The sequence below is a fragment of the Ruditapes philippinarum genome, unplaced genomic scaffold (assembly GCF_026571515.1).
Source record: "Ruditapes philippinarum isolate M1 unplaced genomic scaffold, ASM2657151v2 ctg1554_1_1_1_1, whole genome shotgun sequence".
In the NCBI taxonomy this organism is placed as follows: Eukaryota; Metazoa; Mollusca; class Bivalvia; order Venerida; family Veneridae; genus Ruditapes; species Ruditapes philippinarum.
This window is the reverse complement of record NW_026867169.1, coordinates 1-141,836: the sequence shown is the minus strand read 5'-3', so window position 1 is coordinate 141,836 and position 141,836 is coordinate 1. Positions and strand designations below refer to the sequence as shown.

General features: G+C 32.1%; 3 protein-coding genes and 3 long non-coding RNA genes across 6 annotated transcripts; 1 reads left to right on the top strand and 5 right to left on the bottom strand.

Moving 5' to 3' along the window:
• Positions 1–6,064: 6,064 nt before the first annotated feature.
• LOC132735131 (uncharacterized) lies at positions 6,065–8,526 on the bottom strand. Its single transcript, XR_009626410.1, has 3 exons — positions 8,396–8,526; positions 6,821–6,996; positions 6,065–6,185 (listed from the first exon to the last, which is right to left on the bottom strand). It is a non-coding gene; the product is annotated as an uncharacterized LOC132735131 (long non-coding RNA).
• A 3,913-nt stretch (positions 8,527–12,439) lies between these two features.
• Positions 12,440–17,408, bottom strand: LOC132735132 (uncharacterized). Its single transcript, XR_009626411.1, has 3 exons — positions 17,100–17,408; positions 14,927–15,023; positions 12,440–12,645 (listed from the first exon to the last, which is right to left on the bottom strand). It is a non-coding gene; the product is annotated as an uncharacterized LOC132735132 (long non-coding RNA).
• Positions 17,409–62,674: 45,266 nt separating this feature from the next.
• Positions 62,675–65,275, bottom strand: LOC132735137 (uncharacterized). Its single transcript, XR_009626412.1, has 2 exons — positions 65,008–65,275; positions 62,675–62,831 (listed from the first exon to the last, which is right to left on the bottom strand). It is a non-coding gene; the product is annotated as an uncharacterized LOC132735137 (long non-coding RNA).
• An 11,563-nt stretch (positions 65,276–76,838) lies between these two features.
• Positions 76,839–86,027, bottom strand: LOC132735134 (protein crumbs homolog 1-like). Its single transcript, XM_060722035.1, has 6 exons — positions 85,677–86,027; positions 80,671–81,067; positions 80,169–80,404; positions 77,911–79,894; positions 77,376–77,464; positions 76,839–77,015 (listed from the first exon to the last, which is right to left on the bottom strand). The coding sequence occupies exons 1-4, from the start codon at positions 85,761–85,763 to the stop codon at positions 78,458–78,460; spliced, it is 2,157 nt and encodes a 718-aa protein (XP_060578018.1). The 5' UTR covers positions 85,764–86,027; the 3' UTR covers positions 76,839–77,015; positions 77,376–77,464; positions 77,911–78,457.
• Positions 86,028–93,064: 7,037 nt separating this feature from the next.
• LOC132735133 (signal peptidase complex catalytic subunit SEC11A) lies at positions 93,065–99,389 on the top strand. Its single transcript, XM_060722034.1, has 6 exons — positions 93,065–93,222; positions 94,271–94,380; positions 94,963–95,112; positions 96,297–96,416; positions 98,196–98,253; positions 99,225–99,389. Exons 1-6 carry the CDS (start codon positions 93,166–93,168, stop codon positions 99,273–99,275), a joined length of 546 nt encoding a protein of 181 aa, XP_060578017.1. The 5' UTR covers positions 93,065–93,165; the 3' UTR covers positions 99,276–99,389.
• Positions 99,390–106,896: 7,507 nt separating this feature from the next.
• Positions 106,897–134,730, bottom strand: LOC132735135 (uncharacterized). The gene is made up of 4 exons (XM_060722036.1): positions 134,227–134,730; positions 117,780–117,836; positions 114,430–114,624; positions 106,897–110,391 (listed from the first exon to the last, which is right to left on the bottom strand). The coding sequence occupies exons 1-4, from the start codon at positions 134,470–134,472 to the stop codon at positions 107,419–107,421; spliced, it is 3,471 nt and encodes a 1,156-aa protein (XP_060578019.1). The 5' UTR covers positions 134,473–134,730; the 3' UTR covers positions 106,897–107,418.
• Positions 134,731–141,836: the final 7,106 nt, after the last annotated feature.

Here is a 141,836-nt window from a genome sequence, read left to right as displayed (position 1 = left end):
CATACATATGGGGGCCATAGAGTCATTTTAACGTGAAAATTGTGTTTCAGTTTATAAAATGTTGCGGGCAACTTTTTAATCCGCGAGATTTTGATTTTTCAGGTCATACTTCTGTCATAAGTAGACGAGATTTACGAAGCAGTCCGCGACATGTTCTGTCTAAATAATAAACGAAGCCACGCAAACATATGCCTTCTTTGGGTAGCCGGTTGCAGACATAATAATCCGCCATGTTTTGTTTCATGCATACCTTGTGAGCATGCAGCCTCAACTTTTTGTCCCGGGAAATGCTTCAGTTGCAGCTAAAATGTAGCAGATTTTGTACAAAAAGTCGCTGGTAAAACTTCCGCGACTTTTGGCATCAACTGTTATAGAAAAGTCGTTTTTGAGGAACAAAAAGTTGTGGAATTTCTACAGCACTTGAAAAAAATGTTGCGGGTGTCTTTATTTTCCTTGAGTTTCTCTGACAAACGAGGGATAAAAGGTACCCATGCATCAAACCATGGACACTAAAGTGCCACTGAAATCAAAATGCTCCATACTTTTTTATCAATTGTTATATAATATCGAGTTTTATACATTCCCTGCGACAATGTACGATTCCGGCAGAAAATTTCGCGGATTTGTAAGTTGCCTGCGACATTTTTTTGATTTAGCGATCAAATTTTCCGCGAATTTGAAATGGCCTCTAGAGATGCACATTATTACCTTGTAACAGGAGATGATGTTCTATTTTGTTAAGCTTTCATTGAATATTTTATTGCCAAACAATTTGGTCGTTAATGCTATGATTTGGCACATAATAGATTATTTTCGAGTCAGTTCACTTTTTAATTCAAATTTAGCCTCAGTTCCATCTAAAACCCTGATCAAAATTAAACTCGTATTATAAAATGTAACTAACTCACTTTTACCATCTCTGCTTCAATGTGCGCTACGGTATTACAATAAATATGTCAATGTTGCCGTTAAACTCATACAAGAAAACAAAGAGAAAGTAAAGTTTTCAAAATAAAACTTGTTGTCGCCGATTAGCACGTAAAAGTAAACATATAGTAAAAATACGAACATTATGATGACGACGATGATGATGATACTTATAATTAATTCTTAATGCTTATGAAATGATGACATTAATATGAGGATTGTGTATGTGAAAGATAATGGTGGTAGTAATGATTTCATTCTAGTGTGTTTGACTCTGAAAAAACTCGTTTTTTTTTTGTTCTGTCTAGTCAACTAAGTTGTGTCAGCCAGAATTGTAATGGACGAGAATTTTACGGTTATAAAATCACGTGGTAGCCAATAATCTATTATGACTGACTAACAGCATTAAATGTTACATTAAAAGAATAGGTAATCTTTACAATTTGGGCAAGATCTAAAGTGAAGCAAGTCAGATACTTTTTAAAAAGTATGATAAATCCATTCTTGTAAGTCTAAGCAGACCGATAAAATTATATATAGGATTATTTGATATGCTGCTGTTACAGAACGGCGACAAATCATAAAAGAAATATATTTAGTGATGTCAGAAATAGTATATTATACCTTTTTGACTCTATTTATTTTTAAATTTCAGTATGTTTATTTCAGGTTTTATTGGCGACGCCAGTGAGCGGCGTCGTCTCTTATAAAATGATTTTTATTTTGGCCTATGGAAGGAGCTGTTATTATAAGCAGTTAATGTCATGTTGTGTAAATTAGTTTTATTATGTTGTTATTTTTATTTTAATTACATTTATGTAAAAAGCAAGTGCTTTGTGATATCAATTTTACGAAATTGCAGGCTCAGTTTAACAGCTTGTCTCTTTAGCTTTATTGGCAATACTAAAACCCGGATTTCGAATATCGTTGTGGTCTACATTGATGCTGTATCCTTTTTCACAAGAAGAACGTTCGCCTGCAAATGAGTATTAGGATTGGTAATGGAACTGTTGTAAACGATTATCCTATTGATTTTATCCATATTACGTGTATCTATTGCACAGATTTGATTATTTCATACAAAGTGAACCCGTATCCGGATGTTGAAAGCTATCCGACTCTCTGCAATTACTGCTGTCACATGGCCATCTAACTTTTTATGAATACTTTACCATTACTTTGCATGGCTTAATAAAACTGAGCTTGCAACATTTCATAATTTTGCTGTTTAGGGTGTTCTTTTGGGTTTCAGGTTTTCTCTATTTTAAGGGGAAGTAACTTATGTTTACTTTTTTCTGCCTATCTTAGGTATTACTTACAATTTCTTTTTTATATAAATTTACCTATTGTAAGTCAACTAAAGCATAGATGTCCTGAGGAATGAATATTGATAGATGTTTTTTACTTGCTTTATATACCTTAGACTTGATTTTCTAGTTTGTTCAGTTAGTCCATACCTACGGGTGTTTTTGCTACAAGAATCTTCTAATCACTATGTGAATCTTATTATTAATTTCTATGTGTTTGTATATAAATTGTTAATAAGATAATAAAATGACAGGTAGAAAAAAGTATAGCTAAGCATATACGTGCTCATGTCCATATATTGAAACAGAGAAAGGATAACATCCTGAAGTTATCAATTTTAAACACTTGATATATATGCAGTTAATCATATAGTAAAGTTTAATGGAAGGTTAAATAGGGACAGTATTTGTTACTGCAAGAGATTTGCATTTATTATTTAGACACCCATACAACTCAATCTTTATTATATGATATAGACTTTTTGAGTAGATTATGAATTCCATCCAAGTACTAATGTTAATAGGATGCTATACAGTAAACTCCGCTTATAACGAACTCATTGGGACATTCAATATCTGTTCCTTATATATGGAGTTCCTTGTAAGCATAAAGCGAATTAGTTCCTTATATCAGGAGTTTTTATAGCGAACAGATTTACATAAAACGAACTGTGTATTCCATTTTGAAGAGCATTTGATTAAGAAAAATTAGTCATTTATTCTTTTAATGCACAATACCAGAGAGGGTACTTTTTGGAATTTGAAAATCCTTTGCTTTTTCAGTTTTAGTTTTACTTTCTTTTTCATTTATCATAAAATATCATATTTTGTTTCTCAACTCAGTGCTTTTCGTTATCTTTCCATGATTAAGAATAAACAAGATTTTCCATTTTTCCTTCCTTTTATATTGAATATCTTGGGTGACTTTTACTTATGAAAGATATAGATTTCTTTTTATTTCAATCAAACGTTCTTTGTAGTTTTCAATTGATTAGCAAGCATGCCTGATTATGTTCAAAATCAATTATAAATTATCATAATTATTTTACTCGAGGAAACCTATTAAAGAAAAGAAATAATACAATAAAAGGAATAACCGTTTTATCTTGGTGACAAGAACTCATGCTTAAAATATCCTTAATAGAAAACTGTAACATACTGGCATGCGAGCAGTTCCCGTACAAAAATCATAGTTACTTAAGCATTATTTTTTATTACGATCACTCACCAAAATTTAAATGTTACACATCAATATTCGGCTCGTAACACAAATCATTGAAATTCCATCATGTTCTAAACATAGAATAACCCTTACTTATGAGGCCTCAAATGGGGTACCGAAATTATCCATTATTTTGTATGAAGAGAAGTAGTTCCCGTACATAAAATCTAACCCATTGTAACTATATATTTTTATTATATCGGACCTATTTTTCATTTACAATTGTTGAACAGACCATTATCTAAGAGATAAATAGATGTAATTCAGGAAATAGAGCGTAGACTAAACGCGGGTATCTATTACCCGGTACCGTTACCCCAACGCATTCACATGCAATAGCATGCTTGTATGCATGATATTTTACGCATCAAAGCCATAAAATTATTTTATATAGTAATATTGGTCAAAATTCTGATAATTAAACAAGTTTTCATCACATTGCCTACTTATCTGTAAACAGGTGGTATTAGTGGAAAACCCTTTAATAAGCCTCACGTGTAGGTATTTTTGCGCATGCGCGCAAGGACGGAATCCCCCAGAGAAAACAAGGTCACGTTTTGACGACGCACAGGTGAAAGTGATTTAAAATGAGACTTTTTATACGTACTACCGAACTGACACTTAGATTTTGTCTTGTTTATGTATCTGCTTAATTTGAAATGAATTTTTGAAGAATGCAAGTAAAAATCAAGCGTTTAAATGAAAAATACGGGTACTGCTTCTGTACGGGAACTGCTCGCATGCCAGTACTGCTATACAAATTAATTTTATAGCTGTATTGAAGTACAGACAACAATAAAAGGTACATTCGGGCGAGTTTTAATCCGTGCCTACAAAAAAGAAAGTTGAAAATGCGGGATGAATTTATGGATAGCCGATATTTTGGAGTTCTCTATAAAAGTGTAATTTTCTGTACTTTTAACTGAATTTGGACTAAGAAATGAGTTCCTTATAAGCGATAAGTCCTTATAACCGTGTTCGCTATAACCATATATTTTTATATTAAATAAAGAAGGGCAAAATTCGGGCCAAAATAAATTGTTCCTTATAACCGGAAGTTCGCTATAACCGTGTTCGCTTTAAGTGAAGTTTACTGTATTTATTTTTTAATGGAAACTGGGAATTGTTTATGTAATGTGCATACATGTGTTTCTCAGTATATGGATATGATGAGACTTACGATATTTCTGTTTTTAAAGACTTACAGTTATGACGGATGAGACTATCATTTAAATTTATGAATGATAATACATGTTTTGATAAGTCTACAGGTTTTAGGTGTTTCTACCCAGTGTAAGCTGGCTAATAATGGTATCTTTAATAAAGTTCATACATTATAGTTTTCTTTCTAGTACTAGATTTTGATTTCCATTCATTAGTACCAATTTTAGTGTTAATGTTAGGATTTCATATTTATTTAATAGAAACTTGGAATTATTATTGTCATGTGCATACATTTATATCTTAGTATATGGATATGATGAGAATATTTCTGTATTTACAGAGTTACAGTAATGACATAATAATTAAAGGGATGATACTTTTATTTAAAGTTATATATGATAATACATGTATTGATTGAAAATGTCCTTAAAACTTGGATCAAGCAATACAATTTATATTGTCTCAAAAAATCATATTCAGAACTGTTATTCTATTTTTTTTCTTACATTTGCATAGTTTGATCTCAACCTCTCGAGCTCCAAAGTCAACCGGACAGCAGACTTTTCATAGAGTAGATTGTTACTTGCACTTGAATAAACTTTTGCACTCAGTTTTAAAGTGGGTGATTTGTGTTACATGAAATATGTGAAAACCAACAAAGTACATAAAATTACCGGGCGCCAAATGCAAACATGAAAATACAATATACCACAAAGTGCTTCGGTTGTTGTATTTTCATGTTTTTGCCCGGTGCCCCCCCCCCCCTGATGCAAAATACTAATCAGCCGTCATAAAATTTCTCATCATAGAAAAAAGGTTAGTTTTTTTATCTTTACAAAAAATAGATATTGTACATGTATTTGTACAGTTATGTTCACTTTCAAATTGACCTGCTATAAATAATCGCACAACCATAACTGTCTAAGCCCTTATTTAGTAAAAATAATTATACAATATATAAATTGTTATTTTGATTAAGACTATGAATATGTAAGTTTTTTCCTAATTAATTTTTTAAGAATTAATCTACCTGTTAGTTTAATAATCTAAATGTATCTGTCAGGGTTTAGAACTGTTCACTATTTAGGGGAGAAAGTGTGTAAGCGGCCAGATAGCTCAATCGCTACAGCCACGGTACATTATTATGAGGGTCACAGGTTCGAGTTCGGTCAAGCTGAACGTTTTTCTCATCCTGTTACTGCATATAACCCTGAATGTATTTCACTATGCTCTGTAAACATCAGAAATTCAAGGACACAAATCAATATAGTGGGGAAATATGTTGTGGTTTAGAACAGTTCATTATTAAAGAGAAAATGTGAAGCCTACCGGATAGCTCAATTGGTATTCTGACTGTTCGAGTGTGGGAATGGAAAACAAATATTGTATGGCTGAGCATATTAATCAGATGGGTGTTAAATTAAAACTACAGTATGTCTTTTTTGTTTCAGTAATCTATTTTCATCTATCAACACAATCTACAATCTACAATCTGCAATGTCTTATTCTGTGACGTCGGGCTTGGTTATCTACCAGTGGGTGGCACCCGTCTTCCATTTTTGTACCTATTTAATAGTTTGATGTTTATATGAGTGGAAATATTGTGTAAGTATTTATTGATAATTTGTATTTTGATAATTTTTGTTATGTTTTAAACGTCAATCACGCAATTGTTAATGTTGCTTTGGTTAAATTATATGATTTAAGGTTTTTTTGTTTGTGCTATTAGATTAACTGCACATTTTATTCTTTAAGGCTAGTCATACTCTTGATCAAAATATAACACAAATAACCCATCAGTCCAATATGACCTGCTTAGATCGTGAATGTTGTACCAAGCTTAAAACTCAAAATACAAATATATATATCAATTAATTGCTTCTAACGCGTTGGTCTTACTTTGTTCAGCATTTTCCAATGATACAATTTCATTGCACCCATGAATATTAACATCAATATGTGCTGGTGATTAACACGATTTAAAAATATCTAGGTGTTTCATTAAAATAAGAAATAAAAAAGGATCTCTGATAATGCAGCCAGCATGATATATGTTTGATATGTTGGATAAGAAAGAATCAATATTGTCTAGGAATCAATTATGTTTGTGTAATATTCTTCTCTTAATCAATGTCAAATCATCATTTTTTCCATTTAAATTGTTTTTCTCATAAAAAAAATCATTAAAAAATTCTACTACCTTTTACTTTTTACTATTTCTTGTTCTTGCTCTTGACTAAGCTCAAAATGTCCTCCGGGTTGTTCTGATACAACATTGCACCCTGCATTATCATTACTATTTCCGAGGGCAAATCCAATAAGACAAATCAATAGAACAAATTGCATGTATTTTGTCATTCTTGTTTCTATGTGCACCTGCAAAGGAACGTAAGCAAATTGATACATTTTCAGTAAGTGAGATTAGGTAAGTTGAATATTAGCCAAGGCAACCACCCCTACTTCTGGCACTGGCTAAAACGGATCAATAAACATGATTAAGTCTTTTCAAATCACATTAAAGAGTCCTTTGCCACCAGAAAAGAGGAAAAGACAAAATGTCAACCCTAAAAAGCACTGACTGAATTAGACCATTAAATTATTTAGCTTTATTTTCATTGTAATTTTTAATAAATGTTGTATTTAGTGAGCACAAAGTGATATCAGCAATGAAAATAATCTTTCAAGTATGGTCTCCAAAATTTCATTCATATGGTATAAATTTTACGTGACTGTTTCAAAATAAGTCATCACAATAACATATATTTTTGTTAACCCTGACTAAAAAAATCTGAAACTTGTCTGATATCAGACCTTATGGATCTGAAACAATGGCATCTATGATCAATTTGTTAAGAATGTTGGCATTAAACCATTTTCCTCCATCTTTCTTGGTTCGAATCACGCCAAAGGCATATTGTATATGAGAACGATTTTAAATTTGCATAGAGAACATCAGTGGTTCTAGTTAGGTTCCCGTTCGTGCTGAAATAATGTGCACAAAGGCACCTGTGGTCTTTCCCCAAGAGTTAAGCTAAAAGAATTCGCCATATGATATTAACAGTTTTAGTGCGCCATCGAACCAATTTGAACCTGGTCGGATACGAAACAATGAATGTAACAAAGGCATTATATACCTTGTATTGTGACAGGTACGTATAATATTTTGATCTTCCTTTTAAAAAATATGTGTATTTACAATGTCCAAACATGATTAATATTTTTAAAACAGGTTAGAATAAAGTTATGATTGAAAATTAAGACATTATAGAAATTATAAAACCTTAAATAAGTCGTAAAAGCGATCTTAGGTATATAGAAGACAACGTACATAAATAAAAATGCATTTGCGTCGCTTAAGAATAAATGAAATAAACATAATAAAAGAAAATACTTGTTTAGATATATAGGCCGTAGTGTTTCATTATGATTATTTTCCAGTTATGATTGGTTTGCAAGTTTGAACAAGTGTGTTTTTAAAGATATTTGGAAAGGTCCAAAATCTTAATTTCATTTAGACTTGATGGTAAAGTGTTCAAAAACATTGGAACGAAGTCTACGAACACGTGTCTTAATTAACTTGGAGCAATACTTCTCTTGAGATATATCGCAATATACACATGTATTTATCTATTTATATTTTCAAAAACTATTTTTCTGCAAATTAAATTAAAAATAAAATATCTAGTGTAGCAGAAGAAACGTGTTTTGTAAAACTTGCGACTATTTGAAGATTCAAAATTTGTGTGAAAACTGCTTAACAATATAAAATTCTTACCAAAATAACAAAGAATTTTAGCACACGATGCGTGTTGTAAAGCTCTCTGTTTAGATCTGCGTTGATGTTGAATTGTACACAAAGTATTTATTTATGTAAAGCAGTGGACACCTCTTGTACACCTACACCTACGCTAAGTCATTAAGTGATGCAATACAATAATTTACATAATATTTAAACACACAATAGCCGAGGGTTGTTCTTGAAGTCAGCGGAGTGTGCTAACGCCTTTTTCTTAGTAATATTGTAAGGCGTAAGAGTTTGACAACTTATATTGAAATCACCTTTTATAATTTATTTTAAACGAATTGAACGCTTGATTAATTTTTATTAGCATAGTTACACACTTACTGAAAAATTATACACAATGTTGTCAAAGCCTATACGTTTTACAACATGCTTTTTTAAAAAAAAAGATTGGATTCAGAGATATCGTAAATGTGTTGACATTTGTGGAGATTGTGAACAATTTCATAGGATTATGAGAGGTATTCGTAAAGTTGTTTACGAATGATCGTTTAGTATAACCTTCTTGTTTTTTGATAGCTTACGATCGTCATTTTCTGCACTGTATTTCTATTAAAACTTTTTCAATATTAATTTTCCATGAACAAAATGTAATTACTTTATTTGTTGAAAAAATATTTTTGTTTTGATTTTAACGTCATATCAGCGTTGATTGTGCAGTATGTATGCTGTTAAATGCCGTTGCGTTAATTCAATCATAAACGTGATATTTTCTTTCCTTTTTTGCTAAATACAACTTTATCGTTACATTTATTATACAATCAGTTATTTCATTTTGGACCTTTATATCAAGATCTTTTTTAAGTTTGGTGGTTTAAGTTCCCTTAAATGAATACTGTATAGTCACTCAAAGAATATGTTGCCCTTTGATTTTGTTTCATTTTCTTCTTTGACGGACAATTAAGTATTAAGGATTCATAAAATCTTATCCCTATTTAAATTCCATTTTATTAAATTTCACCCATTTTTCTCTCGGTAAAGGCACATGCATTCTTTTACTTTATTATTATACGTGCCATCATGTAATGCGACGAAAAGGTCACAGGTTCTATCATAAACCGCATGGACAAGTTGACGGCCGATTTTTCTTATTCAATAATTCATTATTCTATGTTTCGTAGAATTTTAATGTTGAATTCAGCTGAATTAGGGCTGATGATACGGACGGGGTGGACGGAAACTTGCACTTTACAATATTGTCCATGCACAGGCTTAACCAAACTGACCCTGCAACATTTTCAAAATTTCCCATACAGCTTTTTTTAGAAATCCGTATTTTATTCTCTCATCTTTATCCACAAACTTTGGGATCATCCCTCGTACAGTTTTGAAATGTCAATCAGGTGGCAGTTGAAAGTTGTATAAAAATGTGCTATTTATAACAAAACACTGAACTAACATTAGCTTATCTATTCAATATTCTTTAAACACCTGCTGCAAATGGGTGGAAAAATTCAATTTTCAAATTTAAATAAACATTCAACCAGCACGAACCCATTTACCAAATAAATCATACAGTTTTGTAGGCGGCAAAAGGTTTGGTTTTGATAGCAACAATACTAGTCTCACGATCTATGCACAAAACAATCTTGATGTTTACATCCGCAATAGCAAATGTGTTTAAATGAATGGCTGATAAAATTAATGAGTGTGGTTTGAGCGTAAATGTTGCCATTGTTTTTTCTATTCCTTTATTTTTTTGCAGTACATTTTAATGAAAATGGCCCAGTGCATACCAAAAATATAGTATTTGAAGTAGAAACACAGTTTTGTCTTGCTTTTTGTATTGTACGCTAAAAATAAAATCGGCGATTGTTATGCATCTGGTCATCCTTCCTTCCAACCGTCTGTCCTCCTGTTAGGTTTCGTGTCCGGTCTAAATATTTTGAACCGGAAGAAGGAAATTAAACTGCTTGACGGAAATAATTTTAAAACACCATGAGACGATTAGCAAAGCGCAGCTTTGATCTTCTTCAGGTCAAAGTCATACCTAATCATTTTCCGTTTCAAAATTTCTTGTTCGCTCTGCTTCTTTTAAACCGATAATAATAAATAAAAAGATCAGTTGAATTATTATGTTTAATAAAATGATGTGCAGAACACATATCTAGACTTCCTGACATGAAAATATTTCAGATAAAAACAGGTACAAAAATTAGAATTGTGTACATATTATTATTATTATTATTATTATTATTATCATTTTAATTTTGTATGCTCTTAAAATTTAACATTAAGGACATATCTAACTTGTTCTACTATTTCATCTTGTAACATAAATGTTCATTTAATTATAGAACGATATTTAAGTATGAAATACAGCCATTAACATCCAGCATATAGACGTTTTTTGGATTAATTAAGGAAGATTAATTTATATGTCTTTTGCTTGTCCTCTGAAAATATGAGTATTCTATTGATGAATGTTAATACTGAAGTTATAAAAAAGTAGTTAAAGAAATCACCATTTGTTGGAGATAAAAGCTCATATCTGCCTTCTGGCATTGATTGACACTGGGAACAATACCTTTAAAATCATGTTTCATGTATACAGCGCAATTCGTCTGTATTGTTTCTATACAGCGCAATTCGTCTATATTGTTTCCACATCAACTGATATAAAGATAGATTTTTACAAAATATGACAAATTTATCTCTCAGTTTCTATTATTTATTTCAAAGTAACTATTGTTATTATTGGCAGACTGTTTTAATTTCCTGATTACAACGATTTAAATTTATCAAGTTATCTGGGGATTTAGAGGATGTTGAAATTGATGAGATAATGCTAATCACTGCGAAAATTATACTGATATACGGGAATATACGGTCCCGTATTTTTTACATATACGGGCGTGTACGGGATGTATTCGTCGAATATACGGACCAAGTATACGAGTCCGTATAGGGAACACCGGGTATACGGGAAGTCCGTATATGCATCAGGCATATACGGAATTCCGTATTTGCCCCATATACATGTACGTATTTTTGTTCGTACTTTTGAAGTATACGGGAATAAAATCCCGTATACGGACTATATCAAGGTTGTTATCCCTAGTATACTATAAATATACCAAGGATATACGGGACCGTATTTTCTACATATAAAGAGGATATACGGACTCGTATTTTCTACGTATACAGAGGATATACGGAACCGTATATTCTACATATACAAAGGATATACGGACTCGTAGTTTCCACATATACAGATGATATACGGAATCGTATTTTCTACATATACAGAAGATATACGGAATCGTATTTTCTACATATACAGGGGATATACGGAATCGTATTTTCAATATATACAGGGGATATACGGAATTGCATTTTTAGTTGTCCACAGGGAATACAGAACTGTATTTTCTTGATAAAAGAAGATACATATAATATCAAAAGCATGCATTTACATATAAGTGACACGTATACATGACCGAAATGCAGACTTGTACAATAGAACATGTTTTATTACACATTTTGAATAGGAACTGTAAAATCATATGCTTAAGAACTTTATCTTCACAATTGGAGTATTTCAAATAATAAAGTAAAAACCAAATCGAGTCACTCTTAAATATTTATTATTTCATAAACATATATTCAATATGTATACATATATTAAACAAAGAAAACATGTTTTCGCTACAAAAGTCATATTTTGTTGCAAGCCTTATTCCAGAGGGACAAATTAATGTAGCGTTGCAACGGAACGGCGATATACCGGTATGTTGCGATACAGAGTCATGAAATACGTATCACAGTGGAGAAAATTCGCACTGCGACATTTTCTTTAGAGATCGAATTATACATGTACATTTTTCGATATTTTCAAGTCGTAACCTTTATGAATTGCATGTTGTTTAAATCTAGAACAAAGTATACCAACTTGAAGTTCGATTCTATTTATCTTAACAATGATTTTTATGAGCCACTTGTATTAGACCCATAAAACATTTTAAAGATATTCATATCATTTGTGTTAACATTCACATATTATTTTAGGAGCACAAATTGATTATTACAGAAAGTTTTAATAATAATCATTAAAACTAAAAATCCGTATTCACAGAAATTCGTCATACAAACACAGTTCTTAAAAGCACTTAAATATATCAATCATCTATAGGAATGTTACGTAGACCAGTGTGACGGTGTCTATTTCGTGACGTAGGAAATGTTATCTCCAGATATTACAATCTTCTTCGCCATGTGTGTATCTGAAAAAGAGAGTTTAAAATCCTATTTAAATAGTGTCATGAAATAGTTATCACAACTTTCAAAAAGACTATACACAAGCATTTTATGAGCGTATACATATATACATTTTTTTCTAACGCAAATTTCAAAATTATTTTATATTATTGAGGATAAAGATGTCATTTTAAGCAACCATTTACACAGGATTTAAATGAAATGATTAATCTATGACGGATGATAAGTTATATGTTTTTATTATAAAACCTTTACGAATATATTTATTTCACACCTGTAATATAAATGATAATGGTATCTTACTTCTATGTAAAGAGTGTTTTATTGATTAAAAATATATTAATACAGAATAACATTGTATTGGGAAAAAGTGCTGACATAATCGTTTTGATCGTTTTACGATGTGTATTAGCATCGTTAGTAGGAGTCAATTCGTTTGAAAAAGGGCTTTAAAAGTACAGATATTTGCTACTCAGATGTAGATCCGTGTTTGCACAATGATATCCAGTTAAGTAAAAGGCGGAATACCCAGCTATACTTCTCATTTATATAAAACGTTAAACATAACAAATTTGGATTATTGTTTGTTTCAATTTCAATTGTTTCAAAAACTATCTCAGCAACGAATGAATACCTTCAATATACTATAGTGTAGATTAATATTTTTTTATTGTTAAGACTGTTTAACTAGGTAAGTTGAATATAGAATCTCTTACAGTGTGTCATCTCTAAAAATAAAGTGATTATTCTTACAAAATATAAATCAAAATATCCTCCCTTGCCTATAGCATTAATCTGATAGTATGAAATCAAATTCAGATAATAAAATATACGTATCATATGTGACAATTGCATAAAATAACATAGGAAATATTTTAGTTAATACATGCGAATGCAACTTTACGTGCGCACGTGAAACATTTACGTATCAACGCATAATGTTTCACGTGCGCACAAGTACTGTGCGTTTAGTATGATAATTAAGTGACGAGGTGGTCAAGTCCACTATCCAGGTGTAAAACAGCTATCATATTGTGTTTATTATCTTCAAACAGGCTAGCTATATAAATTAAATTATCAACAAATTAACCAACTCTCAGCGTAATGCAGTAGGTAAGGTTGTGGTAAATATCAATACAAGACAGCTAGGCTCGGATTGCACCTTTTCCCCAAAAATATTGCTTTATAATTATCAATCAGGTAAGAAAGTTTTGTGTCATTTATTGTAAAGATTATAAATGCTGTGATATTTTCTATTTACTTCTCATTTTGTTTTAAATGTAGCTATATTTAGCCCTATTTAGCAAGTTGGTGCAAACTTATACGGAATGCATGGTACTGTACACAGACTGTTTCAACTATAGTTAAGTTTGCACGAAATACTATTGCACTGCAAAAGTACTATGACTACTACATACTACACTATATACAGGATAAAAATCACTATCATCCGTGCATGTATATCTAAATTTTTAAATATCATAACAAAAACTGCCTTTCTATCCCAATTCATTTTTCTAATGTAAAATTAAAAAGACAACTTGTGAGGCTCGAACTTGTGATAAAATTTAATGTGTATGACATTCTAATGACTTTACTAACTTTGCCATCAAGACATTTCAGTCTTACATTATATTCGCTTTGAAAACCCTGTTTTACCTATTGAGACAAATGTTGTTAACTTTAGTGTACATGTACAAAAGAAAATGTAACGTCACTCTCACATTATCAAAGCGGCTTACGCACGTAGTAACTAAAAAATTACTATCATTAACATATATAAAAGTGATTAAACTGTAAAGAAATACATTTGATACAGTAATATGTTTAAGAAAAGAAAACTAATTTAATAAAATAAAGTCGCATGCACAGTGCATCTATATCAAACCATTGTGTGTGTTCGAGTTAATTCTTATATTTTATATATTTGATTTTTGCATATTAAAAGCAAGTATGTGTTAGCATTTTCAAATGCGCGGCAAAATGCTTATATCATATATGCCTTAATTGACATCATTTTATGAAGTGTGACATCATTCCGCCTAAGAATTGATTCTAACAAGATATAAAAGAGAACCAATGTATTTATAACTAACCACATTTATTCATGTCAAAATAAATGCGTGTAATTAAGGAAATTTGACTTTGCCTTGAGAAAGAATAGACACATGACGTCAGTACAGAGTGGAATATATGAGTCTGGGTAACTCTTCTTTACAGACAGTACGTCCGTGTAATTGTCTTATTTTATTCACAAAACACAACAATGTGTATACATGAACTTACATCTATATAACTTGCTACCATACTTTGCTTCATCTATAATTGCTATAAAGAGGGCACAGCTGCATTTCTAGAAGATTTAAACACGCTGTACACTGTCCTGAAAAATCATAATATAACTTCAGCATAAAATGATAAAGAGCACATTGAAAATATTTCATAAGTGATCACATGTGCGAAAGTGTTAATACTGTAGGAACGTGTTCACTTTTATGTGCATGTGTAGTTATGTATTTTTGTGTGATCGTGCGTGCGTGCGTGTGTTACCATAATTTCTTTATGTGAAATATAAGTCAATATATGGAATGTCGAAAAATGTGTGATGTACAAAGACTCAATATAGTTTTTCAAGCGTTTGAATTTATGTATAATGAAATATTAAATAACTGTTACCTCAAACAGGCGCGTGTTTGTGACTGACACATGCGATATCACCTTATGCGTAATGTTTATCTTAAAAACTAAACAAAGAGTTTTAATTATAATAAGAAAAAAATATTTAAATTTTGTTGAAAACTCACTTCATATATATACAATTTAAAATCTGGGTAATTCTGAATAACGTAGATAAATAACCAAAAATATCGAATGAAAACCAAGAGTTGTCTGTCCTGAAATGCGAGTAAACTCGATCTTGCTAATTACTATTAATCGCTATTTAAAACAATACAAACAAAACCGTTTTAAAACTTCTGCATGGTTCGTTGCGATATTTTATATTCACGAGTTTTAAAATTCTTACACCGACAACAGGCTCCTGATCTAAGCTTCGTATCAATGTAGAAATAAACATATGAGCCGCGTCAAGAAAAAACCCAACATAATGGGTTTGCGACCAGCATGGATCCAGACCAGCCTGCACATCCGCGCAGTCTGATCAGATCAGGATCCATGCTGTTCGCTTACAAACTCTAAAACAAGTAGAGAAACCGATAGCGAACAGCATGGATCCTGATCAGACTGCGCGGATGCGCAGGCTGGTCTGGATCCATGCTGGTCGCAAACCCATTATGTTGGTTTTGTCGTGACGCGGCTCAATTATCTTTTGACACCAAGGGTAGTGAATTAACAGTTAACTGTTAAACTTAACACCTGTCGGCCATATTACATGCAATCATACAGATATGTATCTGTCATTCTTTGTATTAATGTAAATAAAAAATTCTGACAATTATTTTCATTTTATTTATTCATCTAAATGTATAATGATTTAAATAAAAAAGAAATATTTGTTTCCTATTTTTGTTTAAGATTTGTATTCATTTAAGAATAGGTTAATATAAATAAGAAATATATAACAACATGTGTACAGAAACTTAAAAAATGTGTATAAAATTGAAAATAGCGGAGTCTTTAAATTGACTTATGTTTGCATCAAATAATGGGGATTTGTATAAAAATAAAAACTGCGAATATAATACAAGTATTCTGCTCGTTAAATTATCAAGACTGAGAAACAATTTTATCTAAAAATTTATAAACCTACTTTTTAGAAATACTAAGCAATTTTCTTTTAAAATATGTTTATCTGTAAATCTGATAATTTTTGTTATTATACTGAATAGATAAAACATAACCTATTTTTCGGCTATCAATTTCATAAATTACTATTAAAATAAATAGAATTTGAGTGTCTCTTTTTGATATGATCTTCCCCTGATGTTAAGTGACAAGATTATAAAGTCCAATCAGTTGACCAATCAAGCATACAGAGGTCGTGTCACACACACTGATTAATCCCTTTGTACTACCATGTCCAGGGGCTGTAATATCTTGACATCTTCGATGTTTAAATGTCGTAATTTTTAACTCGGTGTCTTTTTTACCCTGAAGGGAAGTTATGATTAACGCATTTAACAAATGCCCTTTTCATTTTTTTGTTTTTGCATTTTTCATACAAATTATTAATTAAACAAGACACAGTTTAGAAATCAATATCAAACTCGTAACCTCCCGGTCTAAATTTAGGGATACATCCCTTTTTTTAAGGATACATCCCTGCTTTAATTATCTAATCCGGCGGCCATATTGGATAGCGAAACAGATTAAACAGTACGTGTTAAAGTTTTCTAAAAACAAATCTGTTTAACCATGAAATAAGCTGTTGTCACAAAATGCAACTATTCTATTGATCGCATATTGATATTGCAACGATAAAAAATAACTTTTAACCTACCTTGTTTTGCAATATTCTGAATTTTATTAACTATCCATTTCCAATCCCGTTTTTTTCTTTTTTTATTTCGCCCGCGCTATTTCTGATAGGTTTATAGGATTCACGTGATACAAAACCAACGCTTTAAACTCATTGGCTGTTTTGAAAACGCGCGATATGCCTAGATACCGTTTGTGTAATAAAGCATTTAGCATTAATAATGCCACGGATTTATAATGCGGAAGAAACAAGCATACTAAGACCTTTATTCGATCCAAAATAATGCAATATTAAATTGGAAATATCATAAACGATAACTTTGCATACATGTTTAACATAACCATAGATACATTTTCGTAGGCAAAACTTTGATTCTAATGCTCAATCGGTTATTTATTTATTTTTGATAATAATTATTATAATAATATTAATAATAAATGATAATAATAAAACTGATGATGATGATGATGATGATGATGATGATGATGATGATGATGATGATGATGATGATGATGATGATAATAATAATAATAATAATAATAATAATATTTATAATGATGATGATGATGATGATGATGATGATGATAATAATAATAATAACAATAATAATAAAACATGTAATAATAACAATATTTATGATAATAATGAAAGACGTTTTAGAAGCGCTAGGAAATATGTATAAATAACACAAATTTTTGTTACAACTACAATAAGCGGGTAAAACAAAGCCCCCCATTAAATTAACACATAGGACAAAAGCCAAACCCCATCAAAAATAAAGGTAGGACAAAAGACCACCCCAGTTCATCAAACAAAAGCCCCCCCCCCACCCTAAGGTTCATAGACCAGACTGATTACTATCTTTTTTTACACGTCCAGTGCTCGGGAACTTGGGTTATACTTCAAATAAATCTAAACAAGTATGCGCCTTTCACTTTTATTTCCTTGATAAACTTTGAAAAGCGATTCTCTGAAAATATCATTTACATTTGTACTGCACACTATATAATAAAGTAAACATAAAAACATTCATATCATCAATGAATTATAGGTACGAATTACACAATAAATCAAATTAGAACATTTGTACCTTGAAATTTAAATCTTAATGTAAAATATCTTTTAAAACAATTGCATTTATTTGTTAAAATACATCAAGTTCCAGATTTAAACTGACGAGATTCTCAATTACAATTGTTTGATGGACTTTGGGGGGGGGGGTCTTTCGTCCTTTCGTCCGGGGGGGGGGGGGTCTTTTGTCCGTATCCCCATTAAAATAAATAAATTACTTACTTACTTACTTATACACATAAATGAAGTATAAAGATCCTTTCACATTATCTGCGGATTTCATAATTAAAATAAAACTTTATTAGTATAAGAATATTTCGAGTATCGGTAAAAATTCAAAAGTCCAATTTAAAAAGTGATTTTACTATCAATAAATAATTTAGTATGTTCTTAACTTGAGTTTTTAAATCAAACTACGACAATTTTTATTTTTTAAACAGAAATTTACTTTTACAAATACATAATTTTATTTTAACCAGTTAACAAATGTTAATTTACATAGCACGGTCATGTTCCCCTGTCCTGAACAATTTTCAGGTCACCGAATTATGCAGAAACACGGCTGATAGGAGACGAGGGAACTCGGGAGATGATGATGATATTTTTCAAGAAATGCTATTTCGAATAATTTGACATCATCTATCAACAATTCATGTACATACACCCCAGTGACATCCATCTGATTCTAGCTTGTTAATTTAGATATCGGCAGGGTACTTCAAAGCTTACTTTAAGATAAATCTTAATTGTGTCTTGTTTAAATGACGAATTCCGCCAAATTAAAGGATAACAACAACACGACGCTGCATAAAAATTGGAAAGAATACAGCAGATATGTCTGTTTCATTTTAATATTACTGGTTAGAGTCTTTATAATATCTGGAACAAAATCACACAGAGACTCGGTTATGAGATCACAATTTAATTCCCTTATTTCGTACATGAATTATATTAGAAATTGACAGTAAAAAATACCGTTAAGACATTCAACACCAATTGCGCTAACTTACCTAATCGGAGAAAACCGACACTCGATATACCCTGCTGCGTTTATGATCAATATCCTGATCAATATCCGGCTTAATCAGTATTGTCTTCAATGTTGTGGCAATACAGCACGTGGCTATTACACAATATTATGTCATAAATGAGACCGCGCGAAAAGAATCAAAATTGGGGAATTTGGAACTTCATAAGATTTCTATTCAAAACTTGTGTACAGAAATGCAAATCTTTGTTTCCTGAAATAAATAAATAAATAAGAAATATATGAATAAATGAGTAATGAATGTATGAATAAATGAATGGATGATTGGTTGATTAAATAAATAAATAAATAAAAAATAATAAATAAGAAATATATGAATAAATGAGTAATGAATGAATGAATGAATGATTGGTTGATTGATTGATTGATTGATTGATTCAATGAATGAATGAATGAATGAATGAATGAATGAATGAATGAATGAATGAATGAATGAATAAATGAATGAATGAATGAATGAATGAATGAATGAATGAATGAATGAATGAATGAATGAGATATCATTGTTTTTTTTTTACATATGCAATACATGTATTATATTATGTATAGCCTATTTCTATAGGATATATATCAACGTAAAATTTAAATGCGGTGTGGACAATCCCGATTTCCTCTTCATGATTTCACAATTATTTTAACTTTCACGATTTTAACTTCACAGATTCACGATTTTATTATAATTAATTCATGTTTTGAACATCACAATTTCAACATTATCATTTTCTCATGTTTGACTTATCATTATAAAATATTATAATGATAATGAAATGGAAATTACAAAATAACATGATTCACCATAGATGCAAAATGCAAAACAGTACTATCTAATTGTCAATCGCAATTGTAAAGTATTCGCTATTTATCTGCGGTTGTATGCTAAAAAGCAAACTAAGCGGTATTGAGCTAGAATAGCGCGTCTGCATGTTACAGGTGGATGTCGTACACATTCTGTGCACTGACGATATAATTTGTACGCAATTGACGCGTTAATAACTCCAGGAAATTTTGCATTGTGTTAATTGCCAAATGTCTGACAAATATATGATCAGACTATTTCTTTACTCTTACAAGATAATAGGCTATTTAGAAGTAAACTTTCATTCGCTATTTCTATATACAGAATCCGTATTTGCACGAATACGGAATTTCGTATTTTAGTAATATACGGACTTGTTATAAAAATTCCGTATATTAGTAAAATACGGACTTCGTACATCAAAGTTCCCGTATATTACGAGTGTACGGAGTTTGTATACTAGTCATATACGGACTGATATAATATACGGTCCCGTACATCTCCGTATTTCAAGTTTCCCGTATTCTTACACGTATATCAATGATATACGGAATTCCGTACACTTCCGTATATCCATGTATTTTTCGCAGTGAATGAAAAAAAAGTTGATATGACAAGGAAGATCGTCATGTCTGTAGTACAAACCAAGTGGCGAAAATATATGTTTTAATACCTTGAAAATAAATCTGAAGAAACGATAACTGCAGAACTTCATTTAGATGTGTGAATCATGATGTGAATGTGATTTACGAAAAGTCAGAATGGAAACAGGCTAATCAATGTCCACATGTACTTATAAAACAGGATAAGAATGTTCTCTTCAACTTCTAAGACTTGCCCTCTTCAATGAAAAATGAATAAAATACATATTCGTGATTGTAATGGGAGGATACTACTGGCGTATACATGTGACAGTGGTATACGTGATAATGTTGGTATGAAGCCGGTGGTGAAAGTTACTGTGACATAGATCATGTTTATGTTCTTCCCTAAAACAACCATTCCCGAAATCAGCATCGCTCTTAGATGAAAGGAAGCAATTTGAAATTGCCATCAAATGACAAGAAACTATACAGTGAACAAATTGAAAATTGTTTAAAAATATTACTTCATTTTGTAAAAAATCTATGGGGGGTTTTAGGCGATTTGGGGTCCCTGTTGAGTTTAAAAATCGAAAAGAAAAGATGGAAAATAACCAAGACACGACTTTTCCCCTTAACGAATTAGCATGAAAAAATAAAACCCTTTGGGTGTAGCTAATATCTCCGGGATCTCTATCGTTTACAATACAAGACATATAATCATCTTCAAAGATACCACCGGATAATAACAGACACTAAATAACTATAAAAGGACTAGCTTTATAGGTGCAAACTATGAACACAGCTCTCAATCTGCTCGGGTAATGTATAGAACAGAAAAACAAGCCTCAGGAACAATTGCAACGCTACATGCTTTAATTAAAAAAATGAGGAAGAAACAATGCAGCAAAGTTTAATACTTGCACATTGCTTACAAAGTATACACCTCGTCAGTAGGAGTTTAATGAGGATTTCAAAGTTTAGCTTTTCCTTCTGATGCAGTACACTTTGATAATGAACTATTGGCATGTTTTAACGAATATTCAGTATAACTTACTTGTATAGATATAACTCTGTAAACAATATACATGCTTTAGTTTTTGTTAACAAAGATCACTAATTTGAAAGTTCAGTTTAGTTTAGAAAATATTATATTTTACACAGTTAATAGATCGTCATTTGCATTTATCGATGAATTAGCGGCAGTGATTCAATGTGAAGCATTTCAATGTGAAGATATAGGAACCAATTACTGGCGTAACAAATAATTGTTCCTTTTATTCTAAATTTTTAAAAAAATATAAGGGGGAATAAAGATAGAAAAAAGGTAAAATTTATGTGTGTCCCTATGATTTTGAATAAAAATTTTTTGGGTTTAATTATAAGCTTTTGATAATTAATTTTACACCCACAAAGAAAACAAAAACTTCAAATTAAAAAGTTTTTATGAATAAAGTTTTCCCAATTAAAATCCATTTTTATAAGTTTTTAACTCTTTGTTTATAATGAAATGAAAATAGTTGTTTTACAATGGTTATAAGAAGATACAAGATTCGCTGTACTGTAGATAATCCAGAATCTAAAACGTCAGTTAGTATCTGTCTAAAATAAAAATATTATCATTTTGAATAAAACCACTCTTCATGTGTTAAGTCAAAAGGTCACTTATAATATATTTGCATCACTCTTTGTTTTTCGATTTCGATGCCTTACTGGGCGCTTTTCTTAGCCTTAGTTTTATATCGCACCAACACTGTCAATGATATACGTCAATATTTCAGCTTGTGTTCGATACATTCATTCAGAACCGTTTTTGAAAGGGCTACCATAGCCTATTCTTAAGATATTTACCTTACCTTTAAAGACGATTGGTGCGATTTGTTGCGAGGTAATTTTAAATTGCCGTGGGTAATATAACATAACATAACATAACATAACATAACATAACATATATTTTATTAGTCTTAAGCACATTAACAGCTCATCGACATTTACATACAATATGACACGTATTTGTAGCATGCGTAATAATTATAATCATATTTACAGAAATAGAAAAACACATACATTATACACAAAACACAACGGCTACACACAATAATAAACAGCGAGAATTCATATATTTTTTACGAAAATAGAAAGCTTGGTAAATACGTCATCTATTATGACACTATTATGTTGAAAACTACACATTCACTGTTCGAACACTAATTGGTCTCTCTAAAAAATGATTGTCTGATTCTAAAAAGCCTTAAGAATATATAATGCTAGCTTGATAAGTACATTTTTATTGGTCGAATTTAAAAGTTCAATGAACTTGTAAACACTTGCATGATTACAATAATAGTCACTTATATACTTCTTTCTGATGTCTCTATATAATTTACATGTTAAAAACGAAGTGGAATTCGTCTTCAATGTCATTCATGTCACATAGCATACACTTTCGCTGATCTCTAGGCACTGCATTTTCAAAGTGTCTTGCCTTTTCTATCATTAAATCATGCGATCCCATACGTATCTTTGCAATTGCTCGTCTGTATTTCAAGTTATTCAATATTATGAGATATGGGGGAATTTCAAAAGTTTGTTTGATTTCCTTGTATAAATATAACGAAGGACTAGTGTTAATATCTATATACCATTCTGCTATGTAAAAGTCTCTTAGTCTCTGTTTCAGAACAGGCGTAAATCTTTCTATACAAACAGATGCTGGGAAAACCCATATTTCACCAAAAACCAATTGCTTTTAATAAATCTCTCACTTTTAATAACCAATTGTCAATAGCATTTTCAGTCAAATTTAACAATCTATCAAGCAAAGTATTTAAAATACAATTACTTTTTCTACTGCTCAGTTTTATAAAATATTTAACTGCTTTTACTTTTCGATCGATTATCAAAGGGAAACGGCCAGACTCACCATAAACCCGCACATTACTAGTAGACATTTTTACACCTAGTGTCCATTTAATAAATTTTCTATGCACCCGTTCTATGCACTCCGCACTTGACAGGCCCCATATTTCACCAGAATATGTCAGAATTGAGCTCACAAAAGAGTCAAATAAATTAAACATGATGTTTGTTGGTACTTGCATATTTTTTACCAATGAGAATAACGACCCGACCGCTTTGAGTCCTTTTGCCGCTAGCGTCATTGTTGCTGTTCTAAAGGAACCTCCGGATGTAAACACTAGACCTAAATAGTTGAAACTATTCACTATCTCTATTTCTTCATTGCCGTAATGCCATCTTTCATTTGCAGCTATAATGCCTCCTTTCTAAAGACCATAATTTTAGTTTTTTGGATATTTACAGTTAAGTTCCACTTTTCGCAGTAACTCTGTAAGCTATTTATTGATGATTGTAAACCTTCAATAGTGTCCGATAGAATAACGGCGTCGTCTGCAAATAGGATTAGATATAATGATAATTGATCAAGATTTATTCCCGCATTTAAGTTAGATTGTAGCTCCGTTTCAAGATCATTAATGTACAAGGAAAACAAAAACGGTGAACATATTTCTCCTTGAAATAGACCGATGTCATTCGTGAAAAAGTCTGACAAATCATTAAACTGCCTTACACAACATTTAACATTTGCGTATAGCGAACGTATAATTTGAAACAGTTTCCCGTCTACACCATTTTTAATGAGTTTCAGGTATAGTGATGAACGGTCAATAAAATCGTATTCTTTCTTCAAATCTAGAAACAGGCAATATAGTCTCATTTTGTTCCTTAGGTGATGTTGGATGACTTCATTTAAAACAAATATTTGCGTCTGTGGTACTAAAGTTTGACCTAAAACCGAACTGTGAATCCGAGATTATTTCATTTTCGTCGGACCATAGTTTAAGCCTATTATTTATAATAGACATGAACAATTTTGCGAAACAGCTTACAAGGGTTATCCCTCTATAATTATTCGGATCATTTGTCTGACCTTTCTTAAAAATTGGCACAATAATACCTTTTGCCCATTGTTCAGGAATCGTACCCGTTTGTAATATTTTGTTGAATAATTTTTCCACATGCGGTAATATTATGTCGAGGGTTTCTACAAAATATTCAGACAATAAATTGTCAATCCCGGGCGCTTTATTTCGGTTAACTCGTTTAGCCGAAGCTAGTATTTCTTCTTTAGTTATTGGATAGTCTAACTCTTCAAATGTGACAGTATTTGAACCTAATAACGTGTTTTCGTCAAAACTACTGATAAAATCTTGAGTTTCTGTATTTTCGAATCCATTTGATAATGATAAGGACTTAAAATATTCCTGGAATTGTTCAAGCGGAATTTCGTTGCTTTTTGACTGAACTTTGCTTTTAAATAGTTTCCAGAACTCCTTTGGTTTACTGCTTCGCAGTCTGTTCATTTCAGAACACCTTTTGATGTTAAAAGAATGCTTTGCTTTCCGTAAACAGTACTTATAGTCTTTCTTCCGTTGCAATAAAATCGTTCTATTTTCCGTGGATCTATCACATATAAAATGATGTAATGCATTTTGATACAATGTTTTCTTTTCACGGCATTCATTGTTATACCACAATTTACTCTTATTATGTCCAGTTTCAGTAAATATACAACTCTCGGATATATATACTTTCTTTTGAAAAAACTTTTCGGCTTTCGACAATATAAAGTCACTGAATTGGTCCACCGTGTCATTCACTGAAACATTATTATTCTCCATTTGCAGTATAATATCGTTTAAAATTTCTATATTTTGCGTCATACTATCTCGAAATTCCTGCCGGTATTCATTATTCCATTTCAAGCAGGTAAAAGATCGCACTTTCGGTTCATATTTGTAATTATTTACTTCAATTGAAAACGATACTGTAGCGTGATTGGAAAATTCGTTATATTCGCTCACTTTAAAATGTTTCAGGCATTCAAAGTTTGAGAATCTAGTTAACACAAGGTCAATTTCGCTTTCGCCATTTGCTGTTATACACGTGAATTTCCCTGGGTCATTGTTAATTCTTCCGTTACAAATACACATGTTTACCGTTTTACAAAGATCTAAGAGGTTATCTCCAAAACGATTTGATCGTTGGTCAAAAGATCGGCGTGGAGGCGGAGAGTCATTCAAGTCGTCCGTTAAATCCTGTGTTAGCACGCTTTCAAGCTCAATATAATCCTTCTTTTGTCCCACTCTACTGTTAAGGTCACCAAATAAAATAGTTCGGCCTAATTCTGAGTATTCTAATACTTCGTTCTGTATTTTTTGAAAAACGTCAACATTATATAAATTGTGTATTACAGAAGATTCCGGCGCGATATATGTAAACGCTAGGTACCAATCTTTGTCCGTATTGAAAAAAGTTTTATCGAGCTTAAGCCAGATAATATAATCGACATCATTTTTTATTAGTTTCACTCCTTTTCGGATATTATTTTTAATGTAAATGATAAGCCCGCCACTTGATCGTTTGGCTCTTCTGTTTTGAAATCTACGGTATGAATGAATAGGAGCATTATATCCTTTTAAGTCAATTTTTGAAGTTTTTGTAGTCCAGGTTTCGCTAAGACACACAATGTCATACCCCTCGATAGTGTTTAAAAAATCTTTGTTTTCCTTTTTTAAGTTTGTCAGACCTTCGATGTTCCAACATAAAACATCAATATAATTCTCGCGTTCATTCTATATACTTCCGCCGGCATCCGGCGACGGCCCGTCGGCCCCTTGCGTTTCGGCCGTTATCTCGTGTAGTTTGCCGTCGATATATAATTTGTCCCACGAAATGTACGCTTTCTGGTTTCTTGATTTTGCTGCTTTCATAAGAGGGACAAGCTTGCGTCTTTTTTCCAGAATTTCTTTAGGGTATTGTGGGCTTACCCCGTAATGGGTATCTTTCAAATTGGGCGCTGATTTACGCACCTTTTCTCTGTCATCTTGGGAATCAAATTTAACCAATATTGGTCTTGTTTTACCAAAACCGTATTTTCCAATTCTTAGCGCAGATTCTATTTTGATATTATGCTTCGCTTCGTCTATTTTCATGTTTTCTTGCATGATATTAAAGATTTTATCTTTGCATATGTCTGCAGTCTCGTCTTTTTCTTCGGGCACTTTGTAAAACATAAGATTGTTTTGTAAGTCTTTTGCTTTCATTTGCAGCAGTGTAGCCTGGAATTCATTTTCCTTCTTTTTCTGCATCTCTTGGCTGGCCTCGAGTTTGTTCACTAATTGCTCTATAACTTTTTGTTTTTCTTTTAAGCAGTCGGCGTTATTTGAATCAAAGTCCCTACTCTTCTCAATTTCGGACACTTTCATTTCCATGACCTTTACCCTTTTATCGAGCGTATCCATTTTTACCGTTATTTCGTTCACCGATACCTGTATACTGTCCAGCTGGCCTAATCTTTTATCGATACATTCTAGTTTTTGTTATATCAATGACATTGTCTGATCATTGCTCACTACCTGCTGGTTTTGGTGTAATGGCGTCCCTGGTGACCCTTGAAAATTAGGTTGAGGAAAATGTTGTTGTAAAATGTTTGTCGGGCTCTGGTTGCCAAACTGGTTAGCATTCTGGTTCATAATATATGAAGGGTATACTTGCCCTGTATTCTGCATTGGCACACAGTTCGATGGATTGAAACTCGGAGAATAATTCTGCGCCATAACTGACCTCTTAGCTGGAGTGTCTTTTTCTTGAGGCGAATTTTTATCCTTTTTGCGTTTCTTATTACCCATTTACGTCAAGTGTCATTTCACTTGCATATAAACTCGCTTTCTGATTATAATTTTATATATATCCAACTATATCCAACTATTGTCACACCATATAAATCAAAAATTTAATCCAAATACTTCTCAGATTCGATTTTTGCGTCCATTTTTTTCACGCATGCGCACATAATAGTAATATATAGCGTTATGCAAATATTATATGCATATTAATGGGCACAAAAAGGTGTGCACAACATTTTTCCTTTCATCTTTTAACCACCGAAGTGTCTTTAATTTTCAGTAGATTTATTGTATCACTTTGTTAAATGAAAATTGGCATAATGATTGACAAAATATTGTTCGAAGCAATGTTCAAGAAGACAAATATGTAGTTTTAATTGCCCAGCATGATAAATGCTAATGATATTATCTCTAACGATTCCAACAGTCGTGTCTCTTTGTATTTCCTGAGTGGCAACGATCGATGTCGACCTAGCGTAAATGAATAGTTTTTTGTTACTTTGGCGAGGCCAGTACTCGGTAAGTATAAAAGAAATACGGAACGTTTTACATTGGTTCGATAGATAAATAATTCGACTAAATATTGAATAATTCTTTTTTATTTATGCTGTGTCGTTTAAAAAACTGCGCGGCAAAAAACCTGATTTGGCATAAACAACTTCTTATGGGAGTTGTTTCCCTTGTCTATATATTATTATTCATGGATAGTGTAATTGGGACTTCGAATTCATTTCTGACTAAGGAGAAATGTTTTCTACCATCAAACACATATTTTGTGAACATTCAATGAGCCGTACCCCTTTGTCTCGTTCAACAGTGTTCAAGCTCTGCCATTTTCTCATTAAATATTCATGAAATCAACGTCACGCTTCCGAAATAGACCGAACCAACATCGTAAACGCTCGTATGTTTCCGACTGAACCGCGAGACATTCAAATCGACTATTTTGTGGCCACAAGAAAATGGAATATGACTTGATATATCGAGTTAAATCGTTGTAACCAGACGACATCTATCGTTGAAATGTTTGACATTCCGTTAGAAATTACTATTCGTTGTAATGGTGTTTTCTATTTTAAGAAATAAGAACGTTATTTTAGCGTTAAGGGATCTTTAATTAATGAAAACAAACAAACCGTCTCAACTATTTTCTCTTGGCATAGCTGAGTAGACTTTATCAGCCAATAGGTGTATATATCTTGCAAATAACAATATCATGAGCGTGTAAGTCTATGAAACAACCTTTACATATTTCATGACTGACAGTAATGGCACATTTGATATACTAAGTACTATCTCTGCTATAGTAAACCATGCTTATTCTAATTTTGTTTGTGTAAATTTGTTTTTATCAACCTCTTTTATCAATAATGCATATTGTAAAATATCAGTATAGTCAGTACAAGGTTATTGTACGGGCATATTTCTATTTTCTATTTTTAGATAAATTTTTATCTAAATTGTTAAGTAAAATGCAAGAACGCAGTTTTGATACGTTAGTTTAGTCATATCTAAAGTGTTCTTCAATTAACACTCTCCAAAATTTACAACTAACATCAAACGAAAATTGACAGCATTATAATTCGAAAATTAATCAAAGGACTGCAAGCTCTGTAGTATTTTCTGATCTTTGCAATCTAAATCATATTGACTATATGTATGTATTTTCCTGAATAAGTTTATTTTTATATACTATATTTCATCTTACGCAGCGACTGCGTTTAGATTTTTTTCTATAAAAGTTTGAGATTGATACATATGGAAGTTTGCATGAGTTGCATCAAAAAATCATTTTTCATTTTTTATGACAGCCACACATCGTGGCTACTTCCTTAAAAAAAGATACTTCAAAAAAAAAGTTGCCTCGACTAGGATTTGAACCTTAGGCCCCTCACACCATAAACGAGCGCGCTTCCTCTGCACCACGGTGAAGTAATGCGTATGCAGCTTGAATAAAAACAAATATCCCGGAACAACCAATATTCAATCAGTTAAGTTGTTTTCAGCCAATAATAAATGAAAGGGGGAATTATGCTTTAAATTTATTTTAGATATTAATGCATCTATCAACATTTATTCATTTTAAGGTTGGTTCATTTTCAACATATGTAGAAAAACAATCAAAACGAAATGACCCACTCAGGTCACTCCCAGGAATATTTTAACCTAAATTCAAACAGCAGTGTAATCACCACTAAAGAATTTGTTCAAGATAAATCAGGGCTAATAAAAAATCGTAGAAAATTTAACAACAGTCTATTCAACGATTTTCAACTTTAAAAAACTTACACTAAATGTTATAACATATGTACAGTACCATGCATTGGTATGACTACTGTTAATGTGTATACAAGAAACATGGCAATGCCATGAAACCAGGTTTTCAATTATCACCATTGTAGATAAAAATGTTTGAAATACAAATACAAGCAACAGACAATGTAACTATGTGCAATGTAAAACATGAATAATGTAGGAGGAATTGCCACAGAGGAAGTGTTCACTATTATAATTATATTCTGTGTAAGGAAAAAAAACAAAGGGCCATAATTAAATAAAAAATTATTCAATCACAAAACCCCGACAATATGCGCCAGAGCACTGGATGACAAAGCTACTGTGAAAGTTTGAACAAAATCCGTTGAGAAATGTAGGAGTTCAGCACAGAATTTTTTTTCACTATATATTCTGTATAAGGAAAATAACAAAGGGCCATAATTAGGTCAAATATTATCCAATCACAAAACCCCGATAATGTGCGCCAGGCCGGCACACTTGATGACAAAGCCTCTGTGAAAGTTTGGTCAAAATCTGTTGAGAAATGTAGGAGAAGTTGCGCATGGTAAAAATTGTTTACTATATAATCTGTATAAGGAAAAAAAACAAAGGGCCAAAATTAGGTCAAATATTATACAATCACAAAACCCTGACAATATGCCCTAAGGCACTTGATGACAAAGCCTCTGTGAAAGTTTGGTCAACATCTGTTGAGAAATGTTGGAGGAGTTGCGCACAGAAAATTGTTCACTATATATCCTATATTGGGAAAAAAACAAAGGGCCATAATTAGGTCAAATATTATCAAATCACAAAACCCCGACAATATGCGCCAGGGCACTTGATGACAAAGCCTCTGTGAAAGTTTGGTCAAAATCCATTGAGAAATTTAGGAACAGTTGGGCACAGAAGAAATTATTCACTATATATTCTATATAAGGAAAAAAACAAAGGGCCATAATTAGGTCAAATATTATCCAATCACAAAACCCCGACAATATGCGCCAGGTCACTTGATGACAAAGCTTCTGTGAAAGTTTGGTCAAAATCCGTTGAAAAATGTAGGAGGAGTTGCGCACAGAAGAAATTGTTTACGCCCGCCCGCCGATATACCTCAATCTAATAACCAGTTTTTTCCTTCGGAAAACCTGGTTAATAAAGGGCAGTTAAAGGTATCATTTTTAGTACGCTATTTCGAGTGCAAAATGATAAATGCATTCAATCTTTACAGCCATTTTACGTTCCCCATTTTATAATATTACCAAATATGGAAACTTGTCTAGATCTGCCAGATGGTGTCGCATACAAAAGATTTATTTTACAATCATCACTTAAAGTTAATACGACAAGTGACTTTATGTACTTTAGGTTGTGATTGAAAATTGGTTGTTTCGGGATACATTGTAATTTCCATTTCGTGTTTGTAATCCTTATTAATTTTGAGATATTTTGTTCACGATAACACTGATGAAAATAATTTAGCGAAAATCTTCTCGCCAAAACAGTCCGACATGTATATATTCCACTACTCGACAGTCAGATTTATTTGTGTACTACGCTCTGAAGTATTCGGTAATCGACATAGCTAAAAATAGCATTTCATTGAATCCATAATCCGAAGCTTTACGGAAATAGCCGAACATTTTTCATTGGGTAAAAAAGATATTCATCCGCGAAATTTGTGATTGTAACCTCATATTTCTATTGACTAATCTAAACTTTTAATGCACTGTAATTCGTTAAATGCCTACATTAAAAATCATTCTTTCTTTTAAATTGCTGGTTTTTAAGCAGTTTTGAGTGAGAACTACTTTGCGTTGTTAGATCTGTTAGGAAATTTTGTGTTAGGCCGTGGATGTTAGCTTTGTATTTACTGATCTTGCGATCAGAAAATACAAAAACACTTTGGTGATTAAAAGTTGAAAGGAAAATGTTGTGCAAACCTGTCACAAATATAAAATTACCAAAAGGAACACTCTTTCTCTCTTGTCCTTTTACTGTTTACTTTAATTGTGATATGTTTAAGTAGTTAGTTACTTTTATAAAGTATCTTTCACATATCACAATAAAATCATGTCATGTAATTATAGTCTGCAGTATGAAACTGTAGTAGCTTGTAGTGCTATTCCAATTTTACGGTGATCGTTTCTCTTTGTCTCCTTGAACATTGCTTCCGGCATTATTTTGACAATCTTTAAGCCAATTTTAATTTAACTCTTTGCACCACAAAGTGCTACAAATTTAGCTTTTTTGCGTCGTTTGATACATATATAGATACTAATAATCGCTATATATTTCATTTGGCAATTTATATTTACCTCGCAACAAATCACACCAAACGTGTTCAAAGGTAAATAACTTAAGAATAGGTTATGGGAAGCCTTTACAAATATCCGATTCTGAATGAATGTATGGAACACTAGATGAAACAGTGACATATGACCTTGACAGTGCTGGTGAGATATAATACTCTACCAAACAATGATGATCTAATTAGTAATTTAAACCATTAAATAGCGGCCCTATTACCACCAATTTGTAAAAGACCACCAGAAAAGCGCCCAGTAAGTCATCGAAATCGGAAAACACAGAGTGATGCAAATATATGTATGATAAGTGACTGTTTGACTTAACACTCAACTCTGCGATCCAAGAAGAGCTGTTTTATTCAAAATGATCACAAAAAGTATTTTAGACAGATAATCACTGACGTTTTTAGATTCTAGATTACAGTACCACGAATCTTGCGACCATTGTAAAACTATTATTTTCATTTTATTATAGACGAAGATATAACAACTTATGTAATGGACTTATTTAGAAATATATTCATAGACAATTTTCAATTTGAAAGTCTTTGTTTTTGATTTAGTTTCTACTTAATTATCTAAGGTTTAAATCGAATATTGTATTCTGATCCCATGACAAACATGAATTAACAATTTTCTATCATTAAAACGACACTTACATTTCCATAAATAGAATGAGGAAAGAACATTTATGTGTTCGCCAGTAATTACTGCTTATATCTGCATCGTTGAATATTATTTTCAATTTTCGTTGATTTCTACAGTATTTGTTGTGCTTTATATAACCCGGTTGTAAAATCAAATCCACTATGTATGGCAAATGCTTCACTTGCGCAAGTACATCTTTAAGATGCAAATGACGATCAGTTAACTGTAAAATATGATATTTTCTAAATTAAACTTATTTTTTGTAATCTTTGTTAACAGACATAAGTCATGTATTTTGTTTACAGAGTAAATACATGTATATTTGAGTAAGCTTTACTGAATATTTGTTCAAACATGACAATTGTTCATCATCAAAGTGTACGGCATCGGAAGTAAAAATAAGACTTTGAAATCCTCACCAAACTGCTACTAACGAGATGTATACTTTGCAAGCAATTTGCAAGTATGTATCTTTGCTGCATCTTTTTCCTATGAATTGAAGATGAAGCATTTAGCATTATAATGATTTCCTGTTCCATACATTGTCCGAGCAGATTTAGAGCTGTCACTATGTGACCATAGTTTGCATCTGTAACAATAGTCTTGATGTGGTTACTCCGTGACCGTTGTTGATCCTGGTGTCTTTGAAGATGATTTTACAAATTAAATCTGTTTCCAATCACACTGAATTGTCTCAACAAAAAATATCGTGAAGTATGTTTTCGAAGTTTTTATTCTCAGACGGCAACATATTGTTGTTTATACTAATTTCTAAGCTGATGCAAAGAATACCCGAACAATTTTCTTTGATGCAAATAGAAGTTTCAAAAATATATGCTAATTGATGAACTATATTTAGTTTAACATGCAGTCTTTGGCCTATATCATCAATGTAAAGTCGAAGTAAAAATCTACCATCGTTCTGTATTAAGTCAAATAACTTCATTGAAAGTCACGTTTCTTTTCAATTGTAAATTGTCCAGCCATAAAGTTGTTTTTTTTCTCAAATGATGAAATGCGGATATAATTCATTTCGGACAGAACTATATCATTCTTTAAAGCAGTAAGTTAAACATGTTGATAAGTTGCTCTTTTTCCAGAAGTGATCCTTCATCAGTACTTAGAAATGTAAAATTTTTTCAAAATGATTTTCATAAATTGATAGCACCTCATTGTGTTAAATTTAAATTGAACTGCTTAAGACGTAGATATTCTCCATTCTAGTTTCGGGAAAGTACTTATCATGCTGCAACCACCAACAACACAATACCCGTTGCTAGCAGCATATCTAATCATGTCATTTAATGGCCATCTCATAGATGCCACTCTACTAATAAATGATAAGCTAAGTTCGGCTATGTACAAGGAAGGGCATAAACTTGATCCATGTGTCATAACCCTTATCAGCTTCAGCGTCTGATGGTCCGTGTCGTTCAACATTGTGACGAAAACCACTCATGAATGAATTTCGTAATAGTATCCTCTCGTTACGATAACGAATGTAAACTTCTTTATCTCCGGAAGAGGCACATCACTTCTAAGCAGTTGTAAGAAACAATATCCTGGTGAAACAATCTCCTCCTGTGTCATTACCAAATCTTGCTAATTTTGTTTCCATTTTGTCGATTTTTGTATCACAATCATATCATAATGTATACACAAAATATCAACATCTGAATGAAGTCCAAGGGTTATTGTTCCTTCAGATTAACTTCCAAGATAATAGAAAGTTTAATTTCCACCACGTGATCTATACGTTATTGACATGGTACGCTCTCTTATAATGTTAACTCTTCTTCTTTTCATAACCATTTCTTTATTTATTCCAACATCCTTTAAAACCCCTCTCATATCTTTACTGACACTGCAATGCTGTAGTCGGGAAGATTTAAATATCCTACAAAAATATAACAACTGACATTTGTTAAATTTTATATATAATGTTAGATAATGCGAAAGTGACGTTTCTGTTTATATGTAAACAAAAGTATTCAACCCTTGACTGGAAAGGTTAAACGGCATTACATAATCAAATATAACAGTAAGTTTGAACCTAAATGTTAAATGTCAAAGTTGTTCGAGTTTGACAAATTTACTTTTTTTATATATAATATCTGACGTGTCATCTGTTGTCAAATTATAACAACAATGGATCATGAAGATAAAAAACGAAAGTTAAATTCGTAAATTTTATATACTATACTTAACATAGTGGCAGTTGCTGCTGTAAAACAACAGAGAAAATGCGCGTATACATTTAACATTAACTCATTTGTGACTTTTTCCAAAGGTAAAATAAAATGGCTTTCTAATGGTATGGTACCTAATGTTATCAGATGCCTAATTGACAAGCCATTAAGGCTTATATTTACAACAAACGTGTTTGTATTTTAAAACTTTTTTAATTTGTACACTTCTCAAAATTTTGCTAAGGATCACCTTTTTGACATTGCATATTTCAGTCCTGTCATCATCATATTGAAATCATATTTTCGCTAACGATACACCTGTTCGGGAACCTCATAATCGTGTACTTAAGTTATCGATTTGTCGTGTACACCTTGCACGATAAGCACGTGAAAAGCATACCCAAGGAAATTTTGTGGTTTATGGCCATGTGCTTTCAAACTAAACCGTGAACAAGCAGCAAGACTTTTCTTGTTTTATTATAAAACTGTGTTCGAAATTTACAAACTATGGCAAGTCTAAGGTGAGATGTCGCCAGGTTTTGTGTTGACCTCAGTGAAAGGCGGGCTGGGGTTTGGAGAAGTTAAAATGGTCTAACAAGCTTTGCAGAACACCACCGTTTTGGCAGGGGTTCAGTCATGGTGTGGGCGGGCAAAAAGCTCTCAAGGGAAAACGGACCTACACATCATTGAAAACGGAACACTGACGGCAGTAAGGTATGTAAATGAAAACCTAGACGTCAATTTATGCACGAACGCTGGTGCAGTCGGTCCTGATTTCATTCTTATACATGACAACGCTTGTGCACACAGAGCCCACATCACAAACCGATATCTTGATGAGGCAACTATAGTCCGCATGGATTGGCCAGCGATGTCCCCGGATTTAAATCCAATTGAGCATGCTTGGGATATGCTGCAGAAAGTCATCTCTTTACGTCACGTCCAACCAACAACAGTTCCGGAGCTAAGACATGCAAACATAGAGGAATGGGCTCAGATTCCTTATCACAAGGCCCGCAGGGTCATCCGCAGTACACGTCAAGGAACACTTCCATTGTCATTATTTTCATAAAACCAATTTCTAACTAATTATATTTAATTCCTTTTAATCAAAATTCATACTTATTACAAATACACAGGCGTATTGCACTGTAGAAAACGTCATCCTTGGCAAATTCTGAGTAGTATTTTTTCAGTATTAATGTTCATTAATCAGAATGAATTTATTTAGAGCTATATATATATATATTACCTAAAGCAATCTTTCTAAATGTAAGTATATTAAATTGTCATGGCTGTATTTTATATTAGATATCTTTCTATATTTAAATGTACATAAGTGTTATAATAATTGCGTATTCGGTCTGATAACAGTGGCCCAATTCATAAAAGTTAATTAGAATATCTGTTACGAATACATCTAAACTTAAAGGGAATAATGACATTATAAACCTCACTTTATATATATATATCAATAAATATTAATATATTTAGAAAGAAAACAACCATATATAATATACACTGACTTTGTTTGAAATGTATTGAAATCTGCTTTTAGGAACAGTAATATATCATCATTATCACTGTTAGAATTAAGCAAAAGTTATTTTGGGGTTTCCTCTTTTGTTTTTTCTTTAATTTGATTACATTTCAACAGCTTGGTAATTATAAATGTATTTTATCTGTCAAATATCGCACTCTTTGGTTTCTTAATACTTATTTCAATTTCACGGTCAGATATGTTTGCATCAAAACAAGTTTTTGAAAAATAAAAATTCGCTTTTACCATTATGTACTTCTTCTTTCGGTTTTACAAGGACACATAATAAGGGTAGTTTACACTAGTTTGATAAAAATAATAAAACAAAAACATTGAAGAATCTTTGAAAGATTATGTCCCTCTTCATAGTTTGTGTTTTACATAAAATGAACAGGTCAAAAGATATCTATTCTATTCTTTGATCTTTCAGATTTTAATTATATTTAGATATGCGTGTGCTCTTTTATCAGCAAAGATAAAGTTGAGGATTATTTCAAGAATGCAACTGCTTAAAAATGTTTAACAAATAAAAAGACTGAAGCAAACGATTTACTTTTCCAATTTAAGCACTGAAAATTTTACCTTACCTTTTTATTCATGCTAGATCAATTGCTCACAAACAGTGTTGCTTACAAAACTATGTGTTCTTTTGTGAAAACCAAGTCAGCCAATAGCCATGTTTTACCCCAGTGAGGCAATTGAACAGACAGTCAACCAATTTGCATAAATTTGCAAAAACTGGAAAAGTCTATTCTCAAATGTTGCGCCTGTTACCAGTAAGAAAATAGTCCGTAAAATGATCCATGTACTATGTGCTATTGTGCTCACTGTATCACTTATTCTAGTTATTAAAGATTGTCTAATCATATATTATGTGTAAAGTAGTATCTACGTACCAATTTAAATTAAGTTAGTGTAAATAAAGTAATGTTGTCATTTACAACACGCCTACAAAAAACTGTATGGTTTATGATACGTGTCTTTGCTCCAGGTTGATAGATGTGATGTTTATTTTGATTTGAAAATTGAATTTCGCCACCGATTTGCATGATAAAAATAATGAATAGATAAGTTAATGTTAGTGAAGTGTTTTCGTTTTTGTAAACGTTCACTGTGAACTTTTCATGTACCACCTGCTTGATATTTCAAAATTTGTTATGTAGCAGACTGTATAAAAGTTTGTAGTTTTAGCTATAAGAGAGGAGCAAAAACGGGATTCATAAAGAAAGCACATAATCACATTAATATAGATAATGCAGATTCGGTTTGGTTTGGCTATTTTATGGACTAGTATTTAAAATTGTTAATAACCAGTGCCCTTCATACATGTTTTGAAACTTTGTACCTGTTAAAGACATAGATTCCTGTTCATATTTTGCGAATCAGCACAATAAAAGAGTTCCAAAATATTATGGAAAATATAATATAAACTTCTTTTATAGTTATAGTGCAATTAGTGACTGAAATTCCTTGCATAGACATTAAAAATAACAAAAGTTGGACCTTTCCATAGCTCTGTGAATTTTTTTTTTATTAAACTTTAATTGTTCAAATATAAAATGACATTCAGTATATATTTTAAAAAAAGCAATTTACGAAGAATGAAAAATTGAAATGAAACGAAATTATTGAATAAAAAATAATTTGTCCTATTTGTATCTTGAGTTATATTTGGCTTTGGACCCAAAACAATCACACAATTAATGTTGTGTTATAAACCAACCAATTTTCGGTCTATCTCTAGCTATTACAAGTGTTTTTGTTTGTGAAACAAAGGGCGGTTAACAAAGTTTTTAAGGTGTTTTATATTTTTTCTTTTTCAAGAAAGGCTGACTGCATTTATTTAAAGATCAAACGTTTACATGTAAATGTAGTTTGTTGATTTTATATCATCCATTATCCTATTATTTGTATATGTGATTCTCATAATAATACAATCAATATTGTATATAATTACCAAATTTATAAAGTCAAACATTAATACAAGTAATAGGGACACCCTTTTCAATTAATCAATTTAATGTTTCGCAAAGTTAAAAAGTTAATTTTAAAGGTTGAGCAAATTTAAAAGCCCTTAAACTCACTTTATCAGTTATTAGATAGTTTTGAAAAAATATTTTCTGTTCTATTTGAAACTCATTAGCAAACTTTTTAACAATTTTTACAATTTTGTATACATCTACATTCTACCGTTGCTATTAATTCAGGCATGTATTACCTTAGTTATCAACTGTGTTGGCTTTGACTCTATTTTAAACTAAATGTTCCGAAACTGCATTGTGCATTTGAAATTCACGGGGAACCAAAGCCCAATTACTTGAATATCAACTATTTTAAAACAAGAAAATAAAAAATGATTGTTATTATCATTTTTCCAGGATTCGAACCAGGGTCTCTACATTTTTGAAGCAAACAATTTACCTCTACGTTATAACGTTTTGAAATGAAGATTTGATAAAAGTATGAAATGGTTAAGATTGTAAAAGATTTAGGTGATAGAATAACATGTTTTTTTTTTTTTAAAATTTAAATCAAGACCTCACTTTGTCAATATTGATGTAAACAGATAATGAAAGGAAAAACGATGTGAAGCTCATTATAATGAATAAACTGAAATTCTGTTTATGATGAAAAATTATCATTTTTTACTTTGAGAGTAATAAATCTTTTATAAAAAACACAATTTTGCTTTGACGTAGAAATATTTATATAATAAAAATACCATTTGTAATATATATCACAAAAAACATACCAATATGACTTGATGATTTAAATTTACAGTACATATTATTAAGCCTTTATCAATGGTGTACAATCTTAAGTGACATGATTTGACGTTAAAAAATTGCAAGGTTTCCACTTAAGGAAATTGGAACTAATAATAGTTTTATACGATGAATGATCTAAATGGAAATGGAAAATCTGAAATGGAAAACACTTTCAGTCTTACAATTTTTACATTTACAAAATTTAAACTTATATTGAACATTGAAGTCATATATAGCATGTAAATATTCATTTTGACAGAATAAATATTAAAGTTTTAAACATAAAAAGCAACAATGTTCGCATTCTATCGGGAAAAAAAAGATTCCCGCGTGATTACTACATGATTAGGTGCACGTAAACAAAATCGAAAGCATCTTTGAAAACAGCTTAAAATAAATTACTTTATTTGAAATTTGTCAGACCTGTTTTCAAACGCTTGAATGAAAGAATTTGTAAATATATATGGTCTCAAACATCTAACGAACAGGATAGCAAAATTTTCATCATAAGGACATTCTTACATAGCAAAAGGTAAATGATTGTTTTACCTGAATTATATAATTTCTTTAAACAATATTCTTAAAATGTTATTTCTAACTTAGTACACAAGGGTATTTATTTTATATTGATATATTAATCTATAAATCTTAATTAACAAGGTAATGAGTACAACAATTGTTGGATAATTTGTGATCTATTTCATTTGAGCCCGTTTCAAAATAAGTTATAAAGGACATTCGTATTGAATAACAACAAAGTAACTAGAGCAAAGTAACAAGACAGCAGTACTAAAATAACAAGAACAAAGATCAACAAGGCATAGGCAACGTTCACAGGACGCCGCACCCAGACACACCAAGCAGGACACCCAGAAGGCACCAAACAAGCACCCTGAGTGGACACAATGGCGAGACATGTAATGTGAAAGAATATAAACAAAAACAGGTCCATAAGGGAATTAAATGGAAAAGGGCTGTACGGGTGAAAAGGTGGGGAGGGGGGTTAAAATGGAAGGGGGGTAAGAGAAAATACCTACCGTCAACGACAATCCAACGAGACAGACATCACAAAACATGTAAACATCCAAAAACAAAGAACATTACAGACAAGAAAAACACGTGAAGGAACACAAAGGGGTACCGCCTTGGAACGGTCAGTGGTAGTTAAACCACTGGGGAGTTTAAACCGTTTTTAGGCGCGCCAAACCTCACTCTTAGCCCCAATCTGTTCCTGAATGACACGAAAATGTATATAAAATTAATCCCCGCCAAGTGAAATTCTAACAATGGTCATGGTTACATTTGACAAAATAAATAAAACACGTACAAAATTATGTAAATATGTAGAAAAAAGTTACTGCCTAATGACCATTACCAAAGTACTCGATGTCTTAAAGGAAGGCAGAACAACAAGAAAATCACCTACAAGGGCCGACGAAGCAAGGCAGAAGACGAACATAAAGACAATTCAGTCCCCAAAGGGCTTTAAGAACTGTCCATCATAGAGTATCCCACTTGGTCCGTCAGATGTAATCAAAAGAGGAAAGCGTAGCGATCAACTGTAATAGGGTTGAACACCAAGCATGCGGTATGCCTTAAAATAATTGGGTCATAACCTCTTTTAATAAACCGTTTGATAATTTTAGTGAAGACGGCAGAAAAATTACTATGACCCATGATCCTACGAAGTTTGTAAACCACATCTCCATAGAAGTTAGGCCTGGTAATACCTTGTCGTAAAAGAGTTTTTAAATTACAATTAAATTTTGAAACCAAGTCTGAATTACGATGGTAAAACTTAGTAAAATATTTACGCAATTTATGATAGCGATAACCTTGTTTAAGAAGGTTGTTAGTAATAAATAAAACCGCGGCAACAATTGAATCCAAATTATTAGTAAACAAATATATAATGTTTCCGTTTTGAATTCCAAAAAAATATCGTTAGTATTAAGTGTAGCAAAACGATTCATGGTTTTATTGTGGATTGTGATATATAACGTTCTTATTATATACTGGTTGTAAACCTGGAGTTTCGATTATATGATTCAATCTTGTACTGCTTTCCTTTTCTATGAACATGTTTTAATTTTAGCGACGAACATATTTTATTGCTTGTCTGCTTTATATGAAATTGGGAGCTATGTTCACTGAAAGACACGTCCAATGTAACATTTTTTTTTCAAATTCGTTTTTCATAGATAATATCCTCAAATTTCACCAGAACTGGTTTGGTTTTCGTCTCTTAATGTCGCGGTCACGCATATAATAAAACGGTTTACATGGGGAATGTGATATGATCCAAAAATATTTTATTTTAATTACTAGATAATGATATATTTTTTAGCAACACTAAACGTTAAAACTTTTTTTAAAAAAGAGGTAACATTATTTGACATGCAATGCCGAGATTGCTCGCGCCATCTTTAAGCAAGGTCATTTAAAAACAGACAAGGAAATTTGTGCTTTGAAATGAGCTGTAAGACATTTTATAACAAGCATATCATTAATTTTGAATGTTACACTAGAACTCATTTTGAATAACAAATGTTAATGGGTGGAAATAAGTGCGCATGGAAAGCAAACATTGCGACAGCGGAGGCTATCGTACAATAATCCGGGCATGGTGAGAATTGTAAAAGATTGGCACGTAACTTTGAGACAGTGTTGTGTGCTATCTTAAATCTCTTCATTCAGGCTCTGATAATGACAAAGAAAAACATCAAAGTGATTTGTATATAACTTATGTGATGTTTTTAATAGAACGGAATGTGATATTATACATGTATATCATTTCATTTAAGAATGTATTCGTTGACATTTTCCTTCAGAAGGTCATCATGTGATGTTATTAATATAGTTTCTCACATATCTGGGATGTCTTTTATTTAACAGTCATGTCAAATTTCATTTCATGTCAACTGACAACTACAATTAAAAAACATGTTATAGTAGTGTATACATTTTCAACTTCATTCCTAACGGCAAAATGACGTTATCCTAAGAACGCAATTCATTTATAAAAATTGCGTGGAAATGACGTTATTTAAAACACGCAAATCGTCTAACATGGGGGTGTAAGACATGTTTTTCTAGCACCGGTGAAAACAGTAGATAATCCTGTCTGATACATAGGAAAACAATGATATAACACTAAGAATTATGTATGATATATTTCAAATACTATATTATATATATCTTTTAACCAGTAATTAAATGACACCTGCTTATAATCATGCTGAAATATGTTTGCTTCTCGTGAACGACTGTTGTGAAGTGTTAAACTTGTATGTGTAATTCTTCAAATATTTTTGTATGTTTATTTGTCTGGTACAGACTTCAACAAAAATGAAGCAACATATCAATTTGTGCTCCTGTTTTGTCTTATTGGATTGTCTTATTGGATTTGTCTTATTGGATTGGTGCTCAGCAAAAGTGGATCTAATGCAGATAACGAGGAATTAACAGAATACATACGACGCATTGAAACACAAACGATACATTGAAACAAGTAAAAAGACAGATGAAAGAACTTGACAAGATGGTATAAATAAAGAAATACAAAACACCTAAAAAGGTTTAAACAATCTTTTTCCTACACTCAAACATAACGACTATAAATGTATATATTCAATGCTCTCTTTGTTATTGTTTGTGTTAATTCTTTTACTGCTCATACTTATGTTTTGCTAATCGTCTCACAGTTACACACGTCATCATGTATCCGTTGTTTAACTATATCATTTTTCTAGAACTCTATTTCCAATGGTACACACAATTAAACTAAAATCCGACAAAACCGCAGTTAAAACTTATTATATTTATCATTTCAAAATTACTATATCTTGTCATTATCTTTATCTTCTGATTAAAAGATATTTATTTTGAGTTGTTACTTTTTCATATCATACCATTATATTATTCTAGATGAATTCATTTCGCACGGGTGCCTTTTTTCTAAAATGCTTTAAGAACTATCGGAGTACTTCAAGCATGAATGGTTTAATGGTATTTTCCTGAGTTTAATAAATTTCAAAACAATCAAATTAAATTTAAACATGAAACGATGAACACTACACTAAAGATATTTCAACAAGTGTCTGAGATAATTCAATGTTGTAAAAACCTAAATAGAAACAAACGAACAAATAAACAAAATGTCCACTATTTTAGGCATCTATCTAGGCATAGCTGAACAGACTATATCAGCCACTAGCTATGCACAGCATTCATGTATCTGTTGCAAATAACAACATCATGAGCATTTAAGTTAATGAATAAAACTTAACATGTTTCATGGCTGACAGTAAGTTTACATAAGATACACAAAGTACTATCTCTGCTATTATAAACCATGCTCATTCCGATTTTGTCTGTGTTAATTTATTTTAATCAACCTCTTTTACCAATAATGCATCAAATATAACATCGTTTGAGTTAGCACAAGGTTATTGTATTGAAATATTTCTTCCTTCAGACTGATTTTCTACCAAAATTACTTAGTAAAATTCAATAAAACAGGTTTGATACATAAGAAAATTCATATCTAAAATATCCTATAGTAAACTCTCTCCAAAATTTACAACCAAAGCATCTACACAATTATAATTTGAAATACATATATTACCACGTTGGTGGTTAACAGTTAAAGGAAAATGTTGTGCACACATTACATAAATATAAAAAGACCAAAAATCCCTTTCTTTTCCATTGTTCTATATTGATGATTAATTGAAATTTGATATCTTTAAGTACTTAGTATTTTATAAAGTACCTTTCACATAGCAAAATAAAATCATATCATATCAAATAAAGTGTGCAGAATGACCTTGTAGTAGCTGGTAGTGCTATTTCCATTTTACGTAGATCGTTTCTCTTTATCGTCTTGAACATTGCTTCGTCGCTCTTTAGCCCAATTTCCATTTAACTGTATGCATCACAAAATGTATGCATCACAAAATGATGCAATAAATCTACCGAATTTAGCTTTTCTGCGTCCTTTAATATGTAAACCAGGGTTATCGCTATATCATTCCGCTAAGCAATGTAAAACTACAATGCAATAAGTCGGACCAAACGTGTTCAAAGGTAAAGAAAATTGAAGAGTAGCCTATGAATATATTTTTCAAGAATCGTTTTGAATATATGTAATGATTACTATACATTTCATTATTTCATGTGTTCAAGCTGTACAGCTAATTGACGGAACGGCGGTTGTTTTAGACAGGATCCAGTTCGTGCCATAGTAAAAAAACACGAAGAAGCACTTAAGGTTTCATTCTACATGTAAAGCCAGAACATTGACATATGAAACTTCACAGATTGTTTGTCACCATGCCTTGTTGTGCATAATCTTGATATTCTATTTGAATTCCTTACGCACATTTGCATAGTTATAGCCCCTTAATGGTTTATTACCAAGCAGAAAAAGCTTGTTCACGCTACATCTTCAAAACCGCTGGAGAATTTAAGTGAAACTTCACAGAATTGTTTATCACCAAGCCTAGTTGTGCATAGTATCTTGATTTTTGAGTTAATTCACGTTGTCCATCCTTCATATCCAAAACCACTTCCAGTGGACATTTATTAAAAGAATGGCATGGTGTCATGATTTTCCAAGTCTAGTTGTGCTTTGTGACATGATTTTTGCATCATTTTTTGCACAGTTAAGGCCCCTTAATAATTAATTGCCAAGTATAATAAGTTTGTCCAAGCTATATCTCCAAAACCGCTGTAGAATTTTAGTGAAATTTCTAGGGTTTGTTTGTCACCAAGTGTAGTTGTGTATAGAATCTTGATTTTTGAGAAAATTAACTTTGTCCATCCTTCATATCCAAAACAACTTGGGAAAGGTCAGTGAACATTTATAAAATTGCCTATAAAATGGTTTCATGCATCGTGCCATGATATTTTGCATTTTTTAGTTCAATTATGAGTCTTTGATAATGATTTTTAGTGAAAAATGTTAAGACTTTCTCAATTACACTTCTTCTGCAATTTCAATTTAAATATTAGAAATGATATAAATCTAAGGCTGCCTGGCTTATCTGACCAGTATTTTGGCAGATATTGCAGATTTTATGTCAAAATTTTTCTCGGGGTCATATATCAATATTCAGTGACAGCTCTTGTTTAAATCGAATATTGTATTAGAAACACGTAGCAAAGATGAATTAATCATTTGCTATTATACCGACAGTTATAAGAGAGTGCTTCAAAAGAAATTTTACTTATGTCTTTCCATACTTGAATTCGATTATACTATTTAGGTATGAAGTCTTATTTAAAATCTACTCAAACACGAAAACCGCCTGCAAATTGCTTAAAAAATGACAAGGATATCCGCTTGCATAGTTGATTCAGCAATGATTAAGCAAGGTGAATCAGAAATACGCGCCTATATAAAAGGCTATGTTGCTTTATATATTAAAAAATTTATAATGAACAGAATTCTATTTATGGGTCTCTAACGGTATCATATTTGACAGTTTGCATATGGGTTAAACAATTGATGCTGGTATACATGGTATAGCCAGTTTTGAAGATGCAGGTCGAAAGGTCGTCCAAACACATCTGTTACCAGCAAAATGCTCTATATGTTTGAGCCACAGAGAAGGCTAGACAATAGGCAGTAGAGAGGTAAAAATCAGAACCGTCCGGTCATAGAAAAAACGACAGAAAGCGCTAAAAAGTTTTGTATATATTTTTCTTTAATTCTTCTGGTTCAGAGATACAAATACAAATGTACCTTCAAATGTAGGAATATCTATTTCTTAGAAGTTCTAAGTTGAAAAGTTGAACACATTCTATAAACAATAAACTGCCAAGTGTTGGTTTGAAGGACATTTGTCTGCTTCATGATAATGTTCCAGCCCATAAAGTCGGGTGGTTGAGCAAATAAAAAATTAAAGTCTAACCCAATCTCCCTACTCTCTTGATTTGATTACTTGAGGCGTTTTCTTTTCCCACGACTCAAAAATTGTTGGTCTTTCGGGGCGGAGATATAGTAGGATGAGTGCACTTGGAAGCACAGTGAATCAGTGTTTGACACAGATACCAAAGAGCAAACTACTTTGGGGCTTTTAAGGAATAAATTTTGAGACTGCAAAAGTGCATTTCGGGTAAGGGGGTATATTTTGAGGGGTTTAAATTAAAAAAAATTGAGGCACATTTAGCCTTCTTCTTTTTATTTATCAAGTAACATTGCGTTTTACATATTAGTATTTCTCGGTAAACAAACTATTGAAATAAACAGTAATTTAGAGCTACAGAAATTTCCTGAAACAATCTTACTAAACGTAAGTAGGCTGTATTTAATATTTAAATATTCTTCTATATTCAAATGTCATTGTCAATTTGATCTGATGACAGTGTCACAATTTATTAACTGCTAAACTATAGCTGTTTGTATTTATTTAATTTAAAAGATGAAACGTTCAAATAAAGTTGATTTTATACTATCCATTTTCCTTTTATTTCTATATGTGTTTCATTTCATAATACTGTCAATATTGCATATAATTACCATTTTTTTATTTAAAAGACAAACTTCAAAACAAGTAATAGGGAAACCTATTCAATCTAATCAATTTAATGTTTCGCAAATTTCTGAATAATTGGGCAAATTTGAATGTCTTTGAATTCCCATTTACAGTTATAAAATAGTTTTAAAAAATATTTCTTATAACATTTGAAACTCAGAAGTCACTTTTTTAACTTTTTTAACAGTTTAACACGTACATTGTTTCCGTTGCTATTTATTCAGGCATGTAGCATCCTTATTTCAACTGTGTTGGTTTAACTCTGTTTAAAGTGATCCCAAAGTTATTTGTGCATTTGAAATTCACGGGGAACTAAAACCTAGTTCCTTAAATATCATCTATTTTAAAACAAGAAAGTAAAATAAGATTGTTATTATCATCTTCCAGGATTTGAATCAGGGTCTCTACATTTTCGAAGCGAACAATTAACCTCTACGATGTGAAATGAGGAATGGATATAAATATGTAATGGTTCAAGTTGTTTAACATTTAGACGATAAATAGCATGCTTTTATAAAAGTTAAATCAACGCTTCACTACGTCAATATTGATGTAAACAGATAATAAAAGAAAAGCGATGTGAAGCTCATTACTATGAATATAATAAGATAATAAGGTTTTGTATGTTATGAAAAACTTATCAATTTTTACTTTGAGTGTAATAGATCTTTAAAGAAAAGATAACGAAAATCATGTTTTTCTTTTAAGTAGAAATATTTATAAAATAAAAATGTCATTGTTTTATATATATCACAAAAAGCCTACAAATATGGCATGATGATTTAAATTGTCAGAACATATTATTTAGCCTATATCAAAGGTGTTCTATTTCAAAGGTGTACAATCTTAAATGGCGTGGTTTGATGTTCAAAATTCATTACACAGGTTAATAATTAAAACTATAGATGACTACTTAAGTATAACATACATTTCTGACAAGAATATTAGCAAAGTATCTAAAAAGAATAATACCAGAGACAAATTAAAGAAATCAGTTAAAAATGAAAGATGCAGACTTAGTTAAATTGAGACAGTTAATCAGAGATAATGGTTGTTACAACATCTCTCATGTCTCTGAAAACGACTTAAGCAGTATTATATCTTTAACACTAAATATTGAGGACATTGATCACTTAAGACTACACAGCTATTACAATACTGAAGTATTCAGTTATTTTTATAAAGAACATAATATCTCCGACTACAGATAGTCATTCTTATTCGTGCGGTTAAATACTTTGCTGTCCGATTTAGAACATGAAACAGTTGGTATATTTGACTTCACTGTCAGGTACAAATGTATTTAAGGACGTTGGTCCAATGGCAATTATTAACTTCATTATCATACAAGTATATAAATCATTATTGTCCAACTGTACCCTAACATCGTCTGTGTAAGCAAAACATATTAGATCACTAAATACTACTTGATTTGTTTCGCTTCAAGTTTCCCCCCCCCCCGAACAGTAATGGCTGCCTATATTCTTTACACTTACATCGCCTGCTATTAATCAGAGACCTTATTTTCTTTTAATTCCCACCCAAAATAGAAATGTATGACTTAACCGCAAGGTCGGCTTAATGGAAATAATAACAGATTAATCACAGTTCTGCAGGAGGAACACAATTTTCGGAAATGTTTATAACTGCATGCAGTTTTCAAAATACTATACATAGCACGCAGAAGCGAAAAACCTCAAAGATAGCAAGTTACCCAACTTATCGACTATCATAACATGTTCAAATGTTTTATTGCATTTGCATACCATTATCACTACAGTGAATACAGTTTATTGCAAAATAAAAGTTTATTTGTAATAAGAATCTACACTATGAAGTGTTCATAAATGATCAGACCTCAAAAAGAGGATGAGGGAATTTTCTTGAAAGTACTGCATTTAAATGAACAGTTGTTAAATTGTATTATAATAAAAACACAATTGTTATAAACATACGACCGTAGTAACTTTGAAGCTGTTTTCATCTAGACTAATATGCATGAACATTTTGATTTTTTTATTAAGTAAAATATAATGAAGTGTCAAAGACAGTAATTTACACACTGCAAACGACACGTACAATACACGTCCATTTCCAAAACTATGTAAAAATATGTGACATTAGCCCTCACTGGGTTGGTCACATAGTAGAAATATGGTGATAAAACTGCAAAATCAGTAATTCATCTTACATAAAATGTAAAACATTATTTGAATCTTTGAAGTGTTAACTCTTTATGAATAATATAAGTACACGTTCTTAAAATATTTTGGCTCAACTGGAGGCATGCAGCTTTAATATGTTTATAAAACTGAGTCTTTTTTCAAACGACAAGCAAATATCGTTTATAGTTATTCTTGATTTAATGGTTTATTTACACATGTTTTTTTTTTCTTCACAAAATCATATCATACGTTTGAAAATATTAACGTATTTGTAGCCTATAAAGCGTTTGAATTTACTTTTAAAAAAGTATGACATGAAAAGTAATTAATTTCAAATATCGCTGTACACATACTGTTAGTCTATTTATTAATTCAAAACATACGCAAACATTTGTGTATACTAAGTATTTTCACCCATTGCTCTTGGGGTTAACTGAAATAGAAAAAAGAAAACCTAAAGAACAATTAATGTTTTTGAATTCATGGCGTTTTTCAGAAATATATAACAAAAGTGCAAGAAAGATATCTTTGAGACTTTTAAAGCGGTTTTTCTTCCAATGAAAACATGAATTATTTTCTTCTGAGGAACGTCATTGGCCGAGTGTTATATGTCGTTGACTTCAATTTATTTGCCCCTCACCACTCTTGTTCGAATCCCGATAAAGACTTTGGATTCTTATCGAGAAAGAAAGTTATCTAGGTAGCATACGAAACGTCGGTGGTATTACTCAGGTGCCTGTTCATGCTAGAAATAATGTACGTAAGGGAAGCTGAGATCTTCCTCCACAAGTAAAACAGGAAAGTCTCTATATGGCATATACTGTGTTGGTGCGACGTAAAACACTACCAAAAATGTTTTCTTCTGCTAATTTATTCTGGTGCCAAATGTACAATTAAATTAATATAAATACTGTTTATGTCACGTGTCCAAATTTGATGGAATAGCCTTTCCGTTGTTTGATACAATCATGATGAAAAAATCATCTTTTTTATGTTAGACATTCAATTAAATCATGCATATTTCATAAACTATTTGTATATTTATAATATATTGAAGTTTTAAAGATCATTTAAATCGCTCATGGGTGCCCCCTTTATCGGCTTACACATTTTGGGGGCAAAAAAACCATGAAAAAAACCTTTGTGATAGCAAATTTGTTAATTTTCCCTTAAACCTTTTTTTCTTTAAAAAGTTTTCATTTAAACGTGAAATTAAAAAGTGAACGTTTCCCGAAACCCAAAATTGATATCATCTTTCAAAAACAACATAAAATAGATTTGCATTTACTTTATTTGAAAGTTGTCAGACCTGTTTTCAAAGGCTTGAATGATAAAAATTTGTTCATATATATATATTTGGTCTCAAACCCTTTACGAACAGGATAGCAATATTTTCATCATAAGGACATTCTTACATAGCAAAAGGTAAATGACTGTTTTACCTTAATCATATAATTTCTTTAATAAATATACTTAAATTGTTATTTCTAACTTAGTACACAAGGGTATATATTTAATATAGATATATTTTTCAATAAATATTAATTAACAAGGTAATGTGTACAACAATTGTTGGATAATTTGTAATCTATTTCATTTGAGCACGTTACAAGATAAGTAATAAAGAACATCTGAATTGATTAACAACAAAGTAACTAGAACAAAGTAACTAGACAGCAGTACTAAAACCGCGGCAACAATAGAATCAAAATTATTAGTAAACAAATGTTTCCGTTTTGAATTCCTCAAAATATCCTTAGTATTAAGTGTAGCAAAACAATTCATGGTTTCATTGTAGATTGTGGTATATAATGTTCTTATTTATTATACGGGTCCCCTTGAAAACCTTTTTTTTCGGTTAATATAATTACCCTGGTACTCTTTCCCTCCCCTTTTTCTATAAACATGTTTTAAATTTTAGCGACAATCATATTATTGCTTGTTGCTTTATATGATAAATTTGGAGCTATGTGCACTGAAGACAATGGCCCTATGTAATATTTTTGTTAAAATTTGTTTTTCATAGATAATATTCCTTTAATATTAAACCAGAAACTGGTTTTGGTTTTTCGTCTGTTTGGTCAAAGTCACGCAGGCCCCAATATGAAAAAATACTTTTTGCATGGGGAATGTTGATTTGAGCAATTTTTTATTCTAATTTAACTAGATAATGCATAAACATTTTTTTAGCAACTCTAAACCCGTTATAACTTTTTAAAAAATGTAACATTATTTTTGCATGCAATGCCGAGGATTGCGCTCACGACATCTATCAGAAAGGTAAAACGTAAAAAACAACAAAGAAATTCGTGCCTTTGAAATGAGACTGTAAGACATTCTATTACCAGCATATCATTTATTTAGAATGTAACACTAGAACTCATTTTGAATAAAATTTGTTGATGGGTTGAAATAAGTGGGCATGGAAAGCAAACATGCGACAGCGGAGGCTATCGTGAAATAATCCGGGCTTGGTGAGAATTGTAAAAGATTTGTACGAAACTATGAGACAGTGTTGTGTGCTATCTTATATATCTTCATTCAGGCCCTAATAATGACAAGGAAAAACATCAAAGTGATTTGTATATAACTTATGTGATGTTTTTAAGATAACGGAATGTGATATAATAGATGTATATCGTTTCATTTAAGAATCTATTCGTTGACACTATCCCTGAGAAGTTCATCAAGTGATGTTGTTAATATATTTTATTATCATATCTGGGATGTCTTTTATTTAACAGTCAGTCAGTATTTCATGAAAAGGGCCCAAATAAAATTTTAAAAAAATATTTTTGTAAATTTAAACCTTTAAAGGGTTTTTCCCCATACCCTTTTAATATACGGGATTTGTTTAGTATTGGGAAAGAGCCCGTTACCCCCATAAACAGTTCCCTAAATTAGATATTCGGTTTGAAACGACAGCTTGGTTTGATTTTTTTCTTGATATCATATAAATTGGTACATTTCAAAAAGAATTACCGAAAAGTAATATTTATCACAAGGACTTGTTTCTTATAGTAGTGAATGAATATTATAGTGGGGTATAAATTTTCAACTTCATTCCTAACGGCAAAATGACGTCATCCTAAGAACGCAATTCGTTCATAAAAAGTACGTGGAAATGACGTCATTTAACACACGCGACTTGTCTAACATGGGGGTGTAAGACAGGTTTTTCTAGCACCAGTGTGAACAGTAGATAATCCTCTCTGATATGCAAATAATCAATGATATAACACTAAGTGTTATGTATGGGATCTCAACAAATATTATTTTATATATATCTTTTAACCAATATTTAAATAAATCATGCTGAAATGTGTTTAAACTCCTGAACGATTTAAAAACTTGATTTTTAATTTAAAGTTTTTGTTTTTTTTTAAATTCCAATTTTTTTTGCCCCGGTTTTTTAAATTGGTTTTGGTCCCTAAAAAATGCGGGAAAACAATAAAATTAAAAAAAATTACAGAAAATTTTGCACCAAATGCATACGAAGAAAAGGGGAAACCGGGGGGCCCCCAATGGGAAAATTTTTAAAGAACAAAAATTTCTTTTAAAAAAAATAAAAAAATAAAAAAAATCCCGGGAAATAAAAAAGAAAAACAAACCCCAAAAAAGGAAAATTTTTTACACTAAAACAAAATTTTCCTGTAAATTTTTATTTAATGTTTCCTTTGTTATTGTTTTGTTAATTTTTTTCCCTGCCATACTAATTTTTGCTAACTCTCAATTAAAAACACCCCATCATGAAAATTTTTTTAACTTTTTAAAAACTTTTTCCCAAGGACACCCCTTAAAAAAAACCCCGAAAAAAACCGCATTAAAATTTAATTATTATCTTTTCAAAATTTAATTATATTTTGCCCCCCGACAAAGGTTTAAAGATTTATTTACATTTTTTAAATTATTTTCTTGCCACAATACCCGCCCAATAAAAAAATTAATTTTTTTCTTTTTGGTAAATTATTTTAAATTTTTTTTTAGTTTAAAAAATATTTTTTTTTTAAAGGTGTTTTTTTTAATATCTTTACCTTTTAATTTTAAATTCCAAAATAAATTTTATTTTCCCCCACGAGTGTTTTTTTCTAAAATCCTTTAAAAGAACTATCGGGATTAACTTTTAAATTTAAATATAATAAAAAAATTTAAAAAAATAAAATTTAAAATTAAAAATATAATAACCAATATAAAATATTTTTAATTAATTATAAAATTGTCTGAGAAAAATTAAATTTGTTGAAAAAATTTAAAAAAAAGGCAAAACAAATAAACAAAAATTTTCCAAACTATTTCTCTGGAAAAGTGAATAGACTATATCAGCCACTATGTATGCAGCATTCTTGTATCTGATTCATGATTTTCCAAGTTGTGCATTGTGCCATGATATTTTGCATTTTTTAGCTCAGTTATGGGTATTTTATAATGATTTATTAGTGAAACATTTTAAGACTTTTTCAACTACACCTCTTATTGAATTTCAAATTAAATTTTAAAAATGATATTAATTTAAGGCTGCCTGGCTTATCTGACCAGTATTTTGGCAGATATTGCAGATTTTATGTCAAAATTTTTCTCGGGGTCATATATCAATATTCAGTGACAGCTCTTGTTTAAATCGAATATTTATTAGAAACACGTAGCAAAGATGAATTAATCATTTGCTATTATACCGACAGTTATAAGAGGGTGCTTCAAAAGAAATTTTACTTATGTCTTTCCATACTCAATTCCAATTATTCTATTTAGGTATGTAGTCTAATTAAAAATCTACACAAACACGAAAACCGCGTGCAAATTGCTTCAAAAAGGATATCCGCTTGCATATGTGTGTAAGTTATATCCACTTTGCAATTTGTTGACTCAGCAATGATTAAGCAAGGTGAATTAGAAATACGCGCCTATATAAAAGGCTATGTTTTTTTATATACCACCAAAACAAATTTATAATGAACTTTAATTGGGGATTTTTGTGTCTTTCACCGGTAAACATAACCCTGTATTTTGAAAAGTTTTTCAATATGGCCCCTTAAAAATTAATCTGATTTAAACCAGCATTAAAAATCAGGTCAAAAGGGTTTCCCCAAAAAATCTTTTTACCCCGAAGGGAAAGTTCGCTTTTCAGGGAAATTGGTAGAAGAGATGGGCAAAAAGGGGCAGTTGGGAATTTAAAAACCCCGTCAGGCCTAGGGGAATTTAGAAGGGAGCGCTTATACCCAAATTCCACCAAGAAAGGGATGAAAAAGGGGGGTGCGCTTGGGGTTGGGGCCCCTATTTACTGACCTAGGATCAGAAAAAGTGTCGATTGTTAAAGAAAGCTTCTCAAAAAGTCCAAAACCTGTGATTAAAGGGTAATGTCTAATTTCTAATTTACTAACAGGGGTCTATATGTTTGAGCCACAGGGAAGGCCAGACAAAAGGCAGTGGAGAGGTAAAGAACAGAAACGTCCGGTCATAGAAAAAACGACAGAAAACGCTAAGAAAGTTTTGTACACATGTTTCTTTAATTCTTCTGGTTCAGTGATACAAATACCTTCAAATGAACAAATATCTATTACTGGGAGTTCTACAAGAACACTGTGTTGAAACAAATAAACAAATTCTAAAAAAATAAACTTCCAAGTGTTGGTTTGAAGGGCATTTGTCTGCTTCATGACAATATTCCAGCCCATAAAAGAAGGTGGTAGTGGATTTTCTGATTTAATTACATGAGACGTTTTCTTTTCCCACGACTCAAAAATGATTGGTCTTTCGGGGCGGAGATATAATAGCAGGAGTGCACTAGGAAGCGCAGTGAATCAGTGTTTGACACAGATGCCAAAGGGCAGACTACTATGGGGCTTTTAAGGAATGAATTTTGAGATGGCAAAGTGCATTTCGGTTAAAGGGATATATTTTGAGGGGTTGAAATAAATAATTTTGAGGCACATTTAGCCTTCTTCTTTTTATTTATCAAGTAACATTGCATATTACATATTAGTTTTTCTCGGTAAACAAACAATTGAAATAAACAGTAATTTAGAGCTACAACAAATTTCCTAAAACAATCTTACTAAACGTAAATATGCTGTATTTAATATTAAAATATTCTTCTATAATATCTATCCATTTGATCTGATAACAGTGTCACTATTAATTAACTGCTAAACTATAGCTGTTTGTTTTTATTTAAAGATGAAACTTTAAATGCAGTTGATTTTTATACTATCCATTATCCTTTTATTTCTATATGTGTTTCATTTCATGATACTGTCAATATTGCATATAATCACCCATTTTTTTATTTAAAAGACAAACGTAAAACAAGTAATAGGGACACCTATTCACTTTAATAAATTTAATGTTTCGCAAGATTAAAGAATTATGTTAAGAAAAGTTAGGCAAATTTGAATGTCTTTGAATTCCCTTTAAAAGTTATAAAAAAGGTTTTGAAAAACATATTTCTTATACAATTTGAAAATCAGAAGTCACATTTTTGACTTTTTAAAAAAAAAATTCGTATACATGTACATTCTTTCCGTTGCTATTTATTCAGGCATGTAGCATCTTAATTATCAACTGTGTTGGTTTTAACTCTGTTTAAATTGATCCCAAAGTGATTTATGCGGGGAACTAAAACCCAGTTTCTTAAATATCATCTATTTTAAAACATGAATGTAGGGAACTAAAACCCAGTTTCTTAAATATCATCTATTTTAAAACATGAATGTAAAGTAAGATTGTTATCAGCATTTTCAATGATTCGAACCAGGGTCTCTACATTTTCGAACTCTACGTTGTGAAATGGGGAATAAATATAAAAATGCAATGGTTCAGGTTGTTGAAGATTTAAACGATAACATCATGCTTTTATTAAAGTTAAATTAACGCTTTACTACGTCAATATTGATGTAAACAGAAAATGAAAGAAAAAGCGATAGGAAGCTCTTTAATATGAATGAAATGAAATTTTGTATGTTATGGAAAACTTATTAATTTTTACTTTAAGTGACGGTAATAAATCTTTTAAAAAGATAACGAAACCAATTTTTCTTTCATATTAAAGAAGAAATATTAATTTAAAAACAGCCATTTTTAAGATATATCACAAAAAAACTACCAATATGACGTGAGGATTTAAATTTACACTATATAAAATATAGCCTATATCCACGGTGTGCAACCTGAAGTAATATTTTTTGATGTTCAAAATTTATTATAAATGATGACACTTACGCCAGTTATGCTTTAAGGAAATTTGAACTTATTATAGTTTTAAACGATGGATGATCCAAAATTACGAAAGTTTTTGTTGCATGCTCTGTACGTACTATGGAAATGGAAAACGCTTTCAGTCTTACAGTTTAAAGTTTCCAAAATTCAAACTTAAATTGAATACATAGTATGATATTATTGATTTTAACAGCATAAATATCGAAGTCTTGAAAATCAAATAAGCAACAAAGTCGCCATCTAAACCCAGCTTGAATCATGAACAGATATGATACATGTAGTTTGCAATGAACCGGTGAAAAATACAACATAGTCGTATAAAAATGATCTTTTTTTGTCCTCCAAGTACTGGTCTTTAAGTGTTTATCATACCAGTGCATTAGCAAAAGAGAGTTAGTGGCATGTATAACTAAGCATAAACTACGGATTTATTCTTAAGTATTACATAAATGTCTGACACGAATATTAGCAAAATATCTGTAAAAAGAAGATTTCCCAAGACAAAGTAAAGAAATCAGTTTAAAAATGAAAGATGCAGACTTAGTTTGATACATTAACGAAGATTGATGAGATATAATCGTAATTGCCACATCTCTCATATCTTTGAAAACGACTTACGCAGAATTGAATCTTCAACACTAAATATTAGAATATTTCATAACTAAGGACTAAAAAAAGTATAACAACACTGTAGTATTTTGGTTTTTTAAAGAACTTAATATCCCCGACCTCAATCATTCTCATTATGCGGATATATACTTGACTGTCCGATTTGGAACATTAAATATTTGATATATTTGACTACTGTCAGATATTTAAGGTTACTGGTCCAATTGCTATTATAAACTTAATTATCATACATTAAAATTAACCAGATTTGTCCATCTGTACCCTAGCGCGAAGCATAATATATCACTCTATACGCTTGACTTATTAAGCAAAACGGCAATTGCTGACTATATTATTTACACTAACATCGCCTGCTATTAATCAATAGGAATGCATTTGATACCACGTGACTTATTCTTATTACATTTATATCAATACGTATCTAAATCCTTTTCGAAATGCTAATACTAGTTTTCAAAATACTTTTATATAACACCCAGAAGCGAAAAATTTAAAGAATTTTGGTATATCAAAACGGCATGTTACCCAAATTATGGACAATCATATATAACATATTTAAATGTTTAAATGCGATTTTTTCAATTGAAATGCATACCATTACAGGCTACAGTAAATAAACTCCATTGAAAAATATAGTTTTGAAATACACTATTGGGTGTTTGATATGCTGTATAAGACGCCTCAAATAAAAAAGATCGGACAAACGGATATCTCCAAAAATGAACAGTAGCTAACACTTATAACATTTAAAGAATCACGATTTTCTTTAAACATATTACTAGACAGTACTTCATAATAACTTTGAAGCAGTGGAAATTTTGAAAGGTTTTCATTTTATTTTTAGTAAAGTACTGTAAAGTGAACATATGAAGTAATTTACACATTGGTAACGACACATACAATACACGTAAATTTAAAAAAAGGGAAAATATATGCAACATTATCCCTTACTGAGTTAGCCACGTAGTAGAAATATGGTGATAAATACAGCAAAATCAGTCATTAATCTTACATAACATGTAAAACATTATTTGAATCTTTGAACTGTTTACCTTTTAAGAACAATCATAGTGCATATTCTCATTTTTTGGCTCATCTTGAGGCATGCAGCTTTAATATGTTTTTAAAAATGAGTCGTTCTTCAAACGTAAAGCGAATGTCGTTGAAAATTATTCTTGATTTAATGATTCATTTACACATGTTTTGTTTCACATTTCATATCATACGTTTGAAAACACATTAAAAACGTATTCCATGATAAATTATCAATTTCATATATCGCGTAATACATTACGTTACATTGACTACTTGTTATTTCAAAACATACGCAAACATTTGTGAATACTATGTCATTTGACCCATTGCTCTTGGGGTTAACCGAAGTGCTATAAATGTCAAATAAAAAAAATAAAGAACGATTTTTTCCTTTGAGTTGGTTTTTTTTTTAACTTTTTTATAAAGTTGAGTGTTTTATTTCGTTTGTTTTATACCAAATCCTCTCACTACTTTAGGTTCGATATCCGACAGGGCCTTCTTTCATGAGAGGAAGCTATCCAGCTTGCTAAAGATACGTCGGTGGATCTACTCAGGTGCCTGTTCATGCTTGAAATAATGTACGTAAGGGAACATGAGGTCTTCCTCCACCAGTAAAGCTGGAAAGTTGGCATATGACCGATACTGTGTTGGTGCAACGTGAAACCCTACAAAAATGTTTTCTTCTACTAATTAATTCTGGTGCCAAATTTACAAATAAAATAAAATAAATACTGTACAGTAAAAACCCTCAATTATCAACACCTTCGAAACTGGACCAAAGTTGTCTTAATTGCGGGGTGGTCTTAATTGTGAATATTTTTATCATTATTCACTCAATTTATGACCATGGCCTATTATAGTAAGAACAAACAATATGTATCTTAACCTACAAATACAATGTAAAAGCATGTTAAAACATCTGATGGGAAGAAAGAAATTTAATATCAAATTCTATTTGGTCTGATTTCATTATTAATGTTATTATGTACATAATTCATCCATCAAATGAGAGATTAATTCTTCGCATAATCAATGTGTTTAAAGCAACATTCAACCACTCTAATACTTTCTCACCTTATTTTATACAATATCCCAGTGATATAAGGTGTTTATGACATCTTGTGAAATCAAGTGTCATGCTTAAGAACATTCAAACAGATAATAAAAACATAACAACAAATTTAAGATCTAGGTAGGTATTGACTTTAAATCAGTGGACTCAATAGTGGGGTCAAATAAAGAACAAAACAAAGAATTGGGACTAAATCTGGTGGTCTTAAAAGTGAAGTGGTCTTAATTCTGGATTATGTAACCATTGACATAAAGAACAGAAAATTCCGTACTTTCAAAAAATGGTCTTATTAGCGGGGCGGTCTTAATTCCGGGGTGGTCTTAAGTAGGGATTATACTGTATATGTCACGTGTCACAATTTGATGAAATAGCCTTTCCGTTGTTCGTTGGGAGAACGTAAATACAATCATGATGAAAAGGCGACTTTTTGTGTGTTCAACACTAAAAAAAATCATTAATATTTCATAAACTACTTATATATTTACATTTCATTTAAGTTTTAAAAGTTCGCTCTTTGGGAGGCCCATCGGCTTCAACATTTTTGAAAACAACACCATGCAATAATCTCGGTATATCTACATATATTATATAACCTACACCTTTTTGTCGTAAGTAAACGGGGTATTATATTACTTCATATAAAGGCTGCTATTTAGTATGCACCATTCGCAAAATAATAACGTTAACAAAAATGTTTACATTTTTGTGAACTACTTACACTTCAGTAATCTATTTGAAAGTTGTCAAACCTGTTTCCAAACGCTTGAATGACGAGGCTTTTTATATTTGATTGATTGGTAAGAATGTCATGGCAGAGGTATTATGAAAAATAATTTCGAATTTAAAATTTCGAAGCGCGTCTTTCGATCTCAAAACCGATTTTGTCTAGCGATACCCTAGTGAACACTTAAGCAACATTTTTTATTTTTTATTTAGCATCGAACATATTATTTTTGCTTGATCTGCTTTTTATGAATTTGGGGGCTATGTACATTAAAGACACGTCCTATGTAACAATCTCTTTTGAATTCGTTTTTCATAGATAATGGTTTGGTGTCAAAGTCACGCATGTCCAATATAAATAAATAAAACCTTTTGCTTGAGGAAAGAGATATGAACAGAACTTTTTGATTTTAATTAATTGATCTTTTTTCTTTAGCAACACTTAACATAATATCTTTAAAAAGATGTAACATTATTTTATATTGCTTGCGCCATCAACCAGAAAAACCATTTAAAAACAAACAAGTTATCCGTGCAAAATTCGTAAAGCCTTTACTTAGCTTATAATTTATTTAGAATGTTACACTTGAACAAATTTTGAATAAAATATATGGATGAGCTGAAATCAGTGCACATGGAAAGCAAATACTTCAGCAGCAAAGCTATTAGAAAATAATCCGGGCCTGTTAAGAAATGTAAATGATGTCTACGTTACTTGTGGGATATCTTATATCTCTTCATTCAGGCCCTGATAATGACAAGGAACAGCATCAAATTGATTGTATCTTACTATGTGATGTTCTTAAGATAGAGAAGTGTGTCGCTATATATGTATATAACGTTTCATTTAAGAATTTATTCGTTTACATTTACTACGAGAAGCTAATCATGTGATGTTGTTAATTACTTTTTTTTATCATATCTGGGATGTCTTTTATTTAATAGTCATGTTATTTTTAATTTCCAGTCAACTGATTACTATTACTACTACTATTTAAAAAAAAAAGAAAAAAAAAAGAAACTATGAAAATATATGTTGTAATATTGCACCGTAACGCTTCCCCCAGTAACCCGAATATTATGTTCATGCATTCATAGTTATGTTATCAATGATTCATAAAATAAAATATAATTTTAGTTAGCACAAGGTTATTGTATGGGCATATCTATTTTTATCTTGAGACTGACTGTTACCTTAATTAAGTTTAGATACGTTTGTTAAGTCATACCTAAAGTGATCTGCAGTTTACACTCTCAAACATTTACAATTAAAGGAAATTAACAGAATTATAATTCGAAAATTAAAATCAATTTATTGGTTAACAGTAGGAAGAAAAATGTTGTTCACACTTTTCACAAAATATAAAATTACCAAAGAACTTCATTCTCATTTGTCGGTAATAATTACTTTAATTTTGATATGTTTAATATACATCTATAAGTAATTAGTGACTTTTACACAGTACCTTTTACACGGCACTCTGGATTTATATCATATAATTAAAGTCTGCAGAATGAACATATAGCAGATTTTTGTGCGATTCCATTTTACGGTGATGGCTTATCGCTATATATTAATTTAATTGTGCATTTGGCACCAGAATAAATTAGCAGAAGAAAACATTTTTGGTAGTGAGAATACCTGCTTTCCACTTTACAAGTGGAGAGAAACCTTTGGTGCTTTTCCGTGTTTTTTTTACTAAGGCACGAACTGGACCCTGAGTAAAACCACCGACGTTCAGTCCGTTAGTTGTACAGCTTCAACACATGTAATAATGAAAATAATGAAATGTCCCGGGTGGTGTTTGAACCGACAACGCTGACAGGTTTGTGTTCCATACATTCATTTAGAACTTTTCTCGAAAAATATATTCATAGGCTACTCTTCAATTTTTTTCTTTGAACACGTTTGGTCCGATTTAATGCAATGTAGTTTTAAATTGTCTGGCGTAATAATATAGCGATAACCCTGGTATACATATTAAAGGACACAAAAAGCTAAATTTGGTAGATTTATTGCATCATTTCATGATGCATACAGTTAAATGGAAATTGGGTGAAGGAGCGACAAAGTAATGCCCGAAACAATGTTCAAGACGATAAGGAGAAACGATCACCGTAAAATGGGAATAGCACTACCAGATACTTCAAGGTCATTCTGCAGTCACTAAGTACTTAAAGATATCTAATTTAAATTAAACATCAATAAAGGACAATGGAACAAGAAAGTTATTTGGTCATTTTATATTTGTGTAAGGTTTGTACAACATTTTCCTTTCAACTGTTAATCACCAACGTGATAATTTCTAATTATAATTATGTAAATGCTTTGCTTTTAAATTTTTGAGAGAGTCAACTATAGGACCTTTTCTAACGTATCAAAATTGTGTTATTTTATTTTACTAAATAGATTAGGTAAAAATCAGTCTGAAGGAATAAATATTTCAATACAATAACGTTGTGCTAACTCAAATGATATTATATTTGATGCATTATTTGTAAAAGAGGTTGATAAAAATAAATTAACACAAACCAAATAGAAATGAGCATGGTTTATAATAGCAGAGATAGTATCTTATGTACTCTTACTTTCAGCCATTAAATATGTTTTTTCATGAACTTAAATGCTCATGATGTTGTTATTTGCAACAGATACATGAATGCTTTGCATACCTAGTGGCTGATATAGTCTATTTAACTATGCCTAGAGAAAAAAGTGGATATTTTTTTTATTTGTTTGCTTTTTTCTATTTAGGTTTTTACAACATTCAATTATCTCAGACACTTGTTATATAAGTTGAAGTATCTTTAGTATGGTGTTCATCGTATCATGTTTACATTTAATTTGATTGTTTTGTAATTTATTTAACTTGGGATATTAACCTTAAACCATTCTTGCTTGAAGTACTCCGATAGTTCTTAAGGCATTTTAGAAAAAAGGCACTCGTGCGAAATAAATTCATATGGAATAATATAATGGTATGATATTAAAAAGTAACAAATCAAAATAAATATTTTTAATCAGAAGATAAAGATAATGACAAGATATAGTAATTTAGAAATGATAAATATAGTAAGTTTTTAACTGCGGTTTTGTCAGATTTTAGTTCAATTGCTTGAACAGTCTAGAAAAATGATATAGTTAAACGACGGATACATAGTAGTTCGTATTTCTTTATTTATACCATCTTGTCGTGTTTTTTCATCTGCCTATCTCCTTGTTTTAATGCACAGTATGTATTCTGCTAAATCTTTAAAATTCTTCTCACCACAATCGTAGCCGCCCTGTTGTCTACGTATGCGATCGTGTGCAAGACGTTCTGTATCTTTTAATAATTCATTGTTTTCCGCATTAGATACACTTTTGCTGAGCACCAATCCAGTAAGACAAAACAGGAGCACAAATTGCATGAGTTGCTTCATTTTTGTTTAAGTCTGCACCTGAATAAGAAACATTTGAATTTTAGAAATACAAGTTAGTTTAAAAGTCAGTAAGGGAGATAAAAATAACGGACGTTTAGCAAGGGAGAGCAACGTTTATTGAATGCATCTTCTTTAACACCAGAAATACTGCAAAGGCAACCAGTGAGACACCGAGCCGAAAAGCACAAACAAGTGCTTAGACAGGGAAGGCACTAATGTTTGACATTGTGGATAACTTATTTATTTTTATTAATAAAACCGCCTATTATGTAAGATATAGGAACTTTAGATTAGGTCAAGACATGAATGCAGCTTTAAATATCACAAACATCATTAAATGTGACAAAAAATGTTTTACATGCGCTACATTAAACAAGAACTTGACAACGGTAGTTCACAAGTAGTAAACACATCTCAGCAGGATTTTAAGCAGGTATTATTTGAATATAGGTTGAAAGATATATATATAAAATACATATTTGTTCAGATTCCATATATATATTTATATATTTATGTTCAATACACCCTGTTTTTTTTTCGATTATAACGCCTAAAAAACGATCATAATGTAACAGTCCGGTAACGTGCTTGATGTTATGATTGAGTTCCCATACAAAATACTTGTTCTATCATTGTTATCTGTGAACCATTAAAACTGAATGTCACCTTGAATGCATGAACATAATCTTAAAGTATATTCGGGTAACTGAGGGAAGCGTTAAGGTGCAATATTGCAACATATATTTTAATAGTTTCTTTCTTTCATTTTTAGTAGTCAGTTGACGTTACATGAGGTATAAAATGACTGTTAATGAAAAACACATCCCAGATATGATATCAAATATATTCACCACATCACATGATTAGCTTCTCGTAGTAAATTTAAACGAATAAATTCTTAAATGAAACGGTAAATACATATACAACATCACACTTCTCTATCTAAAGAACATCACATAGTAATTAAGATACAAATCACATAGATGTTGTTCCTGGTCATTATCAGTGCCTGAATGAAGAGATATAGGATAACACACAGCACTTTCTTATAGTAACGTAGAAAGGGGGCTCACCAGTTTTATATAAAGTGACGTTTGGAAGTCTTTAAGAAGTCCATAAGGCCTAGATATATAGAAGGTTTATGGAATTTTTAAAAACAATCTTCTTGTCAAAATCTACAATGCCTACAGCTCTGATATTTGGTAATCAACATCATCTAGTGGTCCTCTACAAATTATACCCCTAGGGTCACAAGGGGACCGCCAGGGGCCTCATCGGTTTTATATAAAATTATCTCGGGAAATCTTAAGAAATTTTCTCGTCAAAATCTACAAGGCTTAGAGCCTTGATATGTGGTATGTAGCATCATCTAGTGGTTATTGTTCAAATTCTTCAGATAAAGCTGTCCCTTCTTTACAAATTGTGTTTCTGTGGGGTGAAAAGGGGTTCCACTTTGACCTTTTGACCTATTACTCAGGTGAGCGATCCAGGGCCCTCTTTGCCCTTTTTGTTTAAAGATATTGTGCTTAGTGTAGTTTTATTTATTTTGGACATGCGTGACTTTGACATTAACAGACGAAAAGCAAATCAGTTCTGGTGAAATTTGAGAATATTATCTATGAAAAATGAATTGGAAAAAAAATGTTACGTAGGACGTGTCTTTCAAATGTACATAGATCCCAATTTCATATTAAGCAGACCAAGCATAAAATATGCTACAATTAAAATTTGTTCATAGAAAAAGAAAGCAGTAGAATGTTGAATCATCTAATCGAAACACCAGGTTCAAAACCCCGTTTATAATAAGAACTTTATATATCAAAACCCACAATGAAACCATGCATTGTTTTTAATACAAAGGACATTTTGTGGAATTTAAAACGGACAATTTCTTATTTATGTAACATAATTTTGATTCTTTTATAGCCATATTTAATACTGCTGCAGAGTTACTTTGTTCTAGTTACTTTGTTATTAATCAATTCGGATGTTTTTATTTCTAATCTTGTTACTTTGCTCAAATGAAATGAATCTCAAATTATCTAACATATCTTGCACACATCGCCTAATTATTTTATATTGATTAATGTATCTATAAAAAATATATACTGCTTGTGTACTAAATTAGAAACTGAAATTACATTTTAAGAAAATTAAGTCAAGAAATGATATATTCAAAAAAACAATCATTTACCTTTTGCTATGTAAGAATGTCCTTATGATGAAAATATTGCTATATCGTTCGTTTATGGGTCGCTACACCATATATATGAGCCAACTCTTATCATTCAAGCGTTTGAGAACAGGTCTGGCAACTTTTAAAAAAAGTAATTGCCAACCTATTTAAAGTTGTTTTTCAAAAATGCTATCGATTTTGTTAACGCATCGTGAACTTTTTCATGGTCTTTTAAGTGCAGTACTTTACATTTTTAACTAACGACAAGCAGATGAAGGTTAAACAATATATTTAGTTATCACGAAGTTGTGTAATGGTGTACTTCCAAACAAATTTAAGCCAATGGATCTATCAATGATCGATCAAACGAACTTAAATGTATTATTAATATATAAGTAGTTGATAAAATAAGCATGATTTAATTGAATGTTTAACGCAAAAGACGCTTTTTCATTATGGTTGTATCAAATAGCGGGAAACCTTTTCATCAAATTTGGACACGTGGCATATACAGTATTTATTTTACTTTAATTGAACATTGGGCACCAGAATAAATTAGCAGAAGAAACTATTTTGGTAGTGTTTTACGAGGCACCAACCCAGTATATGACATATAGCGACTTTCCTGCTTTACTTGTGGAGGAAGACCTCAGGTTCCCTTACGTACATTATTTCTAGCATAAACAGGCACCTGAGTAATGGCACCGACGTTTCATATGCTAGCTGGATAGCTTTCTTTCACGAAAAGAATCCAAAGTCCTTGTTGGGATTCGAACCAGAGTGGTAAGGGGCAAATAATTTGAAGTCAACGCAATATAACACTCGGCCAATAACGTTCCTCAGAAGAATGCCTGTTTTCATTGAAATCACCGCTTTAAAAAAAGTTCAAATATATCTTTCTTGCACTTTCGTTATAATTTTCAGAAAAAAAACGCCATAAATTCAAAGGAATTAATCGTTCTTTAGGTTTTGTTTCTATTTGCCACTAATAGTATTTAGGTTAACCTCAAGAGCAATGGGTGAAAATACTTAGTACTCACACATGTTTACATATGTTTTGAATTAATAAATAGTCTTACATTATGTTTACAACGATATTTGAAATTTATTACTGATCATGGAATATGCTTTCAAAGTACATTCAAAAGCTTTTTAGGCTGCAAATACGTTAATTTTTTTAAAAGTATCGAATGATTTTTCGAAAATAAAAACATGTGTAAATAAATCATTAAATCAAGAATAACTATTAACGACACTTGCTTTACGTTTGAAGAGAGACTCATTTTTATAAACATATTAAAGCTGCATGCCTTCAGATGACCTCCTGTTGGAAATGTACGTGTATTGTATGTGTCGTTTGCAATGTGTAAATTACTTTCTCTGTCACTTCATTTTATTTTACTATAAAAATATCAAATTGTTCATGCAAGTTATCATGAGTCTATGTGAAAGCATCTTCAAAGTTACTACGGTCGTATATTTATAACAATCGTGTTTTTATTATGATACAATTCCACAACTGTTCATTGAAATGCAGTACTTAAAAAAAGTTCCATCGTCCAATTTTTGAGGTCTAATAAAGTATAAACACTTCATAGTGTAGGTTCATGTTAAAAAACTGAAAACTTTTATTTTGAAATAAAGTGTACAGTAAACTACGCTTATAGCGTACTCATTCGGACATTCAAAATTTGTTCCTTATATCTGAAGTTCCTTCTAAGCATATAGCGAATTAGTTCCTTGTATAAGGAGTTTTTATAGCGAACAGATTTACATGTAACGAACTGATTGTTTACCATCGTGCCCCTTTGTGAAGAACATTTGATTCACAAAGAAAAGATCATGATCAGGGTCAAGTGAACCTGATTTTATTTTCATTGTTTTACTTTACTAGAATTTATCGTGTTTTGCTAGAATTATATAATGGTAAATATTCAAAATGTAAAAAACTGCTGATTTGCAAAGAAACCAAACTTTTACTTTTACAAATAACAAAACAAATACAAAAATATTCGGATCAAAATAAGGATCAATTTTAGGATCAGGATCAATATTTGGTTCAACTGTAAAATAGCCGTATCATGTAAAAATAACAATAAATTTATTCTAAAATTTCATTAATTTGCTAGTACAAGTCCAGTTTTATCAAATTGATATTAGATATTTAATCTATGAGGATAAAAATGAAGAAAATTAGAGTTTTTAAATTTGATCCTGAACTTGATCCTGATCCTTTAATATTTGTAAACACGGACCCTGGGCTTTTCGTTTTCCTTCCATGATTAAGAATTAAAAAGTTTTTCGACTTTTCATTCCTTTCATATTGAATATCTTCTATTATATTTTAAGGGTGACTTTAACCACGGATTTATGATATAAATCCGTGCTTTAACTGATGAAATATATAGATTTCTTTTCATTTCAACCAAGCATACTTTGTAGTTTTCAATGGATTATGCTTGCAAGCATGCTGATTAGGTTAAAAAACTGATTATAAATTATCATAATTATTCTACTCGAGCAAAACTATTTAAGAAAAAATTAATAAAAGAATTAAAGGAATAACCGTTTTCTCTTGGTGAAAAAAACTCATGCTTAAAATATTCTTAATAGTAAACGTATTACGTACTTCTATACAAATTTATTTAAATAGATGTATTGAAGATCATTCAACAATAAACGGTACATTCGGTCGCCAATGAAAACGAAACATGCGGGTTCTACTTACGGATGGCCGATATTTTGGAGTTCGTTATAAAAGTGTAATTTTCTGTACTTTTAACTAAATTGGGACAAAGAATTGAGTTCCTTATAAGCGATAATTCCTTATAACCGTGTTCACTATAACCGTATATTTTTATATTAAATAAAGAAGGGCAAAATTCGGGCCAAATAAATTGTTCCTTATAACCGGAAGTTCGCTATAACCGTGTTTGCTATAAGTGAAGTTTACTGTATATACTGTAGCATGTAATTGTATGCAATTCAATTGACAAAATGCATCAAAACATTTAAATTTGTTATGATAGTCGATAATTTGGGTTACATGCCTTTTCTTTTTTAAATAAAGTGCATTTACTGTAGCATGTAATGGTGTGCATTTTAATTGATAAACTGCATCAAAACATTTAGATATGTTATGATAGTCGATAATTTGGGTTACATGCCTTTTCTTATACTACAGTGTAACTCTTTTAAGTGTTTCGCTTCTGGGTGCTATATACAGTATTTTGAAAACTGCATGTAGCAATAGCATTTCCGAAAATTATTTAGCGCCGCTTGATATTGATAATATTAGAACACAGATGAAAGTGACGATGATAATGAGAATGGTGGTGACGATTTTGTACAAGTGTGACACCTGCACAACTCTGGTTAATTTGGAATAAGTTCCATGAAGCCGGTCAAGTGGCTTAGCCATGTTATTACTATTTTGGGTGGGATTTAAACAAATAAGGTCATGTGATGTCATGTGATATTAAATGCATTCATATTGATTAATAGCAGGCGATGAAAATGTAAAGTTGTATTTTCGCCAATTCCTAGCAAACTCCGAGCATAAAAACGTTACATGTTGTATTTTTCATCACTTTATGGCAAACCCTTGGTAACATAAACTGTGCATGTTGTATTTTTGACCAAATCATGGGAAACTCCGGGCATCTTAACTGTGTATGTTTTATTTTTTATCAATTCATGGCAAACTCCGAGCATTATAACGGTACATGTTGTATTTTCATCAATTCATGGCAAACGTCCGAGCATCTTAACGGTACAAGTTGTATTTTTCACCAATTCATTGCAAACTCCAGGTAACATAACTGTGCATGTTGTATTTTTAATTAATTCATGGCAAACTTCGCGTATCATAACGGTACATGTTGTATTTTTCACCAATTCATGGCAAACACCGAGCATCATAACTGTGCATGTTGTATTTTTCACTATTTCGGGGCAAATTACGAGTATCATAACGGTACATGTCTATTTCACCAAATCATGACAAACTAAGAGTTTATTAACGGTACAAATTTTAAGCCTTTTTGATGATGATATTGTTGCTAGTTGTTGTACAACACTACGATATCAATTTTGTTATCGAAAACATTTACATGCTATATATAACTTTTCTGTTCAATTAAGGTCATTATAAACGAAACGCTATTTAGCGTATTCCATATTCTTACAATACTTGTAGAAAGCCTCCGTAATTTTCGACCTTACCTCATATATATTTTAATTCGAAGTGTAAACATTTTAATACCATTACATTGCAAATTTCGAGCACCGTAGATTTAGGCTAGTATATTATAATTATTCATGAAGCGTAAATTCAAATCATCATGTATCGGCAGTTTATATATTAATATATATGATACTGATCTTTTTATTACATCAATATTTCTGCTTCAAAGGAAAATTGGTTTCGGTATTCTTATCAAAGGCTTGTCACACATAAAGTAAACTTTTATTAGTTTATTAGACGCCAAAAAAAAGATTAAGTTTTGCCCTACATACCTATCAAAAGATGTGTACTTTATAGCAGTACCATTACATGTGACCTGGAGGCTAGGCCCAGTTTAAGTTATTAAATACAAATATAACAACATATTTGTTTACTTGATTTTTACGAATAAAAAAAAACTAATAAACATAACATGACATTAACTGCTAATAATAACAGCTCCTTCCATAGGCCAAAATATAAAGCATTTCCATAAGAGACGACGCCGCTCACCGGCGTCGCCAATGAATATAAACACACATTTAATTCAATTTTTTATTTTAGTCTTAAGGCCCCTTAACGTATATGTACTTTTTTCTACTTTGAAAGTGTAGTGTCACTTGAAACCAAATTTAAAATGTTTAATTCGTCAAACACCACGTACTCATAAGCAACTTTCATCGTCTATGTCCTTTTGTTCCTCGTATACTTTGATATCGACATTAGCCTGCGACCCTTAACGGATATGACGCTTTGATAGAAATAGAAAAAGTATCATAGTATTTTCCAATAGCTAGTCAAACAGATTCGCTGATTTTACGAGGCTTAGATCATGCTGAATGTCATATTACCATATTTTTAACACCCCACCCCCTCCCCCGCTAATTATCATGTAACGTTTAAGAAGTCGTAACGGGTATTTCCCGATGATTATGATTTATAAGTGTAATAAAAAAAAATTTTCGTTTACGTTTGGCTAACAGTTTTGTATATTAAGTAATTCAATTTCCATACGTGTTGGCTTTAATAATGTGATTGTAGAGCTCTGTAAAAACCTGTTTTCATCAATATTGTCATTCGTCGTCAATCATTTTACTAAAACCTCTCCTCCTTAACCCTAATCGTGATGAAACTATACAGACATGATCCTTGGATCGTCCCATCCAACAAATACTCAAATCTATCCAGTTTGTTTTTAACAAGATGACTGCCAGAGCTAATAATAGAAAGACGACTTCTTTTCTATAACTGTGCAGTAGACTTTGATGAAACAATACAGAAATGATCCTAAGATGGGTCTTTATAAAATTATTTACATGGTTTCGGTCTGTTTCACAAAATGGCCGCCAGTGTTAAAGATAAAAAAACTGTTATTAATTACGAAATTTTGTTCTCAACCGCCCGATAGATATTTATAAACCTTTTAAAGAATGATCACTTACTAAAATTGCTAAAATCATACCGGTATGCTGCCTGAGGTTAAATTTAAAAACAAAATTAAACCACATCTCCTCAATAGTCGGTAAGAATTTGATGAAACTATAATACAGGAATGATCCCTGGACAGTTTTTTATACAAATGTTCAATAGTTTTGGTCTGTTGGACAAAATGGATGCCAGAGCTAAAAAATAAAAAGTCCTTAAAACCACTTCTCCTCCTTAATAATTGGGCAGATTGTGACGAAACTACAAGAAGGATCCTTGGATAGTTTTCGATGCAAATTGCTCAAACGTTTTCGGTCTGCCGATCAGAATTGTCGCCAGGGCTAAAAAAATTAATTGTAGTCAACATATAAAAAAAATTTGTTCAGTGTAAATTCACTGTTCATGAGCTAAAATGCAAAAACAGTGCATTACGTTATAATAATATGAAATGTATCAATTCAACAAATATATTCTTTTAAAACATTAACCCCTGCACACTTGTCAGAATAATCATACAGTTTCACTGTAGATAGTTTTTTTTTACAACGAGTCAGCGATACACTGAAGTGTATCAGATTTCAATGTACAGTTTCATTTATAAATCTGTTGCTGGGAGTATAAAATATATCTACATGTAAAGGTCAGATCGTTTAAGCTAGCAAATATGCGCGTTTTGAGAGAGATTTTACATCAGTTAGGAGAGACACGCTGATAGTGTGTAGCGGTTATTTTTTTATTGAGAAGAGAATTTTGTTGTTTTGAAGGGAGTTTTGTTGGTTTGTTGAAGTGGTTGAATATAATTGTGGTGATCTTAATTGATCAGGGTTTATTGGTTGTAATTAGTTGTTTTGGTTGTTGAGTTATATCTGTTTGTGAAGATATAATTGGTTGATATTGGTTGAATGTTTGGTATTGTCAAGATTATATTAGTTGCTGCTTTGTTTTGAGGATATATGTAAATATTGGGTGCTTTAGTTTAAGTTGTTTTCTGATGCTGATTAGATTGTGTGAAGTTAATATTGTTGGATGAATGTTTGTGGTTTATACTGTATCTTAGAGTTGTAAAAATATTCATTTTTGTGTTCTTCATTTTGTGGTGATTTTATTGTTTTGTTTGATCATAAGTTGTTTAAGCTTGGGCTGGCCAGGTGTCTTGTTTCGTATAAAAGAAGTATACGTGAAAAGATATTTCATATAAGTGGCTGATAAATGATGTGTGTTTTTTTTGGGGTGTAAATAATGATCAAAGTTCTTTGTTTTGGGTGTAAATAATAGTCGGAGTTTGTTGTTTAAATGTATATATTGATTTGAGATAGAAAAAGATAAAAATACCTAAAAATAGTGTTAACTAAACAATTACATGCTAGTTTTCCAACTGAGAATATTTCAATTTTATGTCAGGCGGTGCTGCCCAGCCCCCATATCTTGGAAATTGGTTCTCGTATTTATTACTAAATCTTTCCTTAGATTAAATAACATCAAGGCAGTCATTTCTCCTGACAACACTTAATATTTAAAATTGATGTATCTATCATTGTCTTAAAAATGCAATCTTGTTCATTTGAACTGTCTACTTAGGTGAATGGTTAAGAGCCATCATGGCCCTCTTTTTATGTTCCCTTAAAGTATTCACTTCCAAAAAGATACCAAAATTTCAGTCTCTCAATCCAGTCTTTGGATGCATCTTCATAGTCTGTTTTAGGTATAATCTGAAGACACTGTAATATTGCAGAAATTTTTGACCTGGACGGTAGTTTTTCAGCTTTTTACGAAACAAAAAGAAGGAACAAGGGTCTATGTCAGATGATTACGGAGAATTGGGGAGCGCAGCGACTTTTTTCTGCTTCAGAAAGTCATCTACTATAGACATCTTGTGCGTTGATGCGTAGTCATGCAGCAATCTGACATTGGTCGAACCTGTGACGGGTCTTCGTTTTCAAAAGTGTTTGTTTAGTTTTGGAAGTACCCTTCTCTTGTAAAATCCGGATTAACATAATTGCTCTTAGGAACATGAATGGTGGAAGTTGTGAAGAGAAAATGGCACACGTTACCTTCTTTATACTGATGATCTTTTGTGCAACGCATGGTCTTTTGCCACACCTTGTAGCCAAAATCTTGTTCTGATGTTTTCGTTTTGACTCATTAAAATAAACTCGTTTCGTCACTAATATTTGCAAGAAACGTGCACTGTAATTTGGAAATAGTTTAAACAACAACTTCGTGCATTACACACGAGCCGTTTTCTACTCATCTTTCAGCGAGCCGTTTTCTACTCATCTTTCAGCACATGGCTTATCCATCTAGCACATATCTTTCTCATTTCTCATCATGAGAATGGTATGAGCTGTTCCTTATGAGATGCAAACGATACTAGCTATTGCCAATTGCTTGGTGGTATCTCCTATTTCTTTCACCTTAGCAACCTCATTGACAGACATTGCTGCTTTAGGTCGACTGGCATGAGGTGCATCTTTATTCGTAATTTACCAACATGAATAAACTGAAAAATTAACTGAAAAATTAAAACAAAATAACGAAAATACATAAATACGTTTCTTTTAAAAGAATATGTTATTCATGATATTGTATTAGTTGTCTGCATATTTGTATACCGTTCACGCGTGCAACATTTTATTTAATCACAAAATTATTTAATTAACTAATTTATTATCAACTGTAACTTTAGTCGTGGGCAATTCTCAGTCAAATATTTAAGTGCTGGACAAAACAGTTTCGTTCAAAATTCATCTTAAATAGAACATGCTAGATAAACAAATTGTCATACAGCTGTTCGTTATCGCTTATTTTCCACATTTGTTAAAAATATAAAATTTCAAAAATATATCATTTTTTCTCTTCATAATGACAATTGTTTTTAAAAGTTGGGTGAAATAAATAAGGATCAGGGACTATATGTGAAATGAAACCAGAATACAGATTGGATATCTTATATCGTTTGATAATTTAACATGCTTCTGAAGTGCTCTTTTTTATTATGGATATGTTCAAAGGTCATAAAAAGCAATGCAATGAGTGCATTTACCCAATGATAGTGAAACATGGGTGCTTACAAGTTCAGTATTAAATCAGTATAAATTATTCAAATCGGTAGGAAAAAGGTATATACTCAATTTTCAACCAGGTGCATTAAATATCGTTCAGTAATGATATTGAAAATGTGAAAAACAATTTAAATATTGATAACACTGGATATAAAATCTTTTGTTTATTAAATATAAAACTAGTTTCCGGTATTTCACATATACATTAATGAAAATAGATATGAATTCAGTATTAATTAATTGCCTGTCTATATGAATATTTTAAAATCACTTTCTGATATTGTTCTATTTAAATTAATTCATATAACTTACAATAACATGAGGAAGATGGAAATTATATACATATTTTTTATTGGAATAGGGGCACTGTTGTTAATTATGCTTATTTGTGGCGGCGCTTTGAAAAGAGCTTTGATAGCAAGGACCTTAGAAAGTAAAGGTATGTAAATCGACTGATTGCATGATATATGATTTGATACTTATGAATAAATTTAAAAGCTGATTCAGGAATATGTATTGATGAACATTAAACCAGTTGTATCCATCTTGAATTAAAGTATACTTTTTTCGCTTATATAACCAACAACAACAAAGGTTTTAATACCGACATTGGTGTGCTCTTTAATTATTTCGGCAACAATACATAAAGGTACATTCAGTCTCAGAATTGAATTTTCATTTCTTTCTTATTAATGAATGGGAAATATGGGTTTTACATTGAATAACTGATGGATTATGAGCGTATATTACATGTATTAAAATGCTTATTAGAGTGCAATGTGAAATAATTTATCATAAAAGTAGTAAGATATCAACCAAGTATTAAACCGTTTTCCATATAAAATGCTAAATCACCATAACTTAACAAAATGTCTATAAACGAAAGAAGCAAAAGATGGTTTAGCTTTTGTCAATGATTATGGTTGTGGGAACTTTAACAGAGAACTTCAGAACAAAAGCCTTTGCCAAATAAAAATATAATAGCATTTTGGGGCCCATTGTGACCTTCAGGTCTTTCTATAATTATTGGTTTACAAACTAATTTACTAAACATCGATTTGATTTGTAACGACCGGAAGTTATATATAGATATTGAAATAACATGATGTTTAATATTGATATGATATTTCAGGAGGTTATTCGGATGAAGTAGCAGATGAAAAATGTTGTTATGCTCAAGGTGTATGTTTATATTCGAGAATACACGTGGAGGCTAGATTATAAACAGAACAAATACCAAAACAAAACTCTGAACAATTACCAAAAGAAGAAACAGACAACACGTTTATACAGTATAATATATAAATGTTTATATTCGACAATACATGTAAATAAAATATATAAAATGTATACTTAACAAATATCAAATAATATAGCAGACGGCGTACATTGACATGTTTCATGATGTACATGTATGTTTGAATAGAAAAAAATATTATCAAAACCCGCAGCAATATTTTATTTCAACATGCAAAAAGATGGCGTATTTTTAATTACAAATGCGTATTTGTAATTACAAATGACATATTTTATATAATTAGAAATGAATTTCTCTCAACAACCATGCAAACAAACAAACAGACAAAGTACACTGATATGCTATTCTCGTTACATCTATATTAACATTTTGTTTAGGAAAAGACCTTTATAAGCTCCTTTATAAGATCCTCTTCCAGGCTTAAATTGCGTTACTCCTTGTATGTAAAATAAATCTCGAAAGACAATGCGTTTAAACCAACAGTTTGTTTTGTTGTGTTTTTGTTCTGATTTTTGCCTCCAAAATCATTCGTGCAATCGTTATCAAATCTAATAAACACGTTAATGTGATTCTCTTTGTTCATTCATTTATTTAGAACATATTTAATGATACAAAATAAGAATAGAGATCAACAAGCCAAGGGCAACAGTCACAGGTAGCAGCCCCCGACACAATCCAGCCGCAACAGCAGGGCCATCCAGAAGACACCGAACCAAAAGGGCAGCAAAATAAGGGGAGTGATATGTGAACTATTAATTGCCTTTAATTGAATATATAAGACATTCAGTTGCATGTATTCCAAGTTTTGTTCATTTCACAACTGTTTCAATCTGTTTTCATACAAAAATTCAGTTGTCCTTAACTTATCTATTCCGAGCAGTATCTCTATTAAACAGTATTAAATAACCCCTTTGTATTTGGCGTCCGCGCCGAAGCGCGACGCCTCTTATGGAATGAAATCAGATTTTGTGGTAGGGCAATTGCAACTTCTCGGGCCTTTTCGTTGGTCATAATAGCCGATCATTCCGATTGGTATGAGGGTGTTTGATAATCAAAAATGAAATGTCGCGATATGTACAATGAATAGCGAACTGGAGAATTTCGCAATGCAAACATATTCAAAGTGAAATTATCTTACCCGTCAATTGACATTACGCCAGAGAAGAGATTGCTCCGCCCACTGATTCACGTGACCCGGTCATTCAGAACCTTAGACAAAACACGGTACCGACGTTTACAGTAAACTAGTATGCCACTAAAGTGACTAATGAATTTACCTTATACAAAGTGGTATATATAAAATTGTAATGCTTTTCTTGGGTAGTTCAATATATTATGGTATTTAAAAAAGTAACATATAACTGCATGCATGCTTTAATTATGAATAAAACGTTAGGCAAAGAAGTATGATATATGATTATATGTATATTTCTCGTTGACTTCAAGGAAGATGTTTCTGACAAAATATCATTTTAGTTTACAAATTCAAAGACAATCAACGTGTCACATTGTAGGTTCGATGATAATCGCTATATGATCACATCTGCGGATGTTTCAAAATTCCAAATTTTACCAGTTGAATTCTGCTTTAGCCGGTGATAGGGGGCGTGGACGGTTACGTACACATTCCATTACCGTCCATGAACAGGCTCAATCCAACCGAGCCTGCAACATTTACAATTTTTGTCGTTTTGTACGTTCTTTAGAGATTCTTTATTTCTCTCTATTTTAACTTTCGTCAGAGATGTAGATAACATCTAGATAATATCTATGTCTCTGCTTTTGTACCTGCTATATAACTTATTATCTTCATATATACAAAGTTACTGATATTTTTTTTGTAAAATGAACTAATTTTTTTAATTAAAACTAACATGCATACAGTTATATCTTTTATTTATTCACAACATACATATCATATTTTACAGAATCGTCGTCGGAATCATTTTCAATGTCGTAAGTAGGATTGTGAAAGTCGGGCTGCTCTGAAAAGTGTTCCTTAGAAAAATCCTGAACTTCGGCCGGAGAATGACTGATTGTTCTGGAATCCTTCCTCCTGAAAATGTATTAATATTTAATTATAATACTTCAAGGAAACAGATATCGTGTGTATTAATTTACTTGTATAAGATATAGATCGATGATTGTAAAAGTGTAAACCATTTAAATTTGTAGAATAAATGATACTTTTGACTCATGTACAGACTCAATCAAACCGAGTCTGCAATTTTAATGTTATTTTGATGTTTTAATGCTTCCGAGGGATCACTTTTTTGAGATATTTATTTTCAAATCTGGAAAAGGCAGGGCAGAGCGGGAGGATTGGAATTAAAATAAAAAAGGATAAAATCTATTCCAGGGATTTGCTGTTTTTTTTAAATTGATAACAAATGATATTAAACGATATAAAAAATACCTTTGCCTGACAGATAAGAATACCACAAGAAAAACAATAGCAACAACGAGCAATAAACTCCCAATAACGATCAGTGCTATCCGCCATGCCTGAAAATAACAGAATAAGATTAAGCAATAAGATTCAAATTAGTACAATTTAGAAAATACATCAATGTACAACTGACACAGTGACATTAGTGCATTGGTGCAAATAGGGTACGCTTCAGTTTATACGAATTGATTTTAGTTCGATGTTGTTGGGAGATATGTAAGCTTATTAAAACACTATCGGATCAACCAGTACTAATCAATGAGTGTAATGTTTCTTGCTCAAGGAAACAACGGCTTGCCCATGACGGGGTTTGAACACACGCGGTGCGTTAACCACTCGGCCACGCCTACACATATTATATAAACTTGCACAATGTTCAATTATAAATGTTGTAACTCAAAGTTTGCTAAGCACCAAGTTTACAAACAAATATTCTTGGTGCTCAGCATACTTTGAGTAGTATAGAAAACATCGATCGGTATTGTAAAAACACACATATTACCTTTGATATGCCATTTGAAGACTCCAAATTTCTGTCTGTCACTATTAGAGTTGGTGAAATAGTATCTACAAATGTTGACTGAGTAATGATTTCTCTATTGAATGATGAAGATGATTGGACGGGAGTAGCCGATACTTTTTCTGTAGTTGATTTCACATTGTAATAAGGCATTTGAGTGTTTACATTTGTCTTACTGATTGAACTTTCTATGGAAGAACTATCACCTAGATTGTATTTGTTACTTATACTTCCATTTATAGCATGCGTCATTGTTCTATGGCTGCCTTGTTTTACTGCTTCAGTGGAAGTTTTAGTTGCACTGATAAGGTTTCTATTAGAGTTGGTTTGATTTTCGTTATTGGCGTGTTGCTGGGATATAACTGTGTAGGATGCTTGTATATTGGACGAATCTACAGTTCTAGTTGTTATAGGCATGTCTTTAAATGAACCAACTACTTGGTCTGTAGTATCAAAGTTGGTGTGAGTATTGCTTACTCGAGTATGTGCGATATCTATTAATGTCGCTTGTGAACTTTGTGAAGAAATATCAACTGGTGTAGTCTTTATGTGAGTATTTTGATAAACTTGACATCCTTGGTAAATGTATAGTTTTCTGTGATGTGAGATATGAGGAAAGAGGCTTAATTGTTGATTCCGGTGATGAAATTGCATGTGATGCATTTTGTACGAGGTAGGTCTTTGATTTCGTAATAAAAGAGGAGGGAATAACTGAAGAATGTGAAATAATGTTTGAAGGAACATCAGTTGTTACTATGCTAGTTGATGGTTTAATCGGTGGGGTAGTACTGATCGAATGTTTAAGACTTGTACTAAAAGAATCAAAAACTGAAGAAGGTAAGACCTGCGGAATGTATATTGAGGAAGTGTGAAATTGAGGTAAACGTGAACTTCGGATGGTTTCTTTTTTTGTCAATAACAACGACGTTGAAAATAGATGATTTGCTATGTGATGGTTACCGGCACTAACAGCAGGGTTTGCTGAATGCGAAGATGAAACTAATGAAGCACTTTGTTCAGTTTTAGATGTAAGTGTGCCTAGAGATGATATAAAAGATTTAGAAACTGGGGTCGATGTCGTTGCTTTTATGTTTTCCTTTGACGTTGATGAAATAAGATCAATGTTTTCTGATTGAATATTGTGTGACAACAAAGATGTTACAGGAACCTTAGTGACATGTGCTGGAATTGTTTTACTATATGTATCAGATATAGATAAGCTAGTTTGAAATGGTGTTGACACTGTTACCGAGTGCGCATAAGATTGGGTGACAGAAGTTTGTGAGACAGACGGTGATACACTTAATGCTGTGAGCATTTCTGCATACATATGAGTGCTAACATATTTAAATATTGAATGGCTACTTGTCGACATTATTGCAGTGGGTTTAATGGAATTGTTGATTGACCTAGTTGTACTATGATTTTTTATATAACTTGTTGACATGGTGGTTTTAGAATTTATGACATTACTTGTTGACTTATCTGTTGAATATTGAAAGGAATAACTTGTACTTGGCAGCATAGTGACATTATATATTAAGGCATTACTTGTTGGCATTGTAGTAGTTGGCGATCTTATAATATTTTCACACATTTTTCCAGTGAAATTTGAACGGCAGTGACAAAGAAATCCATTTCCAGCACTTGTGCATGTTGCATTATTTTGACATGGGCTACTTAGACAACCGATAGATTCAATCTGACAGTTTTCACCAGTATAGTTATATTTACAGCAGCATCTGCCGTTAGAGCATTGGCCATCGTTTTTACAGCCATGCAGGGGGCACTCGGGGTCTATTCTCTGTGGTAAACCTCTTGCGTCGCAATTTGGCCCATCCCATCCGCTTGTACATATTTTCTTTCCATCTGCTTTATTACAAACATAGTGCCCAAAGCAGTTGTTTTCAGGAGAACAGAAAGTTTGGCAACCAGTCCCATAGTAATTTTCTGGACACGCGTTTTGCTGAAACATAGTTAAAAGACATTGTCAATACGGTTGGCTATAAATATCATTTTGAAAATATACGTTAGAGATGTTGAACATTTTTAACAGACTCGTTGTATTTTGCTCATAATTTTTCGTATATCGATTATGTTTATGTCGTTTCACTTGAAAGCTTGATTGATCTTAAACTCGAATAATGTCGGATTAGGCCAAACTTACACGACGGATTATGCCAAACTTACACGATCTCAAAGAACGGAAAAATATCTTCAATGTACTTATGTAAGTTTACCTGTACACTGCCAATGTAAGTTTCACAATGATCTCCTGTGAAATAAGTTGAACAAAGGCAGTAAGTGAAATATGTATCTTCTAGACACGTTCCATTATTCAGGCATGATTTAGATTGACATCCAGAATCACGGGATGGGGTCGTCTGCACATGCGCTACACGTATCTCACAGTTTGTACCTTCATATGATGGTTTGCATAAGCACTCGTACTTTCCAATCAAATCTTTACAAATCCCTGAAAGATTTATGAAATATGTATATCAAACTTTTGTCATAGAAATTAAAAAAAAATATCTTAAGTAATTTTAAAACATGACCTCTTTAACATTTGCGTCATTCTTCAATTTATAATATAAACTTTACATGCTTTTAAGACAGTTTGACAATAGTGTTTGAATTTGTTCTGACCATTTTTGAATTATTAGTTTAAGATATCGTATGAGTTTAAACTTATGCTATGCTGCGTAGCTTTTTTTTTAAATAATCTAACTAAAAACAAACCTCCATTTAAGCACGAGTTACTCTTACATTCAATTATCTCTATCTCACACAGTATTCCCATAAATCCATCTCTACAACAACAATAACCGGAAGCGCACGATCCGCCATTGCGACATGTGTTTTCTGGGCACGTGACGTCATAGTAGCTATTTGCCAATTGTGTTGAGATTCTACAGTTTTTGCCTTGGTAACCTGGCAAGCAAACTTTACTTCCTGTGTCTGTATCACATTTATAATGTCCTTCTTCACATGTGTCTTTCGCGATGCAATATGTACAATTATGTCCATATTCATTCGGCAAACAATGGATTTCTTCCTTCAACTGCCTCGTTCTGAGATGAGATTCCGACCCTCCCGGAAGGAGATCTATTTGCCGCTTTGACATCTTATGCGTTTCCTAAATGAAAAGTATTTTTTTCAAGTGAATTAAAGTGTACAATTATGTTAATATAAAATTAGGCAAAGCCTATGAACGGGGAAGTCGTTAAATAATCCTTTCGTTCTTTCCGTTTTAAAGGTGTCATTCGATATTACATACACCGCTTCCGTTTTCACTCGGAACACGCGACGATTATTACTAATCCGAAAAGTTGAGATTTGTTCCGTTATCGGAATACCCCGCCTATTATCATTGACATACATTGTAAATGGCGGCGCCCGACTAGAACTGACACTGAAAATTTCATTGATAGGTATAGAATTCTATATATTTTTTAATTGTTTTTTATTTGATTTTCTTTTAAATATTCACGTGTAGTCTATAGCCGGGCAAGCCAAAGCCCGGACCCGCTTCGCGGGCCCGGTCTTTGACTTCCCCGTATAAGGGTCGATCACTTACATCAGATTATGGTCGAGGACTTCAAATCATTTGCCCCTTACCGCTGTGTTTCAAATCCCAAAAGGGACTTTGAATTTTCTCACCATCTACTCAGAAATTTATAAAATTGTTTGCAGCTGTGGATTTTATTTAGTGAAAATAGTATATGGATAGTTTGGGTAAATTTGTATTGTTTAGCGCGATGTCTAATTTTTTCAACATTGAAAAACATGCTAAAAGGCGTATTGCAAAGTTTCGAGACATAAAGCAATGAATACTGTATATAGGGTCTTATAGATTTTTTAAAAACTTTGTAAGATTTTAGAGAACGATTTCAAGAATATTTCAAGTAAACAGCCGGCTCACTGGGCTCGTTTTCAATTTAAATTAGTTGCTATTTCAAGTCATGATAACTTATATGAAAAGAAATTTCGCATCTATATTTATGACGTATTAAAGGTTTATTTTTCTAAAATATGATATTAAAAAAGATTGATAATTGCTAAAATATAAAATAAACATGGTTTGACATCAAACAAAATAGATATGTTATGTTTAAAATTCCATATACTCACGCCCGGCAAACTGTCGCTCCACTTCAAAATTGTGGTGTACGGTAAAACGAGCGAACGGCATTTCCGAGATAGAGCGGAAGGCCGATTTAAATGCCTAATTGTAAGTATTGTTTATGTTTTTGTCTTGTTATTCATTTAAGTTTTATTTTTTCGAAAAACGGAAAATGTAGTTCCGTGTAGGATTGATTTAGGCTTCCAATGATCTAAGCTGTTACAAAAACAAAATTATATTAAGCCAAGGAGAACTTTTCTCCCTGACGAAGCGAACAATGATTTGTAGAATATTGAACTTCCCAACCATAGAAATGCCATACCCTTCGGATTTCTTAAAAAAAGTTTATTAGTAAATTATCAACCCATAATAAGAACTTGTCCTTCGTGCAAAATAAATTACTCCTGAAGGATTTCCTAGATTTGTAAATCGATATTTTTCGAAAGTAGTGGAGCGAAAGGTCAAGAGATGGAGCAAAAGGTTCGATGTTGAGCGCAAGGCGATATTAATTTGACGTATTAGGAGGAGCGTAGTCTATGATTTTTTACATATAAAAGCTATAGAAGTTAAAATAGACGTGATCAAGTGTTGAGACCGAGATATATATACCTTTTAAAGACAACTAATAAAGTGTGATATCCTTTCAACGACTATATAGCGTAATAAATGTAATGAAGGTGTCACCTATGGCTGCCGTGTAGATTCCATTACATGTTGTATTTATGTTCGAAATTTGGATGAGGCCCGACCATTGAATCATACAAATGTATGCATGGCATAAAACAGGATGCCACTTATTCGAGGTCAATCATGATTTTTCACACGGTTATGTACATTTAAAAACGTGTGTCCGTGCAAATTCGTCAAAATTGAATATTTTCAGTTCTACCGCGAACAAATGTTTCCGAGCTGGTACGTGTAACGCGCTTGTTCAGGCCAAAATGTTATGTTTTTCGAAAAATTAGATATTCAAGGTGCAGAACAGAAGCAAAATTATGCAATGCATGGAACATATAAAATTAAATGGATCACTACTACCGAGTTCAATTAACAATGACTTTCTGTTATTATTCATTAGTATCTCTAACGTACATGTTCAGAGCAAACACAAATAAGCCACGTTTTCATGAATTTGTAAGGTGGGGAATCGCTATGAAAATTGTTGACAAAGTGTCAGTTGCTATAAGGATAAAACACGTGTTTCAGTTATGTTTCAAGATACTTCCTCCCTTATTTAGCATTGTTGTTTAGTTTTTTTTTTATTTTCAACTCAAAGTGTAAATAGAAATTTCTACTATAGCTAGGTCTATTATAATATTGATAATTTTAGTCCGAACACCGACTGAGCTCTGCCTTTTTTATTACGTTCGTTTTGTTCATAGATAAACAAAGAAAATCTTAGATACTTATTTCAACTTAATTTTTTCTTAAACCAGGATTTGTACTGCAGTGTTTGATTATAAAACTAAACATTTCTATTTACATTTTGAGAGGAAAATAAAAAAACTAAACAACAATGCTAAATAAGAGAGGAAGTATCTTGAAACGTATTATATCCTTATAACGACTGACACCTTGTCGACCATTTTCATAGAGATTTCCCACCTTACAAATTCATGAAAACGTGGCTTATTTGTGTTTGCTCTGAACATATACGTTAGAGCTATTAATGGCAGAAAGTCATTGTGAACTGAACTCGGTAGTAGTGATCCATTTAATTTAATGTGTTCCATGCATTGCATAATTTTGCTTCTGTTCTGCACCTTGAATATATAACTTTCGAAAAACATAACATTTTGGCGTGAACAATCGCGTTACACGTACCTGCTCCGAAACATTTGTTCGCAGTAGAACTGAAAATATTCGATTTTGTCGAATTTGCATGGACACACGTTTTTAAATGTACATAACCGTGTGAAAAATCATGATTGACCTCGAATAAGTGGCATCCTGTATTATGCCATGCATACATGTGTATGATTCAATGGTCGGGCCTCATCCAAATACCAAACATTGTTTGTTTGTTTGTTTTTTTGTTTCATTTTACGCCTTTTCCAAAAAGTATTTCAGTCATATAGACGGGTAGTTTCCTAACCATCGTTCCTGGAGAGGTACACCAGTACTAGACTACCTTCCTCCGTGCAAAGCTACCAAAGTATCTCCCGGGGATCGAATCCATTCCAGAGAAGTAACTGGATTAGAAGTCATTGACTCTAACCCCATGACCACGGAGGCGGTCAATTTCGAACATAAATAATGGAATCTACACGGCAGAAATCGGTGACACCTTCGCGATTACATTTATTACGCTATAGTCGCTGAAAGGATATCACACTTTATTAGTTGTCTTTAAAAGGTATATATATATCTCGGTCTTAACACTTGATTATGTCTATTTTAATTTCTATAGCTTTTATATATAACAAATCATATACTACGCTCCTCCTAATACGTCAAATTAATATTGCCTTGCGCTCAACATCGAACCTTTTGCTCCATCTCTTGCCCTTTCGCTCCACTACTTTCGAAAGATATCGATTTACAAATCTAAGAAATCATTCAGGAGTAATTTATTTTGAACGAAGGACAAGTTCTTATTATGGGTTGATAATTTACTAATAAACTTTTTCAAGAAATCCGAAGGGTATGGCATTTCTATGGCTGGGAAGTTCAATATTCTACAAATCATTGTTCGCTTCGTCAGGGAGAAAAGTTCTCCTGGGCTTAATAAAATTTTGTTTTTGTATCAGCTTAGATCATTGGAAGCCTAAATCAATCCTACACGGAACTACATTTTCCGTTTTTCGAAAAAATAAAACTTAAATGAATAACAAGACAAAAACATAAACAATACTTACAATTAGGCGTTTAAATCGGCCTTCCGCTCTATCTCGGAAATGCCGTTCGCTCGTTTTATCGTACACTACAATTTTGAAGTGGAGCGACAGTTTGCCGGGCGTGATACTATAGGTGGTCACAATATGACTATAGGTGGTCGCAATATGAATATATAGTGTCATTAAAAAGATCAGCTTTACTTGTCCTGTCATAGGGAACGCAGCTTTCCACACATAGTTTATTCATTTTTTTATTCAAATTAGGCATATTCAGTAAGAATTTCATAGATTTTTATAAATTTCTGTGGTTAAAATATATTACTCAAGAATGAGAATAGTATGTTTAAAAAAAGTGAAACGCTATAAAACTGCTTTTAGGAAAATATCTGTCTTTTTTCAGTTCAAGATTATATCGGCTGTTTGCTATCATTATATATGAATGAGAACCAACTTAATGCGTTTGCGACCAGCATGGATCCAGAGCAGCTTGCGCATCCGTGCTGTCTGATCAGGAACCATGCCGTTCGCTATCAGTTTCTCTACTTATAGCGAACAGCATAGATCCTGATCAGACTGCGTGGATGCACAGGCTGATCTGGATCAATGCTGGTCGGAAACGCGTTGGTTTAGTCAAGGCGCAGCTCAAATGTATTTATGAGATACATTGTACTTTATTACGTTTTACTATTACTTTACTTATTTATTCATTTTGATAACAAAATAGTTTAAACTTCTCAACTTAAAAAAATAAAGATAATGAAGACTGCTATTTGAAATAGGATTACCTTATGAAAGTTACTAACTCCATATCTAAATTGGATACATGATAGAATTAACAAATAAAAAAGAACAACGTTTAGATTAATATCCATGTCTTGAATGTTTTAAACAGTTTCTGAATCCCAAACTCAGTCCGTTTCACAAAATAATATTTCGAGTTTTGAATGAAACAAAATTTTTGTTTCATTTAAGTGCATTGTTTATGTTTTTATATTTCTTTGGCGGTCTGTACTTAACTTTGTGCGGTAAACAAAATGGGTGGTGACACAAAGAGAGCCAGTATTTCCAAATCTCTTTTGTTACATAGATACCCGGTTATATATCCAAAACAACCCCATCTTGTGAAACATGTGGCATGTTTCAATGTTTAGAGATGCAAGAATTTGTTGATAATTTTGTAGGAAAATTGAGCGAAATTTAATTGTTTAAAAATGTTGCGTGATGAACCTGGGTTTAAAGTTTATCATTTGTGGTTTTTATCTTTGTATACATAACGGTTGCCTCCCTAACCACCATGTGAAAGTATAACAGCGTCAAGGTATGAAGAACTAAAAATAAAATAGGCCGAGCTAACCTGGTAACTTTTCTTTTCTTTCTTTTTTTTTTGTCTTAAACTGAAAATTGATACTGCGTTGACAGCGAGCTTTTGTTTCATAAAAGATGAACAGATACAAATTTTATTTATGTGAGTTTGTAGTCATGTAAAGTCATATTTAAGAATTCCTTGGTAGAATGGCATAAATAACAAGCATTTTGTGAATAAACAAAACTTCCTGCTTTATTTACGGTGATGGATATTCAAAACAAATATTTTGATCAACGTTAAAATGAAGATAGACAATAAATTTCTCTTTTACCTGGGCAATGGGAATTAAGTTCGTGAATGTACCCAATTTCAGAAATGCTGAACATACAATAGGTCTAAAATAACTTTTAAATTTATATGTACAAAAATATACCACGGTTCTTGTAAAGTGAAATTTGTTTTGGCATTTTATGTATAAAATACCAATGTTCTACAACTCACTGCGCAAACATTCATGTACTACAACTCACTGCGCAAACAATCATTAATCTGAAGACACTTTCCTAAATGATAAATGACTTTGATGATTAATATAAATACCAAATTTTCGTCTCTCCTTTCATGTTGTTTTTGTTTTTTATTTATTATTCAGTACTTAACTTTTGTTGGGTGGATGTCAATTGATTATTTCGTTGGGTTTATTTTTTCGTGGCAATGTCATCTACGTGGGTGGGCAGGTGGGTACATAATATCAGTTATATATGTGCTGACAGGATATACGAGAGATTATAATAATGCAAATACATTTTTTTTCGATTTTTATTTATTTATTTATTTAGCTTACGCGCTTTGTATTCAATCCATACATACTATTAGGAATAGCTCTTCCAGTCATATTCATCTCATTCATGCTTTATTATACAATTATTGACTAGTGTGACATTGAATATGATGTGATATTCAACGGCAGATGACATATGCCGAGGTCAATATGACTTCTGCCGGTGAATACCACATCATATTCAATGGCACACTAGTCAATAATTGTTTTATTATATGAATAGGCTTCGTTGAAGCGCGGCAAAAAGACGCACGTGCCAGGCGTGCAACAACTACGCGAATGCTGCACATGCAAAAGTAATTCAAGTTTAAACTCATCATTGCGGTGTAACCTTTAACTATGATAGTAAAATAGTGATATTTTAGTTGAGAAATATGCCATAAAGAACAAACCGCAACAATAGTTTTTAATAAACACGCGTAACTAACAGTCTACGGTATATGGATATATAATATGAGTATCAATCTATTTTCAGACTGGAAAAATTCAATTCAGCCAGTGAATATGATTCTATAATCAAAGCACTGCAAGCACTGACGTATACATTGCTTGACAATCCGGTCTCTATGTGTGTCATCAATACCATGTTGATTTTAATCTACTGCCCTCAAAATCAATAGAGGTCATCTTCTGGCTTCGGCCAATGTCCCTAACAAGTTACACAAACCTAGGCTTATGTTATGCTGTTTTTTTTTTTCATTTGATTCTTTCAAAATACTTTTCGTAAAATTATTATATTTTCTTGTTTATGTTATAAAAAGTTTTTAAAATATTGAAATTCAGAAATATGTAAATTATCAATTAGCCAGACCTCTGACATGTTTATTGCAATTTACGTTTTAAGTTTTCTTATTTGATTATCGGTTTGACTTAAAGAAAGGAATTAACAGGCCGCTGACTTTTGACATCTGGCGTGTTAACCCTTTCCCCCATGAGCATATTGTGAAAAATGGCCATTTCACTGAAAAGCCTCCTCTTACAAGTTCAAACTGCTATGAAACTATGAAAAATGCTTCAATACTAATCAAACTTGGCACAAATGTTGACTGAACCATTGCCTTTGTAACGACATACTCAGTCTTAAATTTCCTGTTACTATGGCAACGAGGGGACATCTCAAAATTGCCAAAAATCACTATTTTGCCTCGATTTTTTCCATCAAAATTTATTTCAAAGTGCTGCAACTTCTCAAGGGATTGAGATAGAGTCAAAGGCTTTTCAGCGTTGGTTACACGTTACCTTATGATCGACCTGGGGTCATTTTAAGCCTCTCACAAGTCCAAAATTTTCTTGGCGATGAGGGGGAATACGCCCCCCTCCAACCCCCCAAACAGAAGGGGGCACATCCCCCTTCTGGCAACCCCCTGATGTATCTTTTGGATGGGGGCGGCGCCGAAAAAGTGCTCACTTTTTTAGCAACATTTCTCAAACGAAAACATGTGTTTGGGGCCCAAATAGGGCATATTTTCACTATTTCAGGCCTAAAAGGGGGGGGGGGGTCGAAAGTGCGTTGTTTCGCGTATATATGAGGTAAAGGGTTAATAAGTCTTAATCGAACCATTTTATTGGCCAAATCTACAATTTCATATTTGATCAAATGTATTTTCATTGGTTAATATTTTCCTGTTTGATGGTCATTTTTTCATTGGTTAATTATTGAAACCTTTGTTACAATTATTTTTGTATTAATAAAAGACACAGAACTTTTTAAAATAGAAGGATTCAGACAGATATACAGTAAACATGTAATGGGTTGGTGCCGCAGTTTTCTGCGGTGCAATTTAATGTACATATATTTGTTATTTTGACCGGTCAGAACTGTTGGTGTAAATATGAAAAAAAAGGAAACTAAATTAAAAACAGAAAAAACGGACTTACTGAGTTGTGTGTTGATGTTGCCAAAAGGATTTTTAAATAAATACCGAATAAAGATGAGTGACTATTTCAATGTAACGGAATATCATTATAAAACAGAGAAAATTACGGCACAGACTTAATTACTTGTTAAAGTATATCATGGACTCGGAAACCTACCCCCTCCAGTACCACCTAAAAAACCAGCACCACACATACTTCTTTTTAAGTTATTAATATGGGACAATGAAGAGGTTTCGTTCCTACAGACATGTGCTGCGTTTTGCCTGGCAAGATGCTAGACTATATTGTTTGCAAAACTGAAGAGCAATACAGAAATCAGTTTGCGAAACACCTGTAAGCAATGTATAAAAAAGTCACGTTGACCAATGAGATTGCAGCTATATTTAGATCATATAATAATCTCCCGTATATCCCGCCACTTACTTATGAGAACCGTAATAATTTAAGTGCGTTTTCATTTAATCAAAATCTCTATCAGAGTCCATTGACCATCTAGTCTTGCTTAAAGTATTCAAATCAGAAGGTAAATACACCTTTATATATATATAAAAAAAAACTATACTCAAATATGTACAGGTTCTGGTTTCTATCAAATAACCATGGCAAAAATTACATCCATATAAACTAACATCTTCCAGACCTCATTTGAAACAAGTATCATCCTAGAGTGTGCATGTGCCCAAAATGTAAACCCAGTAATACTATTATATACCCACCTCCCTTATATGCTCCACGTTAATAGCACACGTTTATAAGTGTCAAATAGTCAAATACAACGTCCTTTTATGTCTAACACAACATCCTCTTCTCATGTAACATGGCCTCAGATTAAAATGTAGTTGTGGGTCTACTTAAGTATTTACATATAGTACGCTTCATCCAGGTAATACATGACAGGTATCCAGCACAAAAAGTTGTCGTTGGAGGTCATATAATTGATCATATGAAAATATAAATATCCACACTGAATATATTGCAGTTTTTTGTTGTTTTTGTTGCTGCTGCTGCTGCTGCTGCTGCTGTTTGTTTGTTTTTGTTGTTGTTTTTGTTGTTGTTGTTGTTGTGTTGTTGTTTTTTTTTGGTTTTAAGAAATAACGTTTCCATACTGAAAGCAAAAATTAAAAAAGAAATGAAAGTTAAAATATATGTACATGATTAAAAGATCTGCGCTATTGTCTAGGAATTAGTGTAAACAAATGTAAGCAATTGATTTCTTACTGGAATTGTAATAGCGAGCTCGACGAGCTGGCCCGAAGGGCCTGCTCGCAAAGCGAGCTTTACAGTAACGCAAGTACCTGCTAAGTGATGGTTTTGAAAACTTTCGTCCAAAGTACCGAATTGGACACATCGCAACCTTTCGAATTTAAAGATAACGATAAAAACTGAGGAATTCTGACTGAAAACGGATGTGTAGACTGGTCACCCGCGCACGTTTATGGGAACCATAATTGGACAGGGAACCAGAATAACGGAAGCTGTGTATAAAAAATGAAAATCGAAGGCGCCATTTTGTTTGAAATCTGATAAATAAAAACAATTTTTTGTCGAATTTTGTTGTGAAAACTATCTAGAATGAAAGAAAATGGTCTAACTAAGAAAATGAATCCGAACACCAATATCTTTTATTCAGTCGTTAACGCTGTACAGACGTTTAAAGTATTGTTTACGTGACGTCACAATGTAGCGCCAAACAGCACGTGCAAAACAAACAAATCAAGTACGCTATTTTAATGTCGCAAACGTTTTAAGTTTTACATTTATTTCACTTTAAATAATCTTTATTTCGCTTGAAAAATTATAGAGTGAAATAAAATAAACAACGTTTTATCAACGTTTTCAAAACTCGTTATTCCTTTCACGACAGGGGCGGAGCCATATTTAACACAGTACGTATGACGTCACACGCACTCGTTACTGCATTTGAAATAAAAATGAGCGATTATTTCATACTATTTCACGTAAAAAGTACATCGAGCTCGCTTTGAGGCTTTGCCTTTTTCATATTAATTAATGCATATACACTTTTTTCATTTAAAAATAATGTTTAGCTGACTAAGAAATGATTGAATGAATGAATGAATGAATGAATGAATGAATGAATGAATGAATGAATGAATGAATTCGGGCTCTGATCGGATTCCATTTTATTTCACTGAATGACGGAAAAGATGAATTATCATACTTTTTAATCAGTATTATTCCTGAAGCACGTTTTTGTGTTTTATATAATTTGATGTGTTTCTAATGAATGTCAGACGTTTCACTCCCAAGACATTTCACTATTGAGACGTTTCACTCCCAAGACGGTTCACACCTAGACGTTTCACTCCCAATTTGTCAATTGTATGGACGTTTCACTCCCATATTTTTAGATATTTTTTAGGAAAGTTAACAAATTTATTTCCATTTTTAATAGCCATATCAGGATTGATTATTTATATTGATGTATGTTTTTCTGTTGTAGATAAGCAATTAAAGTTATGTAATATACATTTTTTTATTTTTGTTGCATTGAAAAATGGTTTAATAGTTGATGTTGGTTACTCAAAATAAAACACACAATAATTTATTGTTAAAAAGGAATTCATACTAAGTAACTAATTTACTTATATAAACTATAATATAAACTCTTGAGAATAATATTGTCATTAGTACTTTAATAAAAAATAAGTCACATGGAAACAATGTCATTAACTTGATATCAATTATTTTTATCAAAAAAATTATTGTTAAAATAATAAAAAATATCAATTATATAGTAATAATATTATAAAATTAAAATATTTGTTATTTCATGTATCTTAAACGATGATATGCAAAAGATTTGTATAAAATTAATTATTCTTTTGAATTTTTCTTTATTAATTTATTAAAAAGTAGCCATTAAACAAACGTAGGTAATTGTGGTGTTAACAATAATCTCATCACCTAATTAGTTGTATAAACACTGTGACCAACAACTAACAGTTTGACATCACTATTAAATCAGTTGTATAAACACTGCACTTTAGCATCAACAGTTTACTAATCAGTTGTTTATTGGACCATAAAAATTGTTTATAGATGACATCCAATTAAAACAAAAGTCTTGGAAACAGAAACTTCTCCATTATAAGTTTTGTTTATATAACAAATTAAAATAATATTTAATCCGATATATACATAAATTATTTTAGAAAATTTGCAGAATGCAAATATATACTTAATGCAAAGAAAATCACCTATGAATTCTTATCATTAACAGCTGTAAAGAACTATAAGATAATACAATTATATCCAGTCTCCAACATATATCCCCCCCCCCCCACAAAAAAAATAATTAAAATAAAAAAAAATAAAGAAGAAGAACATGAACCACAATGTATGTAAATTTTAATATGTTTTCATGCAACTTCTCTGATATTTAATATCATCATTCTTTAATATCATCAGTTTTATTATGATTTAAGATGGCTCATGTTATGAAAGACAATTTTTCTTTTATATTGAATTTTAGTCACAAAATAATGATTTTACATCACAAATATTGAAAAAGTCCCAATGCCTTTATTCTAATTTTATCTAAAGGCATTTCTGATTGCAATGGCCATTAAGTTAAATTACTTATCTATATAGGTACTGCTTGACAAAGTTTTAAACCTTCTACATATACGTACATAATACAGGGTCTAAAATTTCATTATTTTGTCTATAAAATATAATTTACTGTTTAAAAAGTATTTATGATAACAAAATAATGCATTCTTACCTGTTCCACATGTACGATAATAAATATAGAAACAGGGATAACAATTATGATACACAAACTTAAGTACGGAGTAAATAGTCATTAACAAAAAGTGTAATTAATTTTTATTAAATACAAAGTCTATTTATTTTAGTATACATGTATCATCAGTCTTAGAAAAATTTTGGTATAAAAAGGGAATGAAACGTCTTCAAGACGTTTCACTCCCATTTGGGAGTGAAACGTCTTGGTGTGAACCGTCTTGGTGTGAACCGTCTCAATAGTGAAACGTCTGTCTACCGTTTCTAATACGCGCGCAAAAAAACGAGCAAAAAACACAACAACATTAGTTGATAAATCCAGTCATGCTTTGTCGTTCGCTTAAGTTTTTTTTATTCCAATAGGTCAAATCAACGGAAACATATTCTTAAACTTATACAGCGATAAACAAGTGCGCCTATTTAACCGGAAGTTGTCGTCAGTGTAAAATTGAAATCTGAATTTCAGATATTTTATAACAAAATGGGGGCATTTGACTTTGATTTTTTGGATGATGTCAGGCGAATGAATAAAAGACAGGTATTGACCGAATTTAAGTTGGATTTTGTATAGATTTATAGGCACAATCTACCTTTTACTCACCGAAAATTCTACCGCATATGCTAAATCTTTTCCCCACCCACTAGTTTCGCTATGCAAAACCGGCTTTTATTGGAATATCTGTTGTTAGGTAGCGAATCGTGCAGATAATCTGCAATAATTTAATGAAAACTGCATATTACATGATAAGATTTATTGCATGCAGACAATTGTTTTAAAATTTAGAATGTAGTTAAATTATTTTCCTTCTTTGCACCTCAGACTCACCTGTCCTCCTTGACTGCTCCCCAGTCCCCATATTTTGAGAAGCATTGGCTAGCTGTATGGACCCATATTGCTAACCAAAAGTTCTAGTCATACATGAATCACATAGGACTAGTCTATACACACTGTTGAAGTATACGGCATTTTTAAATCAAAAACCCAATTTATGTTTTTATCATGAAAAACTTTATTACAGTAGGTATATTAATTTCTAGCATTTCATGACCGGAAGTTTTTTCTTCTGAAAATCACGGACTTCAAAGTCCATGAGAAAAAACAAGGAGATACATGTAAATTGTAAAATTATGAAATCATTTTTATTGACAATATGTAGATGTAAAACATTTGTAATAAAATTGTCATCCCAAACACTTTTAGCATGCGTTGAAAATTTCAAGCTGGTTGTTTGCTCATTTATATTAATAATTAATAGATACAGCTCACCTGTTTTTCATGATTGCATATTGCAGCATGAGAATGCTATTGTGTCAGTCACGGACTTAAATTGACAATAAAGTCTGTTGGTCAACTTCTAGAGGTAGATAGATTATGAGAAAGTATTTTTAGTAATTATAATTTGTAAATAAAACAGAATTTTCAGCGGCTCAAAGTGTTTGGAGCTCCAAACACATTAACATCCAAATAAATTGTATATTTGTAAATCCCAGCTCATTCAAGTATCAAAACATCAACAAAACCAAATATACATTGTCTTGAGAAAAAAAACTTATTACATCGTCATGTTGTTGTTGTTGTTTTCCAGCTGTATTACCAGGTTCTAAACTTTGGTATGATAGTATCATCAGCACTTATGATATGGAAAGGCTTGATGGTGGTTACAGGAAGTGAAAGTCCAATCGTGGTGGTTCTCAGGTAAAAATATCATCTTTTTTTCTCTCACTGCTGATTCAGAAATCAAATGGGATAGTGGCAGGATGGTGGCGTAGCCAGTGGTTAACGTTCAGGACCAGTAATCTAAGGATTGCTGTGGGTTCAGCCCCCGTCAGGGGCAATTCATTGTTTCCTTGAGCAAGAAACTTTACATTCTTTGCTTAGTACAGGTTGGTTCCAGAAATGGAAGTCTAGTCTGTCTAGGGTGTTTCAATAAACATATAGCTCCCAACACAATCTACCTAAAAATAAATTTGTATAAACTAATTATCTGAGGACATCGAATCAGCTCTTTTGATTTTTTACCTGCACACCTGATAAAATACATACTGTATTTCTAAGCATTTTCATATATGAAGCAATTTTCATTTAATCTTTCTTGATTGGCAGTATGGAGTGAGCATTCCAATGTACAGTTCCATATGTGAAGTAATGTTCATAAAAGAAACACTTCAAAGTGTATTTGGCAGTATGGAGCCAGTTTTCAAATAAACAGTTCAATAATAATGTGAAGCAGTGTTCATAAAAGTAACATATATTAGAGTGGAATGTTTTGTTTTTCAGTGGGAGTATGGAGCCAGCATTCTACAGAGGAGATCTGTTATTCTTGACAAATTATCGTGAGGAGCCAATCAGAGCTGGTGAAATTGTTGTGTTCAAAATTGAGGGAAGAGAAATACCTATTGTCCACAGAGTATTGAAAGTGCATGAAAAGTAAGAATGCTGTAGTCTGTGGATTTTTTCTGCCCTTTGATATGCTTGCAGGTTCAGTTTTAAGGAAATTCTCTCATTTCGCTGATTAAATGGAGAGAATTTTAAAGATATACTGTGCTCATCCTTGAGGTTACAGAAATTTATTGAAATCTATGAAATTCTTACTTAATATGTCTAATTTGAATAAGAGAATGAATAAACTATGTATGGGAAGCTGCGTTCTGTAATCCAGGTCAAGTAAAGTTGGTCTTTTCGTAAAAAAAAAGCTGCCAGTTTTTTAATGACACTATACATTCATATTGTGACCACCTATAGTGTTTAGAGTTTTAAACACATCAAATCTACTTAATGTGTGAGGTCAAAACAAAACATGTTCATTTGATATTTACATTGAGACTGTGTACATAGCAATTATCAATATTTTGTAATATCAAATTTGAACAAAGTATATCTTTTAGAGAGATTTCATAAAAAGTTATACAACTGAACTATCTCAGTTGGTTTAGTTTTTGTTCTAAATCAAAATAAAAGAATTTTGCCAGAATATCAATTTTGAGCTAGACTTTTCAAAGACCAAGGAGAGCCATTGTACTCACTTTGATGTCTGTGTCACTGTCATACTTGCAAGTTGGTATCTCCAAAAACTTCGGAAGAGAATAGGTTGTAACATGGATTTTGATAGAATTTTTGCCCTTTTTTGGACTTTGAAAATTTTCTAGGCCTTTGTCTTACTATAAATCAAGCACTAAGAATAGTTGAGCATGTTGGCCTGCTGACAACTCTTGTTTTTCCGTTGTTAGCTTGACTATTCGCAGAATACTCAAGCTATTGCAGTCACCCATTTGACGGCGTCCCTGTGGTTAAGTTTTTACCTGTAAGCTGGTATCTCCATAACTACTGAATGGAACTTCACACACTTGTTCTCTGTGATTATCTAACATGATTGGCATGCACAAGTCCCATAACTCTGATTTGCTTTTTTGCATATTTATGCCCCTTTTTCGACTTAAAAATTCTTGAATAAGCTTTTGTGTGTAAGCTATTATCTCCATAAACTACTGAAGGGAATGGATTGAAACTTCACATGTGATGATGTGAAGGAGATGATACAAGCATCAATGTTATATTTGGTTTTCTATGAATCGATTATTACTATCATTTTCTCTTTCTAAAAAAATTTTCAGAGAAAATGGTACAGTAAGATTTTTGACAAAGGGAGATAATAACTCAGTAGATGATAGAGGGTTATATGCCCCTGGACAGTTATGGCTAGAAAAGAAGGAGGTAGTTGGGAGAGCTAGAGGGTAAGAACATTACAACATTTAAACATATATGAGCCGTGTTATGACAAAACCAACATAATGCATCCCCGCAGTCTGATCAGGATCCATGCTCTTCGCTAACAGTTTCTCTACTTGTTATAGGGTTTGTAAGCGAACAGCATGGATCCTGATCAGACTGCGTCGATGCGCAGGTTGGTCTGGATCCATGCTGGTCGCAAACCCATTATGTTGGTTTTGTCATGACACGGCTCATACTGTATGTGTATTTAAATTCGCGGAAGTAAATTTTCGCGGAAAGGTCCACTTTGGGTGTATATACAAATATTCGCGCTATTTTGAATTTGCGGAGGTGACTGCCGAAAATCATAAATTCGCGCATACCCATAAGGTTAAAAAAATAAGAGAAATTACTCTTAATAGATTAGGCAATGGTTTTCGCAAGCAGCCTTCTTTAATTTTACATACTTTTTATTACTGTAATCGTTGTGGGACTTCACAGTTATTTTCAACACCTGGCGTCAAACAATACGCTATTGTACAGAACAAAGACATTAAATTTGTCTTGCGGACAGATTATGGCAAACAAAAGAATGTATAAGCACTGAATAAGACCATAATCTTTTCACCGATATTGTTAAAATGTTGACTGAGTAATAGTGTTTTGTTTTCCATGTTTTCATCAGTTAAAATCGTTTATGTTTGTGTTGTTTGTATAGTTTGTTTAGAAAAACAAAATATAATCTGATCAGATGTCAAGACGTTTATAACTCAAACTATGAAATAAATAGCGTGGTGCAATGGTATTGTTCAATCCGATAATCATATCAGTCAAACAATAATACTGTAGCAAACTGTTTTATATACGGAGCTGTGAACACCCTGATATACAATGTTCTATAGATGCGCGAAAATATGACTATTAAGAAATTATTGGTGTAGAAATATTCGCGCTGAACAAGAATTCGCGGGTCAAATGTCACCGCAAAGATTGCGAAAATTTGAAGCCCGGGAATATTTCTACACATACAGTATGTGAGCTTGACTCATTTGACACGTACATATCTTTGAATGTAATGCAAACAAAGATTATTATGGTAAAACTTCACCAATGTTGATAAATTTGTAATATTATACTTGTAGGAGTATTTTGATCTAAAAATCTAGAAGTTGACTTGAGTCAGTTTCATTAGCGCAGTAATAGGGGCATCTGTGTCCAAGTGGTTACGTTTGTTGGAAGTCCTTTAAATGGCTTGCCCCTCACTGATGTGGGCCCTATCAGGGACTTCGAGTTCTTTCATGTGATATTCACCTAGCTTTTGGAACATCAGTGGTTCTATTCAATTGCCCATTGCTGTTAAGTTATGCACAGAGGGGCACCTAGGTCTTCCTCCACCAGTAAAGCTGGAAAGTTGCCATATGACCTCTGCTGTGTTGGTGTGACATAAAATCGGACTAAACAAAAGATTGAAATTAGGTCAGGATCTCACAAGGCACTAAAACACTTGTAATTGAAATAATATGTATTCCACTATAATGTAATTCATTTATGTTTTATCAGCAATATCATCTGACATAAAACTTGCATATAAAATACACATATTCTTACGATTAAGTGTTATTTGTGTAATTGATATTGTAAATATTTAGCAATATACATACGACAAAAAAATATATGTAATTTTACATTACATTGAAAAGAGTGACCTTAAGTTATAACAACTTCGTATTATTACTGTATTAATTGTGATAAACTTGAATTTTATCATGTTTAGTAATGATATGGATATTTTTCTTCTTCAGATTTGTGCCTTATGTAGGAATAGTTACTATATTGATGAACGATTATCCGAAATTTAAGGTAAAGTTTATTTTTTAGTACGAATGCAAATGTACGTTTGAATGTTTGGATAAGATGCCTAACATTGAATGTAAAAATAGGTTAAAATTGCCATCCCTAGTTTTTAGGGAATTTCTTAATTGGCAATTTATATAGCTAGCTATATATCCACCTCTTACCTAAAAGAGAGAGCATCAGATCGGTAATCCAGGGGCAGCTTGTTCAATCCTCAGGCATGGCGTAATTTTTCCGGAACATTGAGTCTAATGGTCATTTTAGACATTGTCTCTCATGTCTCACTGCTGATTCAGAAATCATGTGGGATAAGCGGGTGGTCACTTACAGAATTATCGATAATTACTAGTTTATTATCCATTAAAGCTGGTTAGATGGATCGATGCCCAAGATATGACCAAAAATTTGTTAAAATCAGAAAATTTTGCATGAAGTTTTTGGTGTATATCTAAATCTTCAGCCTCTGTAAATATCACATTTTACATTTCATAGACTTAAATATTCACCTTATCATTATACAATATTGTATATCATAATACTGCATTTTTGTAACGTTGTTTTTCACTGGATAATCACATGGCGCAGGTGATTTATGAATAAATTTTTAATTTTTTTCCTCTAATAAATAAATGTTATAGTATTATAAAATTTTTTATAAAGGTTCTTAACAGGTAATATGTTTATTTATAAACGATTATTTGCAATATCACCCTTGCCTAATGGCCAGGGTTATATATTTATACAAACAACTGTTTATATAGGGCCATATAACCTGTCAAAAATCTTTATAACTAATATTATAACAATCATATAACATCAAACAACATAAATATTATACAAAAATAATTTAACAATTTTAGATAGTTTTCATTTTTTTTTAAAGCTCGTAAAAATATGGGTTGAATTTGCCAAAAACTGGCATTGCAAATAGGAACCCGCAGCTATTTATAATATAGAATATTATTTTTGTATTTCAGTATGCAATCCTTGCGTGTTTGGGACTATTTGTGTTGATACATCGAGAATAATGTAGAGTCATCATCATAGGTTATCATATCTGTTTACATCAACATTTCCTCACCAGACATCAGGTCTACACATCCGGCAAGACGAGAAAGATATTTTTACAAAATACCAGAAAATGGAAAACAAGAGGATTATTTTGAAGTAGGAAAATCATATTGTTTGAGACATTTTTGAGAAAAACATTAATGGCTTGTTAGTTGTACTAACATTTTTTTCGCGATTTTTTCACGATTTTTTTTTCATTGAGGAAAAAAAAATTTTTAATGTAATTTCATTTGTCTTTTAAGGAAAGTATTTGGGATAAAAAAGAAACAGATTTTTGAACTTGTAGTGAAAATTAAATTTAAACCATTACTTTGCCTCATTGATTGTGACAAATTTTGAATGCTTTTTTGAAAATTTTAGTGTTAAATTTAAAAATACATAAGCAAGATGGAAAATTATCAGGCAGTCTAAGTGTAATATTCATTTCAACAAGCTCAGTGCATACCACAATAGGCAAATTGCTATGCTGTTTGTGTACAATCATACCAATTAGCACTTAGACTGTTGCCTGTTTAATATTACTATTATTATTGTTAAATGTAATAGCGGACTGATCCAAATTCAAACCAGGGCAAGTCCATTTATTCACATTTTCTCGTGGTCAAATCTGATTAAAATTTAAAAATCTAGTCACTTATAAGAAAAGAGAGATATATTTAGAGTGTAACCTCTGCATAGCAATACCCTTTTGGAAACAAATAAGTTTGGTTGTTGTAGAGAGGGAGTTTTTCTTGCGAAGTTAAAATCTATTTTTGAAATTTGTATTTTTGAGCAGAATTTGTTACTGTTGTTGAAAAGAGGTTATTGCTTTGCAGAGGTTATTGCTTTGCAGAGTTTGTCTTGTATTAAATAATGAATGGCAGGTGCACTGGAACACTGTCTTGGTTCGCTGAATTTTCTCTTGTTAGTAAAGGACATTAATCTCTTTATTTTGGTATCAGTAAGGGACTATTAAACTTTCTTGCCAAGGTTTTAAAGTCTGAATTGCATTGTTTATTAACATATTTTTTTACTCTTTATTTTTGTTTAAATCTTGGTGTTTAGGTGTTTGTGAGAAATAAAATTGTGGAATCTGGTTTGCATAATTATGTGTATATGTGTCTTCATCCTACATTTTGTTACACTTTTGTAAAAGATATTGAAAATAAATCATGATATTGTTGACTTTTTAATGGTGTAAGTTTTATATATATATGTTAATTGTTTATTTGATTGGTTATGATAAAAGTATTTTGTTTAAGGACTTGTTTTCTGTCAGTATTTTTGTCGGTCGGGATTGCACATTGTGTAGAAATACCGAAAAGTGTGATCTGGCCAAGCATATTGTATAGGGGTCCAATACAAGTTACATTGGACTGATATCAATAGCCCTTTACATAATACATTACTTCTCATATTTTTAACTTTATTTTTCTTTCCATAATATAATTACAGTAATGTCCGAAGAAAGATCACCCGATATTTAAATGCCACTCTTTGGATTTTACGCTTCAATTTTGTGAAAATTGATGCTCAACGAGAGTCAAGTAGATTTGTAATATCTGTTAATGATGTTGAAGGCGAATTTTTGACATGCAGTTTCAATACTGTGTTCTTTTGTCTCCATACATGGTTATGATACATCATCACCTTAGTGCAGTAACGGGTTAAATCCTAATAGATTTAATGGGTTACTGCAATAAGTGATGAGATATATCATTTTACAGCATTTATAAATGTGCAATTCTGAATGTAAGTAAGTGAGAATTACGATGTACATGTAAAAGGTTATGGGTTATTTTGTTACAGTAAATGTTTATGATTTTTATGAACATTGGATAAATGTTGTCTTAATATTTTTTGTGAATGATGTTGTTGTGTGTAAAAAGCTGTGGAGATATAAATGTCATGTGTAAATGTTAGATGTAAATGTCGGATGTAAATGTCACATATTCATATCATGTGTAAATGTCAATATGCATGCCAAGTGAAAATGTAAAGCACACATGCTAAGTGTAAATGTTAGGCACACATGTCATGTGTAAATGTCAGGCATACATGTACATGTCAAGTGTAAATGTCAGGCATACATGTCAAGTGTAAATGTCAGGCATACATGTCAAGTGTAAATGTCAGGCAAATATGTCATGTGTAAATGTCAGACAAAGACATCAGCTCATACATGTTTTATGCTCAGATTAGACATTGATATTATGTGTAAATATCTGACATGCATGTCAGGTTGCAATGTCAGACATACATGTAGTGTGCTAAAGTTCAACATTCATGTCAGGTCTAAATGTCAGACAAACATGTGTAGTATAAATGTCAGGTTTTGGTTATTTAAGTTATATTTAACTGTTTGATAATATCTCCCATTTTTCTTTTCATTTAGAAGATTCATTTCCTCACATCTTTTAATGTTATACACATACCCCCCAAAATGGCTGCCAGATTTGGCAAGGGAGGTAAATTCTTTGAAAATTTTTGTAACTGTAAATTCATTCCTTCAGATATATTGTAAATATGTCAATTATTATAGATACTATATTACGATTTGTAATAGACCAGGAGTGCTTCATTTTCTGACAAAGTCATTGCTTTCATGTGCCATACATTATGTATGGCTATTTTTCTTGTGTTATACTATTTGGCTTAACGTTTTATATTTGTATACATGTACTGGTACTGGACATAAGTTAAACCAAAGTGTAAATCTTGCATTGTATTAATGTTATCTTGAACTCTGCAAAATGTGTGTGTTTTTTTCTTTTCATCTAATCCCAGGGTACACACAAACTTTTACAGCTTTCATGGTGCACTACTGTTCATAACAGAGTGATATACAATGTATCTGGAAAAGTATGTGCATTGGAATTAGATGGAGAAAAATTCGTATTTGCCGAGAGTGTCTCCATTTACTGTAAGATTGAAAAACAATCAAATAAATGAGTTAAAAATAATCAAATATTATAATTTTTGTACTCCAAGTGTTTTTGATTTCTGTTCCGATTGTGTAATATTTGCTTGTATGAAATACAAAAATGTTAACTGTAATTCAGTAATTAATTTTGGAACATAGTTTTTTTTCCACATTTTGAGAAAACTGTCACTTATTGAACTGGTTGAATTGAGAAAAAAAATCAGTTCTTACACAACAGACTTGAAATTTTTGTGGGCATGAACAAGACTGGAAAAAAACACGTACATTCAGAGTACTTTACTATTTCTTTGTATGTCACATAGGTTATCTGTGGAGTTGTTATTATTAACAAGTATTGGTCAGTCAAAGTATAATTCAAATTGTATTGGTCACTTTATGATATTGGTCAGTTTGAAATAATGATCTTTTTCAGATAATGGTCAGTTCATATTGGTCAGTTGGAGACATAAGTTGATTAAGGATATTGGTTAGTTTCAAGATATTTATCAAACTAAGATATTGATTGATTCTATTCTAAGATAATTAATTAGCCTGAGACATGGGTCACCTTAAGATATTTGGTCAGTATGAGGTATTGGTCAATTTCAGATACTCATTTATTAAATTCCAAGATATTTGTTTAAATAAAGTACATTGTATTGGCCAATACTAAAGATATTCAGGTCAGCTCGCATCAAGGTATTGGTCAATTTTAAATCAGTTCAAAGATATTGGGTTAACTCAAGGAAATTAATCATTCAAACCATTATGTTGGTCAATTTCAAAATAATATGCCAAAGATATTAATCATTTCAGAACATTGGCTTTCTTAAGAGATTGGTCATTTCAAGATATTGGCCTACTTGATATATTGGTCATTTCAAGATATTGGCTCACTTAAGATGTTGGTCAATTCAAGACATTTGTAATTTCATGACCTTTTGTATATTCAGGTAAATGAAAGATATTGGATAACTTGTCGCCATTTTTCATTTCATATTTTTTGTGTTCAGGTCATTACAAGATCATGGATGATAAGATAATTCAGTTAATATCTCAGTTCAAGATATAATAGATAGAAAAAGTAGTCAATATGAGTAAATATTTGTCATTTGTACATTGTAATTGTGTGCTATAGGTAACTTTATTTGATAATGAATAAAATTGTAACTAATTTTGTGAAAATTTTGGTTTTTGTTTTCATTGTTTCATGCCAGTTTTCTGTGCTGATGCTCATTTTAGTTATTATATAATTAACTCTATTTCAAAGCAATCCTTAAATTAGTCTGCAAGAAAATAGCAATCATTTAATTAGTCAAGAAATTAGCAGACCTTAAATTAGTCGGCAAGAAAATAGCTGTCCTTAGTCGGCATGAAAATAGCAATCCTTAAATTAGTTGGCAAGAAAATTGTAATCCTTAAATAAGTCGGCAGGAAAATAGCAATTCTTATATAAGTCAGCAAGAAAATAGCCATACATAATTTATTCCGCAAGAAAATTATAATATACGAATGTTATATTTACTTGGTTTTTGCTTCAGCAAAATAAAATAACTTTGGCATCAGTAAGTTACAGGTTGAACAGACTTCTTGTGTTGCCCTAGTAACCGCTGTGGGTTTAAAACCCATCAAGGACTTTGGATTCTTTCATGAGAGGAAGCTATCTATAGAGCTTAGGGAAGGTTGGTGGTTCTACTCATGTGCCCACTTGTGCCTGAAATAATGCAGGAAATGGCACTCTGGGGTCTTCCTCCACCAATATAGCTAGAAAGTCACCATATGACCTTTACAGTGTTGTGTAACCTAAAATCCAGCAAAACAATCACAAGATGTGTTAATATAACATAACATAAGTATCTCTGCTTAAATGATATCTAGAAATATTTGGATCCTTTGGCATGCAGGCTTCTTGTCACATTCTTGTCACATTCTTGAGACAAGCGTCATATGTCATATATCGCCGATAGAAATGCCTACAAAGCTTTTGCATAAACCAATTCACACAAAACTGGACTAATGGATACTTGGTTATGGGCTACAAAAAATTGGGTATTTGTACAAAAATATGAAGAGCTTAAAGAAATTAAGACTGAAGGTCAAGGTCATGCCACAATTTTTCTTCTCTGATGCTCTCCTTTAGACCTTGGATGTATTTTTTAGTGACATGGATTTTTCTAAAACATATTATTTAAGCTCAACGCGAAACAAGTTCTTGCATCCTTGCAACTTAAATAAATCACTTTCATGTCCACTTGCTGGAACCAACCAATACTGATGTCATATGACGAATCATTCATCGTGACCCAAGTAGGGCTTGAACCCATGATCCCTAGGTTGAGAGGCAAACATTTATACCACTGGGATGTAAAAATAGCAGTTATTAACTTTATTCACTATAAAGATATTACTGACATTAGCAAACAATGGATGGCTTACCATCACAAAAGGTCACCTGAATGCATTTTGTGCTCAGGTGAGCTAAAAAAAAGTAGAGCAAAACCCATATATGGGTACAATATTTATTATATTTCATTGTCGGAATTTACATAATATCTTAACAACATTTAGGCCTAACAATCTCTCAGTGCACTTTATATACAAATAACTTGTCGAAATACATATGTACTAACCTTGTCAATATACATAATAATGTTTTAAACTTGTCAATATACATATGTACTAAACTTGACAATATACATATGTACTAAACTTGTCAATATACATATGTACTAAACTTGTCAATATACATATGTACTAAACTTGTCAATATTCATATGTTCTAAACATGTCAATATACGTATGTACTAAACTTGTCAATACACATATGTACTAAACTTGTTAATACACATGTATCAAATATGTCAATACACATATGTACTAAACTTGTCAATACACATGTATCAAATATGTCAATATACATGTAGTAAACTTGTTAATATGCATGTTCTAAACTTGTTTATCAATATACATGATTGTTCTAATGTTGTCAATATACACATACAAAACTTGTCAATAAACGTGTACCAAAAATTAAGAAATAATATATCCAAAACTGTGATTTTATCGCTCAATAAATTCACTGTTTGGAGTTCGGATGCGAGGAATTATATCACGAGGGCGTAGCCCGAGTGATATAATGATGATGATGCGTATCCGAACGACAAACAGTGATTTTATCAAGCGATAAAATCACCGATTTGGATATATTGTTTCGATTCTAACACAATATCAACAAATTAATGCTCCTGTACCTTATTATTAAGCTGAATTGTGCCTGATTTGTTTCCGTACTTATTTTCAGCGCGTCGTTTTTTTAGTGGTTATGTCACATGTATAATGATAACACCACATGTCTAATTATAGAACGCCAACAGTGATTTTGTTGCATAATAACACACTCTTTCGGTCCTTCTATGTTCAATAGGGAAAAATGCGGGTCGTGTTAGAATTGTCAATAAACATATACCAAACTTGTAAATATACATGTACAAAACTTGTCCATGTACATATGCACAACTTTTCAATTTACATTGCTAAACTTGTCAATATACTTTTGCAAATCTTGATAGTCAATATACGAACTTATCAATATAAATGGATCAAATTTTTTTCCATATAAATGTACAAAACTTGTCAATGTACATGTACCAAACTTTGTCAGTACACATGTACCAAACTTGACAATTGACATACATAACATTTGTTCATGTACATGCGCAAAATTTATTTACATACATGTATAAACTTGCTAATGTACATGTACAAAACTTAAATATATATACATGTACAAAATTTGCCAGTGTACATTGTATTAACAAAACATGTCAATGTACATTTTCATGTACACACAAAATATGTAAATATACATGTATATACAAAAACATGAAAATTCATTAATATAAAATAAAATTTGAAAATATAAATCTTACTTTCTTCAACAAAATAAAACTGGCCAGTGTAAAAGGGAACGTACACAGAAATATTTAGGTCTGCACTATATAAAGATATTTGAAAATATATTTAACAGAAATAAATGTAAACAAAATATTACATATCAATTTAACAGTTCTACAAGCACTTAATAACCTTATTCAACGATCAAAACATGTATTTATGGATTTGAATTCAATACGTATGAAATTTAAACAATTCATATATCAGGGGCCCTTGCTTACTTTATTTGATAATGTACATATCCATGTATATATGATAAACTGTTCTCTGTGAAAATATCTTACTTTCAAACTTACTGGCAAGTTTAAATTTCGTTTACTTTCAAAAAGTAAAAAAAAAACAGTATGCTTAGCAAGTAAAAGTAATCTACTGAAACTATTGAATGACTAAATGTTTATTCACATGATTACTATGGCAAGAAAATTAAGATAAAAAATCAAAACTTCTTAACAACAACCAAAATCTTTATATCTCAGGGTGTTGCTTGGCACAGGTTGTTCTATATTAAGTTAATAACCATAAAATTCCTAGTAAACGCGCCCCTGGGAACGTAACATTTTCCAAAAGGGGGGGGGGGGGTATTAAAAATACATTTTCTCCTAAATCGAAAAAAACATTGTAAATATGTTTGGTGTTAAACAAGTTTTCCTAATAATGTTATAAAGTGTTAAACTTTTAAAGTTTTAGAGAAAATTTATTGTTTATTATTATTTATTATTTGTTTTCCCATAGAAGGCCAAAACATTGCATCCTTTGCGTGACTGAGAGTTTCATTGACTCCCATGTGACCTATATGTACAACATTTTTGTGTTAACTATAAAATACAATGGATTCTGTAGGATTTGAATAAAGTTATGGGTTTACTCTAGAATTTAGCACTGGTGAATAGATTTTTCGCTTATCAAAAAATCTGGGGGGTGGGGGCGGAACTTTCTTAGGGGAGGGGCATTTAATAAGAATTTTACGATAATTACTATAATATTTAACAAAATATCAGCACTATGAACTTTTAAAAGCAATAAGCACTCAGTACTTTAACATTTTTCATAAATGTGACATAAAAAAATATATAATTAAGTTATATATTAACACAACCAATGACTTTCAAAAATTGTGAGTATCAATAAAAAAAAATTGAAGAATTAATTAACATTCAGGATCTAAGGTAAATATTTCTTCCCTAGCACATGTATATATCTATCTATAGTCTATACATCTATTGATATAATTATGAAAATCTCGTTTACACGCCTGTTTCTTCATATTCTTCATTTTCTTCACTAGAGGCATGCTCAATCCCATCAGGCAACTGTCTTCCTAAACCCTGATTGGCTATTTCAGTCACATGACCTGAAAACTCCCCCTGATTGGCTGATAATGGAACTATTTGATTTGATGATGTGGAAAAGTCAGGTATTCCTACATTTTTTCCTGGAAGTGACATTTTCATATATCCAGAATCCTCGTTCACAAAGTTAGGTTCTGCTTCATTGGGTCCTTCATTTTCACTAACCACGTCAAAGTCTGAAATTTCTTGGTAATTATCATGATTTTGTGGAGGGTACCCCCTCTTCATATTTTCACTTCCAACTTCAGTAACTTTATTAAAATTCACATCAGATTTTAACCTAGTTTCCAAAACTTTTGCTTCCTCGTTCATAAACACATCGTCTTCCAAGATATCAGCAGGAGCTACATCATAGTCATTTAACTTGATTCTCGGAATTTTTCTCATATTTTCCGCGTGAACATTTTCAACACTATCAGATATCTGTTTATTTGCGTTAATATTATCGCTATCAGCATAATCCATATGCTGCGTATTGACCTGAACACTTGAAATTGGATAATGAGATCTATTCACTTTTTTGGGACTTTTTGATTTGGATTTTGGTGTCAACTGTGCGGCACTAGTCATACCCTGCGTATTAACCGAGTACGACGTATAGCCACCATTGGTTGTGGATTTCTGTACTAACTGTTCCGGAACACTGTCTGGAGTATCGTAAACATCTTCATAGTCGTTATACTGGGCATCGGGAGCGATCTGTCCGTGAAAAGTTGGATTATACGAATACTGAAGACCACTATTAGCATTCCCATATATATTTCCGGAAACGTTTCTCTCAACAGGAACGTTTTGTTCAATTTCACTACCTGAGTTTCCATACACATTTTCGGGAATATTTCTTTGTGCAAGGCTCCTCCTTTCTCTGCTAGATGCTTCGTCACTGACTTGGCTCGTATATTTATTATCGCGACTAACTTTACCAATTTGTGTATAGTAGTCCTCTGGCACTATGCACTGCTTAACTTTACTTTTAGCCGGGCTACTGTATATAATTTCTTGATTTTGACTTCGTACCTGCCGCTGAAAGTTATCACTTAACGTAATTTCAGCATTTTCATAAATTTTAGCACCATATGAAAATTGCTGAGTATTTGCAATGTTTATACTGTCAGTATTGTGCCTTCCAGCAGTTTCATGTTCCGTAAGAACTCTTCTCTTTGGGAGGCTGTAGACATCGTCCGGATTCGATGATAACGATGATGTGACCGATGTACTACACGATGACACATGTTCCTTGTACGACGGTGGACCGGAATATGGCGGAAGATTTTCTACGGGAAAATACTTTTCATGCTTCATCATAAAATTTGTTTTTTCTCGATTCTGATTCAACTGTGGCTGAACCATTTTTCCGGAATTATTTTCTTCGTTCATAGATTCTTTTAATATGAATGTTTTTGCATTTAAACTAAAATTTTCTCTTATGGCAATGTCAGCACAGTCTTTTCTTGTTTTACGTTTTGGCGTGGTATCAATTTTTTCCGAAATTCTATCATTTGATATCGAAGGGCTCCTTGATTTGCTATTCCTATCAACAATGTGAAATGCAGAGGTTCCTCTTTGAACAGGTTGTGGAGGTAACTGCTGTTCCGCGATTTTCTTGCGGGAAACTGGTTGCGGAGGAAGTTGATTGTGCGTTCCACGTCTCAAAGGTTGCGGGGGGAGAAAATGCGTCTGCACAGATGCGCGAGTTTTTGGTTTATTTGATGGATTATTCAGCATACTGTCAGAGTATGTGACAAAATGTACATTATCTGCGGAACTATTTTGAAACTGTTTATGAATGTATGGTTGATAACCCTCCCCTGTTTTCGGTCCTGCTTTGTGTATCTGTTGGGACAACAAGTAACTTTCAGATCCAACACCAGATCCCTGCGTGTAAACAAAATGACCTTTACTTGGTCCAGTAACCGCGTCCAAATTTCTTTCACTCGATTCTGAAGTTCTCCGAGAACTACTTTCACTATTAACTGTATTTACACCACCCTGAGATTGAACATTCCAGCCGTAATTCTGAGTGTACGTATTAAAATTGCCCTGGTCCCTGTTTCTTTGGTTCGCTCTTCGAGGCTGTGGTGTATGTGAACGTACTTTCTGAGGTATAATCGGTCTCTGCGATACAGGTTGTGGGGTTATTGCCCGTCTTGGACCAGTTTGTGTATTACTTGGACCATTCGATTGCTGTTCCCTGGTTTCTTGCAGATATCGCATCTGCAGGTTCAGAATGAGCAGAAGTTGGTCCGTATCTAACGTGTGTACAGTTGCAGCTCTTTTACCTTTCCTTCGATGCTCTTTTAACTTTCCCTTACTTTTTCCAGAACTCGGTACAGAGTCGAAGTTGACCGCACCTTCCCTACTTCCGTTTCCCGAAGAATCTAACGAGTCACATGACTTACTCAAACGTTTTGATGCCGAGAAACTATACCGTCTGCTTGCACCTATTTCACGATCAGGTGTCTTTGACAATCTCTGCCGAATGTTTAACTCCCTGTCTGGAGTTTTATTTATTTTGTATCTATTCGCTAAACTCTCTTTAGCTAAATCATTTAGTCCCGGAGTTTTTGACCTCTGACCTTGAACATTTTGACCTTGAACAAGTGGCTGTGGAGACAAGCTCCTTGAAGCAACTGGTCCCACTTGGTTACCCGTTGTGGATGAAACACTTTGTGACACACTCAATGAAGAACCGTCCCTGGAAGCACCCTGAGATGGCGTGCTATTTTTAGTAACAAGTATACTATTTTTAGCAACACCTGATTGACCTCTAGGCAAGGTCGCGACCACTGTTGCTATGTCTGGTTCACTATCAGAGTGATCTTGGGAAGAACTTCCACTTACAGTGTAAACCTCCTCATATGATTCATCCTGAAAATAGATAATGAAAAATATAACTTTATATCATCATTATTAATTTTAATAGTGTCCTTGGGTCATCTGTACATACTGTATTTCATTCCAATTTATGGATTTATTTGGTGTAAAAACTTGAAAATGATCATTGTGTTTTTGTTTTTGTTTGGTGCACTGAAACAATTTAGGTAACATGGTAACAGAAATGATGATTTTGGCTGACAACACCAGGGGTCAAAACCAACCCACCTGCTGGAGCTAAGAGATGCATAGACTCCAGTAATTCAAACCCATTTAGTTGCCTTTTACAATCACGCAGAGATGAACGGTGGCTGCAATTCTGATGCCTTAACTCTAAGAGGCAACCCCTCAGCTACAACGGGTATGATCATTGTGTAAATGGTAAAATCCTTAACATATTCATGATCTACATGTGGTGGCAACAAACACATGGTGGTCAAAACAACCACCTTGTGAATGAATCATAGACATAGGTAATAAATCATTATTGACTTTTAACTACTTCAGAGATAAAACAGTTTCATTCTGAGTTAAATTCTTAAAGAAACGCCTCACTATAATGGTATATCAGTATGTGTAAATGGGAAAAAAATTATTCTTAACCGTGGGTTGCAAAAATTAATATGAAAGAAAATCTGAACCCAATGATCAAACACAAAGAAAGTGATTTCAATATGCTTTCAAAGTTTGCTGACATTTAAAAAGTTTTACTTGGGTTAAACCCTTTACAGAAGGCGATCTTTATTTCTTAAAAACAAACTTTACAAGGGAAAAAGATTTTTTAACCTTCATAATATACGGTGACTAGGGTGCTAGGGTTAAACCTTATGCGGACTTTCTTTCCTTAAACAAGACGTTTAACACCTTTGGTCTTTCGCATTTAATTGTTATAAGTGTTAAATGTTCGAGTTACTTTTCTCTATTCACTTACCCTAACTTGTTAATTTGTATTATCTACCCTTAGCACAATAAGGATGTGATATATCACAGTTAGAAACACGACCATACACAGCCAAAAACTGTTTAATCTTCTTCGTCTAGACCAGTACCGACCGCTCCTAAACGTACTTGTGATTCAAAAATAGATAAACGTATTGACAGAATAATTGATACACAGTATGTAATGAAATGATAGATTATGATGCATCAGTGAAATTAGAGCAATATTTCATAAGATATATATAATGTATATAAATATAAGTTAACAAGAGCGTGCTTGAATACTATCAGCTCAAAATCATACATTATTACTTAGTGTCAAGTGTCTATTCTAGGAGGGGGGATGGGGGATTCACCCCTATTTTTCAGAATTCCCCCCTATTTTTCCAGAGGCAGGGGGAGAATTTTACATAGAGAAAGAAGGGAAAAAATCAACAAATGTAATAAATTCTCACTTTTCGAAAAAAATCCCCCCTGTTTTTCAAATCCTAGAATAGACACTGTTTGTGTCTTCTAAAATATTTTTTTTTTCCTTTAAGAATAAAACACAAAAATTTAGAATAAATCATCACCTTAATGCAGAAACAGTTTAACTACACAAGATGATGAAATCTCAACACACTATGTCATTTAAATTATCAAGGCATCTGTTTTTTCTATTCAAGCCAAATACTTAAAATTTGTTCTCTCTTGAAAGACATTATGAATTTTCTTTCTGTTTTGTAACATTTTGTAAACATCATTTTCACTAGCTTTAATATAATCTTATTCAAGAAAATTTTAACCACATGATTTTTCTTTTATTTCAAATTCAACGTTACACCAACACAGTATAGGTCAATCTTCATATGACAACTTTCAAGCTTTAAGTTTAATGGAGGAAGACCTCATGTGCTCTTCCGTGCATTATTTTCGGCACCTGAGTTAAGAACCACATAATATTGTCCTGTAAGCTAGACAAATAACTTTTTTTTCCTGACCTTTTCCACTTAATAGTAAATAACTGCTATTATTATGTAAATTTATAATATCTATATTACAAGTACCATACCTTTTGAAAATTACATATAACAGATAAAATATATCCAGCACATACTGTCAACAAATATCATATTAGTAATTTTTTCTTAAATAAATGAAACAAAAACCACAATTAAACAATCATAGGTACCCAAATAAAGCACTGTAAAACAATCAAGGTAATTATATACAGGGAGTCTATCATACAGCAGTAAAATGCAGGTAGTTAATTGGATTACGTTGAAGCTGAATCAATTACCGTAGTTATTCAATTAAACATAATGCACCAGTTTGCTCATATTTTGTTGCCTGTTAATACCGTATGTATTTTGTTGTTGTTTTTTTTATTGGATTTTACGTTGCACCAACACATTATAGGTCATATGGAGACTTTCCAGCTTTACTCAGGTAAAGGAAGACCTCATGTACCCCTCTGTGTTATTTCAGGCAATTAAGGACATACAAGTAGAACCATTGATGTTCCGTAAGCTTGATGGATAGCTTCCTCACATGAAAGATTCCAAAGACACTTGCATAGTGAAGTATGTAATTTATTCTAAGCTTGATGGCCACAACAGATGCTGACCGTGTGACCAGTCAGTCAGCGTAAAAGAAAAAAAAATATACTATAAATCATAATAGAATCATCTGTCATACTTGATAGGATCAGAAATGTTTGAAGACATTCAGTTGCATTAATTAATTTATGGGAATTACAATGTACCTACTTAACATTGAAATAATGTACAGGCAAACATATTGGTGATATCTAAATACATGACTGTAAGTAAAGTGAAGCTTACAACACTGTAAAACAAAATAAAGGGTCAAATTCTATTTTGCCAGATAGAAAGTTATTTTCTTGACCAAAATACCTTAAAGATACCTACATTTATATAAAAATCTTACAAAACATTTCAAGAACAACATGGCATATAAAAATTATAGATTATTGGAAACAACATCCAATCCCATTTCAGCAACAGTGCATTATTGCAATGGTGCATTATTTAGAGTAACTACGGTAAAATGGAAACGATTACAACATCTGTCTATAACTAAAGGAACTATTGTTGTAAATAATACATTAGAAAAAGTTTTCCTATAAGGCAATCAATACCTGCAAATAGATGTGTAAAATGTCAAATTAATTTTCTTTTTTTCCTCCTTGTTTTGTTGGGATTTGTTTGTTGTTGTTATTGTTTTGCTGTTGTTGTTTTTTCTTGTTGTTGGTGTTTTTTTTTTTTTTTTTGCATTTTTTTGTCCTTTATCTTTTCTTTCTATTTTTTGTTAAGGCTGGGTTTTTTGTTGTTGTTTGGTCTTATTCATAGTAAATTCAACACTTATTAAAATAGTGTGTAGTGGACAAACAAAAAAATAACACATTGCAAACTGCACTTACATTTCATGTAAATTATCATGAAGAGGTCAAAATATGCAAAATTAGCCGTAACTGTGTTAGTCATGAAGTAGATTCTGGTGGTATATACTGCAAAATCAGTCATTAATAGAACATACATGTAGCATGACCATGTAACTTATAACTTGAGGCTCGAATCTTTTTCCTTTTCTTAAAATCTCAGTACATTTTTAAAATGATTTTTCTTAAGTTTGACCAATGTGAAATATTTTGGCTGATCTGGAGGCATGCAGCTTTAGTGATTGGTTGGGTTTCACACTGACACAGTATAAATCATATGGGGACTCCAGCTTTATTGGTGGAGAAAGACCTCAGGTGCCCTTCCTTGCATTATTTCAGATACAAACACACACTCGAGTAGTACCACCAACGTTCCATAAGCTAGCTGGATAGCGTCTTCACATGAAAGAATACAAAGTACCAGTCAGGCTTCACACCCATAGCTGTTAGGAGCAAGTGGTTTGAAGTAAACAACCGTAACCACTTAGTAACAGACGGCTATGCAGCTTTACTGACAAAATTAATCACATAACTTATATCTGAGCTGAGCACAAACATTTTTTGTGTCTAAATTAAACAGTCATGAACCTTTAAACAGTAGAGGTTAAACGGAGTACTTTGATGAATGATTGAAAAGAAAACCAAAATTATAACAAACCTTTTTCAGAATATTGCAAACTCAGCATGTCTCTCTTGTATGGTGACAGACACTGGCATAATCTTTGCGATAGGTAATAGCGGCATGTCCTAAATGTTTGAAGCGGCTGAAGCACGTGGGTGCACGTGAGAACAGCTGTTATACCGCAGAGGAACCCCGTGGCTACACAGATAATCACCGACACAAACACCTGAAAATTCAACAATTAAAATACTTTATTACCCCATACTTCATATCTGTACAATAATCTTTATGGATAAACAAATATATCAAAATTCCGCATAAATTTTACATGGGGAATAAAACTCTTGTTTAGTGGAAATACAAAGCCGAAATAATCTTCAAATGAAAGAATTCCTTGCATTCAGTTATGCAAATGAGTCATGCAACAAAACGTTTGCTATGTAAAATGATGATTTTACAAATTCTGCTAATTTCTTATGTCTTATCTACTTATGATGAGAAATTAATAAAAAATTCTATTCAAGGGAAGTCACTCCAGATTTACTGAGACAATAATTTTAATAGGTTGTGTCCCTTTACCATATTTATAGCAGATAATGACTCAGTCAGAAATATGCTTGATCAAGTGACCTTCAACCTTTTTGAACTGAAAGTGATTAGTCTTACTAGGCTTGATATTTGTAATTTGATATTGAAATCCCCTTAATTTTTAAAATGGACTGTTCTATTTTCAAAGCTGGGTAAAATCCATCACAGAAATTAAGTATACTAAGGGTGAGAAAAAAATCATAATTAAGTAGACAAAATACTGTTTTTACATAACAATTCTGTTAATGCGGGTGCTTTTTTATCACAAAAATTGCATTTGATTAATATAAGTCTTCGTATTGTACATTGTCAACTTATGAAAGACTGATAAAAGAAAAATAAATTTTTTGACTGCCAAGAAAAATCAAAGCACAGAAGGCGCTGAACTTGTTTGGGTCTCAGAATGTCAGAAAGGTGAAGGTTGTGAGATTATAAACCAATTTGTTTTTGTATTTGTTTTTGTATAGTGCCACCAGTGCTTTCCAGCGTTTTAATTGTAGTTAATTGGCTTTAAGACTAATTGCAACACTGATATTTAATTCAATGTTTATTTGATTTAAACAATATGAAAAAAAAAAGTTTTGCCTTCCTTGATTTGAACTCCAGACCCCTCGGCCACGGTGAAGTTATATGTAAAAGGCCTGAAGAAAACCATATTATTCTAAATTAGGGTTTGTAACCCTTATAATATTTCGACGCTAACTGTTGTTTAACACAGACGTTTATAATCATGGAGCTTATTATAAGCATGTATATCTATAAAGGGTAAAACAATATTAGAAATCTTCGACCATTCGGGAATTATTTGGCTTGAAAATTAATGTGCCTGTCATTTGACCATCTTTACGCAGTGATCTCCCCTGAATTTTTTCGGTGTAAGTGTACATAAGGGAAGTAACAGCGTAAAAAAGCGGCCTACTTTCGGCATTTGCAATTAACAGCATCAGACTCTGAAATTTCGCTACCATTATTTGTTTGGTCTGACGACCCAAACAAATAAAAATACTTAGTGGATATAAACTGTAAATATTATGATTTTAAACATTTAAACATGTGGAGGTCTGTATTTCTCAGAATAGATGAAATGGCATACCTTTAAATGCCACAGTCATTCGACATGACAAAAATGAAAATTAAAAGGTCCTTTAACAAAATGATGCGAGAGCTATTTTTTGAGTATGTGATCTATTTTTTTTTTTTAACATTGCACTTCATAAGAAGCAACATAATTAATACAAACTAGCTTAATTCACATTCATACATAATATTATATATTTGTACATTTAATATATTCATACATTTGTATTATTCATTATTTAAATTTTCTTCCATACAAATTTTTCAACTGATATCATCAGGGATTTTATTCACATGCTCCCTCAATGTTGACAAAAAAGATCTATTCTAAACATGGGGAGAAATTTTTTTTTTTGAGAAAGCCGTTAATCTTTTTCCTAAATTACCACTTTTAAATGCGATTTAATTAAACCTTTATCAAGCCCGATTCTGTTGCCATAGCAACCAACGTTAAACCGCAAAGCTATGACAAAAGTGGATGCTCAAGATTTGTCAAGACTTATTGTTGCCGTTCTAAAATTCATTAAAAAATGCCCTGGTCGGCTTAATAGCTTATTCAAAAGTGTATGGGTACATTTTCTTTTTCTTCACAAATATATACCCTACTAGAATTTAGAATTATGCGTTTTAAATTAGAGGTTTCTAGCAATCTGTTGCATTAATGCTAAGTCACAATAACTTGAATTTATATTTAAAACTAACTATTCTACACATCTTAAAGTTCATGATATTGTATTTATTATAATTAATACCAAAAAAAAATTGGTGACAGAATATTAATAATACATCTTGGGTTTTTTGTTACACATTTCTAATAAACTAGAGTTTAAAGTGATTTAAATATACCCGCAATTAAAATTGCCTTCTTGCAGGAAAGAGTTAACTTTTAGACACCATCTATAGTTTCACAATTTTAAGATGGAAAGGGGCCATTACTCTGTCAAACATTGAGATTACTTATTGATAAGTCAAATTTAACCTGTAAATGTATGTCATGATAAAAATTTAAATCAATTTGCCTTGCATGGTGTATCCATCAATCTGTTATTTCATGAGGTTTCTTAATTTAATACCATACCGGTACACCATGAAATGGTCCAGGTCGATCAACAAACAAACCAACCAACAACCTAAGTTTATATACGGTATTTATTTTAGTTGGAATTTGTGACACATTCTCAAATCCATGTTCCTGGAACCAACCAGTACTAAGCATTTAGTTTGAAGTTTCTTGCTTAAGGAAACAAAAGCTTGCCCTTGACAAGGGTTGAATCCAAGCGGCTTGCGGTCCTTAAACAGTGAGACCCATTAACCACTTCGCTAATCCGCCACTTAAAACCAACAATAATTAAAATTTCCTGTCTTTATCAAGTTTATTTGTTTGATTGATTTTACCCCGCAGGACACAGTAAAGGTCATAATGGCTACATTCCAGCTTTATTGGTGGCGGAAGACCTCAGGTGGACTTCCGTGCATTAATTCAGGCATGAACAGGTACCTGACCAACGTCTTGTAAGCCTAAGCTAGATAGCTTCCTCATATGATAGAGTCCAAAGTCCCTGTCGGGATTATGCTTCTAAACTTGTTTAACTTTGTATGGTATATGGTATAATTCAATATCATAGAAACTTATTGTTAGTGAATCTGATTTCTTTTCACTATAAGCACCAAATTTTGAAGGTCGGTCTTTGCTGTAATGAAATCCGTTTAACTTACCAATGCTTTTAATCTTTTCCAAAACAAGGTAGAAACGCCAATTCCCGCTAATATAACCTGAAAATATACAAATTCTCAAATGTTTCATATTGTCTTTAATGGAAATGATAATAGATATAATAACTAATTATAAATGTAATCATTAATTGAAAATGTAACAAAATGTTATTAATTATAAATGTGATAATTAACTGTAATTGTAATAATTAATTGTAAATGTAATAATTAATTGTGTTTTGCAGCAATTATCTGCATCAATGAAACAGAAGCAGGTCGACTGGCACACAGCAGGTTCTGATCATATTAACTATATAGTGTTGTAAGGGTTAAAATTTAAGTCAAATATCAGCCGTCATGTGGTAATAAAATGCAAAGGTAACAAAAGGTCTCTCTTTACTGGAAGGTAGGAAAAAGACAGTAGTTGAATATTTTGACATAGGTGTAAATAATTAGAGTACCTGAGAAATCATTAACAAAGTAATATTGAAGAAAAAGATCACAATGAACAACAACTGAGGTATAGAGGAAGTAACAACAAGGATTTCAAAGGGAGTACAAAGGAACAGGACTCAAAGTCAGACAACAGGTGTTAGAAGGTGTTTGAAGAAAATTTTAGAGGATTCAATGACTTTGGCTATCCATCCCCCCCCACCCCCACACACACACCCTAGTTTTCCATTCAGGAAGCAAAATATAAATATATACATGTGTGTATATAACCATTTACCAGTAATAATTATTTTCCTAATAAGGATAATTTCACAAATTTCAACCAAATCTTGTACATTTTCTTACTAAAAACTATATACATTATTATGTAAATAACATATATTATGGTAATTTCTATAGCGTGCCGGTACAGTAAATCAGTCGCCATCAAACCAAACTTTTATACAGTTACCATTTAGTTATTATATTTAATGGGAAATATATTGTACAGTAAAAACGATTAACAGCACAAGCGACAAGCGTGTCTAGCACGCGTATAGAAAATGTTTACCAAATATAACACTATCTATAGTTTGTCACAAAAGTTAGCTACCATAAAATATACAGCAATTTTTATCTTATGTACGATTAACCTCCATCCATGGGAAATATAATGTACTGGATCACAGATTGCTGTGCATATTTCCGGCCCTTTGGCCTTTAAAATATTTCTCCTTTTTCGGTCCTATATTGGCTTAAAAATATTTCTCTTATATAATGTATCTGCGTTTATAATTATACTCTTGTATTATCCAAGAATTAGTGTACGCAGGGTCTTCATTTTTTCTGAGGCAACAGAATGATGTGCCAACAAAAACAACCATTTAGCCAAGGATGACTAGGGGGATATTTTAATCTACAGGCCCAAATACAAACCATCCTGAGTGTACGCCCTGAGTCTCTATGAATATAATGTAAATTAACCATGATCTGCTGAGTTCTAAAAGTATACCAGATTGCACAAATGCCTTAAAAATATACTAGATTGGACAAATACCTTAAAAGTATACCAGACTGGACGTCCAAATGCCTTAAAAGTATACCAGACTGGACAAATACCTTAAAAGTTGCCACACTGGACCAAATGCCTTAAAAGTATACCAGATTGGACAAATACCTTAAAAGTATACCAAACTGGACCAAATGCCTTGAAAGTATACCAGACTGGACAAATACCTTGAAAGTATACCAGACTGGACCAAATGCCTTAAAAGTATACCAGACTGGAGAAATGCCTTAAAAGTATACCAGACTGGACAAAAACAAAGTATACCAGACTGGACAAATACCTTGAAAGTATACCAGACTGGACCAAATGCCTTAAAAGTATACCAGACTGGAGAAATGCCTTAAAAGTATACCAGACTGGACAAAAACAAAGTATACCAGACTGGACAAATGTCATAAAAGTATACCAGACTGGACAAATACCTTAAAAGTATACCAGACTAGACCAAATGCCTTAAAAGTATACTAGACTGGACAAATGCCTTAAAAGTATACCAGACTGGACAAATGCCTTAAAAGTATACCAGACTGGACAAATGTCTTAAAAGTATACCAGACTGGACCAAATACCTTAAAAGTATACTAGACTGGACAAATACCTTAAAAGTATACCAGACTGGACCAAATACCTTAAAAGTATACTAGACTGGACAAATGCCTTAAAAGTATACCTGACTGGACAAATACCTTAAATGTATACTAGATTAGACAAATACCTTAAATGTATACCAGACTGGACAAATACCTTAAAAGTATACCAGACTGGACCAAATACCTTAAAAGTATACCAGACTGGAGAAATGCCTTAAAAGTATACCAGACTGGACAAATGCCTTAAAAGTATACCAGACTGGACCAAATACCTTAAAAGTATACCAGACTGGACAAATGCCTTAAAAGTATACCTGACTGGACCAAATACCTTAAAAATATACCAGACTGGACCAAATACCTTAAAAGTATACCAGACTGGACAAATGCCTTAAAAGTATACCAGACTGGACAAATGCTTTAAAAGTATACCAGAGTGGACAAATGCCTTAAAAGCATACCAGACTGGACAAATGCCTTAAAAGTATACCAGAGTGGACAAATGCCTTAAAAGTATACCAGACTGGACATTAAATGCCTAAGAAGTATACATTAGACTCAGGACAAATGGCTAAAAGGTATACTAGACTGGGCAAGTACCTGCTTACCAGTATTAAATAGAAGTAAATACCTGATTTAACAAATGATTTAAAGTGTTTAAATTGGACAATTTGCTTAAAACAATAATTTATTATTATTTGTACATGCATATGACTGCATTACAGATGTCCCATGGAAGTTAAATATTCATCTACAAGCTACCATTCTTTTTACGTTCAGTATATAAGGAATAGGTATCACAAAAAAAGTCAAACATTTTGGCTAGTAAGTGAAGCATGCATTAATAAAAAAAAATCTGTTGCTAAAGATGAGATAAAATTTCATCTTCCCCGTGATTCAAATAATTTTACCAAAGTCGTACTTATGTTATAAAAAGGTGTACTACCAAATAAACAGTGAGATAATGCCCATCACTGGCACGAGATAGGAAATTTTGGGGGGAAACTGGAAATCTTGGATTAATGGGTTAAGGACTGAGAATGTGGATTAATATTTTCTGTTGTATTTTTATTTCAATATTTTTTTCTTTGTGTTTTTTGAAGAGATGAAGGGATGGGGTGAGAGCAGTTTGTTGTTGTTGTATTCCTTCTAGGCACCCGTTAGTGACAGTTTGATTTTGGCTTGACTGACTTCCAAAATGTAATGTCTTTCCTTTTTTATCTATATAATGTGACTTCCAATGTGAGAGATTTTGCAGTCTCTGACTTCCAAATTTTAGTACTAAATGGAAGCCCTCTTTCTTTATAACCATCAGTTATTTTCAAATTTTTATTTCTTGAAATATTTTGGCTCATCTTGTTTAAGATAAATTTATTAAGTGTAATAAGGGATAAATATAGTAACAATCAGGTCTGCCCCCAATTAGTAGAAGATCCAGTCCAGAATTACACAAATTTAGCACCATAATTAAGGTACATAACAAACTGGTAAAAAAGGATGAATGCAAAGAAATCAAATGACAACACCGGATTAATATGGATAATATTTCAATTAAGATTTACCAATTTCAAACCCATCTGGTTCTTCATCATGTAATTAAAGATTTAAAAGCATAAAACACTTTTTGTACATGACACAAACTTTTATAAACATCGTAAACATTTTACTTATAACTATGGTAAAACATTTTACTTATAACTATGGTAGAGTGCCTTTAATTTACTGCTTGGTCACATGACTAGTGTCATCGACAGGTGCAATTCGACAAAAGGCAAAAATATTTTCGGGTTATTTACATCTAAAGTAAAAGGTAATTGCCTAAAATGGTTCAGTGAAGAAATTATCATCACAATAACAGTATGGCCACTTTGAGAGGAAGAAAAAAAACGAAAGAAAAGAATGAGTTTAACAATATGTAGAACAAAAAATCTTGACAACTTTATATTATGTTTAACTTTTATGTAACTTTGATATCAAAGGATAAAAACTTGGTGTGTTTTTGTCTCCACGTTATCTTTTAAATGTCATCTACTAATCTATTTACATCATACCAAGATGTCATTGTTCAAGTTATACAAATATTACATAACTTTTTTTGGGCGATAGCTTGAATCTGTAATCAAAAGGTTTACAGTGTAATACACAAACCATTGATAGCAAAATAAGACATTGTAAGATGTACATGTACTATTACTACACATCTTAAGGGCTGATTTGTGGCTGAAATTTGGCCCTATAATTCCCCTCTCAAAAAATGTATACAAACCCCTTCCCCCTCCATCATCCACCAGTTCAAATAAAATAACCTTTGTTTTATATTATAATAATAAAAAATTTTAATTATCATCTTCAGAAAAAGAATTTTAAACTAAAATTCAGCCCAAACTGTATGTTTCTACTCAGGAAAGCAGGTTTTTTTTGCAATTAAACAACAGGATCGAACCATTAAAATTAAATCCCTCAAATCTTCCTAATTTATGAAAAATGTTGAAATTTCCCAATATTATCTTGAAAAAAAATCTATGCTTTTAAAATTTTCCCAATTTTCTTATGATTCACCTGATGCTTAAAAATTCCCAATTCAAAAGAATTATCAGAGTTACAACAGTGGCGGCATGATTTTAACAATAACGGCAAACACTGGTCATAAAATAACAGAAGACTAATATATTCTAAACAAATAAGTGCTTATAAAATTTAATATTATATAATAAAAATTTATTTGAGATTAATGATATTATGTACAGTATTAACAGTTACATTGTACTGTTGTACAAAGCTATATCTTTTGGACAGAAAATCACAAATTCATTGCATCAAAATACAAGAATATCAAAGACTGCGAGTAACATTACAGGGACTATAAGTCTTATAAGTAAAGATTTATTCCCAGGGCATTAATTACTGATATATAATATAATGTTTATATTACTATTTACACATACTGATAAATTCTAATTGACAAATCTCACAAGGCTTTATCTTTGTTATTTAATATATATTAATAAACCGTATATCCGATATTATCGCAATATTTACTGTCCAATTAAATAATTAAAGCATCGATAACGCATTGTTTCATCAACAATCTGTTAAATTTTTACAAAAGCTCCAGTTTTATCATCCGATCTTAAAATCGGCTTAAATAGAAAATTAAGCGAGCATCATGAAATCAGATATTGTCACGTTTTTTCGACTGTCGGAAGTTAACATCGGCGGAATACAATGGAACACGTCCCTGCGGTAATTGTGTCTATTGTTCGCCTTTTGTAGTCCCGTTTAAATGGGTGACAGGGCAGGGATTTTAAGATTAAATGCCCGAGTCACAAACAAAATACATGTAATGTCGGCCTGAAGATTTGTAAGGATTAAATTTATAACATTTCAGAACGACAGTTGACAAGATATATTTAAACTAAAACGAAATGTTTTCTTATGTTAAGGAAAAAAGTACAATTCATATACTGTTGGTTTTGTTAGTGAATAACATAATATCATATGAAGATAAAATGAAGTTAAAGTTTTTGTTTCTACAAATAAAAGGCTTGAAATACGGCATCACAATGCACAATGCATTATAAAATATCACCCTGACTTCATACTTTAATATATAACTCTACAATAAATCTTTTGTTTACAGATTCCAATATTAAAAAAAAACTAAATATACAAACAACTTCAAACATTATATTTTCTTAAATGTTTGGCTTGAAACATTAGAGTGTAATATTATACTTCCAAAACAATACGAAACAGAAAACAATAACACTGGTAAATGTAACTAAATAATTTCTATAAATGCACTTCAAAAACAAAATTAAACAAAACAAACAATTTATTGTTTACAATAACGCCTAGACCACGTTTTTTCAGTAAACACCACAGCTTATCTCAATTCCGCCACAGCAAATCGTAAATCGGAAAGAAAAAACAGTTATTATTATGATTCATAGCATAAAACTTTCTTCGGCATAAAAACCTTTCAGAGTTCAGATTTCAATCAAATCTCGAAAAAAGCTGCGCTGAGAAACCACTGGCAGACTTTTTCTCACAGAATTTTGATAGGAACTCTTACCCCTCGCACGTCTTTCTAGGTATAATTCTCTCTCTCGCTCAGTAGCGAAGTTCTCTCTCGGAAATCAATTTAATTTTTTGCATTGCTGTAAGCTTTATTTAAATGAATTTAAAAATAAATGATGCTGTTTAAAGTGGAGAGGACTCTGTTTCATTAAATTTTGTCAGAACTTCCGATTTTGATTTCCTTTGTATAAATTCACCATTTTGATCAAATGTACGTAAGTTTAACACAAGCTGATCCCGAGAAAACTCTGGTCAGGCTTAAAGTTATAGGTTAAATAAATAAACGGGTGCTTTTTTTCAGGGTTGTTAATCATTAGGAGGTGTACACTTGGAAATCACTGTCCAGTCCCAGTACTTCTATGTATTTACACAACCAAATTTGACCACCTCAAAATTAAAACAGACCAACTCAGTTTTTAATGAAAACCTTGCTTCTATGTCAACCCAGTTACCCTGTGTATAAAATTTCTGTAATTATTTATAAATAATTATATACTTCACCCTTACCCCACTTTGAATAAGGAACAGTTCAATAGGAGTTTTAACATATTAAATACATGTACATGAACTTCTCCATCTTTGGAAATGAACAAAACCAGTCATAACATTTTTAAGGAAAAGTTTCAAATATGTACTGATCGACTGAATTAGCAAACAGTGCAGACCATGATCAGCCGGCACGTAAGTCTTTGGTAAAAGCCCTTCAATGTCAAGGTCATAATGAAAATGGAAAACTGTCCAACTGAGCCTAAATTCAGGCACAAAAATGATGCAGGCCGCCAGAATTAAACTGGCTCAAAATGAATGATGGACTGGTTCAAAATGAATGGTGGACTGGTTCAAAATAAATGGCAGACTTGTACAAAATAAATGGCAGACTGGTTCAAAATAAATGGCAGACTGGTTCAAAATGAATGGCAGACTGGTTTAAAATGAATGGCGGACAGGTTCATAATGTATGGCGGGCAGGTTCAAAGTGAATGGCAGACTGGTTATAAGTGAATGGCTGACCGGTTCAAAATGGATGGCGGACCGGTTCAAAATGAATGGTGGACTGGTTCAAAATGAATGGCGGACCAGTTCAAAATTAATAGCAGACTGGTTATAAGTGAATGGCTGACCGGTTCAAAATGGATGGCGGACCGGTTGCAAATGAATGGCGGACTGGTTCAAAATGAATGGCTGACCGGTTCAAAATGAATGGCGGACTGGTTCAAAATAAATGGCAGACTTGTACAAAATAAATGGCAGACTGGTTCAAAATAAATGGCGGACCGGTTCAAAATGGATGGCGGACCGGTTGCAAATGAATGGCGGACTGGTTCAAAATGAATGGCTGACTGGTTCAAAATGAATGGCGGACTGGTTCAAAATGAATAGCGGACCAGTTCAAAATGAATGGCGGACTAGTTTGAAATGAATGGCAGACTGGTTCAAAATGAATGGCGACCCGGTTTAAAATGAATGGTTGACTGGTTCAAAATGAATAGCGGACCGGTTCAAAGTGAATGGCAGACTGGTTCAAAATGAATGGCGACCCGGTTTAAAATGAATGGTTGACTGGTTCAAAATGAATAGCGGACCGGTTCAAAGTGAATGGCAGACTGGTTCAAAATGAATGGCGACCCGGTTTAAAATGAATGGCTGACTGGTTCAAATTGAATGGCAGACTGGTTCAAAATGAATGGCGAACCGGTTCAAAATGAATGGCGAACCGGTTCAAAATGAATGGCAGGCTGGTTCAAAGTGAATGGCGGACCTGTTCAAAATGAATGGCAGACTGGTTCAAAATGAATGGCGACCCAGTTTAAAATGAATGGCTGACTGGTTCAAATTGAATGGCAGACTGGTTCAAAATGAATGTCGAACCGGTTCAAAATGAATGGCGAACCGGTTCAAAATGAATGGCAGGCTGGTTCAAAGTGAATGGCGGACCTGTTCAAAATGAATGGCTGACTGGTTCAAAATGAATGGCGGACTGGTTCAAAATGAATAGCGGACCAGTTCAAAATGAATGGCGGACTGGTTTGAAATGAATGGCAGACTGGTTCAAAATGAATGGCGACCCGGTTTAAAATGAATGGCTGACTGGTTCAAATTGAATGGCAGACTGGTTCAAAATGAATGGCGGACCTGTTCAAAATGAATGGCAAACCGGTTCAAAATGAATGGCGAACCGGTTTAAAATGAATGGCTGACTGGTTCAAAATGAATGGCAGACTGGTTCAAAATGAATGGCGGCCTGGTTCAAAATGAATGGCGGCCTGGTTCAAATTGAATGGCGGACCGGTTCAAAATGAATGGCGGACCGGTTTAAAATGAATGGCTGACTGGTTCAAAATGAATGGCAGACTGGTTCAAAATGAATGGCGGCCTGGTTCAAATTGAATGGCGGACTGGTTCAAAATGAATGGCGGACTAAAAATGTTTAAAATGAATGGCTGACTGATTCCAATTGAATGACAGGCTGGTTCAAAATGAATGGCAGGCTGGTTCAAAATGAATGGCGGACTAAAAATGTTTAGAATGAATGGCGGACTGGTTCAAAATGAATGGCGGACTGGTTCATAGTGAATGGCGGACCGGTTCAAAATTAAAGGGGGACTGGTTCAAAATGAATGGCGGACTTGTTGAAAATGAATGGTGGTCTGGTTCAAAGTGAATGGCAGACCGGTTCAAAATGAATGACAGACTGATTCAAAATGAATGGCGCACAAAAATTTATTGAACACATCATTATCCGTCATTCTGACACTTCAATGTACAACATCATTATAATAGCACATTTAATAAATGTGCATTATTTTATCATAGAACCCAATATTTCGCAATCCCACTGCCAGCTTATGTCTATCAAATCAAACTTGCTTAAGTTTCTAATAGATTTAGCAATTAAAACAGTTTCTTCAAAAATGAAACAACTGTTCATTGTGGGAAATGTAAACTTAATTTTCTAACTGTCTAAAGGGTATAAAACATCTTACATCTGTCCTTGAAATAAATCCTGAAAAAATTGGAGGGAAACTGATTCGAGGGGCATTCAATATGGTTTCAATTATCCAGGGTTTTTTTTTGCACAACTGTACTTTTTACATCCAAAAAAGTAGGTTATTTCAAATACATGAAAATGGAGAAGGTTACAAGCCTTTGCCACCTGGTATAGAGCTAGTCACATGTGTACTTTCTGGCCAGGCTCTAAATCACCTTAGACTGGTGCATATTTAGACAAAATTAAGGTACTGACGGTTTATAAGCAAGCAGTGCAGACCATGATCAGACAGTCTAGCTTTGGCTACTCTGGTCATATTACTAGCAGCATATCTTCCAAGTCACTAAGTTACTTACAATTGCGGCATTTGAAATTGCAAATCCTCACCTTAGTACAGTAACGGGTTAACTCCTTATATAGTTTAATAGAAGTTAATGCATTACTGCCCCAAGGTGACTACTGGCTGATCATTTTTATATTTTATCTTCATATCCCCAAAATTGGTACTGGAGAGTTCCAAAAATGGAAACAGGACAAGTCTATTCAATAAATTCAGCAGGTTAAGGGTTGAAGACTGAAGATATAACAGCAAAGGATGAACTAGTATGCCATCATTTACAAAAAATGGATAGACAGACAGACAGACAGAATAAAAAATGGACAGACAGAATAACAGACAAACTGACAGACAAACAGACAGAATAACAAACTGTTAGACAGACAGACAGACCGAATAACAAAATGACAGACGAACAAACAGAATAACAAACTGACAGACAGACAAAATAACAAACTGACAGACAGACAAACAGACAGAATAACAAACTGTTAGACAGACAAACAGACAGAATAACAAACTGACAGACAAACAGACAGAATAACAAATTGACAGACAAACAGACAGAAAAACAGACAGAATAACAAACTGACAGACAAACAGACAGAATAACAAACTGACAGACAAACAGACAGAATAACAAACTGACAGACAGACAGAATAACAAACAGACAGAATAACAAACTGACAGACAGACAGACAGAATAACAAACTGACAGACAGACAAAGTAACAAACTGCCAGACAAACAAACAGACAGAATAACAAACTGTTAGACAGACAAACAGACAGAATAACAAACTGACAGACAAACAGACAGAATAACAAACTGACAGACAAACAGACAGAATAACAAACTGACAGACAAACAGACAGACTAACAAACTGACAGACAAACAGACAGAATAGTAACTGACAGACAGACAGAATAACAAACTGACAGACAAACAGACAGAATAACAAACTGACAAACAGACAGAATAACAAACTGACAGACAGACAGAATAACAAACTGACAAACAGACAGAATAACAAACTGACAAACAGACAGAATAACAAACTGACAGACAGACAAAGTAACAAACTGACACACAGACAGAATAACAAACTGTTAGACAGACAAACAGACAGAATAACAAACTGACAGACAAACAGACAGAATAACAAATTAACAGACAAACAGACAGAATAACAAACTGACAAACAGACAGAATAACAAACTGACAGACAGACAGAATAACAAACTGACAGACAGACAGAATAACAAACTGACAGACAGACAGAATAACAAACTGACAGACAAACAGACAGAATAACAAACTGACAGACAGACAGAATAACAAACTGACAGACAGACAGAATAACAAACTGACAGACAAACGGACAGAATAACAAATTAACAGACAGACAGAATAACAAAAAGACAGACAGACCAAACAAACATACAGGCAGAATAACAAACACACAGACAGACAGACGGGCAGACAGAATAATAAACACACAGACACACAGGCAAATAACAAACAGACTGACTGACAAAAAAGCAAACAAACAGACAGACAGAACATAAATAAACACAATTCCTTTCAACTAACTGATTAATGTGAGACAGACAAATACAGTCAACACAAGGACCGAATCCTGTATACATATGTACTACATATTAAACAATGATTATTGAGAAGGCAGCATTTTCTATAAAACGTACCTATAACAACTTTTGTAATGGCCCTTGCTTTTAAGAACTTGCAGTAGTTCTCTGATTAGAGAGCGTGGGAAAATAGTTGCTGAATTAGTCTTCAAGTAGGTTGGTGAGAAATAGCAGGCACTGATTGTTTAGCTAGTAGAGAAAGATGAGCTTTTTTGTGTGTGTGTGTGTGATTTTACCAAGTGGCTCATTCCAATACAGTTTTAAGCTGATTAGGAAGTCGGACTCATTTTTCAATTATCCCCGTTTCAATTTTTATATTGTTTTTTGTTGAACTTCAGGCCTTTTCCTAATAGTTTTGGGAAAAAGTACCTTGTCTTTAGTTTTAATTTGGGTACCTTGACCAGTTTTAATTGGGGTACCTTGACCAGTTTTAATTGGGATACCTTGACCAGTTTTAATTGGGGTACCTTGACCAGTTTTAATTGGGGTACCTTGACCAGTTTTAATTGGGGTACCTTGACCAGTTTTAATTGGGAACAAGATTGCATTTGAGAAAAATGCTATGCCACCGCATTAATACAGCACTGAATAGTAGTGTAGGAACAGATTTTTTTTTGTTTCTTTACAATTTTAAAGATTGTCATAAAGCATAGATCCCTGACCTATCTTATTCTTATTATCAGATTAGTGGTTAAATCTAATGTTAACTCAATAAAAGATCAGAGTAGAAATATATCAATGCACTCGAGTCTAGTGAATTTGGTGGTGAAGGTCATATTTCACATAGCCTTAATTTCATGACTACATCAAAAGGACAACACAGTAAGAAAATTGTCAAAATCTAGGTCAGCTGAAATCAAAGTTCACTTTACATCTTAATCTGTGCACAGGGTTCAAATGTCATAGCTGTACATCAAAGGACAAGAAAGTAGGTCACATCAACAAAATCTAGGTACATCTTGATACAGGTCCACCAAACAACATTTCAAGTCAAATATCTAAGCTGTAGCTTTCTCCCATTCAGAAAACATTTGTTTTATTTTCTGTTTTTACTATGTGTACATAATGAGAATCACTGCCCCCGGGCAGGGCCAATTTTGACACCAGGGGAAAAATTTGAACAACTTTAGTAGAGGACCTATAGATGATATTATATAGCAAACATCAAAGCTCTATCCCTTGTTCCTTCAGACAAAAATATTTTTTATTTTTTTACTATGTGTACATAGTGAAAATCAATGACCCCTGGGGGTGGGGCCAATTTTGACCCCAGGGCTATAATTTGTACAATCTTGCTAGAGGTTCACTACATAATGTTTCATGCAAAATATCTTAACTCTAATCTTTGTAAATTTAAAGAAGATGATTTTTTAAGTTTTTACTTTATACATATAAGGAAAACCTATGGCCCCCGGGGCGGGGCTAATTTTGACACTAGAGGCAAAATTTGAACAACTTTGGTAGAGTTCCTATAGATGATATCATTTAACAAATATTAAAGCTCTAAGCCTTGTACCTTCAAACAATAAGATTTTTTACTATATATATATTTAAAATCAATGACCCCTGGGACGGGGGCAATTTTAACACCAGGGCTATAATTCAAAAACAATATTGCTAGAAGTTCACTTCACAATGTTTCATGCAAAATATCTAACCTCTAGCATTTGTCAATTGCTAGAAGAATTTTTTTTAAAGTTTTTACTATATACATATAAGGAAAACCAATGACCCCCCGGGCGGGGCCGATTTTGACCCCAGGGCTATAATTTGAACAATCTTGGTAAGGGTCTACCAGACAATGCCTTATGCAAAATATCTAAGCTCTAGGCCTTTTGGGTCTTTACAAGAAGGTATTTTAAGTTTTTACTATATGTACATATAGTGAAAATCAATGACACTCGGGGCGGGGCCGATTTTGACCCCAGGGCTATAATTTGAACAATCTTGGTAAGGGTCTACCAGACAATGCCTTATGCAAAATATCTAAGCTCTAGGCCTTTTGGGTCTTTACAAGAAGGTATTCTAAGTTTTTACTATATGTACATATAGTGAAAATCAATGACCCCCGGGGCAGGGGCAATTTTGACCCTAGGGCTATAATTTGAACAATCTTGGTAGAGGTCTACCAGACAATGCCTTATGCAAAATATCTAAGCTCTAGGCCTTTTGGGTCTTTACAAGAAGGTATTTTAAGTTTTTACTATATGTACATATAGTGAAAATCAATGACCCCCGGGGCCGGGCCAATTTTGACCCCAGGGCTATAATTTGAACAATCTTGGTAGAGGTCTACCAGACAATGCCTTATGCAAAATATCTAAGCTCTAGACCTTTTCAGTCTTTACAAGAAGGTATTTTAAGTTTTTACTATATGTACATATAGTGAAAATCAATGACCCCCGGGGCGGGGCCAATTTTGACCCCAGGGCTATAATTTGAACAATCTTGGTAGAGGTCTACCAGACAATGCCTTATGCAAAATATCTAAGCTCTAGGCCTTTTGGATCTTTACAAGAAGATTTTTTAAATTTATTCTTTTAATTCCTTTTGGTTGCCATGGCAACCAGATTTCTGCATGGAATGAAATTCTTTGAACAACTTTGAAACCCCTTCACCCAAGGATCAATCCTGCCAAGTTTGGTTGAAATTGGACTAGTGGTTTTTCACAAGAAGATTTTTTAATTTCACTATATAATCTATATAACACACACACACACACGCAAACAAACACACACACACACATACACACAGGTGAATCGCTATATGCCACCGCATCGCAGATGCTGCGGTGGCATAAAAATATCTGATACCTTTTGTATCCCCATTTCAAATGTTATTGTGTAATTTTGTTTTTGTTGAAATTCAGGCCTTTTCCTAGCCACTTTGGGATAAAAGTACATTGCGCATTTTTGGAAATTTTGCACTGTACAATTGCTTAATTGAGAAAACATTTGGTACCTTTTGTATCCCCATTTCAAATTTATTTTGTTTTTGTTCCAGGATTTTTCCTAGCCGTTTTGGGATAAAAGTACCTTGCCTAGTTTGGGAAATTTTACGTGGTAAAATTGCTTGTTAAATTGGGAAAAATATTTGGTACCTTTGAAACCCCCTTCATGCTCTTAATTTTGGCATAGTATTTTGAAATATGCAAATATCATTCAAAGCATAAATTTGACAATGACATGTGTTTGACCTCCAGCAAACATGTCAGTTTTGTTATACGAAATTTTAGTTTGATTTGGCATTTTTGTTAAAACATTTGGAAAAAATAATTATATTTGCCACTGAGAAGGGGTCTGGTAATCTGAAATGCGGTGACACTGGTGTGTTCTTTGTTCATTTTTCTCAAGCTTATTTTAAAATTCTAAATTTTTTAATTATTTTTCTTGCATTGACCCCCACATCCTTAACATAGTGACCTCACTTAACTTCATGACTATAAACAATTAGCTTGTTTTATAATTCTATTTTTATTCTTGTAATGACCCACCCACACTCAACATTTTGACCTTACTTTACTTCAAGACATGTGAACAAACTTAAAATATAACTTTAATAAACGACTCATATAATTATCTAAATCTATATTTATAATTTAAATGTTAATTGAAATATCATCTATGTTAGAATTTATATATAAATAGATTGAAAAAAAGAAAATGTTCCCACGCAATTGTGTATCACTGACAAATAGAAAAACAGGAGTTATATAATAGAAGTATTAAATGAGAGAAAAATGAAACACTTCCTTATTTATAGTACTTCATCTATACAGATGCAATAAATGTTTATTTGTTTATATTAGTGCTGATAATGCGATGTTGAGTTGTGTTGAATTAGTAATATATTTCAAAAGATTGGCTATTATTTAATGGTCGGTGGTTTTGCTCGAGTGCCCTTTCGTGCCTGAAATAATTGCAGGGGAGAGGCACCGGAGGTTTCTTCCTTAACCACATTAAAGCTGGAACGTCACCATTTGACCTATGCTAGTTCTATGTTTGGTGCGACTTAAAACCCCAACCAAAAAATAAATGTCCGAAAATCCTCAGTAAAGTCTTTTCAAATTGATTTTTTTTATATAAAAGCCTAAGTTTTTTGTTTTCATTGAAGAATTAAAAATTCATATGGATACATGTGCATGTACTTGTAAGGCAAAATATTCTTAATGCCATGAATAATGATTTGTTTTTGTTTGTTTGTTTTTACGTTTTTACGTCACACCGACACAGTATAGGTCATTTGCGACGTTCCAGCTTTACTGGTGGAGGAAGACCCCTCAGGTGCCCCTCCGTGCATTATTTCAGGCATTGAATGAGCAACCTGAGTAGAACCACCGACGTTCCGTACGCTAGCTGGATAGCTTCCTGACATGAAAGAATCCAAAGTCAAAAGTCGGATTCGAACCCACAGCGGTGAGGGGCAAGTGGTTCCATGAATATGATAATATCACGTTTAATTTGTTGTGACTCAGATGTTTGTAAGGAGGTTTGGATAATCTTAATTAATCATCTTATTTTATAACACTTGATTTTTTTCTATATCTAAAAAGATTGAGTACAATGGAAAGATAACTACACTCAAGTGGTGATAATAACCCAAAGTGAACTTTTTTAAGTGTAGGATGAAGATGGCCTTTGATACCCTTTTGTCCTCTATTTAGATCAAGTGTTTAAAATTACCCTTAGTGTATTTGGGTAGCTTCTTGAAATGAAAGAATTCAATATGCCCGCGGGCTCTGGATCTGATTATCTCCCTTTAATAGTTAGTAGGAAAAGAAGAAAGAAGGTGCAAATTCTGCCTCCTACAGATTCAGGTATTAGTTCACCAAAACAGAAAAGAGAGCCCTGTGCCATGAAAGTTGTGACAGTTGCATTGTGACTTTTGAAAATTGTGAGTTTCAATTAAAACCATAACACTATAAACTAACATAAAATCCAAAAGTGAAAGTCCCCTTCTAATACTTTTCACCAGCGTAAGAGGGTGGTGAGTCTGGGGAGGGGTGAGTCTTAGTGTGTGTAAATGTGCAGGACCTCATACGTGAAATGAATTTAAAACTGCTGGAGAATACCAAAGTAAGTAACAAGTCAACATTCTTCATACTTTACCAACTGCTTAATTTGTTAAATTAGACTTGCCGTGTAAAGTAGGTACATGTAACAGTATAAAGTCGAGTCAGACTGTAAGAACGTGCTGCCGAGCACAACTTAAAACCTGTTGCAAAGGCATGATGGTTAACTGCCACTAAGCTTCCGAACAAAAATTTTTAATAAAGAATAATATAAACCTTAAAATATACTCACAAAACCGGACGTAATGTATAACGGCATGATCTCGGTGTACTGGTTGGAACTGGTCGATCCATTCACGTTCAGGTACAGTCCTAGAGACACGAGGCCGAGCACAATGAGGATCACACCCAGTATCAGAAAGATGAATATACGTCCTGCGCACATTTTACGACTATTACGACCCTTCACTGACGGTAACTTCCCACGTACATACGGATTTGTGAAGCCGGGATACGGGTAGCCATTAGACACTGCCATGTTGAAAGTTTGAGCCGTGTAGTCATTATTTCTTTAATATCCGTAAATGTATCTGAATCTAATTATAGAACTACTATTTATAGAACTAACTCATCTGTGAAAGAATTATTCCATGAATTTCTTTTGTACATATTACGTAATAAATTTATTTAACAGCCACACATTTCAAATGTTCATTGCATAAAATATTGATATAACTTAAATCAGGCTATCTCAAAAATAAATGTGTTTACATAAAATGTATATATTTGTATTTAACTAGCCAGGCATTTAAATTCAATAATTTTTTTATAAAAACCCAATAATTTAAAAATAACATTTTTTAATCAACTTTAAATTTTAAAAGTAATATAAATGAAAAAATTAAAAATCCTTTTAACAGGGTTTAAATTTTAATTCCAGATTTTTAAACACAAATTTTCCAACTTTCCCAACTTTTGGTCCCACTGTAAAAATTTTTTCCCAGTTCCAGTTTAAAAGCTTTTTCCCCACTTGTCTTCTGTACTTTTTCACTTCATTTTTCCAATTTACATGTACCTAAATAAAGCATAAAAAAATGTAATGCATGAATACTACCTTTTCAACATTTTTTTATCCTAATTATTGAAGAGAAAAACTGCTACCTTCAATAGATACAAATGTATTACTACTATATTCACCTTTCAAAAATTCATTATAAAAATATTTCATCAATAAATACAAATTACTCAGAAAACATCTCACCCCTTATACTTAATTTGTACATCATCATGTACATGTATTCACAATCACAATGTGCTTAAATTTAACTCCTTTCTTCTTAAATTGAAGAGTTAATATTGCCTAACATCTTTAAAATTCCACTTTGAAGATGCATAATAAAGCATTTTTCATATGTAACATCTACCAGCTTTCACCAATTATAATTTATCCACCTGTTTTTTTTTCTTGAACAAAATTATCTAGCACATTCCTTCACTGTTTGTTAAACATGTCTTTCCGCAAAATCCTAATTTTAATTGGCTATGATTTGCTAGCTTTAAACAGTCCATGCACCTTGATTATTCAATATATTATCTTTTTTCCTCAACTGTAAATATCTACAAAACATTAAACTGCACATATTATTGTTTGAGATCTTTTCTTATCTCTCACTGAACGCATGCTGAAAATTTGACCTTTGAACTCGGAATTTAATGACCCTTATCAAAGAAGGCAGAGCTTCAAAAGCTACATGCTTCACATTTAACTCTACTTCCTATTTTAAATGTTCAGATAAAAAGCTTTGTCGAGGGACAACTTGTATTTAACAAAATGTGCTGAACTACGTGTATTTAACAAATAAAAATTTACACATACAAATTAATTTAAATGTGAATTTGAGGTGACTTTTTTCTAATTGGTTTTTTAATAGCAGTATTTTATGAAATGTTGGTGTGGATTTTTCTTTTTTCATTATTTATATCCAGTAGATCTACTAACAAAGATTGTCAAAAATATCCCTCAAAATACACTAATTCATGGTCTTTTCCAGTTATTTGGAGAAAGAGACACAGGGCTGGCTTAAAATTGGGAAAATTTAAGCTGTTTTTTTTAGGGGGGGGGGATTTAAAAATTTAAAAAAAAAAAAACTTTGTAATGTCATAATATAGCTTTTCACTCCTTTCAAGAAACAAGCTTAAAATCTAATTTTCAAACTTCAAATTTTCTCAGATATTGAAACAAGTTTTTTTTTCTTTTGGAAGTTGGGAATAAAAATAGTTTATTTTGGACTGTTGCCTTCATGTTATATCGACATCTTGAGATAATAGGGTTGAAATGCCCTGTAACACCTGGATAAATTATGTTTAAAGTGCCTATTTTTTCATTCTTTTACCATTTACTAAAATAATAATAATATTTTGAAGTTTCTAGGGCTTCCGTTTGTGAGAGTTTGGGAGACAATTACTCCTTGATTATGGCTTCAAAAATATAACTCTTTTCCTTCTTTACCTACATATTATGACTTCCAATGTTAGAGATTTTGCAGTTTCTGACTTAAAAAATTTGGGACTTAATGGAAGCCCTGAATTTTCTATTCAATAATAAAAAGCCTGCTCATATTGTTTAATATCTTAGGGGTCTGCTAAACAGTTAACTGTATAAGTCCCAAAAGCTCTGTGATAAGTGACTCTCCCTATTTTAATTGGTATGCATAGAAAGTAAGTTAGTACTTAAAAACATAACAAAATTAACAAAGAACTTGATGCTGATTTTAAGTGGATTTTTTTTCTGTACTGCTGCAAAATTTCATTAAAAAATATTTTGGGTTATTCTTCATTTTTGTATTTTGATTAAATGAACTTTAGAATTCATGAAATAATTTAGAATAAAAATTTGCAATAGAATGTATTTAGCTGCAGTATATATACCTAAGAAACACCTACTCTAAAAGGGCAATTTGGGTGATACTAAAAGTGGGGAAATGGGCTTCTTCCTGTCAAAACACTGACAGGGCAATACAGGGGTTAAGATTTCACCTGCATTTACCTGTTACAATCCAACAATTAATTCCCAATTATGAATGTATGGCACTTAAAATCAAGCTAGTTAACTGCCTTCTGAGTGTCATAACCAGTAATCGCACCAATGTGGATTCCATGGAAGTCAAAAGATAATCCTATCAAAAGTAGGATTTAAACCCAAAACTTCAGGATTAGGAATCCAATGCTCTACCCATACATTACACCACTCAGTCTCTTCCTCTATTTGGCGTTAATTTGGTAACCGTAACATAGCCTTAAGTAGGCATGTGTGATTATGTCCGGACCGACAGGCGTTTGGATCATAGGTAATCGGCGCGTTGATTGGTCACTACCCCCGCACCCCCCTCCCCCCCACACCCACTCTACAGCCCTCCTACCTCTCAAAACCATGTAAAATACAGTATTTTTCATTTGAAACATGTTTTAATATTTGGTTTATGCTTTTAATTCAATAACCTTCATTTCCTACAAAAAATAAAAAATTGATACATATATATTTAGTAAAGGTATGCAACTCGCTGCTCAATTTTCAGCACTCATCTTAATATGAACTCCATTATAACTTCAACATTTTTTCACCAATTTTCAATATTTTGGTACCAAATGGTAGGGAATTGATTACTCTTAAAGGAATTAAAGTTGTCATTACAATCATTTCAAGTTATAAGAAGATATGTAATCTCGAAGTCACGGCAAGTGTAACTCGACAGTGATCTGACCGCTGGGTTTTTCTTCAAAATTACCCGACTAAACGGCAGTTTATTCGAAATGAAATGCATATTTCATTGTATTGCGCATATAAATATGATCAAATTATATATTATTATTTGTAATAACTGTTCAATCAAAACAGCTTATAAAACTATAACAAACCTTTTTTTCCGATATGCCAAATTCTCCAATCCAAAATGAAAGTACACATGTATAAACGGAAGCATTCGTATGGAGTATTTTCATTGGTCGTATGAAAACCTTAGACCAATGAAAATACTCCGTACAAAAAATGAAGGGAGAGCACTCTGTAGAACTATTACTTGCATTATAATTTGGAATTTAACATATAGGAAAAAAGGTTTGTTATAGATTTATAAGATGTTTTTGATTGAACAGTTATTACAAATAATAATATAATTTGATCATATTTATATGCGCAATACAATGAAATATGCATTCATTTCGAATAAACTGCCGTTTAGTCGGGTAATTTTGAAGAAAACCCAGCGGTCAGATCACTGTCGAGTTACACTTGCGGTGACTTCGAGATTACATATCTTCTTATAACTTGAAATGATTGTAATGACAACTTTAATTCCTTTAAGAGTAATCAATTCCCTACATTTGGTACCAAAATATTGAAAATTGGTGAAAAAATGTTTGAAGTTATGGAGTTTATATTAAGATGAGTGCTGAAAATTGAAGCAGCGAGTTGCATACCTTTACTAAATATATATGTATCAATTTTTTATTTTTTGTAGGAAATGAAGGTTATTGAATTAAAAGCATAAACCAAATATTAAAACATGTTTCAAAATGAAAAATACTGTATTTTACATGGTTTTTGAGAGGTAGGAGGGCTGTAGAGTGGGTGTGGGGGTGAGGGGGGTGCGGGGGTAGTGACCAATCAACGCGCCGATTACCTATGGTTTGGATGAGGGGAGTTTAAAGAATATTAAGCCTCTAGATAGTCAGTCCAAGGGCTTGTTAAAATATCCAAGTCTGTCTGGCACTATGGGTGTTGTCCAATATATTAGATGTTACAGGCCTTTTATAGTTCATGATGGTCTGTCTCCAAGAAACGTCTTTAGGACTATAAACGTCATATCTATAGAACTATATCAGGACCTGATATCAACTGACTAACTAGCACACAATAATATTCCTGTTAACAGTTATTAACTTATTTTTTATAAAAAAATTTTGTCCAATAGCAATGCACCAATTTAATTATGCAAATACTTACTAAAAAACTGTAACATCGACATTACAATTTATTATGAAAGAAATAATTGTTGTATTAGACCTAATTATTTGTAATAAAGATAAATTGTTCAAATTATATAATTTCAATTTTTACTATTAACAGTCATAATTTATATGTATATTACAGTAACTTATTAACATATTACTTTGGTCAAAACATATGTACATCCAATTATATTTTAAAGTTAATAACTGAAAATAACTTCAGTGCTACTAACATACCATCTATAATTAAAACTTTTCGTTTCAATAAGCGCTTCATTGATCCCGATTAATGAAAAGTTTTCAAACATATTCAAAGTATTAAATCTGACGATTTCTCCACTTACAAAGACTTGTAATAAAATAAGAATTGATAAATAAACATATAAAACCCAAAATAAAACAATCAAAGTATTACCTGGTTATTCTTTTATCAATCTTTTCACTCCGAATGTAAAGATTTTACTTTCACCCTCTTTTGTTTATCGATGCCTGAAGTCATCGTGTCAAGCATCCAGTGCCTCAGATTTTCCCGCGATATTTATTTCTCATAAGACTAGACGAGTTGTCTCCCTTATTTCACAAAATTCTTAAAGTATCGAATTTAGTCTTTTCATGATAGCTGGGTCTTTATACTTTTGAAAGACCCTAAATATATATTAAAAGCAAAACTCATGCCAAATAACTTATAGATCAACTGTGCCCCTCTTAGTTCACCGTACTAAGAAACAAGAATGAAAACAATGGACTTACAGTATGGTACAAAAAATTGTCATAATCTGTAAATAACATTTAGGTATTACCAGGAAACAACATATTCTATTAAAATCAGATTTAATGGGCCAGATGTAGACCATAGGTCTGCCACTTTGAAAACATTTGTCGTCATTTGAAACGCGATAAATATGGTATTACATTCTAGTTTTTTACGTGTTTCAGTTAAAATTTAGATCTAAATGTATATATATAAATTCTTGCTCAAAGTAAACTTTTTCACCAACTGAAGAATATTTAGAAAATGATGATTGTTTCAGACGCGCGCACATCTTTTAACGAACTATTCTGTCTTTTGGTAGAAATGGGACAAAATTGTTGTTCTTTTTACGTAAAAATCTAGATATTTTAAAATATTTTGTACAAAAACTTGTTGTTTAGGCGTATGAATAAATTACGTCAATTCTGACCAGTTTTAAAAATATGCCATTACCGTGAAATAAGCGATGACGCTGAGTATAGGTATGTATCATACTTATGTCAAGGAGCTAAGTCTCTGATTATGTATCATAGTGAACTTATTGTTTGTTTATGATGAATAAAATACCGAATTCAAATGTTACCAAAATGATAAAACAATTAATTTAAGTCTCTGTTACCAGATATTTATGTAACAGATCTTATGTAATCTTGCCCCATGCTATCACCAGCAGATCTAATATCCGGGATTTAAATTATCGTAAGCCCCAGCAAAAAAATGAATAATAAATTGATAGATCTATACATTGTGTCATGCGATTGGCATGCTCGTAACTGGTACAGTTTATTTTTTATATTTTTTCACATTTTGGCAATGGTCGTGATTGTTTAGATCCTTCACAAGTTATCTCGTTTTACACGTCTACGGGTACAGTGATGGGTGGGGTCAAATTCCGATCCCGACCCCATAACGTTTGTTATTCTCAAAAAGTTCAAAAACACATGACTATGCTAGTTTAGTTTATGAAGTATTTAACTTTCCCATCCATCCAACTTGTTGCCAAGCTAGTGAACGAGTCAAAACAAATACCGTCAATAGACGTTCTATTGATCAGTGGTTCTACTGAAGAATGGAGATAAATTATGGTTTATAAATCAACTTTATAAAACGATTGAAAAAGTTGATAAACTAAAAATATATTATTAAAAATTAAAAATGTGATCTAAAATTATATATTTTATGGTGATTTCCTATTTAGTTTAATGTTTTAGTGGTAAATTTACGTTATTTATAGGCGTCTTTACATTTCTATTACCTCCCTTTATTATTAAATATACAATGCGTTACAGTGTAAACTTGCTGAAAAATCGATATCAATATTGGCCTTTTGCAGCGTTCTTTACATATAAATTAATAAATAGAATAAATAGAAACATTATAAAATAAAAAAAATAAAAATAAAAACTCGCATGTTTCCATACAAATCGCAACTTCAGTTTATTTTAGTGGTTTTTTTCTACTGTGTACCTTCCGGAGATTGTAAATTTCTTAATTTATTTACCTGTAAAATTTATACAGTACATGTATATGTTTTTTTCTGTATTTTCAAAGGACAATGTTACATAGTTTTCACGAAAAGCAACAAATGTTATTTGATGTTTACCATGGCGATCGTTACATTGATTTCTACAGTATTGATAAAGTGCATGTCTGATAAATTTAACTGATCAGTCACTCTCAGCTTAATCAAAAAAATATATATATATATATATATATATATATATATATATAGATCTATATATATATTGAAATACATGTACATGCATGAAGAATGAAGAAAATGAAATATTTTTACCTTTTACGTACTACAATGTAGTTTTGAAAATATTTAACAAATAAACTTTGATCTAGAAATAGATCTAGAATCTTGTTGTTTTTTTTTCTTCTTTTCTATGTTTTCTCTCTCTTTTTTTCTTTTTTTTTTTTAATTTCTATTTTTTTTTTAATTTCACATTTAGCTAAAACGGGGACTATTTCCTACAGATATAACCCTCGGCATATGACTGCGCGCATCATTAAATCGAGAGGTTCTAAAAAACGTTACAGATTTTTGTTTCATTTGAAATTTAAAGAGAGAAACGCATATTAAAATTGAAAACGTGATAAATAGAATACCAGACCTGATATTATAAAGTTTATCAAGC

What these genes read in the sequence shown, in the direction of transcription:
- LOC132735134 (XM_060722035.1), bottom strand. Translation starts at nt 85,763, where the DNA reads ATGGATATTAATCTAAACGTTGTTCTTTTTTATTTGTTAATTCTATCA. An exon ending in TAACTCGTGCTTAAATGGAG is followed by an intron (nt 80,405 to 80,670) that starts GTTTGTTTTTAG and finishes TAAATCTTTCAG; the next exon opens with GGATTTGTAAAGATTTGATT. An exon ending in CTTACATTGGCAGTGTACAG is followed by an intron (nt 79,895 to 80,168) that starts GTAAACTTACAT and finishes ACTATGTTTCAG; the next exon opens with CAAAACGCGTGTCCAGAAAA.
- LOC132735133 (XM_060722034.1), top strand. Translation starts at nt 93,166, where the DNA reads ATGGGGGCATTTGACTTTGATTTTTTGGATGATGTCAGGCGAATGAAT. An exon ending in GTATTGAAAGTGCATGAAAA is followed by an intron (nt 95,113 to 96,296) that starts GTAAGAATGCTG and finishes AAAAATTTTCAG; the next exon opens with AGAAAATGGTACAGTAAGAT. An exon ending in GTAGTTGGGAGAGCTAGAGG is followed by an intron (nt 96,417 to 98,195) that starts GTAAGAACATTA and finishes TTTCTTCTTCAG; the next exon opens with ATTTGTGCCTTATGTAGGAA.
- LOC132735135 (XM_060722036.1), bottom strand. Translation starts at nt 134,472, where the DNA reads ATGGCAGTGTCTAATGGCTACCCGTATCCCGGCTTCACAAATCCGTAT. An exon ending in TATACATTACGTCCGGTTTT is followed by an intron (nt 117,837 to 134,226) that starts GTGAGTATATTT and finishes GTATATTTTCAG; the next exon opens with GTTATATTAGCGGGAATTGG. An exon ending in AATATTCTGAAAAAGGTTTG is followed by an intron (nt 110,392 to 114,429) that starts TTATAATTTTGG and finishes ATCTATTTTCAG; the next exon opens with GATGAATCATATGAGGAGGT.